Below are 144,179 nucleotides of genomic sequence, written 5' to 3'. Positions count from 1 at the left end.
CCACATTCAACTTTTCAAAGGTCTGCCCACATATACAAAAGGGCAAACTTCTGCCTTAAATTCAAAATCTATATAAAATTCAAACCTCTGCCTTAAAACCTCTGCCCAAATTCAAAATTCAAACCATATATTCTAATCCTATAAATAATATATAATTATCTGGCTCCACATTCAAATCTCTCTCGTTCATATCTGCGAGCGCATCTCTCTCTCTCAAATGCATCTTTCTTGTGATTCAGCCGCTAATCTCCGATTACACTTCTTTGTTCGAATGTTTGTTGATTCTGTTAATATGTTATCGTTCCAGTATTATTGTTCCAACATCGTCGTTTCAATGAAGCTTCCCATCACACATCAACCTTTCAATATCGATGTTGCATTATCATTGTTGCAACATCGTGAAAAGTTGCATGTGCTACCTTCTTTGACGGGAGAGTTGCATTGTTCGATTTTCGTTAAATCGAAAGTCAGGTTTTCTTGCGTCAGTAAGATTTTCTCCTTTTATAGAAAGTATAGATTCGTGCAATATCGTGAAAAGTCAGATGTGCTACAACAGTTGAGAGGAGACCTTTGCATTTTAGGTTTGTATCTTATTTTGATTAACTGATGATGATGTTGAGAGTTTTTATTGACACTGACAATTTAGAATATGTTAAGATGCATGTTCATATTATTAAAATGAACCACTACATAGAAAAATAGAAATTTAATGAAATATTTATAAAGTATTACACGCTAGAGTTAACACTTGCTGGGATTTCATAGACTCTGGCCTTTCTCCATGTGATTTCATGCTCTCTTTTGAATTTCAGGTCAGTTAGCATGTTGCAGATTTTCTGATCCTGTTTTAGAAGTTGTGTCAGAAATTCTTCTGCATTCTTCTGGAACTCTGATGGAGGAGAGTGGAGGACTTCATCGATCAATGCTATGCTGTTCCAGGTTTTGTTGTAATTAGTGTCATTGATTATGTCTACTTTTGATGTGTGTTAGTGTGTATATGTTTTAGGTATATATTTTAAGCCCTTTTTACACTTTTTAGCCAAGTTTTAAATTTATAAAACACGATATTTATTAACACTAAACACACATATGGGCAAGTGCATCCATCATGGACGTAGTGTAGTGTTGGTAAGATACCGAGGTCGTCCAAGGACACAAGAGCTTTTAGTACCGGTTTATCCTCAACGTCTAATTAATCAAAATGTTAGAAAAATGTTTTTAAACTAAGAAAATAAAACTAACTAAAATGCTGAAAAATAAAATAAAAATAAAACAGATAGACAAGATGAATCACTTGGATCTGACTCGTGTGTAGTGTAACCTTTGATTATTTTTGCACTTTTGCACTTGTTTAAGAGATTATCTTAGTTATTATAGTAGGCCCCTCTTTTGAAGGCGGCATTACCCTCAACCCAGTAGTTTGAGTCAGCAAGGATACAATCCTAAAGGGTCGGATTATTGAAAGATAATTAATTAAGTTATTAATGCATAATGTGGTAGGCCCATCTTTTGAAGGCGACGTTACCCTCGGCTAAGTAGTCTGAGTCAGCAGGGATACAGTCCTAAGTAGCCGGGTTAAAGTTTTAATAGTAGTTTAACTTATGAGGGGGTCAAAGAGTTTGGACCCCCGCCATCCAATACCTTTGGGTATTGAAGGAGGTCCTACTAAATTTGACCCAGGTCCTTTGCAGGATCTATACACTGAACAATGGCAAGACTCTTACCAAACTGTTCCCTTAACCCCCGACCAGTTAGCCAACATACCTCCATATAGACTGTGGAGATATGAATGGTGAAAATCTTTTATTTTATATAGACAGTAAAATAATGCCAAGACACCACGGACAAATGATAAGGAAGAATCACCTTCAACATAAGAAACTAGTAATTAAAGTCATTAATACAAAACCAATTAAAAAGTGCAAAAGATTAAAAATAAAAAGTATTACACTAAACACTTGTCTTCACCAAGTGATGTAAGAGACTTAGGCAAACATGGCCTTTGATTGTCAAGAACTCTTACGATCAATCTAGGATCCCGAGACGACTCACACACTCTATGATGGACAATGGATGATGGTGGTGGATGATGGTGTTGTGATGGTGGTGGGTGGTGGGTGAAGTGTGAGAGAGGTGGTGTGCCAAGGGATGAGTTGCAAGAGCTCCAAACACTCCTATTTATAGGCTGAACAAAAGCTCGGGCACGGCCCCGTGTCCGCTGGGCACGGCCCCGTGTCCATCCGCGTCTCTCTTTTCATTAATTGCAATTCGCAATTTCATTAAATGCGTGTGCAGGAAGTTGACCACGCCCCCGTGTCCGCTGGGCACGGCCCCGTAGTGGGCAATAGAAGCTTCTATGAGTTTGTCTTATCTGCTGACACTTGGGCACGGCCCTGTGCTCACTGAGCACGGGGCGTGTTCAGTCTTCTGTCTTCTTTGTTTTGCTTGGGAAGATGCTGTCGGGAGGTCGGGCATGCCACTTTTGTTCCTTTTCTTGTATTTATGTTAGATTTAGCTGTCTTTTTGCTTCTTTTGTTCGTTTGAGCTCATTTAATCCTGAAAATACAAAAGGAAGACAAAAGCACACTTTTTCCAACATTAGTACTATAAAAGGGTTAGTTTTATGCCATAATTGATGTAATTTATATGTTGCATTTTGTGCACATCAACTTTCTTGTTTAGTTCTTCGTCTGTTCTTTGTTCTTTGAGTGACCACATCGAGAATTGTGTTTTAACATCGCTGGTGTCTGACCAGTGGTAGAAGCTGAAGTTTGCCATGTAGATTTTTTGTTGGTTTTTCTGATTTGGAACAATTTTTGACAGAAAGTGATTTGTAGGACAATTTGTTGATGTTTTGAATCAAAAGTAATCATCGTTCTTTTATAGATTTTAAAAGCGCTTCTACATGGTAAATGAAGAGGTTAATTTTAATTGTGGTAATCTGCTTTTGTTCTTTGAACTTCGAAATTTTGTCCCTTGGGTTTCTTGGTATTTAATTTTACAGTTTTCTCATAAAAGTTGGGGTTTGAAAAGGTGTTTGCATTAAAAGACTGCTGTTTTGATTTATACATTAATATGTTTATATTAAATCTACACGTTTTCCTACGAAGATATCATACTTTCAAGAAAGTCGAGTAATATAGTTTATTCAAATGGCGTCATTCACTTCTGTAAAATCAGAATAGGTGTATGAAGATAGGGCTACTCTTCAAGAGCTGAAGAGATGTTTTGATGGATTGCAAGTTGGCCTGTTCACGAGAGAGCAGGTTTCCAGAAATCTTATGCGGGTGGCTTCAAGTTCCGTTCGTGAGCTTTGTGTTGTCAGTAATATAGAGTGCGGTGATAGAGACGTGGAGTTCATGGTGATGCTGAAGGACATACATCGAGAGGTTCAGCAATCGATGGAGTTGAAGCTAAAGTTTCTTAATTCTTGTTGTTATTGTTAGATTTGAACTTTAATGTTGTTCAGTATGTTATGTTATTATTGGGCTTTTAATGTCATGAATAAATGAATAAATTTTAATCTTATGAATCTATGTTGCATTTTAGTTTTGCTTATTTAGCGTTTGAGTTTGATTTAGATTATGTTGATGTTGAATTGTGTCTGAACATCTATTTTGTAAGTCAACAGAAGTTTAATAGTATCAAGGGTTGGTTTGATGGGGAACAGATAATGTTGATGTTGAATTATGTCTGAACATCTGTTGGGTAAGTCAACAGAGGTTTAATAGTATCAAGGGTTGGTTTGATGGTGAACAGATTATGTTGATGTTGAACTGTGTCTGAACATCTGTTTGGAAGTCAACAGAGGTTTAATAGTATCAAGGGTTGGTTTGATGGTGAACAGATGAGTGCAAAGATAAAACAAATGTTCAGAATTTGATCATTGATAGTAGTTTTTTGAAGAATTTGTGCTCCTGCAAATTACAGAGAGTCAATATTTGGAGTTGTAAAAGGTATGTTGTAGTTAAAGTTTGGTAAAAGAGAACATCTGCTGATGATGAAATAACTGTGTATGCTAACGACTATTGATTTACCACTGTTGACTAAATGAATAAATTTTAATAGTATTAATCTTTGTTGTCGCATCTTCATTTTAGTTATTTCAGTCATTCCTAAGTATTATTATATAATTTTGTTTATCAATAACAGTTTTTTGGAAAAATTTACCGTATATTTTGGTGTTATAAAAGGTGTGTTGTAGCTAAAGTCTGACAAAAGAGAGCATCTACTGATGAATAAATGTCTGAAGATGCAAAGGTCTGCTATGGGTCAACAGATGTTAACAAACAACAGATGATATTCAATCTTAAAATGCTTAACAGAGGAATTGATACTAACAGTGGTTGGGCTAATAGCAGATGTTAGACTTACGACTGTTGAGTTACACCGACTGAAAACAACTGCTTTTGAAACTTATGCTTGCCTAAAAATACATCTACTGCTAAAGGGTACCGTCTGTTGTCATAATTTCTGTTTATCCTAATGACTGTTGATTTACTATACAGCTGATTGTCATCCATTATGACAACAGAGGTTCTGACGTGGACAAATGTTAGCTAAAAATAAAACAACTGCTGAAAGTTATCATCTGTTCTCATAATTTCTGTTTACCTAACGACTGTTTGACTCACACTGTTCCCAACGACCAACAGATGTTTCCAAACAACTGTCATCGGTTGTCGCAAGAGAGGTTCTGACGTGGACAGATCTTAGCCATCAAATATTTGTAACTACTACCACGTCAGCATTCACTCCTTCTCTCTATATAAAGATGTTTCATCCCTAAATCGAGGTTCTACCACTGCCGTCTCGAATTCAAAATTCTCAAAAACAGTTTCCAACATATTAAAAACCCTCCAACTTAAACCCTGTTTCATCCCCAAATCACCTTCTTCTCCGATCATGTCTCTGAACATCAAAAACCCTCACAACTACCTCCCCATCTTCGAGAAAACCAACAAAAATACCAGCTATCACTCAATAATTGACGTTTTAACGTCATCAAAATACAAATCAATTCTTACTGCTGATGCTCCGGTTCATACAGAAACACTCCGACAAATTTGGTTTAATGCTGAAATAGAGTCTGAAGATAATAATCCAGTTACCATCGCATCTAAGGTCGGGGAAAGTGTGGTACGAATTTCTCCCTTTACAATTTCCACTACATTTGCGTTGTACGACTTGGGAGGTAAGACCAACTTTGAAAAACTTTAACTTCATACAGAGTTCATTGAAAGAGGGTATGATGCACAATTAAAGGCAGTTACTATCTACAAACCAAACTTCCCTCCGCCAATGAATTTTTGTTTCATACTCTTTTAACTTGTCTCTCAGCCAAGACCACCGCATTTAATGAGATACCTTTGAACATTCAGTATTTGGGTTATGCTATTTTAACAAAATTTGATTACAATTTATCACAAGCACTGTTTTCTGATTTGTTGAATAATGTGAAAAATGTGAAAAAATTGAAAAAAGGTGTTCGTAGTAATGCTTTTCTGTTGTATCCAAGACTTCTAAGCTACTACCTACGAAAACAAGTGTCACAAACAGATTTTGAACAAGGTGTAGCTTTTCAAATAAATAGTCTTACAAGTAAAACTTTTACTAAACTTATGGATAAAGAGTCAAAAGTTTCAACCACGGAAACAAGGGGGATGAGCCTGTTTTAGATGCAGCTGCATCAGTTGCTCAAACTTCTGCTGTTGAGCGAACTGCTCCTGGTGATCATGACACCACAACCGGTGTTGTGAAACACACACCAAGAAAACGCAAAAAGAAAGCTGACACATCCAAAAAGCCTACCAAAACCAAACAAAATAAAAAGGTTCCTCTGGAAGATGAGATCCCAAAGGTTAATGCAGTGACAACATAAATGTCACTTGAAACCACTGCTGCTACTTCCTCACAGTTGTTGGAAAGATCTCAACCCATCCAAAATCCTCATGTATCCTCACCAAAGGATCATGTTGTAAGCACAGGGACACCACAACATGAAGTAGACCTTTCATATGAAAGTATGTTTAAAAGTCCCTCTCCCAGGGCAATCACGCTTTCTACACCACAACCCTCGACTCAAGTTCCATTAACAATATTACCTCTGTTTGAAGCAATTGAATTTCATAAAGAAAACAGTTACTCTAATGCACACATTACTGAGAGTAGATCGCAACAAATGACTGTGTCTGAACCAATTCAATATGCTATCCTACAAACAGTTGAGGAGGTTATCCCCGTTGAGTATTACGAAACTCTTGGTGGTAGTTCAAGTGGAACAGCCACTACAACTGTTGAACCCATTGGTGATCAGTTGGACAGTGGTTACATCATTAAGACTCCCTTGATGCCAGGTATAAAGACACACAAGCAGACATTATGAACATTAAGGAACATCTGTTGAAACTTACTGGCTCCACCTCTACATCAATCTTTGAGAAGCATGATGATGATGATAATGATGCCAAAAAGGGGAAGAAAGATTCACTGACAAAGTTGCCACCAGATTCAAAAGCTAATCCTACAGAAATTGTATCCCCTGCTCAACCTAAATCCCAACCTTCTCCAAAAAAACCACCACAAAAGAAGGAGAAAATACCTTCCAAACCATCATCACCCATTTTGTCACTGGGAACACAAAAGTATCAGCAGATGTTTACCAAACAGCTGCTGAGACACCAGTTGTTTCAGCAGAAGTTTGTCAAACATCTACCATGATCATTTTCACTACACCAACCACAATCCAACCATCTCCAACGTCACAAAGATTTCCCATACATTCATCTTCACTACCAAAACATTCTCCTTCACCAGAAATCATCTCCACACGTAAGAGAAAAACTCATATCGATAGAATCACAAAAATGAACAATGATCCTCTGGTAAAGCCAACTCCACTTAATTGGAAAAAAGTCAAAACAGTGGATTCAGATGAGGTATTGAAGTTTAAAAGAATGAGAGCAGATCTTGTGGCTGCTGGTTATGATCCAGTTATGTAACGCCCTGCTTTTTCAAACATCCTACATTTAGAAACCTTACGTGAAATTCTATCTTTGGAAATCTTGTGTTCTTATAACCATTCTTTCATCGTAATCGTTGTAAAATACGGAACTTGCTTCGTAAATAAAACTTGTACATTACACTTTTTACCTAGTTAAATCATGTTTTATTTCATATTTCACCTTGTTACAAGTTAGGGGAAACATTGTTGCATATTATTACACAACTTAATTAACAAAATTACTCATTATAATGTTTTAAAAAAATAAAAAAAATAAAGAAATATGGCAGCCCAATTCAGCAAAATTCAGCCCCATATAGTTGGGTTTTGTGGGCTAGTTTCAAGGTGTAACCCCTTCTAAACACTTCCAAAGCCCAACCCATTGAAACCCTAATCCTTCCCCCTATAAATACCACTTATAACCAGCCTCCATACCACTTTTGCAACCCTAAAAACTCACAAAACATCCACCAAACCGTAGCTGAAAGTAAGGGTTCGAGTAGATTGACACCCCTTCACGAAAATGAGCATAACTCACTCAATTCTTATCCGATTCACTCGATTCTTTTTCCTACTTGCTTGTATAATCATGGGGTTCGATTCCTAGACTTCTCCTTGGAGAAATCAGACCTGGAAATGCCCCGAAATAGTCCATAAACTTTCTGTTTGTTTTTATGTTCATCAAAAACTTGTTTAAACCTATGCAACTTGTGTCTAACACATCTCATACCTATGTCCTAATGCTTACAACTTATCCCATGGTTGGTTAAGCTTAAAAACAAGGTTGAGACATTTAAAATCAGAGGATTAAACCTCATAAACTTGGTGTTTTGTTTAGGGTTTTTAACCCACAAGTCATGTCAAACTTTGTCTTTGATACATGAGTGATTATGGAACAACTTGGGTTGTCCAAACATACAATCCTCACATGATTTGATGATTTCTCTTAGTTAGTGTGTATATTTCTTATTCTTTATTGTATGTTCATGACCCTCCTTGGTTGTTTTTTTTACATCAAGTGTAGTGGTGAACACATAGAGGTGCCTAAATGGAAGACTTGATCTTCCTACCTCCTACATGACTTCTATGACATTTAGAGGTACCAAAATGAAGATTTTAATCTTCTACCTCATGCTTGAACTATTGGACATATATTATATAACCTAAATATATTATTCGAATAATCAAATCTTTGATGATGAACTAGTGTTCATATGTCGGGGTACTAGATTACATCATCCTAGACTATGATAACTTGTCACGATTCTAATGGAACCTTGTTCCATGAAAACATCTAAACTCCTTCGAGTTTCCTAGTGTCAAGAACAAGCATCATATGTACTAAATGATTATTTTCCATGTTATTCTCATATCTTATTTTTATGTTGTTTTAAACACCGAATCTCGACTCTAAACATACTTGAACCTTAACCCTTATACATTCGGACTCTAAATCTCTACTCGTCAACAACTGGATAATCGGAAAACATATGCAAACTTTGTGAGTATACTCGTACTTTTCCCCTTTTACTTTTACCACTTTTGGGGTGTAACATGTTTACCTATTGAAACTTACACATGAACTTTTGTCTAAACACACGAACATTCCTATAACAATGCTTGTATATGTGATGGCTTGATACTTTAAATTTGGGTGATTCTTATGTGTTGAACTTATCATTAACTTCGTACGAGCCAAACCGTGACATATGTAGCGCTATAGGATTAACGACCCGCCTCTACTGAAACTTTGGTTATGTCATGAGCAAGTTGCGTTTTCTTGGTTTGATATGTTATACACATGCCATATTTAATGTTTATCTTGAATCGCATGCTTGCTATGAGGAATTGTTCACATTTTTATCTTATGCTATGTATGTACCAAACTTGTATACTCGCCTTTGCTTTTGCATTGAATTATTTTAAACATGTTACAGGTTGATGAGGACGATGCTAAGAAAAGAAGTAGCGTTGATGCCTAGATACACATATAGACGTTAGGGTTTAATATGTTGTATCAAATTTTGTTATGTTATCATGTTGTTATGTTAAACTTGTTGTATTTGAATTTCTTGTAATGTTGACTATTTGAAGTTATGAAATGAAATGAAATTTGGAATTTCTAAATATTGTCACAAATAGCGTTATGATGTCTCTAGCAATCTTCACACTTCGTCTCATCCCGATGTTTCCGCTATTGGTTGGGGTGTGATAGATTGGTATCAGAGCCATAACTATAGGGAATTAGGAAAAGTAGGAATGCTTTAGCCTAGTCTATAGTTTTAGAACCTTATTCGTATGCTTTGCTTGGACTACTACATGATACTTTATTTGTTACTTATTTATGCTCTTTTAAACATGTATGTTACTCATGTGTAATATTCGACATGTTATTCTTACGCATTAATGCTTGTTTTATTATGTGTTAACACTTGTTTCGTTGTTCGATTCTTTATGTGTTATTCTTGACATATTTCTCTATGTGTTAATACTTGTTTTATTTCATTATTTAAGTATCATCCTTGATATGCTTTCTTATGTGTTTATACTTGTTTGTGTATCTCCTTCGACATACACTTCCCTCATGCATTTTACTCGATTATTCTAAATCCGACAACACTCATATTGTACAAATGAGACGAATTCACCAAAATAGGCGTGAAACCCACAATTTGGTGAACGACTCTCAATCTACCTATTCTTTTTTTTTACACGAGATATCGCGATTAAGCTAGGAGTGAAATCCACATCTTAATGGTAAATCTCAAATTTCAAGTTCTAGTGGACCCTCGTCAACACGTCGAAGTTAAATTTTGACCCGACGAGTACCAACCACACTTAGGATACGAAATCGTCAAGTTAGGGGTGAAACCCGCACCTTGTCGACTAGTTCCACTCCTTGGCATTTTTTTCATAAATCCCGCCAAGTCTCGAAATTTCGATTGATTTGGGACATGTAGTAACCGGAAGGGTAAATACCGTTAACCGACTTGTCGGTGAGAGTATTTTACCTATTAGGCCAAAACATGCTCCTCAAATTCAAAAGACTTTTCGACCACTTTGGTTAGTCAAAGTTCCGTTTTGGAACACTCCAAACTTTGGTCAAACATGTGTTTCTATTGTTCATTTTATACGATGCAATCTTTCAACCTCGAGTTTACCTTTGATTTCTCTTTTCACACGCACAACATATCGAACCTTTTCGATACACTTATATACGCATGATTTTCATATAATTTAAATTCATATTCCTTGTAACAACTAGTGGAGATGTATCATCGAGATTGGAGTGACTTCCTTACCTTGACGATTGACTCCACCCCTCTTCCCTTAAAACGACTTCACCAACGAGTTAGGGGTGATTCCCTTACTTAGGTGACCGTTACCCAAAACTTATCTTTCAAAATATTTTATTATGCAAACCCGATCATGTTTTATACCTAAATCATTTATCATTATTCAAAATACCTACTTATACCGATTTCAAAATACATTGTTTATCAAACGTACTTCTTATTCTACCATCCATTTTCACTCAAATCATATACACGAGATTCTTAATCATGTCTTTACCGTTTTACTACACGAATTTCCAAACCTTACGAAATGCTACCTATCAATTTAATCGGTCTAATGAATCTCTTGCCCATGAACTTCACATCTGATTTATTAGCTGAAACACGTTCACATTATATCATCGTACTAGAGACTTCCACTCTTAATCGAAATCAAACTAACCTTTCTCAATTACTTATAAGACCTCGTAGATGTTATATGACCGTTTACCAAATACTCTTTCCAACATCAATAAATCCTTTGTTAAAATTATTTTTAAACAATCACTAAATTCTTTTACTAAATTTCTTTTCTAAGGGTCGACGTTTTCACAAGAACTTTCAAAGTCCAAAATTTTCATGTTTTGATGCAAATGAAACAAACCCATTATTTAAAAAAAAAAAAAACCTTCTCTACAACGCTTAACTCGTCATCCAAATTTCAAAACACGTGGGCTAGAAGACTTCATGGGGACCGAAAATTTTCAACATACGTGAACTCCTTTTTTTTAAACAAAAGTAGCATTTCAATCATCACAAAATACGTTAAGCATGACCAATGAGTACTTTATGTTCCTTTACATATACAAACTATATTCTACCTTTCAAACCAAGCTCAATCTAATTTTGATTCGGCAAACTCAACGTTTTGTTTAAACAACTATACATGCACATCATCATACACATTTTAGTCGATATCTCGCGATAACATCATTTATATCGTTCGTACCTACATACTTAACTTTTTTTTTTCTCCGCAATGTCTCAACGTACACCATATACGCAATATTTATTTTCATACCTACACCTATGTTCATACGTTTTATGCTTGTACTCATACACATACTACTTATACGTTTTACGCTTCTACTTGTACACATACAACTTACACGTTTTATGTTTATGCTCATACATACATGCGTATTCATACTTGAACTTATGCTCATACTTTCATCCTTACTCATGATTCGTACATTCGTACCTATACGCGAGCGTAATCCGAGGGATTCGCTTACGTGGGTCCCATACATGCTTAAACATAAACATGCTTACATACGACATTCTTCTACGTACACATTCTTATTTTCAAATTCATGTATACCTTGATTCATACATAACTAGTACAAGCTATGTGGATCATGCGACGATCAGTATAATCGCGGGTGCACACGGGATTATAGTGATAGGCGTATGAGAACCATAGAGTGTACTACTGTGTATGGTAAGACACGGAACGTAACATGACCCCGAGTAACGAAACGGACGTAATGTGGTTAAAACATGGTGGATACGCCGCTGGCACTTCCTATATATAAGTGTTTTCACCATGTTACCAAACTTTCGTAAAACGTGTCATGAGAAATTCAGTGTGTTGCAGACCTTTTGGACCTAATACAACTTCACGCAACTCACAAACGCATTATATCCGATTATTCATGACGAGACTTCATCCTTAACACACTATGTTCATCTATCCAACACTTATGCTATTCACATACTTGTACTCTTTAAGAGCCATTCGTTCATTCTATACTCGTATTATTTTATACAAAACTCGTTCGCAATCCAGCTTGTTTAAACATTTGAGTCCTAACTTACCTCATTACCTATAAAATAGCCTCCCTATTCTTGATTCTTGTGTAACTATACTTAGTATACCTCTATTGCTTTATTTAAAGTAACAAACCTCCTCTCAATAAACAGGATTTACGAAAGTATGATTTTTTTATACTATCCTTAAAAACTTCCCCTTGCAAATCTACCTTGATGTTCTCCAAAATTTGGTACTTTTCAAAACTTTCAAACTTCCCAAGTTTCAATTCTTAATGATCACCTTTATGCCAAAAACTCTTTCGAGCCTTCCTCTTGAATAAATTTCGGGACGAAATTTCCTAAAGGAGGGGAGACTGTAACGCCCTGCTTTTTCAAACATCCTACATTTAGAAACCTTACGTGAAATTCTGTCTTTGGAAATCTTGTGTTCTTATAACCATTCTTTCATCGTAATCGTTGTAAAATACGGAACTTGCTTCGTAAATAAAACTTGTACATTACACTTTTTACCTAGTTAAATCATGTTTTATTTCATATTTCACCTTGTTACAAGTTAGGGGAAACATTGTTGCATATTATTACACAACTTAATTAACAAAATTACTCATTATAATGTTTTAAAAAAATAAAAAAATAAAGAAATATGGCAGCCCAATTCAGCAAAATTCAGCCCCATATAGTTGGGTTTTGTGGGCTAGTTTCAAGGTGTAACCCCTTCTAAACACTTCCAAAGCCCAACCCATTGAAACCCTAATCCTTCCCCCTATAAATACCACTTATAACCAGCCTCCATACCACTTTTGCAACCCTAAAAACTCACAAAACATCCACCAAACCGTAGCTGAAAGTAAGGGTTCGAGTAGATTGACACCCCTTCACGAAAATGAGCATAACTCACTCAATTCTTATCCGATTCACTCGATTCTTTTTCCTACTTGCTTGTATAATCATGGGGTTCGATTCCTAGACTTCTCCTTGGAGAAATCAGACCTGGAAATGCCCCGAAATAGTCCATAAACTTTCTGTTTGTTTTTATGTTCATCAAAAACTTGTTTAAACCTATGCAACTTGTGTCTAACACATCTCATACCTATGTCCTAATGCTTACAACTTATCCCATGGTTGGTTAAGCTTAAAAACAAGGTTGAGACATTTAAAATCAGAGGATTAAACCTCATAAACTTGGTGTTTTGTTTAGGGTTTTTAACCCACAAGTCATGTCAAACTTTGTCTTTGATACATGAGTGATTATGGAACAACTTGGGTTGTCCAAACATACAATCCTCACATGATTTGATGATTTCTCTTAGTTAGTGTGTATATTTCTTATTCTTTATTGTATGTTCATGACCCTCCTTGGTTGTTTTTTTTACATCAAGTGTAGTGGTGAACACATAGAGGTGCCTAAATGGAAGACTTGATCTTCCTACCTCCTACATGACTTCTATGACATTTAGAGGTGTGACAAATGGCAATAAACCGGCAATTCCGAACAAACTAATCACTATTTTATTTACATAATCTCATGCATTTAGCGTAATTTAATTACGTAACCGTGTCGTTAATTGGATAACAAGGTTAGGACAAGGAAACAATGCTAAAACATATGTTGGTTTTCGCCACATTGCGAAATCAGGCAAACAATGTCCTAAAAGTGTTGGTAGAAAGTGCCACGTGCACTATTCACGGTTACACTATTCATGCCAGCAAACCGTGAAATCAGACCGAAACACTGAAAAACGATACTCGGATAACATAACTGAGTCCATTTATATAAGAAAACATTATTATGAAAACACATCTTGCAAAGAAACAAGACTTTCCGGTATAACGCCCTAATCTCAAAAATGTCTATTTCGGCTAAAAATATAGCACTTTTAACTTGTCCGAACCTATAACAAAGCATTTTCGGGACTTCGGAATTATGTCACTTGATGAAAAACACGTTAAAACATTTTAAGGATGTCAACGGTGTGTCCAAAATCTCAAGCTTCCGGTATTACATCGCTATCAACTAAACCAATTCGTTAGCGATCTAGTGAACGAGTAAGCGGTATTTTCGCCACTATAACAACCAAACGAACCAGTTAACCATATTCTGACGTCACAATTACCCTAAATAAATGCCATAGTATCAATGGTGAATTAAAACCATAGCTCCCGATACTACATTTCACCTTTCGTATATCACCCGGTATCGAACCAATGGGCGAACTAGTGGTATTTTTACCATACGAAACTAATACCAACCAGTCTAGTGAACTAGTTAATACCAATTGCATCCTAAACATAATTACATCCTTAATCATACAAGACACCCCTCCTAATTTTCATACTTCAATTTAATTATCTTTGTATCTACATATATAAGCACATGTAATAAAAAATATTTTTACTTATAACTTCCCTTTAGTAAACGTTCACAAGTGGGTCCCCACCCCACTTGTTTCAAGATATTGGTATGGTGAGATTGAAGTGAAAGGGTATGGCTTTACTTATGGTGTCTTGACTAATTGAAAGATTTTACAAGACATAAGAAACTCCATAACACTTTATCCTTATCATTCTACAACTAACAAAAAAATATATATATAAATACCCTACCCCCTCTTATTATTTACGAACATCATGGGGGCCCCACCCCTTGATTCTTGTTTGAAAATATGAAGATTTAAGGTATGGTATGTCTTTGAGTGTTGTTGAAAAAAAATGAATATTACTCCACCATACTTATCATAAGTGAAAAGCCTATCATTTCTAGCATTTGCTTATCACCAAGTTGGAGTCAAAAACCTTCCTTTGTGCACCCCATTTTCGGCAGCCCTATATCCCCTAGAATCCATCATAAAACTTCCATTAAAATTCCCATTTTACACTAAATTTAGCCATTTCAAGATCATCCACACATGGGATAAGCATGGAGCTTCACTAGGAGCATCTTTGGAGCTTATCTTTCTTCTTATTATCTAATCTAGCTTGTGCACTTTGTAAGTCTACTAAACACCATATTTATAATTCTTATTACTAGTAGATTATTATTGTACAAGTTGATTATCTTGATATAAAAGATGAACATAAACTAAAACCCTAATCTCAAAGTTAATGAACACTAAATATAACTATATTATGTGTTTATTTAGTATATTTGTGTTTACTTGTTTGTATGATTATGATTATTATGTTAATCATGTTAATATTAGTGAGTTAAAGTTTAGATTTATGATGATCTTGTGAATTATATCAAGTAGTATTTTAGATTAGTGATAATCTAGCCATGTTACACATAAAAATGTGATTTAAACATGTGTATGTTTAAATCACACAAGATCATCAACTTCAAAGGTTATGAGTATTTGTATATAAACTTGATTAAGTGATTCTTGAAAGATTAAACCAAGAATAATTATGTGACAAGGCTTTTTACAACACAAATGAACTTGATTTTTAACATAAAATAAGTTTATGTGATATTAATTATCAAAAGTGTTATGTAAAATTCTTGAAAATTTCTGCGTAAAGATGTGGGAATCTTTAAAAGTGAAAAACTTTATAATCAAGTTTATGTAAGTAATTAACTTAATAAATGGTTAACTTTGAAGACTTGAAAGTTTAAGCAAAATAATGCTGATGAGAATCTTTGAAGGAATAAGTATTATTAGTGATGTAAATATAAGTTTAGTGATGTTTGGAAATTGATTATTGATTTAAACGCGTTTTTGTAACGTGGGAAACGTCATAGTTTAGGGGAAACTATGGCGAAATTTTCTAAAAATCTAATCGCGATTAAAGAGGGGATTAAAGGGTGATTAACAATGTTAAACGCGATTAGTGGTCTTAAACGTCATCATGGAAACTTTGATGGGAATATTTAAGGTTTAGATATTCAAGAAGTTCTTATGAATTTAAACTTATATTTTTACAAAAATAAACGGGTAAAAATATAACAATGTGTGAGTAGAATTTTTGGTAAGAAAAATTATATATTTTGAGACATATCAAGTATGTGTATATGTGCTATATATGTGTATGTATTAGATATCTATAGGGCGATCAAATAAATACACAAACATGTTCCTACATGGTCCAAGAAATGCTAGTAAAATCGGACAATTAAATAAAATGGCCGAAATGGAAATACATAACACTTGATGACGACAATTTGGGCGTATCGACACCGTAAACGAGTTACTGCAAAGTCGAGTCTAAAATAACATATTTTGGACGTTTAAACGAGCACATATGTAAGTGACCTATAACAAGAATCCGAAAAGTCGAAAACTATAAAAATTACCAAGTATTTTTCACAGGAAAATGAACTTATTTAAAGTTTGCTACTTGGTAACATTTTGGTAAAAATTGCAAGATTATGTTAATGGACTCATAAAGTTAGAATTGGGCCTATCAAAGTTAGTAATGGGCTAGGCCCAAATTCCTTAATACATGGGCTAGGGCCCAATGGCAATATAACATGGGCTCGGCCCAATAACAATAAAACATGGGTTAGGCCCAATAACATAGATAACATGGGCTCGGCCCAATGACATGGGCTCGGCCCAATAACATTAAAACATGGGTTAGATATGATAACATAGATGACATGGGCTCGGCCCAATGACATGAGCAAAGGCTTAATGGCATGCGTGCACTGCACGAGGACGTGTGAAGAACGAAGCCGATCACACATAAGTCAATACACATAGAATACATGAATACGCTTATGAACTCAATACGAATAGAATACATGTATACACATAACAATCGAGCGAGTAAACTATCAACGCTCTAAAATACAAAGTTGTTCCAAAGATAACAAATGAGAACATAATAAAGAATTCAAGATGAACAACTTGTACGAGGTCCGAAAGACCTAGTGTCTAACGAGATCAGTACACATGTAGGTTATTGACACGTACGGACGCTCACTTTGATATCATAACACAGGAACGCAAACTTGTGAGTTCATGTCCCTCCTTTCACTGTTTTCAATGTTTTGTTTTCAAAAACATCGAGGGGAAATACATGCTAAAACTGTTGGTATGTTAGTTACGGAGTAGAAGATAACATGATCAATGTGCATAAGTAGGATGATAACATTAGTAACCATTAATCACTTAGTGACCAAGGTGCAAAAGGTGTAGATCTATTGGGCTTGAGGCACGCCCCACTCCTGGTTGGTATACCCTGGAGTGCTTTTGTGATCCCAAATGATGACAAAGTGTTCTCGGTTTGGTTATTTACTTATGGTACATTATGTCAGGGGGCTCGCTACCCACTGATAGATCCTTAACAGACTCCATGAATGAATCAGAACATACCATGATTACAAGATAACATTTATGAGATTTCACATGATAACAAATACTGCATGAACTCACTCAACTTTTTGTTGACTTTTTAAAACTACATGTATTTCAGGAAACAGGTCTTGAGCCGGTGATTCACTATGGGATTCGGGAAAACAAATGACAACGATGGCCACTTTTGGAGGGTTTGTCTTTTATATCCCAACTTCGTATGGGTATATAGGGGACAAAACCTCACTATGTTTTATATCAAAAGCTATCTTTTGTTATGTGTAAATAACTTAGAACTATGCTATGTCAAACGTTGTTGAAAACTTGTAATCTTTTGTTAAAAACTATATATATGGCATCGTTGTTGGTTCATGTTGTTAATACATTTGGATGCAATGATTACCTTTCTTACGTCACACACAACCCGCTTCCGCTACTAGCAGGGTGTGACAGATTGGTATCAGAGCTCCGATTGTAGTGAACCGGGGACAAACTTTTATAAAGTTTGGTCTACAATCACCAAGGGCTCTCGCATGAAAACAAAGTTGATAACATTACAAAGATGATTTCAAAAAGTATGACAAAATGACAAAAGGTTTTCATTGTGTCACTATAACATGAGGATCTATCACGCGGGCTCAATCATATGTAACGAATAAGAAAAATGCATGGGTAGTCTATAAGGAATAGACATGAAAACATTAGGAAGTACATGTGAAACACAAGAACAAAAACAGCATGAGATTTAGTGATTATATATATATAATGTTTTTATATATGTGTTGTATGGAATATTTTGCCATGAACGAAAATACCTTCGACTACGAACTCTATTGTTACACTTGACTCACGTGGTGAGAATGATGACCTCGCGTCAATTACGAAGCTTGCGGTGGATGTGGTCCCTGAAAGAGACTCTAAAGCATTGATCCCGTGGGAGATGGTTGTTTTTCCGTCGGATGGTATATGTCCGGCTTCGGTAGTGACAACGAGGCGGAGGTGGCGACCTTGGACAACAACTCTACTAGTGGGACGAGGTCCCTAAGGCTCATACTAATCGTGATTGATGACACTCTCGTCCACACAAGGAAGATGAAGTACTCATCTGAAAGGTGCCCCTCCAGTTGCTATTATTATGAATTCCCTTATTTCTATTACGTCTAACGTTGTGCCCTTTCACGAATAATGACAATAGGCGTTAGCACGGGGACCATCACGAAGGTCCCTTCTACGTTAAGGGTATATAAACAATAGTGTCCTTTCTTTGACTAATCGTTTGTTTGAACGAGAGAATGCTAGGGTGACCATGCAAGACAATTTATTATTATGGGGGCCCACGTAATAACAAATTGTAGTGCATGGGGAATCCTGGTGGGCTCTGCGGGTCAAGCTAACGATCACTATCCATTCGAAATTCCTAAGTTGTTCAAATTTCTATCTAGTAGAACACTAATTGGAATGGTTACTATAACACTCTACGATACAGGAAGACTACACGTATTGTTTGCACTTAACATTTGATCTATAACACGAGTCGTCTGAGACTAGTAATCGAAAGCAAACAAAACTCGTTAGCCACTCATGGAGGAGTTTTCCTCAACATTCTCGAAATTCTTGTACATGGGCTGGTTCTTTGGTGTCTATGACACCTTACCTTATATTAGTTATTAGAGATGATTACATTAAACTCTGTCGTTTGATATTTGTCTTATTCAAAGGGATGCTATGGCATGTGCCATGCTACAACTCCTTCATTGCATTATTTAACACCTATGAAAATTATAACAATTTTGTCGAAACTTGTGGAGCTCAAGGAGTATCAACGTATTCGTCACACGGGCAAGTGCGACGAAGGATTTTTCCTACTTTGGGCAATCGAGATCCAGGAAGTATGGGATACACGTTGTAAAAATTGGAGACGACCGTTTGGTTTCTCCTCCTCAACAAATTACTTTTTTTCCCATTTAGGCACATGGCTAATACACTCAAGAGTTACTATGCATTTTGGAATGCATTTATTCATGAATATCATTGTTCAAACATACCGGAGCAACGCTGTCTTGAGGTTTCCATGACCAATCACATTCTTAATTCTTAGGCGCATGATAGGCTATATCTGTCCAAATAAAAGCCTAGACCCAATGATACTATGTATCGGAAACAACGTGGCATCGACAATAAAATCTACGCCTAGAAGAGGGTCAGTTAATCAGCGCCCTACTATTAAAGTTGAACTAGAGGTCATATGGAACAACATGAGGTTGTCGAGTCGACACTAGTGATGGTACTGATGGTACCGGTAGTTCAAGTGATTCAAATCCCAATGGGACGAGAATGAGTGGCAATGCCACACTTGGAGATACAATCACACCAGATTTTAATCCTAAGGCTTTTCCGGATTATAAGCCGCGAGACCTCATTGATACGGAAGGTGCGGTGAGTTCTATCCGTTAGATAAAGACAAGGAAGTCAGTTAACCTTGCTAATAAGTGTACTCCTAAGTAAACATTTTGGGTAAACTAATAGCCTTCTGTTGAAGGAGACATTAACTTGGTGGAATCTCCAAGTGCAAACTATAGGAAGTAATACAACAAAGTGGTTGTCGTGGGAAGAACTCAAGGATCTTACGCAAGAAGAGTATTGCTCGCTAGCGGAAAAATTCCAAGGTTCGGAACCAAACTCTAGAACTCGGTCATGATTAGAGCTAATGTTGTTGGTTACCCCTGACGCCTCTACAATCTCTCAAGGATTGTTGCATACTGGATAACACTAGAATCCAAACGCACGGAGTGCTACATTTGGGGTTAGCCTGAGATATGAATCTGGCATCAAGGAGGATGCTGATAACTTGCCAAAAATTCTGAGTGAGATAAGTGAAACTCTCACCATGAGGGCACTTGCAAAAGTGCCAAGAGTAACAGTGTGGTGAGACTGAGCACAAAACAGAAACTAATGAGTTAGATATACTCAAGAAAGAACCATGAGATTTTAACTGTGGCAAAGAGATCACTACGAGGATGGATGTCTGAGGACGAATCAAGCAATTGAATGAGTGGGTATATGGGTAGAACTATGAATACTCCACAAAATCCCAATGTTGCCATGGGTTTGGTCTACTCTACAACCAGCATGTATCAATTCTTTGGATACCAACGTCAGCCTAACTTAGTATCTTTAGATATTAAGCATATACACGAATTAGAGTCATGTAGGTTGGACATGTCTGGCTATATCAAGATAGCTAATGGGGAATTAGCGGAGCCATGTGAAGTCATTAAGGGTCACCGATTTCCTACCAACCGACCCATTACACCCATTTTGTTTGATACCCGTGTCAGTATTAGTTTCATCCCCCTTGAATTCAAAATATAATTGGCCTAGAGTCAAGTAAGCTAGACACCCCCTCATTCCATAGGATTGGCCAACGGTAGATTAGTTGAGTCAGGAAAAGACATTAAAGGATACACACTCAACTTGGAGCATAAAAATTTAACATTGACCATTTTACCCATTCAATTGGGTCGTTGTGACGTAGTTTATGACATAGACAAGTTATCTGATAATCGAGCCGAAATCATATGTCATGAGAAGATCATTCGCATTCCCCTGTCTGACGAGATAACATCTTTTAGTGCATGGGGAGAATCAAGACACGCCACTGCGAATTATTAAATGCATAAAGGCTCGGAAGAATCTGGGAAAAAGTATGCATTGCCTTTCTTGCCCATGTGGTTGACAAGAAAGCCGGGGAGCGCAAAGTAAAGGACATCCCTGTGGTAAGGGAACAGCCCGAAGGCTTTCCAGAAGACTTGTCGGGACTGTCTCCACAACGACAAGTGGAATTCCGCATCGATCTAGTACCAGGAGCGGAACAGGCGGCAAAAGCTCCATATAGACTGGCGCCCTCGGGGATGCAAGAATTATCTACTCAGCTTTAGGAGCTGCTTGACAAAGGATTCATTAGACTGAGTTTCTCACCTTGGAGAGCTCCGATGCTATTTGTCAAGAAAAGGGATGGAACCTTTCGAATGTGCATTGATTACAGGGAACTGAACAAGTTAATTATAAAGAACCAGTATCCTTTACCAAGGATCGACGACTTGTTCGATCAGTTGCAAGGTTCTAGCATTTACTCCAAGATCGATCTAAGATCTGGATATCATCAGCTGAGGATACAAGAGGAAAGCATTCATAAGACAGCGTTTAGGACTCGTTATGGGCATTACAAATTACTTGTCATGCCTTTCGACTTAACAAACGCTCCCGCCGTATTCATGGATTTGATGAATCGAGTATGTAAGCCATATCTCGACAAGTTCGTGATCGTATTCATTGATGACATAATAATATATTCACGAACCGAGGCAGAACATGAACCACATTTGAGGACGACTCTGGAGCTGCTTTAGAAAGAAAAATTGTACGCCAAGTTCTCAAAATGAGAATATTGAATTCGCGAAGTACAATTTCTCGGTCACGTGGTGAACGGGAATGGAATACATGTCGACCCATCTAAGATAGAAGCCACAAAGAACTGGAACGCTCCAAAGACCCCAACGGAAGTAGGCCAATTTCTGGGTTTAGCGGGATACTATCGAAGATTCATCGAGAAATTTCTTAAAATTTCTCAACCGCTAACCTCACTCACTCAAAAGGATAAAAAGTTCGATTGGGGTGAAAAAATAAGAAGTGGCATTTCAAACACTCAAGGATAAACTATGCGAAGCACCAACCTAAATCACTCCCAGACGACACCGATGACTTTGTGGTGTATTGTGATGCATCGCACCAAGGCTTGGGTTGTGTATTAATGCAACGTGAAAAAGTCATCGCGTACGCGTCACGACAATTGAAAGTTCATGAAAAGAATTATACCACTCACGACCTGGAGCTGGGCGCAGTGGTATTCGCTTTAAAGATTTGGCGTCACTATCTCTATGATACTATGTGTACCATATTCACTGATCATAAAAGTCTTCAAACCATATTCGACCAAAAGGAATTAAACATGCGCCAACGACGATGGGTAGAATTGTTGAACGACTATGATTGCGAAGTCAGGTACCATCCGGGAAAAGCAAACATTGTGGCTGATGCTTTGAGATGGAAAGAAAGAGTTAAAACATTACAAGTACGAGCTTTAGAGTTGACGAATAAAACAAACTTCACTACTCAAGTGCGTGATGTACAACAGGAAGCTCTAAAGCCGGAAAACATTTAAGCAGAATCCTTGCGAGGATTAGAGAAACAAATGGAAACGAATGTGGATGACACCTATAATTGCATGGGAAGGATCTAGATTCCTTACTTTGGCGAATTGCGAGACTTGGTGTTGGATGAAGCACCTAAGTCAAAATATTCAATACATCCCGGATCTGATAAGATGTATCAGGATGTAAAGGAATATTACTGGTGGCCTAATCTCAAAGGAGATGTTGCGACCTACGTTGGGAAATGCCTAACTTGTGCAAAGGTCAAGGCCGAGTATCAAAAGCCATCTGGACTATTACAACAACCCGAGATTCCCGTTTGGAAATGGGAACATATATCAATGGGTTTCATTACAGGACTCCCACGGACCTCTCGAGGTCATGACATGATTTGGGTTATCGTCGATCGATTAACCAAGTCAGCTCACTTCTTACCTATTCGTGAAAAGGACAGTACCGCGAAGTTAGCTGAAATCTACCTCAACGAGATTGTGGCACGTCATGGAGTGCCTACTTCAATAATCTCGGATCGCGATGGTCGATTTGTGTCAAGAATATGGCAATCATTTCAAGAATCGCTTGGATCCCGTTTGGATCTAAGTACAACATTTCATCCGCAAACCGACAGACAAAGCGAGGGAACCATCCAAACGTTGGAAGACATGCTTCGTGCCTGTGTGATGGATTTGGGCGGGAATTGGGACACTCATTTACCATTGGTAGAGTTCTCATATAATAACAGTTATCACACAAGCATCAAAGCCGCCCCATACGAAGCACTATACGGACGGAAGTGCCGATCACCGATGTGTTGGGTGGAAGTCGGAGACAAACAACTCATTGGCCCTGAACTAGTCCAAGAGACTACTGACAAGATAGCAAAGATACAAGACCATATCAAAGCGGCTCGTGACAGACAAAAGAGCTACGCGGACAGAAAACGTAAACCATTAGCCTTCGAGGTCGGAGACAAAGTCTTACTGAAAGTCTCGCCTTGGAAAGGCGTAGCCAGATTCGAGAAACGCGGAAAACTAAACCCGAGATACATTGGGCCATTTGATATTCTAGAAAAGATCGGTACCATCACGTACAAGTTAAAACTGCCAGAAGAACTCAGTAACGTACACGACACATTTCATGTGTCGAATCTTAAGAAAAGTCCAACAAATGAAAACAGTGATCATCCTAGCGAATGGAATTCACGTAGACGACAAACTCCAGTTTACCGAAGAACCTGTTTAGGTTATGGACTGGAAAGTCCACAAGACAAGGAGAAGTCGTATTAAACTAGTAAAGGTCCGCTGGAACTCACGTCACGAACCCGAGAATACATGGGAACGTGGAGTTCAGATGAATACAAAGTACCCCTCCACCTGGTCGAGAAGAGTCCTTTAAAGGATAACTCAACGTGAATTTCGGGACGAAATTCTTTTTAACAGGGGGAGAATGTGACAAATGGCAATAAACCGGCAATTCCGTACAAACTAATCACTATTTTATTTACATAATCTCATGCATTTAGCGTAATTTAATTACGTAACCGTGTCGTTAATTGGATAACAAGGTTAGGACAAGGAAACAATGCTAAAACATATGTTGGTTTTCGCCACATTGCGAAATCAGGCAAACAATGTCCTAAAAGTGTTGGTAGAAAGTGCCACGTGCACTATTCACGGTTACACTATTCATGCCAGCAAACCGTGAAATCAGACCGAAACACTGAAAAACGATACTCGGATAACATAACTGAGTCCATTTATATAAGAAAACATTATTATGAAAACACATCTTGCAAAGAAACAAGACTTTCCGGTATAACGCCCTAATCTCAAAAATGTCTATTTCGGCTAAAAATATAGCACTTTTAACTTGTCCGAACCTATAACAAAGCATTTTCGGGACTTCGGAATTATGTCACTTGATGAAAAACACGTTAAAACATTTTAAGGATGTCAACGGTGTGTCCAAAATCTCAAGCTTCCGGTATTACATCGCTATCAACTAAACCAATTCGTTAGCGATCTAGTGAACGAGTAAGCGGTATTTTCGCCACTATAACAACCAAACGAACCAGTTAACCATATTCTGACGTCACAATTACCCTAAATAAATGCCATAGTATCAATGGTGAATTAAAACCATAGCTCCCGGTACTACATTTCACCTTTCGTATATCACCCGGTATCGAACCAATGGGCGAACTAGTGGTATTTTTACCATACGAAACTAATACCAACCAGTCTAGTGAACTAGTTAATACCAATTGCATCCTAAACATAATTACATCCTTAATCATACAAGACACCCCTCCTAATTTTCATACTTCAATTTAATTATCTTTGTATCTACATATATAAGCACATGTAATAAAAAATATTTTTACTTATAACTTCCCTTTAGTAAACGTTCACAAGTGGGTCCCCACCCCACTTGTTTCAAGATATTGGTATGGTGAGATTGAAGTGAAAGGGTATGGCTTTACTTATGGTGTCTTGACTAATTGAAAGATTTTACAAGACATAAGAAACTCCATAACACTTTATCCTTATCATTCTACAACTAACAAAAAAATATATATATAAATACCCTACCCCCTCTTATTATTTACGAACATCATGGGGGCCCCACCCCTTGATTCTTGTTTGAAAATATGAAGATTTAAGGTATGGTATGTCTTTGAGTGTTGTTGAAAAAAAATGAATATTACTCCACCATACTTATCATAAGTGAAAAGCCTATCATTTCTAGCATTTGCTTATCACCAAGTTGGAGTCAAAAACCTTCCTTTGTGCACCCCATTTTCGGCAGCCCTATATCCCCTAGAATCCATCATAAAACTTCCATTAAAATTCCCATTTTACACTAAATTTAGCCATTTCAAGATCATCCACACATGGGATAAGCATGGAGCTTCACTAGGAGCATCTTTGGAGCTTATCTTTCTTCTTATTATCTAATCTAGCTTGTGCACTTTGTAAGTCTACTAAACACCATATTTATAATTCTTATTACTAGTAGATTATTATTGTACAAGTTGATTATCTTGATATAAAAGATGAACATAAACTAAAACCCTAATCTCAAAGTTAATGAACACTAAATATAACTATATTATGTGTTTATTTAGTATATTTGTGTTTACTTGTTTGTATGATTATGATTATTATGTTAATCATGTGAATATTAGTGAGTTAAAGTTTAGATTTATGATGATCTTGTGAATTATATCAAGTAGTATTTTAGATTAGTGATAATCTAGCCATGTTACACATAAAAATGTGATTTAAACATGTGTATGTTTAAATCACACAAGATCATCAACTTCAAAGGTTATGAGTATTTGTATATAAACTTGATTAAGTGATTCTTGAAAGATTAAACCAAGAATAATTATGTGACAAGGCTTTTTACAACACAAATGAACTTGATTTTTAACATAAAATAAGTTTATGTGATATTAATTATCAAAAGTGTTATGTAAAATTCTTGAAAATTTCTGCGTAAAGATGTGGGAATCTTTAAAAGTGAAAAACTTTATAATCAAGTTTATGTAAGTAATTAACTTAATAAATGGTTAACTTTGAAGACTTGAAAGTTTAAGCAAAATAATGCTGATGAGAATCTTTGAAGGAATAAGTATTATTAGTGATGTAAATATAAGTTTAGTGATGTTTGGAAATTGATTATTGATTTAAACGCGTTTTTGTAACGTGGGAAACGTCATAGTTTAGGGGAAACTATGGCGAAATTTTCTAAAAATCTAATCACGATTAAAGAGGGGATTAAAGGGTGATTAACAATGTTAAACGCGATTAGTGGTCTTAAACGTCATCATGGAAACTTTGATGGGAATATTTAAGGTTTAGATATTCAAGAAGTTCTTATGAATTTAAACTTATATTTTTACAAAAATAAACGGGTAAAAATATAACAATGTGTGAGTAGAATTTTTGGTAAGAAAAATTATATATTTTGAGACATATCAAGTATGTGTATATGTGCTATATATGTGTATGTATTAGATATCTATAGGGCGATCAAATAAATACACAAACATGTTCCTACATGGTCCAAGAAATGCTAGTAAAATCGGACAATTAAATAAAATGGCCGAAATGGAAATACATAACACTTGATGACGACAATTTGGGCGTATCGACACCGTAAACGAGTTACTGCAAAGTCGAGTCTAAAATAACATATTTTGGACGTTTAAACGAGCACATATGTAAGTGACCTATAACAAGAATCCGAAAAGTCGAAAACTATAAAAATTACCAAGTATTTTTCACAGGAAAATGAACTTATTTAAAGTTTGCTACTTGGTAACATTTTGGTAAAAATTGCAAGATTATGTTAATGGACTCATAAAGTTAGAATTGGGCCTATCAAAGTTAGTAATGGGCTAGGCCCAAATTCCTTAATACATGGGCTAGGGCCCAATGGCAATATAACATGGGCTCGGCCCAATAACAATAAAACATGGGTTAGGCCCAATAACATAGATAACATGGGCTCGGCCCAATGACATGGGCTCGGCCCAATAACATTAAAACATGGGTTAGATATGATAACATAGATGACATGGGCTCGGCCCAATGACATGAGCAAAGGCTTAATGGCATGCGTGCACTGCACGAGGACGTGTGAAGAACGAAGCCGATCACACATAAGTCAATACACATAGAATACATGAATACGCTTATGAACTCAATACGAATAGAATACATGTATACACATAACAATCGAGCGAGTAAACTATCAACGCTCTAAAATACAAAGTTGTTCCAAAGATAACAAATGAGAACATAATAAAGAATTCAAGATGAACAACTTGTACGAGGTCCGAAAGACCTAGTGTCTAACGAGATCAGTACACATGTAGGTTATTGACACGTACGGACGCTCACTTTGATATCATAACACAGGAACGCAAACTTGTGAGTTCATGTCCCTCCTTTCACTGTTTTCAATGTTTTGTTTTCAAAAACATCGAGGGGAAATACATGCTAAAACTGTTGGTATGTTAGTTACGGAGTAGAAGATAACATGATCAATGTGCATAAGTAGGATGATAACATTAGTAACCATTAATCACTTAGTGACCAAGGTGCAAAAGGTGTAGATCTATTGGGCTTGAGGCACGCCCCACTCCTGGTTGGTATACCCTGGAGTGCTTTTGTGATCCCAAATGATGACAAAGTGTTCTCGGTTTGGTTATTTACTTATGGTACATTATGTCAGGGGGCTCGCTACCCACTGATAGATCCTTAACAGACTCCATGAATGAATCAGAACATACCATGATTACAAGATAACATTTATGAGATTTCACATGATAACAAATACTGCATGAACTCACTCAACTTTTTGTTGACTTTTTAAAACTACATGTATTTCAGGAAACAGGTCTTGAGCCGGTGATTCACTATGGGATTCGGGAAAACAAATGACAACGATGGCCACTTTTGGAGGGTTTGTCTTTTATATCCCAACTTCGTATGGGTATATAGGGGACAAAACCTCACTATGTTTTATATCAAAAGCTATCTTTTGTTATGTGTAAATAACTTAGAACTATGCTATGTCAAACGTTGTTGAAAACTTGTAATCTTTTGTTAAAAACTATATATATGGCATCGTTGTTGGTTCATGTTGTTAATACATTTGGATGCAATGATTACCTTTCTTACGTCACACACAACCCGCTTCCGCTACTAGCAGGGTGTGACAAGAGGTACCAAAATGAAGATTTTAATCTTCTACCTCATGCTTGAACTATTGGACATATATTATATAACCTAAATATATTATTCGAATAATCGAATCTTTGATGATGAACTAGTGTTCATATGTCGGGGTACTAGATTACATCATCCTAGACTATGATAACTTGTCACGATTCTAATGGAACCTTGTTCCATGAAAACATCTAAACTCCTTCGAGTTTCCTAGTGTCAAGAACAAGCATCATATGTACTAAATGATTATTTTCCATGTTATTCTCATATCTTATTTTTATGTTGTTTTAAACACCGAATCTCGACTCTAAACATACTTGAACCTTAACCCTTATACATTCGGACTCTAAATCTCTACTCGTCAACAACTGGATAATCGGAAAACATATGCAAACTTTGTGAGTATACTCGTACTTTTCCCCTTTTACTTTTACCACTTTTGGGGTGTAACATGTTTACCTATTGAAACTTACACATGAACTTTTGTCTAAACACACGAACATTCCTATAACAATGCTTGTATATGTGATGGCTTGATACTTTAAATTTGGGTGATTCTTATGTGTTGAACTTATCATTAACTTCGTACGAGCCAAACCGTGACATATGTAGCGCTATAGGATTAACGACCCACCTCTACTGAAACTTTGGTTATGTCATGAGCAAGTTGCGTTTTCTTGGTTTGATATGTTATACACATGCCATATTTAATGTTTATCTTGAATCGCATGCTTGCTATGAGGAATTGTTCACATTTTTATCTTATGCTATGTATGTACCAAACTTGTATACTCGCCTTTGCCTTTGCTTTTGCATTGAATTATTTTAAACATGTTACAGGTTGATGAGGACGATGCTAAGAAAAGAAGTAGCGTTGATGCCTAGATACACATATAGACGTTAGGGTTTAATATGTTGTATCAAATTTTGTTATGTTATCATGTTGTTATGTTAAACTTGTTGTATTTGAATTTCTTGTAATGTTGACTATTTGAAGTTATGAAATGAAATGAAATTTGGAATTTCTAAATATTGTCACAAATAGCGTTATGATGTCTCTAGCAATCTTCACACTTCGTCTCATCCCGATGTTTCCGCCATTGGTTGGGGTGTGACAAGTTAGATCCATTGCCAGATGGTCTAAACTGAAGATAGTTGAGACCTACAAAAAGCTGGAAGAAGTTAGAGCTGAACATTCAAATGTTCTTCAAAACCCAGTGTATCCTACAACTGCTGCTTTGTCTCTAAAAATCGGTACTCCAAAAAACCTTCTCTCATCATCTGATTTGTCTGAATCAATTGCAAATTTAGTTAGCAGACCACAATCACCAAACTCATCTTCAATAATTCTTTACCCAAGAAAACCAACTGATCCAAAATAGTAAAGTGGAAGTCATGCTCAAAAACCCAAGTATTGACTTTGATCAGATCAGATGGTAGTGTTGAAGAGATTAAAATGGATAGTGCATATAAACTGAATGCATACGATCTCCAAGATTTGTTGGACCTTCAACTTGAGAGGGATGATGAAGAAGAAGACATGTTCTCCCTGGACTTTGAACTACATTTCAAAGGACAAACCAGGGAGATGTTGATGAGAAATAAAAATCAGTAATAAAGAAGGGTTTTCGTATCATCTTTTGTATAGGGAGATTGTTGGATCAGCAGCTGTTACATTGTTTGCAGTAGCATATTTAACCAGATCACAACATGTAGCAAAGGACATGTTGTTGCGTAACAAATTCTTGAGTGAGGTTTGATGTGTGTTGTTTAGGCAGGTGATCGTATGTTCTTAGTTAATGTTTGTTAAAGTTAAGTTGTATTCGAATTTTATTAAGTTTGTTAGACATCTTTTATATGTACTTATTTTTATAACAATTTACATTGTCAATGGGTGTATACTCTCTTTTTTGAATAAGAGAATGGAAATAATCATATGTAACTGATGATTTGTATTAAGTTTGTTAGACATCTTTTAGACATCTTTTATTAAGTTTGTTAAATATCTTTTATATTTACTTATAGTTGTCTTTTAGCTATAATAGATAACACGTTTTCGTACAATATCTATACATGTATCTATATGTTCTATCAACATGTGTTATGCATGGTTTTCTAAGAAACGACCCGTGTTTGCACACGGGTCTTACCACTAGTTATAGATAATAAACGTAAATAATTTTGCTGACATGGCAAAATATTAGAGCTTCTCAATGTGAGTTTTGGCTCCAAAATTTCAGGTCTTTTTTCTTTATATGGGCAGACATGGGATCATGATGTTGACCCGTGTATTTAATGTTCTAAAATCCTAAATCTGCATCTCTTTCACCGCCGCTTCATTCTTCTCCTTAACGCTGTGATAATCCTTCCTGTTGTTCCTTCTTTTCCTTCTTCAACTTCTATAATCCATTAACCTCTCAATCCACCACTTCACTTATCCATCATTCAAACCCTAACATTACAGCACATCAGATCCTCTTTTCATCCTATTGAATTTGACCGATAATCCTTAGGATCTACAATTCCGTATCTTCAAGGTGAGTTTTAGGGTTTGAATTATGTATTTTATATGATTTAGGGTTCGATTCCATATGACTTCATATGAAACATTCGTTTAGGGTTGGATTTTCATATGATTTATGGTTCGATTCCATATTAAATATTCGTTTAGGGTTTGATTTTTATATGATTTAGGGTTTGATTTCATATGACTCCGTCTTAAACATTTGTTTATCAATTTCTTATGATTTTACCCGGTTGGGAGTTGTTTTTTGGGTAATTTAGTTTGACCACATTTATTTATAAAATTATTAATGTTGAGATTATTTTTTTTTATTATTGTAGGATTTGTGAGAGGGAGATTTTAAAAATAGCAACTCAGAGTGGTTTTGTCATCATCGCCAAAATCGCAGTCTTGGTTGATGTCTGGGCATTACGTTAAAGCTCCGGTTGCACCAAACGTTGGGATTGCTATGAGGCATGTGCATCGCTCGCATTCTGGAAAGTTCTCACATTTAATGGCATGAAGATGTTGTTAACATTAAAACATTAGAAGAGTTCTACATGCTATTTTTAACTGCTCCAGTATTGGTTTCAAGATATTGGACATTTTGTGCTTCTATTTTCTTCAGTATATGTCACATCTGTTTCTAATGATAATGGTTATAATTTCATGCTGACGATATGCACATGATGTCTATGAAAGAAGTGTATCTTCTACAATCTCAGGGGTGGTTCATGGTCTAAATGCAACTGTGTTTGCATATGGTTCAACTAGAAGGTAATCAGACATTACATGCAGTTTCCTTCTTACACACTGTATGCATTGTTCATTAAATACCAAATTATGAGGTTGCCTACATGTCTATATGCATGTTTTAATAATGCTTGAGCCATTATTGAACCATGATTTCAATGTATTAACTAACTAGGTTAGTTACCCGTGTGATACACGGGCTTATATAATACATTATGTTAATAGATTTTTTGAATTAAACTACATGACAAGTTGATTAAAAAAAATAAAAAATTGTAATTAAAATTAATACTTACAAATAGAAAAAAATAATAGAAATTCATAACTCTCAAAATACTTCTTTGTATACAACATTTGTTCTATTCATGACACTACCATTTATCAAATATAAGTAGTTGAACATCCATTGTTAACTAAAGCTCAGTAACAAATGCACAACCATAACTTCATAACTTGATCACCTCTAGAGAGTGTCCTATAGCCAACAAAGCTTGGTGTCCACAATCACACCTGCAAATCATTTAAGCACTCATTACAATTTAGTATGAAGTTTAAAACCATACAAAAGGAAATTAAGTTTCTCACACTTGGAAATACAACAAAGCTCCCTTCAAAATTCCATTGAAGTTCATCTAAATGCCCTTGTGAGGTAATCAGATCATCTATCAGATTCATTTGAATGTAAGAGTGATTAGAAGATTAAAATCAAGAGAAAACTGTTTCCACTAACATATGATACTAACCACCTTTAAATGTGTCATCAGAATTATCCCAATTTCATGTGGATGACAACTTCGACACTTGGATATTAAGATCGGCGTGTAACGAAGATGCCAACCCAAGTATTAAAAAAGTTTGAAGATCAATCATGCATCAATTTGGTTCTTGTGATGCTAATATAGGCCAATAAACTTGCATAAATACAGTAAAGAACAAAATGTTCTTATATTCAAAGTTTCTGTCACATCTAGGTGGTAAAAATAACATCAAAAAATGCCCCTCGAGCTGCTCAAAAGAATGACATGGTAAAGTTGTTGATATACATAGCACTCAAGCCTAAATTTAAGAGTTAACTTCCACTATATTAAGAGTTATACTTAAATCACTAAAAAGCACCCTTAAACATAGCCCTAAGAAACATGTTAATCACATCCACCAATAAATTAAGAGTAATCAATCCAAATTACTACAATCTTTTGCATATTAAATAAAATATTGGTCACTGAACAAGTTGAAAAGTAAATACATATATAAAGCTATCAAAATAAAATTAAGAAACTACACGTTTTATAGATGAGTGTTTGATATGCCGTATTATTAAACTTATTAGAAGCCTACTTAATGTTGGTGCACTACATCTGTCGACTTCTGTTGGTGCAGTCATCTGTCGACTACGTCTTAATATCGAGTCTCGATCTCGTTGCGGATCCGATCGGGCATGACATCACGAGTGACATCACCAAGGTGACATCACAAGTGATGTCATGATAAAAAAATACAATGTTGGCCGTTTGAAACCACAAAGATATACATGTCCATATAAGACAAATTAGATGAGGTCCAATAGCAAGCCACCATTCAAAGGTCCAATGAGATAAGTTCACAAGAAGACAAAAGGTTCATGATAGTCAACATGATGGATCACTTATTTGGAAATATGATGGTTCGCTTATACAACAAAAAGAGGTTCGCTTATTTGGATTTTAGTGGTTCGCTTTTGTGGCTTGTGTTATTTCGAGCGAACCAAAAGCTCTATAAATAGGATCATTGTCAATTCATTTGTAACATTGTTCAGATCTGATACCGAGGTATTGCCGGTGTTCCTTGTGAATGTAAACGCTGTAAAATCAATATACAAGAGGTTTAAAGTGTGATTCTAGTTGTGTACACGTCCGTTTCTTTGTTTCCGCCTCTGAAACGGATTTGAGCTCTTCCGAACGACTCGTTTAGGTCGAAATCGATCCTACAATTGGTATCAGAGCCAAGGAGGAGGAGATCTCGCATATACAGCTCGTTTTTCATCATTTTTCTGTTTCTACACCTTTCTTTTTCGAAAAAACGGAACTTTTTACGGTCAGAATCGCTTCAAATTTACACAGTGTGTGCGGAATCATGATATAACAAAACTTTGATATTTTCAGAACTAAAATCGACTTATTTCTGGTTCAATTTAGTTTTTCGCTTGCACTCGGTTCGTTCTTTGCTGACGTCACCGAGGTTCGCTCCAAAAAATTGTTTTGGTTCGCTTTTTAGGACATTTTTCTGCCAGGTTCGCTCAAAATTACATGCTTGGTCCGCTTTTTCGAACATCATATAGATCCGTTCATTGTACCTTTGTGGTTCGCTCTTTGTGACATTTGAGGTCCGCTTATAAGACATCATCGGTTCGCTTATATGAAATTAACGTGGTTCGCTTTTTAATGACATTAGTCTTCACGTGAACTTGTCAGTAGTTGGGAATAAGAAAAGGAAATCATGATTGTGTCAGTTTGCATGAAATTTTATTGGTAAACCTATCAGTTATCAAATCATTAAATGAGTTTGAATATTATCGAGATAGTGAAGATTATGTCAGCATAGTTACCTGAGGTCAAATAAAATCAAATTGCGACTAAATGGGATTATTTTTTCAAGTTCACGTGTTAGTTGCCGCCCAATAAAAGTTGTTGTTTAGATAGAGTTGCCGCCCACCACTTTAGTGTAGGCCCAATCAAAGTTCTTTAAAATTGTGTCATTTTAATATCATCAAAATAGTATCGGCCCTATCAAAAATTGATTGTGAGGCCCAATAATTTGTCAGCAATATGCGGCCCAATATTATGATAGATTAGTGCCTTTATCAAATCCAATCATAGGTTAAGTTTTGCATAGGTTTGTCGGTCATGAATATGTAAAAAAAATAAAATAATAAAAAACAAAAAAAAATGGTTTAAAGGATTGTTTTAGGAATTTAATAGTTTTCATGTGATTAGTGTTTTCTTTGGCACAATCAATGTTTAACGAAAAGAATATAAAAAAATCACGGCTGTCGAGTTAGTTAAATTCAAGGTGAATCAGTTTACATCAAGTTAGTTCGTTTGTGATTACAAGTTCACTTGAGATTTGATTCTAGTTCAGGTTGTTTGAGTTCGATTTCGTTCCAGGTCGTGTGGTTTTGCCAGGTCATTGAAAAGGTCAAAGCTGTCCGCACAGTGTGTCAATTTTCAGTCTACTCAGTGTGTCAATCTTCTATCCGCTCAGTGTGTCAACTTTCAGTCCGCACAGAAAGTTCATCAGTTAGAGTACCAGTTCGTTTTCATTAATTGATAAATCTTTAAACTGATTGTGTTTTGTTTGTGTGTATTCAGGTAATTTCCCGAAGCATCATCTGCGTTTTGAAACATGGCTGAAGAGTTCTACAATGCGTTCGCGACACCCGTTGCCCCTGTAACTCCTGCTGAAGCGTTGTATAATGAGAATGAGACGGGCACTCATCAAAAACCACCGAAACTCATGTATATTGAAGATTTTCAGGGTTGGAAAAACCGATTCGAGAATTGGGTTCAAGCTTACAGATTCGACGCATGGTGTTCTTTACTGAAAGATTACGAGAAACCAAAGAGTGAACGTGGTTTGGAAAAGGGTTTCAATGATTTTACTGAAGCTGACAAATTGAAATACACAAGTGAGAAGATGATGATCAGCATCCTTCAGCAAGCAGTTAAAGAAGACATCTTTGTCTTACTTCAACATAACGGAACTGCTAGATCCATCTGGGAAGCGTTGATTCAGAAATTCAGAGGGAGTGCTGATATGATCAAGAACAAGAAGGCATTATTGAAGAAATCATTTGACATGTTTACCGCTTTTGATCATGAAACTAAGAAACAAACCATTGATAGATATTGTCATCTGGTATTGGAAATGGGTAGGTTGGATATCAAGAAAGAGGACGATGAGTGGGTCGATAAACTAGCTGAGGCATTACCACAGCATAAGTGGGGAACATATTTGATGGTTGTGAAACTTATGAGAAAATCCGAGAGTATGAATTTGGCTCAGTTTATTCAGAAAATCGAAGAGCAGGAGCTGGATATTCAAAAGACAGCCATCATGACAAATCCAAATGCAAAGCAAGACGTCAGTCTGTACTATCGTGGGAACAAGTTTGAGACCACTCCCAATCTTAGTCCAAAGATTAGTACTGCATTCAGTGCTGATGGTTCTGCAAGTCCAAATGCAAGTACTACAACTCAAAGTGGTGGATCTACTTCATCATTCTCAAGCTTTGATCCAAACAGTAACACACCTAGCCCTCAGAAGCAAAATTCTACAAATCTGCAGTGTAATGTGACCTTGAACATTCAGAATGGTCAACCTCTTTCTCCTGAGGTGGCAAAGCAATACATGGCATCTCTTGTCGCCATGTTAGAGTCGTATGAGAGTTTGATTGCTGGAAGGATTGGTAATCCGATGCTCACAAAAGAAGATTACGACCAAATCGATGCAGAAGAGCTAGAGCTGATGGATGTGAAGTGATGCAGAAGAGCTAGAGCTGATGGATGTGAAGTGGTGCTTAGCTAGTGCCTGCAGGAGAGCTGAAAAATTTCAACAGATTACTGGCAGAGATGAGTTTCGAGGAATGGCTGCTTCTCCACTTGGTTTTGACAAGTCAAAGGTTACCTGTTTCCGATGTAAAGGAAATGGTCACTTTAAACGGGAATGTAAAAACCAAGAGTCAACTGGTAGTCAAGAAAAGAGCAATTACTATCAGAAATCAATCTTTCATCAAATCGATCAAAAACCTCAACAAAAGGAACCGCAAACTGCTCATGGGAGAATGATTGAAGAAGCCAATAGGAAAGCTTATTATGGGATAATAGACCAAAGTGATGAGGTTGTTACACAGGGATTTAGCTGGGACAAGTATATACCTAGTGAAACTAAATCTAATGTGGCACTTGTTACCAGAATTCTGGATCAAAATGAAGATTGTCAGAAAAGGATTCCGATATTTCCAGATCTTGGAAGTGATGTTGATACGGATGATGAGGAAGAGTATCTTAACAAATGTAGAAAAAGCATTGATCCTGACAGTTTTAATTTTTTCTATGCAGATAAAGTTGAGATGCTGAATCAGAAGAAGATTGCTCGATTGCAGAAAGAGCTAGAAGCAGCAAAGCTACTCGCTGATAAAAAGGCAAAGACTGAAGCTGTAGAAACGAAAGATGAAGCAACTGCTGAGTTTGCACCAGAAAAGATTGTTGAAATAGAGAAAGTGGTCGAGAAAATTGTTGAAGTCGAGAAACTCGTGGAAGTTGAGAAAATTGTTGAAAAGATTGTCGAAATAGAAAAGATTGTCGAAGTCGAGAAAATTGTAGAAGTTGAAAAGACTGTCGAAGTTGAAAAGATAGTTGAAAAATTAGTTGAAGTCACAAAGCCTTGTGAGAAATGTTCAGAAGCTTGCAAAGTTTGTGAAGAAAAAGATAAAAAGATTGCTGAGTTAGAGAAAATGAAGGAAGACTTACTGTCCGATGTGAAGTATGTTAAAGAGTCATACGACGTATTGAACAGGACAGTTGACAGTTTGAAAAGAGCAAATGCAGAATTTGAAAAAACAAATGACAAGATGAGTGCAACTTTGATGACAAAACAAAGTGTCATTAATGATTATATCGAAGATTGTGCTAACTTGAAGAAGGAGATGGAACTTGAGAAGATCGAGAGTGAAAGGATCAACCGATTACTTTTAAGTTATACTACTTGTGATTATTTGATTGATCGTGTTTATCCTACTGTCGCAGGTCTTGAAGCGTTCAAGAAGAAAGAAAAAGAAGAGGATACTGGTAAGAAACCAAGTGTCAAGTATAACAGATGTCCGCCTCCTATCTTTGAGAGTTATTCCCCCAGGAAACCAAACGAGGAACAAGTAGACAAGGCTCTAAACATCAAATTAAAGTCTGAAATCACTGATGAATTACCAGACGATATTGATGTTACATTCACAGCGTCTGACACTGATCATGAGTCCGAGTTAGTTAAAAAAGTTGTTGATCAGGTGTTGGATATGGATGAAGAGTCAAAGTCGGAGTCTAAGTTGGATAGTTCGAGTTCGTCTGAGAAAAGTCCGAGTTCGCCGGTTAAGAGGGTTTACAATAAAGAATTCCTGTTATCAAAATCTAATTTGAATGACGAATCAATCAAAGTAGCATATACATTGAATGATTCAGACAAATTATATTCTGATGAGGAATTCCCAATAAGAAGTGTTAAAACTGAAATGATCAAACAGGTTTTCAAATTAATAGAAATTACTATTTCTGAAATAAAAGATTTAAATCTTGCTGAAAAACCTAAAAAGTACACTTCAAGAGTTCAACAGAGATTGAACAAGAAAAAGGGTTATGATTATGGTTCAGGTTATCAAAAGAAACCAAACCATAATGGTAATCTCAAAAAGAAAGGTCTTAGTTTCAATTCTTCAGAAAATTATAAAAATCAGAAAACTTATAAACCAAAAACAAAATTTGTTTCAGGAGGAAGTTCAGAGGATGAACAGAAGAAACCGTTCTGGAAGCAGTCGAATCAAGAGTTTCTTGCTGAAGTAAAGAAGAATGTGAGGAAGTTTGCTTCGAGAGTTGATAGAAGAACCTGTTTCAAATGTCAGGAAGTTGGACACATAGCTTGGAATTGTCCCAAGTCTAACTACCAAAAACAAGGAGTTTCTTCTAACTCTGTTTTGAGAAAAACTTGTGTTGATAAGAAAGAACAATCTGTAAAAATTGTTAAAAAGTTTGAAAATTCTACTTCTGAGGAAGGAGAAAGTTCAAAAAAGTTTTACAAAAGAAGAGGTGATTTAAGTAAACAAAAATGGGTTGTTAAATCTGAAGGTAATTCTGACAATGAATCTGATTCCATAAAATCAGAGGAGTCATTGGTTGATAAAAAGATTGTGAATTCCGTTCCAGTGGTGAACGATGAGAATTTTTCGAAATTGTCAAAAGAAAATTTGATGAAGAAAGTTGGAAAGGTAGAGATTTCAAATCAATTCTTCGCTGATAAAGGAGAATTTGATGTTGAGAAGGCTTTCAACAGGAAAGTCAAACACATTTTTGGGAAGATGGTTGATAATGTCACACCCCCAAAATCCACCTGCGGAGTACCACCGCTTGGAGGCGTGACATGACCAGGATCTTAACCACCAATCATATTGTACATGTAATATAGTTAAGTATAGCGGAAGCATTTAAGTAAACCCAAACATAAGTATTAATCTGTGAAACATCATAAGCGTTCAAATAGCATTCACGATCCTTTGCCCACAACGACCTGCTCCTCCCTGTGCAAGCTCCATAATGTACCTAAGGTCCTGCAAGGCATGCAGCAGAGAGTCAACAACTAGTTGAGCGAGTTCACAGAAAGTAAGTTCAGTAATAGAAATGGTATAGCAAGCATTGCGTTCGTTCATCTATCATGTATCGTATTAGTTCGTTCATTGTTCATGTATAGTATTGGTTTCCATCGCGGGCCCTTTCGGCATGTATGCGAAGATTTGGGTTAATACTCCCAAATATCCTAGACTATGTATATTTGTATCGCTGGCCACCCTGGCATGTGTGCGAAGTTCTAATATGTCTAGTTCGCAGCCTTCCCGAGGCATGTGTGCGAAGATCAGTCATAATTATCGCAACCAACCCTTGGCGTGTGTGCGAAGATCTGTTCAAGTAGGTATACTAGTCTAGCCGTATCTTATCCTTCACCGTCCTCACCCTGAGGGCTCGTATCATTAAGTTCCATTAACTAAGTATGTACGTATAATTCATTCAATCCCATTCCCACCCTGGGAACCCTATGCCTTGGCTGTGTGAACTCACCTTGGGTTTGCTCGGTATGCTATGTATGTGCTCGAGGTAAATCAGTCACGTCCTAGGGTATGCACGTATTCAAATCAGTTCATATCCAAATTGTGCACGTATAAGTAATCATACAAGTACCAGCATGTATTCGTTATCATATAAGTTATGTACAACACTTAACAGCAGTTAAATAGTCCAGTTATCATTTAACAGAGTTACTCCATGTTACTGTGCAAGGCATATAAATTGGCGAATCACACTTGTTGGCGAAACACATGTTTCGTCAACTACCCCTTTGGCGAATCATAATTCTATTTCGCCGATCAACCCTTGGCGAAATTAAAGTACAGTTTCGTCAATATCATCACAGTAACAAAATAATGATTTCTTAATAAATTCGGTTGACACCCTTAAAGGGCCAATAAAAATAACCGATACCCTTAATGGGCCGCCCACACCTACCAATCACATAAGTTCAAGAAATCTATTATTCACACCACACATCTAATAACCTGTGCATCAATCACTTTACCCACCCACATGATGTTTGACTTTAGATAAATGGTAGTTGTGTGCCATTGGACCGATCACAACATGGGTTGTTCCACACTACTCCATCCAACAATTTTATAAGAAATTTCACCATAAGCCTCATTTAATTCAATGCATAGTGGCCGACACATTTTAACCATCCCCAAATGTTATTGGACCAAATTGATTTGTGAGTTGAACAATTATTTAACAAATATATATATGATATCATAAAGTCCTAAACATTGCACATGTATTACATGCTTATCACCGCCAAAATATGTATCAGTCCCTATCACCACATGCAAAACTATATATTGGCCGACAATGACTAAGCTAGCACATGCATCTCCCATTAAACTTTTGATGTATTTGTGTAACATGTTTATTCTTGATTGGACCACCCTTTCACTAGCCAACCATTCCTCCAATACCATACAACCACTTAACCAAAGTTGACTCACAATGTTAATTTCATAGAAACTGACCAAACACATGACATTATCGAGATGATAGCCGCCATCCATCAACCACCGCCAATCCCCATTGGACCGGCATAACACTTAACCGATTAAACCCCCTCCCCCCTTATCGTTTACAGCCGACACTTACTCACCATTTTTAATTATATGTATAAACTGACAAGCCACATGCAAACATAATTGGAGGAATACAATGTAATTGGACCAAAATCATAAAAGCCGACAACTAGAATATCAAATATCATAACAGAAGGCATGCAAACATAATTACCAAATAACCGATGTGTAACACAAAATCAGACAAGGACTTGTACTAACCGCGATGAATCAAGAGAGAAATCTTGATCGTTCCTTGAGGGTTACGAGGTCACACGGCTGCCGCTAGTAGGGGAGGTGTCTAGGGTTTTAGTATCTTGATAACAGTTTCCCCTAATCTAATATATATATTTACGCAACAAGTTTGGGGCCGTAATTGGGCTTTGGCGAATCAAGGCTCGGCGAAACACCTATGTTTTGTCGAGTCGGTTAAATGAGAAATAAATTCTGTTTCGTCGGGCATTACGTGATTTAGTCTAAGCGTTTTAATAATAATTCTAATATTATTTTCTACAACCGTAAGTAATCACATATATGTAAAATGACAATACGCTTCATTATCACAGAACATGTACAGTTATAAGTCAATAAGTCAACTATCAAACAGTCAAAGTCAACGTGCATTAAATACAAAAATGAAAGTCGAAAGGTCGAGTTGTCACATTATCCCCAACTTGAAAGAAATTTCATCCCGAAATTTGGTACGTGTACTTACTGAGGAAGCTAGATAGGTTGCATCGTTCACTGGTTTTCCTGGGGTGTCACATCCTCCCCCCATTGATCTAGAATTTCGTCCCGAAATTCCGCAGTAGTAGCTTCAGCCTCAGCAGTGGTTGCATTGGTTCCGAATAACTGGGGATACTATTCTGTCATCTGGTCTTCGCGTTCCCAGGTGTACTCTGGGCCACGACGGGAGTTCCAACGAACTCGAACAAGAGGGATTCTCTTGTTTTTGAGGACCTTAACATCCCGGTCCGTGATTTCAACTGGCTCCTCGACGAACTGCAACCGCTCATCGATAGTGAGTTCCTTGAAAGGAACTATGAGGGTCTCATCTGACAGGCACTTCTTCAGATTCGACACGTGAAATACATTGTGAACTGCACCGAGTTCAGCTGGTAGGTTTAGCTTGTAGGCCACTTTGCCTATTTTCTCAATGATCTTGAACGGTCTGACATATCGCGGATTTAATTTGCCCCGTTTGCCAAAACGAACCACACCCTTCCAGGGTGAGACTTTAAGTAAAACCCGGTCCCCGACCTGAAATTCCAATGGCTTTCTACGCTTGTCCGCGTAGGCTTTCTGACGGTCGCGTGCTGCCGCCATGCGCTGTCGTATCTGTGCAATCTTTTCTGTGGCGTCCACTACAATCTCTGGACCCGTAATCTGACTATCCCCCACCTCTGCCCAACAGAGAGGTGACCGGCATTTACGCCCGTACAATGCCTCGAATGGAGCGGCTTGTATGCTAGTGTGGTAACTGTTATTATACGAAAACTCCACCAAAGGGAGATGTTTTTCCCAGCCGTTGCCGAAATCAATGACACACGCCCGAAGCATGTCTTCAAGAGTTTGAATAGTTCGCTCAGACTACCCATCCGTCTGAGGATGATATGCTGTGCTCATGTTTAATCGTGAGCCGAAAGATTTATGCATCGCTTGCCATAGCTCTGACGTGAATCGTGCATCCCGATCCGAAATGATGGAGGTGGGCACCCCGTGCCTCGAAACAACTTCCTTAAGATAGATGTCTGCAAGAGTGGAGAACTTATCCGTTTCCTTTATAGCTAGGAAGTGTGCAGACTTGGTGAGTCGATCCACGATCACCCATATGGTATCATTCCCACGCTGGGATCTAGGTAGGCCTGTAACAAAATTCATGGAAATTTCTTCCCATTTCCATTGCGGTATCTTGGGTTGTTGAAGTAGACCCGCTGGTTTCTGATATTCAACCTTGACTCTCGCACAGGTCAAGCATTTTCCAACGTACGTAGCGATGTGGGCCTTCCTGCTAGGCCACCAATAAGTAGTTCTGATGTCGTGGTACATGTTGTCCGATCCTGGATGTACCGAGTAACGAGACTTGTGAGCTTCGTCCATCACAAGCTCGCGTAGACCGCCATAAAGTGGGACCCAAATACGCCCCGTTACATAGTAGGCGCCGTCTGCCTTCTGTTCTAATCGTTGCCTTGAGCCGCGTAGGGCTTCAGCCCTGACGTTTTCTGGTTTCAACGCTTCTGCCTGAGCATTTCGTATCTGTGCTGGAAGACTGAACTGTATAGTGAGCTGCAAGGCTCGTACGCGTCTAGGTAGAGTGTCTTTCCGACTGAGAGCGTCAGCCACAACATTGGCCTTGCCTGGATGGTACTTGATAACGCATTCGCAATCGTTCAGTAGTTCGACCCATCTTCGTTGACGCATGTTCAAATCCTTTTGCTTAAGGATATGCTCGAGACTCCTGTGATCGGTATATATCGTGCACCTGGTACCGTACAGGTAGTGTCGCCATATCTTAAGCGCGAAAACAACAGCTCCCAGCTCTAAATCGTGCGTCGTGTAGTTCCGTTCGTGAACCTTGAGTTGACATGAAGCGTAAGCAATAACTTTATCCCGTTGCATCAAAACACACCCAAGTCCCTGTATCGATGCATCACAATAAACCACGAAGTCATCTGTGCCCTCCGGAAATGAGAGAACAGGTGCACTGCAAAGCCTATCCTTTAGGTACTGAAAAGCGGTATCTTGGGAATCTCCCCAACGGTAGGTGACACCTTTCTGTGTCAGCATAGTAAGCGGCTGAGCAATCTTTGAAAAGTCTTTAATAAACCGTCTGTAGTAACCCGCCAAACCCAAGAATTGGCGTATTTTCGTTGGCGTACGTGGTGCAGGCCAGTTTCTGATCGAGTCTACCTTGGATGGATCGACATGGATCCCATCCTTGTTCACTACGTGGCCTAGAAAGTGGACTTCACGAAGCCAGAAGTCGCATTTAGAAAACTTGGCGTACAGTTGCTCCTTTCGAAGGAGTTCCAAGATAAGACGTAGGTGCTGCTCGTGTTCCTCCTGACTCTTGGAGTAGATCAGAATGTCGTCGATGCAAACAATGACGAAATTGTCAAGATAGGGTTTGCACACCCTGTTCATAAGGTCCATAAATACTGCAGGTGCGTTCAATAATATCAAACCATCCATCATATCAAACATAAAGTATAGTAGTTAAAATAATTCATAAAACCCAATACGATTGATGTTCAAACTAAACTTTGTTTGAGTAGCGGAAACATAATAATGAAAACCCAAAACAAGTTATAAGTTCAAATATCGTTCATTGCATCTCCTCGTCCTAACACGAAAGCTCGACCCCTTGCCTCGTTGCCATTGTTGTTGTTGTTTCCTCCGTTGTGGTTGTTGTTCCCGTTGCCCTGGTTATTGTTGTGGTTCTGATTCTGGTTCAACTGAGGACAATCGCGTTTGTAATGACCTTCTGCCCCACACTGGAAACATCCCCGGTTTCCGCGCTGTGGCTGCTGCTGCTGTGGGTTCTGAGGAGCTGGTGGTGGAAGTTGCTGATTCTGGTTTGCAGGTCGTGAGCTCCTGCAATCTTTGGCTTCGTGCCCTATCTTGAGACATCTCTGACAACGTTCTTTACGACACCTCCCACTGTGGTGCCTGTTACATTTGTTACATAGTGGGTGTACTCCCCGATATCCACCCTGCTCCTGACCGCCAGATGACTGCTGACTCGAATTCTGGTAGTCATTCGTCCTGCGCTGCTGTGCTTGAGACTGAACGGATACTGATCCCCTGCTGGAATCCCCATCCCATTTCCGTTTGTTTTCGTTGGGTGTAGCAGAAGTAGCAGCTGGAGTAGTAGTTGCACTGACGCGTTTGGGCAGCTTGTTCTGTTCTACTGCCTGATCTGTGAGTCGATGGGCAAGACGCTGGATGTCTTGGATGTTGTCGAGGTTTGCCGATGTAACATGGCTCTGGATTTCTGGCGCGAGTCCCTTGAGATACAACTCAATGCGCTTCACTGGAGGGTCCACCATAGTTGGACACAGAATGGCCAGTTCATTTGACCGCTTTGTATAGGCTTCAATCTCTGACCCCGTCATTTTCAAGTGATAGAGCTCGTTCTCCAACTTGTGGATGTCATCACGCGTGTAGTATTCCCTCTTAATGAGTTCCTTGAAGTCGTTCCAGGGTGTGGCGTTAGCAGCTGCCAACCCTAAGATCTGAACTTGGGCGTTCCACCAAGTTAGTGCTATTCCTTCTAGCGTGCCAGTGGCGTATTTGACCCTGCGAGCCTCAGGGCATTCACACATTTCGAACACAGATTCTAGCTTCTCGAACCAATGGAGGAGTCCCACTGCCCCCTCGGTGCCACTGAATGAGCTTGGACGACAGTCCATGAAGTTCTTGAATGTGCAGACAGGCTGCTGCGCGTGTTGACCTGCTTGAGCAGCTGCAAGTGCCGCAGCAACTTGAGCTTGAACGAGAGCCTCTAGCTGGGCTTGAGTCATGTTAATTCGTCCGGCCATTGATCTTCACATCAAAGGAAACATAAATGAGAAAGGTTCGCGAATAGTGCGATGACAGAAGAGTGTAAGCACATAGGTATTCTCAAGCAATAACAAGTAGTGAGCAAAGTAATGTAAGCATACTACGAGCAAAGTTCTATGCAATTCTAGCATGTAGGCAATAAACATAAACCTTATTACCTAGGATGTCGAGTCTTGCACGTGGAGCGAAGCGTCGTTGTGGATTGTTGAGAGCACTGTTCTGGTTATAGTCTGGTTTTAATAAAAACGTTTCCCCATATTAAAACCAAGTTCTCTATAACCAATGGCTCTGATACCAATCTGTCACACCCCCAAAATCCACCTGCGGAGTACCACCGCTTGGAGGCGTGACATGACCAGGATCTTAACCACCAATCATATTGTACATGTAATATAGTTAAGTATAGCGGAAGCATTTAAGTAAACCCAAACATAAGTATTAATGTGTGAAACATCATAAGCGTTCAAATAGCATTCACGATCCTTTGCCCACAACGACCTGCTCCTCCCTGTGCAAGCTCCATAATGTACCTAAGGTCCTGCAAGGCATGCAGCAGAGAGTCAACAACTAGTTGAGCGAGTTCACAGAAAGTAAGTTCAGTAATAGAAATGGTATAGCAAGCATTGTGTCCGTTCATCTATCATGTATCGTATTAGTTCGTTCATTGTTCATGTATAGTATTGGTTTCCATCGCGGGCCCTTTCGGCATGTATGCGAAGATTTGGGTTAATACTCCCAAATATCCTAGACTATGTATATTTGTATCGCTGGCCACCCTGGCATGTGTGCGAAGTTCTAATATGTATAGTTCGCAGCCTTCCCGAGGCATGTGTGCGAAGATCAGTCATAATTATCGCAGCCAACCCTTGGCGTGTGTGCGAAGATCTGTTCAAGTAGGTATACTAGTCTAGCCGTATCTTATCCTTCACCATCCTCACCCTGAGGGCTCGTATCATTAAGTTCCATTAACTAAGTATGTACGTATAATTCATTCAATCCCATTCCCACCCTGGGAACCCTATGCCTTGGCTGTGTGAACTCACCTTGGGTTTGCTCGGTATGCTATGTATGTGCTCGAGGTAAATCAGTCACGTCCTAGGGTATGCACGTATTCAAATCAGTTCATATCCAAGTTGTGCACGTATAAGTAATCATACAAGTACCAGCATGTATTCGTTATCATATAAGTTATGTACAACACTTAACAGCAGTTAAATAGTCCAGTTATCATTTAACAGAGTTACTCCATGTTACTGTGCAAGGCATATAAATTGGCGAATCACACTTGTTGGCGAAACACATGTTTCGTCAACTACCCCTTTGGCGAATCATAATTCTATTTCGCCGATCAACCCTTGGCGAAATTAAAGTACAGTTTCGTCAATATCATCACAGTAACAAAATAATGATTTCTTAATAAATTCGGTTGACACCCTTAAAGGGCCAATAAAAATAACCGATACCCTTAATGGGCCGCCCACACCTACCAATCACATAAGTTCAAGAAATCTATTATTCACACCACACATCTAATAACCTGTGCATCAATCACTTCACCCACCCACATGATGTTTGACTTTAGATAAATGGTAGTTGTGTGCCATTGGACCGATCACAACATGGGTTGTTCCACACTACTCCATCCAACAATTTTATAAGAAATTTCACCATAAGCCTCATTTAATTCAATGCATAGTGGCCGACACATTTTAACCATCCCCAAATGTTATTGGACCAAATTGATTTGTGAGTTGAACAATTATTTAACAAATATATATATATGATATCATAAAGTCCTAAACATTGCACATGTATTACATGCTTATAACCGCCAAAATATGTATCAGTCCCTATCACCACATGCAAAACTATATATTGGCCGACAATAACTAAGCTAGCACATGCATCTCCCATTAAACTTTTGATGTATTTGTGTAACATGTTTATTCTTGATTGGACCACCCTTTCACTAGCCAACCATTCCTCCAATACCATACAACCACTTAACCAAAGTTGACTCACAATGTTAATTTCATAGAAACTGACCAAACACATGACATTATCGAGATGATAGCAGCCATCCATCAACCACCGCCAATCCCCATTGGACCGGCATAACACTTAACCGATTAAACCCCCTCCCCCCTTATCGTTTACAGCCGACACTTACTCACCATTTTTAATTATATGTATAAACTGACAAGCCACATGCAAACATAATTGGAGGAATACAATGTAATTGGACCAAAATCATAAAAGCCGACAACTAGAATATCAAATATCATAACAGAAGGCATGCAAACATAATTACCAAATAACCGATGTGTAACACAAAATCAGACAAGGACTTGTACTAACCGCGATGAATCAAGAGAGAAATCTTGATCGTTCCTTGAGGGTTACGAGGTCACACGGCTGCCGCTAGTAGGGGAGGTGTCTAGGGTTTTAGTATCTTGATAACAGTTTCCCCTAATCTAATATATATATTTACGCAACAAGTTTGGGGCCGTAATTGGGCTTTGGCGAATCAAGGCTCGGCGAAACACCTATGTTTCGTCGAGTCGGTTAAATGACAAATAAATTCTGTTTCGTCGGGCATTACGTGATTTAGTCTAAGCGTTTTAATAATAATTCTAATATTATTTTCTACAACCGTAAGTAATCACATATATGTAAAATGACAATACGCTTCATTATCACAGAACATGTACAGTTATAAGTCAATAAGTCAACTATCAAACAGTCAAAGTCAACGTGCATTAAATACAAAAATGAAAGTCGAAAGGTCGAGTTGTCACAGATAAGAAGGTAAAAGGTGCTAAAGAATTTTATAAATCAAAATGTTGGTGGGACAGATGTGTTCCAAAGTCACCCAAGGCTGGTGAGGCTTGGGTGGACATTATGTTTGATTAAAACACCGGACTTGCCGGAGATCCCAAGTTTATATCGTGGATCAGGAATCGGCATCTTTCATGTTTTTATAGGAAGTTTTTGAAAGTGTTTGTAATTGTTAAAATTTTACAGGTTAAAGGACTATGCCGGAGCTTCCAGGTTGGTAAGCGAGGAACAGGTATCGGCATTTTTCTTGAGGAATTTACTACGGTAATGTCAATCATGCAAATGGTAAAAAGGTTTGTTTGTGTTTGTTTTACAAGTGGTTAGATGAAATTGATTGTGCATAACTTGTGCATACGGTAAATCAAGGACATTAATTTGTACTTGCATTTTCCTACAAGCAATTAAGAGACAAGATGATGAACCACATCCCCGAACTTAGTATTGATATACTTACAAGTGGTAAAATCAACCAAACTTATTTTCCGGAAAAATCATTTTGATTAAAACAAACTTAAGTGTTTTGAAATCTAAATGAGAAAATAGTTTGTTGATAGGGGGAGTTCTGATTGTTTATGCCAAAGTGAATGGCGAATTGAGGCGATTTGATATCGGTTGTCATGTTTCTGTACAGTTTGTTTTCAATTTTCGTTAATGTGTTTGCATTTTAGGGGGAGTAGAAATTTCAGAAAATCCAAAAACATTAGAAAATTTGAAAAAGACAAAAACATGATAAAATCCAAAAATGAGTTTGTTGTGAAAACAGGAAATGATAGTACATCAGCGGACTATCACAACATGCTAAAGATTTGAAAAGTTTAAAAGTGTTAAACAATCTTACTGTGGATGTGTTAGTAGATTTTTGCACATTTAATAAACTGTGACGAGATATAAACCTAAATTTCAAACTTGCTTGTTCTGTGGGTTAACACAAACTTGGATATATAGGTAACCCCTGAAATCTTGTTTGAAAGGTCCCTTATTCTGAGATACTAGGTCTTTATGCTCAGTAATATCTGGGGTATTATCCCTGGACTTCTGCTGTATGGAAGTACTGACCTAGTCCCCGGATAATACTTTCTGCAAATGCTTGAAAAAGCGCCGCCCTCAGCAAATCGATGAAACAATAAAATTGATAGTCATTGCTGTTGTAAAAAAGATCCTCTAAAGGGGACCCACCAAAAGTCGAGCCGTCATCTCTCTGCTGAACGGAAGTTCTGACCTGAGCTCTCACGGTTTCACACCTAACCCCTTACAGATATCATCTGTGTTATACTCACCTGTAAGACTGAATATTGGGATCTGGATACGGGAGTATATTCAAGTAGTGGGTCACACGGATAAGCTTAAGTGTTTAAAACATTAATATCGTATCTCGGATCAGTTGAACTTTGTGTGAAAATTTAAGTGGACCAATATACTGACAATCTAGGTAAATCGTTTAAAACTTAAAATTAAATGAAGCTTAACGGTGTTGGTGATTTGTCTCATAAGCTGATATGATCCTCTTACACAAACTCACAAAAATAATGTTTGTAAATATTTCTTTACTGCATTTTATTTCTCTTATGTCAAAAATCCAAAAAGATTTTCAGTGTGTTTTAGCATAAATTTTTGAAAAATCCAAAAAGATTTTCGACAACTGGTATTGAAAAGTTGATTTTCAAAATTCCGAGTGCTAAACATGATGAACAGATGGTTTGGGAGAGTGTGTTGTTTTGAAAATAAAATGATATATCTTCAAGTGGTTCTTCAAAGATTAACATTGTAAAATCATTATTTGAATGTAAAATGTCTGCAAGTGACTCATTAGATCTTTACATGTTATCATCGGAAGTTTTATTTTTGGGTAGAGGATGTGCAGGTTTCGAAGTGTTAGAAAACCAGGTTCCGATACCTGAAGACTTTGTGATTACAACATGCCAGACTGCGATCCCAGCATTTCGAAAGGGGGAGTCTGAAGTCATCCAAGTAAAGATTGTTCGTGGAGAGTCTGTTGATGATGATGAAAAGAGAAGAGAAAGATTTGAGGATGCTTACACTGTGTGAAAGACTGAAGTCGTTGAAGACTCGACACTTAAGACTCGTCAACATCTAAGGGGGAGTCTGTTGGTGCAATCATCTGTCGACTACGTCTTAATATCGAGTCTCGATCTCGTTGCGGATCCGATCGGGCATGACATCACGAGTGACATCACCAAGGTGACATCACAAGTGATGTCATGATAAAAAAAATACAATGTTGGCCGTTTGAAACCACAAAGATATACATGTCCATATAAGAAAATTAGATGAGGTCCAATAGCAAGCCACCATTCAAAGGTCCAATGAGATAAGTTCACAAGAAGACAAAAGGTTCATGATAGTCAACATGATGGATCGCTTATTTGGAAATATGATGGTTCGCTTATACAACAAAAAGAGGTTCGCTTATTTGGATTTTAGTGGTTCGCTTTTGTGGCTTGTGTTATTTCGAGTGAACCAAAAACTCTATAAATAGGATCATTGTCAATTCATTTGTAACATTGTTCAGATCTGATACCGAGGTATTGTCGGTGTTCCTTGTGAATGTAAACGCTGTTAAATCAATATACAAGAGGTTTAAAGTGTGATTCTAGCTGTGTACACGTCCGTTTCTTTGTTTCCGCCTCTGAAACAGATTTGAGCTCTTTCGAACGACTCGTTTAGGTCGAAATCGATCCTACAACTTCGTCTTGTATCGAGTCTTGGTATTAGATTGTTAGATCAGGGCACGTTTTACGAGGAAACAGGAGATTGTATGTATTTTAGGAGATAGTTTCACTTATATGGTCATAAGCAAATAGGTTCGCTTATAGTGACATAGAGAGGTTCACTTATGTGTCAACAATACTTTCGCTTTTATGTCATCTAGGAGGTCCGCTTATTCGTACATGTATGTTGAAGCGGATCTCCATGTACTATATATAGGTACACACAAGCGAACCAAAAGAACACGTCTTGAATACTCGTACCGAAGTGCTGCCGGATCGAGATTTGAATGTAATCAGTGTCAAATCAGTACAAAAGGTGTTTAAAGTGATTTGCAAGCGGTTTCTACGTTGATTACTTGTTTTCCGCACCTGTAATTGACGAAAACTCCTCTGAACGACTCGTTCGGGTCGAGACACGATCCTACAAGTGGTATCAGAGCTTCAGGAGGAGGAGTTCTGCAGAGAATAGCTGGAATTCGTCAAAATTTCTCACTTCTACATCTTCTTTCTTCACTTCAGAAATTTTCACCGGTCAAAATCAGCTCAAAATCTCACGGATTGTGCGTAATCAGATATAGGCAAATCCTGGAAAGTTTGGTGTTAAAATTCGGTTTAAAAATGGGTCAAAACTACTCGTGAATAGGTTCCGCTTTTACGGTCACTTCATAGATCCGCTTCAAAGAACGTGTTAGTTCCGCTTATTGTTACATGTTATCAGGAGTTCCGCTTCAAGAGGCACATATACTTTCGCTTTTGTGTCACCATATCAAGAAGTTCCGCTTCAAGAGTTCAAATAGTTCCGCTTGAGTGAACGTATTAGGTCCGCTTATTGTTACAAAAGTTCAAGAGATCCGCTTCAAAGTTCAGTTAGATTCGCTCTTGTGTCAAAGAAGGTTCGCTTATTTGGACCAAATAGTTCCGCTTATTTGAACTAATTAGATCCGCTTGTTTGAACACAAGTAGGTTCGCTTCAGTGAACAACTTTCAGTTCCGCTCTTGTGAACAACTCTGGTTCGCTTTTCTGTCACATCAGAGATCCGCTTTTGTGAACATTTCAAACAATCCGGTTCGCTTATAAGGGCTGTTGTGAAATTTGATAAAATTTGAAAATGGACGAGGAATTTTTCAATGCATTCGCTACACCAGTTACCCCAATGAGTGTTGTTCAAAACACGATGTTGGAAAACGAAACGGGAACAATGCAAAAACCGCCCAAACTATTGAATATCGAGGAATATAAAGGATGGCAAGAACGGTTTGAAAATTGGGTACAAGCAAACTACTTGGATGCTTGGGAATGTGTGGAAACGAAGTATGTTAGAACAAAGAACGACGATGATGAAGAGGTTGCGATTAAAGATTTGATTGGAGATGATAGGAAGAAATACAAAAACGAGAAAATGATGCTAAGTTTGCTACACCAAGCCATAAAGGAAGATATTTTAGTGTTATTGCAGCATAATGGGAGTTCATATTCGATCTGGAAAGCGTTAAAATCAAAATTTAAAGGAAGTGAAGAGATGGTTAAAAAAAGAAATCACTTTTAAAGAAAGAGTTTGATTTATTTCGTGGATTGAAGAATGAAACTACAAAAGAACTCATTGAACGATATTGTAATTTGGTAATGTGCATGAAAAGATTGAGCATCACAAAAACAAATGATGAACTGATTGAAAAATTGGCTGATGCATTACCCTATGAAACTTGGGGAATGTTTTTGATGATGTTGAGAAACAAAAAGGGGTTTAACGACTTGACATTGAGCAAATTCATTGAAAAGTTAGAAGCTCAGGAAATGGAGCAGAGAAAGATTGTTAGAATGAAAGATTTTGATGGTGAACAAGATATTGGATTGTATTACAAAGCAGGGGTGAACGCGAAATCTACAAATCTATCTCCAAAAATAGAGACTGCTTTCAATGCCAAGAATTCTCCTGGAGATTCATCATCAGGATCAAACAGCAAAACAAGTTTCACCTCATTTCCGTCTTTTGATCCAAACATTTCAGCAACGAAAAATGGGAGAAAACTTCAGTGCAATATTGTTTTAAATCTTGAGAGTAATCAAGATTATTCTGAGGAAGTTGCAAAAAGTCAAATGTCTTTGTTAGGAATGGTTTTAGAATCTTATAGTTGTTTTGTTGCAGGTCGTATCGGAAATCCAATGCTAACCAAGGAAGATTACGACCAGATAGATGCTGAAGAGATGGAGCTGATGGACATAAAATGGTGTTTGGCTAGCGTGTTATGGAGAGCTGAGAAATTCAAGCAGATCACGGGGAGAGATGATCTTCGTGAGGCTAATGTTTCTACTTTAGGTTTTGACAAATCTAAAGTTATTTGTTTTCGGTGCAGGGAGAAAGGTCACTTCAAGAGGGAGTGCACTAACCGTGAAGCAAGTGGAGCTCAGAATCCTTTCAACAACAACAATGATTACTATCGGAAAGCCATCTATCACCAAGTTGGTCAACAATCATCTCAACAACATAAACATCAAGCTCAAACTGCACATGGAAGAGATGTGATTGAAGATACTGGAAAAAGAGCATGTGTGGTTAATCAAGATGAAAAGAAGTCATTCAACTGGGATAAATATATTCCAGATAATGGAAAAGCTTGTTTGATTGATCAAGAAGACGAAAAGTTACCCGAGGGATTTAGCTGGGAGAATTTCTCCTGGGATAACTATATTCCTGATCAAGCTACAGCTCATACAGCTTTTGTTTCCAGAATTGAAGAAGACAGTGATAGTGATGATGGCACTAAGTATTATGCAAAAAGAATGGCTGAACATTTGAAACAAATGGCAGAAACTGATAGAGAAGATGAGAAAGTCAAGAAGAAAAAGAAGAAAGTGAAAACACCGGTGAGCAGTGATGATGAAACAACTCCAGTGATTCGAAAGAAAGTGAAAGTTCCAGAGTTCAAGATTGAGGAAGATGCTGTTGCTAAGAAGAGTCCAATAATTTGTGAAAATTGTGAAGTTGTGAAGAAACACAATAGTTCTTTGATTCACAATATGAACAGATTAAAGGAATCTTATGATGTGCTCAACAAAGCGATGAACATGTACAATAACACAAGTGAAGAACAAGCAACTACGATGAAAACACTTCAAGGAGCTTTCATGGTCAAACAAAAAGTTGTAAACAACTATATTGAGAAGTGTGCTGAACTTGAACAGAAATTGGAACTTCAAAGAATTGAAACTGAAAGAGTTAATCGTTTATTGAAAAGTTACTCATGTTCATCTTATGTCATTGACAGTATTTATCCGACAACTGAGAGCTTGAAGGCATTTGAGGATAATGATGTAACTGAAGAAAAGAAAGTTTCAGAAGAAAAGGTTGATGAAAAGACTCCAGTGAAGAAGATTAAGAAGAAGAAAGACACTGAAAAGACGTCATCTGGTAAGAACCAAGGTGTCAGTTACAACAGATGTCCACCCCCGCTGGAAAATGGATATCTGGCTAGAAATCCAAATGATGAAAGAGTAAAAAAGGAAACAAATTTACAGTGGGAGTCGGAGTCGTCAGTCAATCTACCAGATAGTATTGATGTTGTGTTTACATCGTCTGACACTGATCAACAGTCTCAATTGATGAAGAAAGTCGTGGATCATGTGTTAGAAAACGATGACATAGAGGAGTCAAAGTCGGAGTTTGCGTCAGAGTCAAAGTCTGGGTCAAGCACTCCATGTCAAACAGAAAAACAGGACAAAATAGTTTATGATAGAAAATTTTTGTTATCAAAATCTATTTGGATGATGGATTGTTCAAAGTTGCATACACTTTGAATGATTCTGACAAATTATATTCTGATGAGGAATTTCCAATAAGAGGTTTCAAAACTGAACTGATTAAAAAGGTCTTTAAACTCAAAGAAATTAATATTTCTGAAATAAAAGACTTGTGTTTTAATGAAAAACCTAATCCTTACACCTCAAGAGTACAACAAAGATTAAACAAGAAAAAGAATTACAGTTCTGGTTCAGGTTTCCAAAAGAAATCAAACCATAACGGTAATTTCAAAAAGAAAGGTCTTGGTTTTATTCCTACAGAAAAACAGAAAAATGAAAAATATGTTCTTGATTTTAAATCCAAAATGAAATTAGTTTCAGGAACGTCATCTGAAGAAGAAGAAAAGAAAGATTTCTGGAGGCAGTCAAATATTGAATTCCTTGCAAAGAAGCAAGATGAATTGAAGAAAATGGCTGAGGAGAATACAGATACGAGAACCTGTTTCCGGTGCAACATTGTTGGACATATTGCTAGAGATTGTTCTAAAGCAATACAATCAAAACAGGGAGTATCTCGTAAACTCAAGGAAAGAGTAGTTGAGTTTGAACCACCAATTGATAGAACAAAATTGTTTCAAGATTCTATTTTTGAAATTGGTGAGAGTTCGAACAAGTTTTACAAGAAGAGAGCTAAATCTGACAATCAGAAATGGGTTGTTAAAAAGGTTGGTGAAAGCTCTAGCGATGATTCTGATAGGTTAAAATCAGAGGAGCTATCTTCGGGCGATGAAACTGATTCCATAAAATCAGTTGAGCCACAAGTTGTTTCAAAATGTGAAGCTGATGTAAAAGATGAAAAATCAGTTCCGATTGTGAATGATGAGGAGTTTCCATCACTTCGGCCTGAGAATTATAAAAAGAAAATTGGTAAAACTGAAATTTCTAACCAATTTTATAATGATAAACAGGAATTTGATGCTGAGAATGTCTTTAACCCCAAGGTAAAACATATCTTTGGAAAGATGATTGACCGAAAAGTCAAAGGGGTTAAAGAATTTTATGAGAAGAAACTGAAGAAAGATAATGTTGAACCATCCCTGGTTTGTGACTGGGATGGTACATATTATGAACAGTAAGTTTCAGGACTTGCCGGAGCTCCCAGGTTGGTAAGCGTGGAGCATGAATCGGCATCTTTCTTGAGATTGATTCGGTAACGTCAATCATACATATGGTAAAGAGGTTTGTTTGTATTTGTTGAACAAGTGGTTAGAAGATTTGATTGTGCATTAATTGCATATGGTAAATCAAGGACATTAATTTGTACTTGTATTTTCCTACAACTGGTTGGAAGACAATATGATGAACCACAACCCCGAACTTGTTATTCATAAACCTACAAGTGATAAAATCAATCAAACTTATTTTCCGGAAAAACCATTTTGATTAAAACAAACTTATGTGTTTTGAAATCTAAATGGGAAAATAGTTTGTTGATAGGGGGAGTTCTGATTGTTTATGCCAAATGAATGGCGATTTGATGTGTTTTGATATCAGTTGTCATATTTCTGTATAGTTTGGTTTACTTTCATGTTTCTAGTGGGTCAAGAGCTTAGATAGTTTTCAAATTTCTTTAATGTGTTTGCATTTTAGGGGGAGTAGAAAATTTCAGAAAATCCAAAAACATTAGAAAATTTGAAAAAGCCAAAAACATGATAAAATCTAAAATGAGTTTTGTTGTGAAAAAGAGGAAATGATAGTACATCAGTGGACTATCACAACACGCTAAAGAAATGTAAAGTAAAAAATGTGATAAACAATCTTACTGTGGATGTGTTAGTAGGTTTTCGCACTTTTAGTAAATTGAAACGAGATATAAACCTAATTCAAACTTGCTTAATTCGTGGGTAACTATTCTTGAATATATGGGTAACCCCCGAAATCTTGTTTGAAAGGTCCTGTATTCGGAGATACTAGGTCTTTATACTCAGTGATATCTGGGGTATTATCACGGGACTTCTGCTGTATGGAAGTACTGACCTAGTCCCCGAATAATACTTTCTGCAAAATGCTTTGAAACATAGCATCGCCCTCAGCAAGCTGATGAAACAATAAAATTAATAGTCGCTGCTGTTGTAATCAAAAGATCCTCTAAAGGGGACACACCAAAAGTCGAAGCCGTCATCTCTCTGCGTATACGGAAGTATCGACCTGAGCTCTCACGGCACTCGCACATAACCCCTTTACAGATATCATCTGTGGTATACTCACCTGTAAGACTGAATATTGGGATCTGGATACAGGAGTATATTCGAGTGGAGTGATACACAATTAAGTTTAAGTTTCTAAAACATTAATATCGTATCTCGAATTAATTGAAATTTGTGTGAAAATTTAAAGTGGACCAATATACTGACAATCTAGGTAAATTGTTTAGAACTGAGAATGTTTAAAGCTTAACGGTGTTGGTGATTTGTCACAAAACTGATAAGATCCTCTTGCACAAACTCGCAAAAATATTGTCTGTAAATATTTTATTTCTGCATTCTTTTGTTTTACAAATGGTGTCGGTTATTATCTTTCAGAAAATCCAAAAAGATTTTAGTGTGTTTTAGCATAACTTTTTGTAAAATCCAAAACGATTTTCGACAACTGATATTGAAGAGCTGATTTTCAAAATTCTAAGTGCTAAACATGTTGAACAGATGGTTTGGGAGATTGTGATGTTTTGATAAAATGATACAATTTCAAGTGGTTCATCAGTATCTGATTGACTGATTAATTTGTGAAAGTTTCAGATATTGTCTATATGCTCAAATGTTTGTTATAAAACTTATGTTTGTGGTAGAGTTTTATTCAGGAAAAGTCAATATTTGAGGGGGAGTGCATGTTGGAGCTGAGGAACTCAAAAGATGTCAACATCAAAGTGAGGAAGTTTGTTGGTGATAAAAGAGAAAGAGATGAAGATAGATAAAGAGAAGCCCAGAGACTGATCAAGACTGAAGACGTGAAGACACAGCATTGTCATGACTCGATAGTCGACTCCGTCAACATCTGAGGGGGAGTCTGTTGGTGCACTACATCTGTCGACTTCGTCTTGTCTCGAGACTTAGTATTAGATTGTTAGATCAGGGCACGTTTTACGAGGAAACAGGAGATTGTATGTATTTTAGGAGATAGTTTCGTTTATATGGTCATAAGCAAATAGGTTCGCTTATATTGACATAGAGAGGTTCGCTTATGTGTCAACAATAGTTTCGCTTTTATGTCATCTAGGAGGTCCGCTTATTCGTACATGTATGTTGAAGCGGATCTCCATGTACTATATATAGGTACACACAAGCGAACCAGAAGAACAAGTCTTGAATACTCGTACCGAAGTGCTGTCGGATCGAGATTTGAATGTAATCAGTGTCAAATCAATACAAAAAGGTGTTTAAAGTGATTTGCAAGCTGTTTCTACGTTGATTACTTGTTTTCCGCACCTGTAATTGACGAAAACTCCTCTGAACGACTCGTTCGGGTCGAGACACGATCCTACACTTAACTATATCGTCATCAAGCCAGTGGACTATTTGTGAATAAATTTCATTCTATACCTGTTTCTCAAGCTCCCTTGCCCACACCTCTGCTTCTTCACGTTTTTCTTCTACACGTCAAAGCTGAAATAAAAAAAGTTTAAAAACTTCTTAATACTATTACTTATCCATATTCCATATAATAATATAAATAGAGGCCATTATAAGAAGAATAGCATTCCACAATAACCTCTCAACTGACATGCAGGTATTGGCCTGATGATTGTAACATCCACGAGCCGATTCCCAATCCACAAAAGCAAACTGGTATAAACTTCAAAATATGACACATAGAACACTAAATTGCTTTCAGCCACATAGCTAAAAGTAAATCATACACAAATTACCAGTAAAATTAGCTTCATATTTACTCAATTAAACTCCAAAAACATAATATTTATAGCATCGATACCAGTAAAATTACATAATATTTACTTAGTTAACATGATTTCATGATATACGTGAATACCATCACCATAAGATTTGACAAACAACACGTTAAAATGAAAGGCAAGCGCAAAACTATCTTTACAGTTATAGCACATACATCAATTAACCGGAAAAACTGTGCATATGCAATATGATCTAATATTTATCAACAAAGATTAAACAAAAAATCCATCCTTAACACTTAACAAAAAGAAATAAAACAAATAATTCAAATCATCATTCATGATAACAATAAGTAGTCCTAGTTTTAACAAATTTATTTAAAAAAACAGCACGGAAGTGATTCAAAACCAATTAACATTACTAAATGACCGTTATGTGGCTTTTCTTTATAGACGAAATAACTACAGCTATAGTTATTAAGTTCATTCAAAGTTTAAAACTATTACCTTGAAGAGAATACAAATCAAATCGGATGATGTATAGCTTTCTAAACAAAACTTAAACAAAAAAACAATTTAATTTAATTACTACGAATCACTCTTCTAGTAAAATCACCCATCAAACATAGATATATAGATGCATGGTACTACAAATCGAACATATAGAAGCGGACTAATAATCTAATTTACAGATATGACCCAGTCATATATATCACCTGACCCAAAACATGTGACAATATGCTATAATCAGTCAAAGAAAATTGTTTAAATGGAATTGTTTTCAATAATGGGTGATTTAAAAAAATCACCTGGAAAGTCGTAGGGATGGAGCCATCTTCTGCTGCAAACATGGACTCATAAACAGCAGCTGTCGCTAGAGCGGTGTCCCTTTTTAAGAACTAAACCCATTCATGCAAAAATAACATATATGTAAATATAAAATGAACGGCTGCAAGACTGGAAACAAAGTAGCGAAGAAATGGATAACGAAAATTCTTACTTTGATTCTATTTACAAGCGCATTAGATTCACCCATCGCCCGCAAATGTTCTATTAGCGACATCAGTAGCTCCAACCCCTTTCCCTACAAAATTAAAAAAAAATGTAAGTTTATTTAATGGCACATAACTTGTGTTTTAAGAAAAAAATAATTCTTGCAAAAAACAAAGCCGTGATTTCCATTGCCAGCATCCACAGTTACAATAAATGATCCAATTAACCATAATTCTGTTAATCTTTCTGAATCCGATATTTGTTTATCAAAAATCGAAAAGCACAGGCAACCAATCGCCGATAAACTTAACAACATTAACAGGGGCATGAACATACCGACAATGGAAGGCCAATCCCTAAATTCCCTCTAGCAAGGATACAATTAACTCCAATACAATTAACATGAGTGTAAGCACTTACCCCAAATTTGGCCGTCGATTAACAGATCTGCGTTTGGATCGGTCACGAGACGAACCATGGAATCTTCGATGAACAGATCTGCGACTGTAGATCATTCTCTGTAATATCTATTATCTGCGTTTGGATAGGGTTTACTTCATATCGGCAGCTGACGGCTGAAGGTAGGAGAGGCGGCTGAAGGTAGGAGATGAAGGTAAGAGAAGGTTTGCCGTTTGGGAGGATTTTTGTCTCATCAAAAAAACCTAGTTAGAATGAGGAGAGACGCGTATAATGTATTAAACATGACACGTGTTAAAAAATCCTGTGTGGCAGCACTGGGTTAATTTATTAAGAGAAAAACAAAAAAAAGGATGGGCTAAAACAATGCCAAGTGTACAATCATTTTTATTTATAAGTATAGAGATATCTACGTTTGGATAGGGTTTACTTCATATCGGCAGCCGACGGCTGAAGGTAGGAGAGGCGGCTGAAGGTAGGAGATGAAGGTAGGAGAAGGTTTGCCATTTGGGAGGATTTTTGTCTCATCAAAAAAACCTAGTTAGAATGAGGAGAGATGCGTATAATGTATTAAACATGACACGTGTTAAAAAATCCTGTGTGGCAGCACTGGGTTAATTTATTAAGAGAAAAAAAAAGGATGGGCTAAAACAATGCCAAGTGTACAATCATTTTTATTTATAAGTATAGAGATTGGCCTAATAAGACAATGGAGGAATATAATAAACTTCAAACTAAGGTGCACTGTAATAGCGTATAAACTTTCTGATATCTTATCTTAAATCGTAAAACTATATTGTATCTTTTTCTTTATTATGATGTTTGAAAGGTTTGACCTTCTTTGGTACGTAAATAGGTGATCTACAATCTACTTGAAAAAATCATCTGGTCATTTGGAACTCAGAGAGGACCCAGAGCAGGGGATAGTTGTAGCTGGGCTAAGATGTATCAAGGATAAAACATCTTACTTGTATAATTGTGTTTTTAAAGCATTAATTTCGTTTTGTAGTTTGTTGTGAATCTAGTAAGTCTAATGGTTTCAGGTCAACTCAGCTGATAAGATTCTTGAGCTTTTAAATGTCGGGAACAGTAGGCGCAAAACTGATAACACAGATGCCAACGAGACATCATCACGGTGAGTCATACATACAAGTGGTGAATGTACAGTTTATTATTTTTTTTGTTCTAAGTGTTCAGAGTATACATGTTGCTTTTTAAAATAGGTCTCGTGCAGTTTTGGAAATAACTGTGCTTAGAAAACAGAAAAGGAAATACTGTAGTCAAGTTATTTGGGGGTAAACTCGCACTTGTGGATCTTGCTGGGAGGTGTAAATATAAACTTTCTCCATTTATACTTTTCTATAATTTTAAAACAATTTGATTCTAAAGTATACAAAAAATGATGCAGTGAACGAGCCTCTGAAACTAATAACGGTAGCCAGAAATTAAGAGACGATGCCAATATAAACCGATCACTTCTTGCTTCTTCAGGAAAGAATTAGTATGGCCTGAATTGGTATTGATAACAAGACTTTCCTATGCTCCTCAAAATGATAAAATATTTAAAAAAAATGTGAATTTATAATTTTTTATCGTATCTTGCTTCTTCAGGAAAGAGTTAGTGTGGCCTGAATTGAATCAATTGCTTCTTGATGAAGACAACAAGACTGCTGCCACTCCTTACACAACTGCCATTCCCGAATACCGAGTCGTGTTTCATGAGAAACCTGATACGTTTTCTAAGAATCATAGTCAAACTAATGATTATACTGTTCACGATGCTCAACATCCATGCAAGTATTACATTTGTTCTATTACTCATTGTTTGTCTTCTAACCTAATCACATATCTTTATAGCCTTACTTATAATTCTAATATGTTTTAAAGATCCAACGTGGTTGTTAAAAAAGAGCTCCATACCCCTGAATCCGATCGCTCCTGCACTTATCTTGAATTTGACATCTCTCACACTGGACTATCGTAAGTTATTGCACTCATGTGAATATTTTACAATACTATACTCAATCTACTTACTAAACACTAATGGTTTTGTATAAATTTTAGATACGAAACTGGGGATCACGTCGGTGTCTACTGTGAAAAACTTACGTGAAGTAGTGGAGGAAGCTGAGAAACTGATAGGATTACCAACAGATACTTATTTCTCATTACACACTGATAACGAAGATGGAACACCACTCAGTGGACCTACATTGCAGCCTCCTTTCCCTCCCTGCACTTTAAGAAAAGCATTGACCAATTATGCAGATCTGTTGAGTTCTCCTAAAAAAGTAACACTATATTAAATTAAAATTTGCATATGCATTGCAGTCAACCCTGCTTGCTCTAGCTGTGCATGCTTCTGATGCCACTGAATCGACTACAATTTCTTGCATCTCGTGAGGGCAAGGTTTGTAGTTTCTTTCATAGTTTCATACCAATATCACTCATTAATTTGGGTTTTTTATTGGTTATTTATTTTTTAATATTTTTGTTCAGGATGAATAAAATGATTTCGTTAATCTGACCCATAGAAGCGTAGAAGGCTGCTGACGAGGCAAAAGCTTGATTTGGACACATTGATGGGGACCATCACACACTCTTGAACGTGTATCATGCCTACAAATAAAATAGTAAGTAATTATTTCTTCTATATTGGTTTTTATGCCAATTTTTGGGATTTATTTTTTTTTTGAAAAAGAAAAATAAGTTTTTATTGAAAAGAAAGTTTCGGTTGAATGACAAAGCTTAAGCTTTGATTTTAGGTTAAAGAAATAATTGAAGCGTTTTGCACTGCTTTTAACCTTAGCATTGATCTGAGCATATGCATATTTATTGACAGTTGATGGTGCATATGAACATCATCTAGAAGAGATTCAATCCAGAACGGGCTCAAAGGCACTGTAGAACTAATAAAGCTGATATTTTATCTGTTGCACCATGATTAGTTAGTTAGTTAGTTAGCTGACTCGTGAACTATATCTAATCATATGAACTGTGAGTAAGTTTCCTTTTTTATGATGCAGGATAAAGATTCCCTATCCACTTCAATGGGGTGCAATTGTAAGTACATTTACGCGATCATAACTGGGTCAATGGAGCTGTATTTGAAAAAAACTACGGGTTTATGCGGGTGGAGTGCGGTTGTTAAGTGCAGATTACGGGTCATCAGAAGGGTGGATCGGAGCAAATGTAAACCCGAGTTTGCCACCAGAGATGACATCTTACACAGTGCTTCCTAACATTAGGTATTTTGAATACTTACCATTAATAGAGTTTAACGAGGCAGATTTGGTCAGGCCCGAACCAATTGGCTTAACTTATGTCCGACTCGTTGAAGAATATGAGGTTGTGGTCACTAATTTTGCGGGTTTGTATCGGTACCGGCTAGGAGATGTGGTCAAGGCTATCGGTTTTCATAATGCGACCCCGAAACTTCAATATATTTGTAGGAGAAACTTAATGCTCAATACCAACATCGATAAAAACACCGAAAAAGATTTACAGTTATCAGTTGAAGCAGCTTGTCACACCCCTATTTTCCACGTGTCACCGGTGGGCACGGTGGGGGATTCCGTGACGTAGTTGATATCGTCATAGACAAACATACAAAAATATAAATGCACAGCGGAAGCAAAGAAAGATTTATTTCAACTTAGAATATTGTAATATTCAAGTATCACAAAATAGTCGAAATAGATCCACAGGCATATTCAAACAAAAAGGAAACTTCATTTCAACAGACTTCATGCATCCTAAGCTTGCGAGACTTCTATGGATGCTTAAGGAGTGACCAGCCTATTACGCGTAGTACCTGCACTTAGCCTTTTTGGAAAATACGTCAGTTTACACTGGTAAATACAATTTAACTGACTCATTTAGAAAATGTTTAAAATTGATTTAAATGCCCGTGGCATAAAACTTTTTATAACTTGGGATAATTATTTGCTTAATAATCTTGTAAAAGAATTACATGTTCGTTATGCGTTCAGTGGCCCGGGTCGTGCCGGGTTAAAGATTAATAGACACACCACTTAATATAATTCCGCCGCAAGACTTCTCTCGACCGGCGATTATACTTTAATGAAATGCACTACGGGTGTACGCCTACACCCGTGTGCTAAGGTCGTGGCCATTCTTTAATGACACCAAGGATATCCGGGACATGGTCATTAAACACCCAAAGGCGTTAAACAAACAAAACAGCATTTTTAAACGGGTTAATTTGACAACACTTAGCCATCAACTGGTTAAGGTCAATTCCCCGACCAAGCGGTATTTTATATACCGTACCCCAAGCCCGTACAGGGAAAATAAGTTAAACGTATTTACCTGAGCAAAGTATAAATCAAAAACAGCGAGTGCACGTTGCTTTTACTGGGCTCCTAGATCTGGAAATTAAGGTTTTAATAACCTATTAGAATCCTAACGGGTCTTAAACTTAGACCGGTTAGTTTTATATGAAGATTACGGTTTTAGACGCACAATAACGCGAAGACCATTTTAGAATATGGTATTGACCCAACAAGCTTGCATGCTTGTTTAATATGGGTAACATGATCACATTTTGTATTTTGAGACCGAAAAGATATGGTTTGACCCGTTTTGGCTAAAATGGGTAAACTAGTCACCTAAGCTGATCCGAACGCGTATAGTGCGTAACGAGTAACCATAAGAGTCATATACATGTTTCTGAAGTCAATATGCCTAAAATATGTTGTGATATCATAATGATACCTTCCATTATGCCCCAAATAATTTTAAACCAAAACTATGCCTCATAAGGGCGTTTTGGTCATTTTATATGGTGTAAAAAGGGTTGAAATAATAACCTGAGTTACAGGTCTGATTAAATTAGTAAATATACTTAACTTACTAAGTTATAACAGTAGGGTATCAAATTTATGTGAAATTTATTACCTTTTACCTTACTATGCACCGTAGGGGCATTTTGGTAATTTCACATGTGCCTAAAAGGTCAATTCTGGAATTCTGAGTTCAAAACATTTGCCTACTGTTTAAAATATAAAAATTTACTGATTACATCAGTAGGTTCAATCCCTCAAGCTTAATAAGGTTCTAGTGCACCCTTATGCGTTAAAATGCTTAAAAAGGCGATTTGGAGCCATTTCCGGGTTTTCTGTAAAAAGCTTATATTTTTAATATTTCAGAAGGCTCAAAATAATTTATTTATCATAACAAATCAGTAGAAATTGGTTTGGGGTCAAAAGGATTTGTAAAACTCATTTTATGGCTTAAAAGGGCAAAACCGGCATAAACCGAATTAATCTTAGAACACTAAGTTATGCTCAGCCTAAAAATAAATAAAAATCACCAAAAATCCCAAAATATTATTTTATAACAGTGGGTAAAAAGTTTGGTATAAAAATTTGGGTTTTGATAGGCTATATGCAATTTAATCCATTTAATTAGTAAAGAAGCTCTTAATTACGCTATCGAGCATAACTCTTAATCTAGACCTCAAACTGACTTTAAATTTTGGGTGCAAGTTTATAAATCAGTAGCTAAGGTGCCTACCCTTTTACATTTTCAAAAATCACATTTTAAGGTCAAATGGGCATAATGGTCAACATATAAGCGATTAACGGAAACATGCATGTGAATAGGATATCTAATGAACCAAGTAGTATAATCTCAGAGAGTTATACTAACATGCAAATAGGTCCAAAGAAAGCTCTAAGGCAATCCTAAACTTGGCTTAAACGGGTCAGAACTGATAGTCAAAGCAGAAGTCGAACTTTGCGACTTTCGGTCCTAAACCGAGCCTAAACTGAAAATTGTCGAGTTGAACATGTTGGAACATGTTCTTACATTAATTACCAAGTTATTTTAATGATCAAACAGGTTGCATGTATCCTACATTGCTAATTATGCATTAATTCGCAAATAACCTTTCTGTTGACTTTTTATAATAAGCTTTGACTCGACAATTAACATAGTTAGAGTGGGAATCTGGAAATACCCTTTTAAGGGTTTGTTACCCACATAATTACCTACTTAAAGGTACTTTTAATTCGTGATTTGACAGAGCACGTTTTAATTAATCACGAAGTCAAACCTTAATTATGACGGTTTGACTTTTAGCTAATTAACTAAGCTAAAACGAATTTGGAAGGGTTAACGACACTTACAAGAGTCCTAATTAGGATTAGAGATGCTAAGGATGAGTGCTTGCTGTCCAGAGAGCTCCAGAGAGTATACTTGTGAACTTTTGAAAGTGGGTGATCAAATGGTTACAACCTCAAGTCCCTTATATAGTGAAATTGATCTCCCAAGATGGTGCCAAACAAGTCTACACTTGTTGTATGATCATCCCACATGTCCCTAATGCATGAAAACTGGTTGGGGCAGCCCATGGTATGCAAAACAAGCCCCTTAAGTCGGTTACACAGCTTTTACAGGCATCTGTCCAAGAATTCTGATGTTGGCAGTCTGATGCGGTCCGCTTGAGGTTATAGGGGGTTCTAACGCGGGCCGCCTGGACCGGCAAAACCTGCCAAACAAGTTTCAAAGTTTGCATTTTCAATCCCTGGTCCTTTGTAACGTGGTTTTAAGTCCCTAATTTGCATTTTCAGCCCTCTAACTTGATTTTTAAGGGCCTTGGGACTTTTTCTAACTTGGTTAAGTCCTTGACTAACCTTGTAACCACTCATAAGGCCATAGAATTCAATGTTGACGCTTTTAACCCCTCGAACACGAATTTGATCATAACTTTCTCATACGATAACGAAACTTTATGAAATTTTAACCACCTATTCTAGTGAGTATATTTTATCGTTACAAAGCTTCGGGTCTACCAAAAGGTCATTCAAAGGTATACTTTGCACATGTTGACACTTTTAGCCCCTGTAGTTTGTAACTCCTCACTTTCTTTCATATTTAGCTTCGTATGATCCATGATTTATTCGTTGGAAGGTATAAACATTATGTAGGGCTATTTTAGAATATATTTATCCATTGTTGACACTTTGGACCCTTATTTTCACCTAGTTTCCCCGTTTGTCAACTTTAGTCCCTCCAAAGTATTCTTCCTCACGTTCAGAGCTTGTGACACGTGTTTATACATTATTGGGCATAAATTTTCAAGGTGTTACATCCTCACCCCCTTAAAAGAAATCTCGTCCTCGAGATTTAAGGAAACAGATGAGGGTATTTCTCTTTCATTGTGGATTCTAGCTCCCACGTGTATTCAGGACCTCTACGGGCATCCCACTTCACCTTGACAATAGGCACGAGCTTTCTTCGAAGCTTCTTTACCTGTCGATCGACACAGGTTTTTCCACAAATTTTAGGCTCTCGTCTATATGCACATCTGTGTGTGGTATGACTAGTGACTCATCAGCTAGACATTTCTTCAGATTGCAGACGTGAAATACATTATGAATACCATCGAGCTCTTCAGGTAAGTTTAACTTATAAGCCACAGATCCTACACATTCGATGATCTCGAATGGTCCTATATACCTTGGGCTTAACTTACCTTTCTTACCAAATCGCATCACCCCTTTCCAAGGTGATACCTTGAGCAAAACTTTATCGCCAACCTCAAACTTGAGAGGTTTTCGCCTTTCATCCGCATAGCTCTTCTGCCTGTCTCGAGCAGCTTTTAGGCGGTCGCGAATCTGGACAATCTTGTCCGTTGTCTCGAAGACTAAGTCAGGACCTGATAATTGAGTATCCCCTACTTCTGCCCAACAAATGGGCGTTTTGCACTTCCTACCATATAGTGCCTCAAAAGGTGCAGCCTGGATGCTGGTATGGTAGCTATTATTGTAGGAGAACTCGACCAATGGCAGATGCCAGTCCCAACTACCTCCTAGATCAATTACACATGCACGCAGCATGTCTTCCAACGTTTGAATAGTATGCTCACTCTGCCCATCCGTCTGAGGATGGTAAGCCGTACTGAAATTCAATTGGGTGCCCAGAGACTGTTGGAAACTCTTCCAGAAATGAGACGTGTATCTAGTATCCTGATCTGAGATAATAGATATTGGTACGCCATGTAAGGACACAATCTTATCCACGTACAATTGGGCTAACATGTCAGAGCAGAAGGTCTCTTTAATGGGTAGGAAATGTGCGGACTTAGTCAGTTTATCAACTATGACCCATATAGTATCATTTCCCTTCGGCGTCTTAGGCAATTTGGTGATGAAATCCATCGTCACCATTTCCCATTTCCAAGTGGGAATCTTAGGCTGTTGTAGCAAACCAGACGGCTTCTGATGTTCAGCTTTGACTTTAGCACACGTCAAGCATTTAGCTACATAAGCAGCTATAGACTTTTTCAAGCCTATCCACCAATAATTTGCCTTTAAATCCTGGTACATCTTATCAGCTCCAGGATGAACGGAATACTTGGAACTGTGGGCTTCTTTGAGGATAATATCCTGTATTCTTCCATATACAGGAACCCATATTCGTCCATTCAATCTCAACATTCCGTCCTTATCGTAGGACAACTGTTCTTCAGTCACCCCTAATTTTTCCTCAGGATAGTTAGCTTCCAACACAGCTTCCTTTTGTGCAGCTAACAACCTTTCGTTCAAACTATTCTTAATTTCAATGCTCTTGGCATTGATTCTTATCGGCTGTACTCTTTCCTTCCTGCTCAAGGCATCCGTGACTACATTGGCCTTGCTTGGATGGTATCTTATTTCACAATCATAATCGTTCAAGGTTTCCATCCATCGTCGCTGCCTCATGTTCAAATCCTTCTGATTGAACAGGTGTTGAAGGCTCTTGTGGTCAGAATAGATCACACACTTTGTTCCATATAGGTAATGCCTCCAAAGCTTAAATGCAAATACAACGACACCCAATTCCAAGTCATGGGTGGTGTAATTCTTCTCGTGCACTTTCAGTTGACGTGACGCATAGGCAATGACCTTGCCTTTTTGCATTAACACATAACCCATTCCGGTGTGTGATGCATCACAATACACCACAAATTCTTCCATACCTTCAGGTAGAGTCAACACTAGAGCGTTACTCAACTTTTGCTTCAAGATATCAAAAGATTCTTACTGCTTAGGCCCCCAATTAAACTTAATATTCTTACGTGTTAATGAATTTAAGGGCGCAGCAATCCTTGAGAAATTTTCAATAAAACGCCTATAGTATCCAGCCAAACCTAGGAAGCTACGAATCTCTGAAGGCGTCTTTGGCTCTTGCCAGTTCATAATAGCTTCTATCTTTGCGGGATCCACTTGAATTCCACGTTCGCTCACAACATGTCCAAGGAACTAGACTTCGCGAAGCCAAAATTCACACTTTGAAAACTTGGCATAGAGTTTCTCTTGATGGAGCAGCTTAAGAATGCATCGAAGATGCTTCTCATGGTCAGCTTGGTCCTTCGAGTAGATGAGGATGTCATCGATGAAGACGATGACAAATTTATCCAGATAAGGCTTACATACGCGATTCATGAGATCCATGAATGCGGCAGGTGCGTTCGTGAGCCCAATAGGCATCACTAGGAACTCGTAATGACCATAACGAGTCCTAAACGCGGTCTTATGTACATCCTCCTCCTTGACCTTCAATTGATGATAGCCCGACCTGAGATCTATTTTGGAGAAGTAACTCGCTCCATGTAGCTGGTCGAATAGATCGTCGATTCTAGGCAAAGGATATCTGTTCTTGATAGTAACCTTGTTTAGCTCACGATAATCAATGCATAGACGCATTGATCCATCCTTCTTTTTGACGAACAGAATTGGTGCTCCCCATGGAGACGAACTAGGTCTAATGAAACCTTTAGCTAGTAAATCATCTAGCTGTGTCCTTAATTCCTTCATCTCCGTTGGTGCCAATCTATATGGTGCTCTGGCCACTGGTGCAGCTCCGGCGATGATGTCAATCCTAAATTCCACTTGCCTATCTGGTGGCAAACCAGGTAGTTCTTCCAGAAAAACCTCGGGATATTCAGAAATGACTGGTATGTCTTCGATCCTGGGCTTCTTCTCGTCAATGGTTACTTGTGCCATATAAATGACACAACCCTTATCAGGCATCTGGATGCCTTGAGCATAGCCACTTGCTTAGGCAATCCATGTTGGGTATCTCCCTGAATAGTGAGTGGCTCACCAGACGGAGTCTTGATTACTACCTGCTTCTTGTTGCATACAATTTGGGCTTGGTTATGCGATAACCAATCCATACCTATTACTACATCAAAGCCTGCTAGCTTAAAGGGTAACAAGGATAAAGGAAAAGAGTGGTTCCTAATGGATAGGACACATCCGTCTAATACAGTCGAAACTGTTTCTATTGATCCATCTGCTAATTCCACTTCATAGTTCATACTTAGGGTTTTAACAGGTAGTTTCAATAATTCACAGAACTTATTATCTACAAAGGATCTATCCGCCCCAGAGTCAAACAATATCCTTGCGTAGACATCATTAATGAGAAAAGTACCTGTTATGACATTGTCATCCTGAATAGCTTCCTTCGCATCCATGCGGAAGACCCTTGCATTAGTCTTCTTTCCCTCCTCTGCTTTCTTTGCAAGTTTCGGGCAGTTGGGTCTAATATACCCCTTCTCGTTACAATTGAAGCATGTGGCATCCTTAAGTTTCTTGCAGTCTATTGCCTTGTGATCTGGGGACTTACAGATTCCACACGCCTTTGGCTGGGATTGCGATCTTGACTCAAGCCTGCATTTCCCAAAGTGGTGCTTCTTACAAACCTTGCACCGGGGTTTATCACTCGATTGATGGTCACCCTTCTTAGATTCCAACCCTTTCTTCTGGTCGTTGTTTCCCTTACGCTTCTTATCCGAGCGTCGCGAACCATCATCTTCGCGTTTCCGTTTCTCGGCATCTGCAGCTCTCAGGGATCTCTGTCTAACTGCGTCTAGTGTAAGGGACAGAGATATGTCAGCTACTGATCGAAATGTAGTGGGCCGAGAGGCCTTGACGCTTGCTTTAATTTCTGGGGCCAGACCCCCAATAAAACGGGCTATCCTCTTTGGTTCAGGCGTCACAAGGTACGGAACTAGCCTCGACAAGGTATTGAAACTTGTGAGATAGGCCTGGCAGTCCAGGTTCTTCATCACCAAAGACAAGAAATCAGACTCTATTCTTTCGACCTCGTGCTGGGGGCAGTAATTCTCCTTGATCAGGGCAACAAATTGTTCCCAAGACATGTTGTACAGAGGTACCTTTCTGGTAGCTTGAATTAACGACTTCCACCATGATAGGGCTTCACCCTTGAAAGACTGTGACACAAACTTCACAATATCTTTTTCAGCACAACCACTTATATCTACCACCATGTCCATTTCATCTAACCGCGTCATGCAATCCACTACCCCTTTCTCTCCAGTAAAATCTCGAGGCTTGCATGAGATGAAGTACTTATATGTGCACCCTTTGACATGAGGCTTGTCATCCAATACTAACCTTTTGGATGGAACGCTGTTTTCGTTGGAGGAATGTCTGTCATCATCTTTCTTAGATTCATTTTCCTTAGACTTTGGTGGAGTAAGTGGTGGCTTGCTGTGACCTCCCGAATGGGTCTTGGATTTGATATGTAGTGTAGACAAGGTCCTGCTATGGGTCCCACTGTACTCACTGTACTGCCTTTCTAAAGCCTTTGTAACCGCATCATCTACAAGCGCTTTCAGCTCTGCGCCAATTAGCTGTATTTTCGCATTATCGTGATTCTCTACCGGACGACTGTTCACTTCGTCCGACCCCGCCATGTAGCTTCAATTGCTACATATAGATAATGATAGGCAAGGTTTTATTTAGAAGCTGTTACAACATTTTATATTTTATTAACCATGGTTTTATATAGCCATTGCTGGTTAATTTATTAATCAAGTATTTATTCAGGATCTTTTATATTACAATTAAGAATTAACATATAACTTAGTCACGAATACAGTGTTAATCTATAACCCAGATTCTTACAAAATCAAGGTATTAGGGTTTGAATCACAGTTCATTACCCTATTCTAGACAGTGAGTTACAAACTCCAACTGTCTCTTAGTCCCTAGGACATTTATATATATATATATATATATATATATATATATATATATATATATATATATATATATATATATATATATATATATATATATATATATATATATATATATATATATACATATTACCCATAGGCACTTCATCCCCAAGGGATGGTTATTTACTTACAGAGAATTTTAAATTAACCCAAATTTTCAAAGATGGCCTATGTGACTTTCACTGCGTCACAGTTTGCCCAGCATGTCAACATACTTACAGATGTCAACAAAATTTGGAATCTTTTAGACAGGTTCTACCATCTTGGCCATGTCTGTGACGACACGTGGCTAGGTTTTACCCCTAAGATTCTCTTTTTAACATAACGCAGATCAATCCTAAGTTGAGATGTTAATTATGGACCTGAATCTAATTATGGAGATACCATCTTGGCCTTGTCTTAAAATGACACGTGGCTAGGTCTTGTCCCTTTTTAGATTTTGCCATTTTATATTAATGGTATGTCTTCTTTATTTTAGGAATGTTATTTTCATTTTACTTTTTATTTTAAGTTTATTCATATACTTATTTATAATAACAATCATGAAAATTTAAATGCAACATTCCACTAATAAAGATTTAACAGTACAATACTTGCCTTAAACGGGACTTCTACAACATAATATGCCCACGCAGGGGCGAAATACAAACAAACAAACAAACAAACCCACGCAGGGGTTAACTAAAAGACATGCCCACGCAGGGGCAGAATACTGAAAGACAAGCCCGCGCAGGGGCTAAATACAGAAACAACAAGTCCACGCAGGGACTGACAGACCCTTGAAGAAGCCTTGCCGCTCCCTGCGGTCTTCTCGAACTTCTTGTTCGACCTGGTTCAACCTATCAAGAACCTCCTGCTGACGTTCCGGCGGAATAAGCTGTGGCTGCGGCGGCTGGTACAGCGGTTGAGGAGGTAGTGGTTACTGGTACACATATGGAGGGTACCCGGTAGTCCATGGACCACCATAGGGCCCTTCAGGGTGTCGAGCGTTGTAATCCCACGCCTCCTGGTATGGGTCCACAGTAGCATAGTCGAACTGGGTGTGAGCCGGCTACTTAAAAGGGTTGTACGCCGCTGAGCCGGCGTAAGCAGGTATTGGGTTGTCAAAACCCAACGGAGGTGCCATAGGCACTGAGTTGACCTCAGGAATGGGGTTTGATGAACCCCCCATTTGTGGTTCTTCTTCTTCCTCCTGGAGTGGCGGATAATGACTGCCACTCGATGGTTGGGGAGTGCTGATGCGGACTCCCCGTCGCACGGACATCCGTGCGTTTGACCTTCTCCGCCTTGGTGGCTCCGGAGGTGGTTGTTGTTCCACTGGTGGTGGTGGTGGCGGAGTGACTGCCACGAAACAAGAATCCTGTGAAGGATCCTGTTGTTGTTGCTGCTGCTGCTGCTGATACGGGGAGGAGTGGTGAGAGGGGGTAAAATACCAGTCAATGTTTCGGAACCTCTCCTCGTAGCTGTCCGGACCACGACAAGGTGATCCGTGAAATGAAGACCCATCTGAGATCTCGATGGGGTGGTTTGGTGTTCCGGATGCTGGTTCCACGGGGTCCGTGTTTTCATCCATATCGTCAGCATGGTTTCCTGAGAAATGATCCTCAGGTCCTAGTGGGTTGAATCCCACGGGTTCTAGAAAAATGTTGGCCGGGTTGAAACGGTTTTGGAAGACTGGGGTTGGGTCGTCAAAGGAATGGTGAGAATTGGACCTTTGCAATGGTATGAAAGAGGGTGGTTGATCATTGGGCTCATTCTCTGATTGGGGCCCAAAGGAATGTAAGTATGAAGGTGAAGAGCTGAGGGAGACTGACCGCCTCCCGGGTTCAACATAGAGCCTCCACGGCTCTTGTGGGCTCGTACTCATTGTAATGGAAGGTGTTCGCCGGTGTGAGGGCCCGGCTTCGTGATCGTGGCTCGTGAAAGGAGCCTTTCCTCGTCCGTGTCTCATTCGTGGCGGCATGATTTCGACCTGTCAACGAAAGATACAGCAACACATATATATAAAATAAAATAAAGACAAAATGAAATAAAACAAAACAAAGTTTGTCCTATGTTCTTTGTCTAGACTCGGAACTCGAGGAATGTGCATTTATTTAACTGAGATTAAACACAGAAGGCTAGTGTTTAATTCACTCAACGTTGGCTCTGATACCAACCTGTCACACCCCTATTTTCCACGTGTCACCGGTGGGCCCGGTGGGGGATTCCGTGACGTAGTTGATATCGTCATAGACAAACATACAAAAATATAAATGCACAGCAGAAGCAAAGAAAGATTTATTTCAACTTAAAATATTTTAATATTCAAGTATCACAAAATAGTCGAAATAGATCCACAGGCAGATTCAAACAAAAAGGAAACTTCATTTCAACAGACTTCATGCATCCTAAGCTTGCGAGACTTCTATGGATGCTTAAGGAGTGACCAGCCTATTATGCGTAGTACCTGCACTTAGCCTTTTTGGAAAATACGTTAGTTTACACTGGTAAATACAATTTAACTGACTCATTTTGAAAATGTTTAAAATTGATTTAAATGCCTGTGGCATAAAACTTTTTATAACTTCGGATAATTATTTGCTTAATAATCTTGTAAAAGAATTACATGTTCGTTATGCGTTCAGTGGCCCGGGTCATGCCGGGTTAAAGATTAATAGACACACCACTTAATATAATTCCGCCGCAAGACTTCTCTCGACCGACGATTATACTTTAATGAAATGCACTACGGGTGTACGCCTACCCCCGTGTGCTAAGGTCGTGGCCATTCTTTGAATGATGCCAAGGATATCCGGGACATGTTCATTAAACCCCCAAAGGCGTTAAACAAACAAAACAGCATTTTTAAACGGGTTAATTTGACAACACTTAGCCATCAACTGGTTAAGGTCAATTCCCCGACCAAGCGGTATTTTATATACCGTACCCCAAGCCCGTATAGGGAAAATAAGTTAAACGTATTTACCTGAGCAAAGTATAAATCAAAAACAGCGAGTGCACGTAGCTTTTACTGGGCTCCTAGATCTGGAAATTAAGGTTTTAATAACCTATTAGAATCCTAACGGGTCTTAAACTTAGACCGGTTAGTTTTATATGAAGATTACGGTTTTAGACGCACAATAAGGCGAAGACCGTTTTAGAATATGGTTTTGACCCAACAAGCTTGCATGCTTGTTTAATATGGGTAACATGATCACATTCTGGATTTTGAGACCGAAAAGATATGGTTTGACCCGTTTCGGCTAAAATGGGTAAACTAGTCACCTAAGCCGATCCGAACGCGTATAGTGCGTAACGAGTAACCATAAGAGTCATATACATGTTTCTGAAGTCAATATGCCTAAAATATGTTGTGATATCAGAATGATACCTTCCATTATGCCCCAAATGATTTTAAACCAAAACTATGCCTCATAAGGGCGTTTTCGTCATTTTATATGGTGTAAAAAGGGTTGAAATAATAACCTGAGTTACAGGTCTGATTAAATTAGTAAATATACTTAATTTACTAAGTTACAACAGAAGGGTGTCAAATTTATGTGAAATTTATTACCTTTTACCTTACTATGCACCGTAGGGGCATTTTGGTAATTTCACATGTGCCTAAAAGGTCAATTCTGGAATTCTGAGTTCAAAATATTTGCCTACTGTTTAAAATATAAAAATTTACTGATTACATCAGTAGGTTCAATCCCTCAAGCTTAATAAGGTTCTAGTGCACCCTTATGCGTTAAAATGCTTAAAAAGGCGATTTGGAGCCATTTCCGGGTTTTCTGTAAAAAGCTGATATTTTTAATATTTCAGAAGGCTCAAAATAATTTATTTATCATAACAAATCAGTAGAAATTGGTTTGGGGTCAAAAGGATTTGTAAAACTCATTTTATGGCTTAAAAGGGCTAAACCGGCATAAACCGAATTAATCTTAGAACACTAAGTTATGCTCAGCTTAAAAATAAATAAAAATCACCAAAAATCCCAAAATATTATTTTATAACAGTGGGTAAAAAGTTTGGTATAAAAATTTGGGTTTTGATAGGCTATATGCAATTTAAGCCATTTAATTAGTAAAGAAGCTCTTAATTACGCTATCGAGCATAACTCTTAATCTAGACCTCAAACTGACTTCAAATTTTGGGTGCAAGTTTATAAATCAGTAGCTAAGGTGCCTACCCTTTTACATTTTCAAAAATCACATTTGAAGGTCAAATGGGCATAATGGTCAACATATAAGCGATTAACGGAAACATGCATGTGAATAGGATATCTAATGAACCAAGTAGTATAATCTCAGAGAGTTATACTAACATGCAAATAGGTCCAAAAGAAGCTCTAAGGCAATCCTAAACTTGGCTTAAACGGGTCAGAACTAATAGTCAAAGCACAAGTCAAACTTTGCGACTTTCGGTCCCAAACCGAGCCTAAACTGAAAATTGTCGAGTTGAACATGTTGGAACATGTTCTTACATTAATTACCAAGTTATTTTAATGATCAAACAGGTTGCATGTATCCTACATTGCTAATTATGCATTAATTCGCAAATAACCTTTCTGTTGACTTTTTATAATAAGCTTTGACTCGACAATTAACATAGTTAGAGTGGGAATCTGGAAATACCCTTTTAAGGGTTTGTTACCCACATAATTACCTACTTAAAGGTACTTTTAATTCGTGATTTGACAGAGCACATTTTAATTAATCACGAAGTCAAACCTTAATTACGACGGTTTGACTTTTAGCTAATTAACTAAGCTAAAACGAATTTGGAAGGGTTAAGGACACTTTTAAGAGTCCTAATTAGGATTAGGGATGCTAAGGATGAGTGCTTGCTGTCCAGAGAGCTCCAGAGAGTATACTTGTGAACTTTTGAAAGTGGGTGATCAAATGGTTACAACCTCAAGTCCCTTATATAGTGAAATTGATCTCCCAAGATGGTGCCAAACAAGTCTACACTTGTTGTAAGATCACCCCACATGTCCCTAATGCATGAAAACTGGTTGGGGCAGCCCATGGTATGCAAAACAAGCCCCTTAAGTCGGTTACACAGCTTTTTACAGGCACCTGTCCAAGAATTCTGATGTTGGCAGTCTGATGCGGCCCGCTTGAGGTTATAGGGGGTTCTAACGCGGGCCGCCTGGACCGGCAAAACCTGCCAAACAAGTTTCAAAGTTTGCATTTTCAGTCCCTGGTCCTTTGTAACGTGGTTTTAAGTCCCTAATTTGCATTTTCAGCCCTCTAACTTGATTTTTAAGGGCCTTGGGACTTTTGCTAACTTGGTTAAGTCCTTGACTAACCTTGTAACCACTTGATGTACTGCAAAGTAAATATGTTTATAGTGTATTTTTCGGTCAATTTTCAGTCGTTTAGAGTCTAGTTTAGGTTAGAACTGCGATACTGCTGACGTTAAGCTTTGATTTCAAGTCCCGTAGCTTAAAGTGTTAAAAAACGAGCAAACCCGAGCAGTTTGGAAGAAAATCAGGATTCGTACGCGCGTTGGATGTTTACATACAAATCGGGTCTGCGGATGGTTCGGGTTGGTTTGCTTGAGGTTGTTTGACACTTGTGGGGTATGTTTGTACTACTAGGCATCACGTTTGAGCTTTATGGGTTTGTTTGGGTATAACTATGAATTTTTGCTAAAAAAAATAAGTTTTTGAACTGATTTTTGCAAATGAAGTTAGTTTTCTAAACAGATTTTGTTGCCACCAAAGTTGTGTCAAGGTTTAAAATGTCAAACTCTTACGTGTGTTCGCCTCAAGTGTGGGGATACTTTGGTACTTAAGCTTAATTGAGGACAATTAAAGTGCCGGGAGGAGATAATGTACATTGAGCCGTAGGTCGTTCGAGTCGTTGAGTTTAGAAGTGTCTTCAGGATAGTAGTTTGAGTCTAGTGTTGGGTTTACTTATATGCATGTACAAGTTCATAACTTTTGCCCGTACTCAATCTCCACTCGGCTATTTCTTAAATGTTTTTATTTCGAAAGTAAAAAAAAATTAAAAAAATTAAAAATACCAAAAATAGCTTGTGATACTAACAATCTGCATTGTTTTTCTTGTCAAATATTTCTTGTTTTGCAGATCATGTCAGGTGCAGGTTCCTCGTCAAACCCAAGGAAAAGAAAAATTAAGTATCGTGGGAATGACAGGAGAGTGTATGCCCGGATTGAAAGGTTGGTTGATCATCCGATGTTGGATTTTGAAGAAGATACCGAAGAAAGGGTAAAGCTCAAAAAGTATGTGGTAACTCAGACTCTGGAGCATTGTGTCATAGACTGGGAATGGTTGCAAAGTATGGGGGCAAGTGAGCGGGTGGCAGAGTTGTTAGGACCGAGGTTGAGGATGGCTATGGATGCTTGTGACGAGACGCAATATACTGAGCTTACTATCGAGTTTCATCGTACCTTCCATCACAAAGAGGGTGCTTTTTCTGAAGCTAATGCGGTATCGTTTTCTTTGGGTAGAAATCTTTATGAGATGACCATACCTCAGTTTGGAGTGGCGTTGGGTTTGTACTCTCCGGAAGAAGTGGCGACGGAGGAGTTCATTACTGGTTTAAGGGGTGTGTTTAATCACCCTCGGCCCAAGTGTTTGAATTCGGTGGATTTGGAAAGATTTTGGGATACAATTGCGTCTCAACCATTCTCGCGTACGAACCTTATTACATCGGTTCGTGATCCTATATACAGGTATATTTTGAAGATGTTGGCGACGACAGTTGTAGCGAGGAAGTCGGGGGAAAACAAGGCGAATTGGTTGGAGATTTTCGCATTAATGTGTATGGTGGAGAAGCGGAACTGGAACTTGGCTAGTTTCTTTGCGTGGTTGTTCAATAGGCCTCGTCGGGGAGGTAAAAGGGCTGCTATGGATCTAGGCCCTTACATAGCTAGGTTGGCGAAGAATATCCGGGCCCTTACAAAGTACAAGACTGAGCAGATGAATGTGGGTATGCCAACGGTTCGATGGGATGTTGCGCACCTACAGTTAGCAGGTATTCTTACACACTCGGATCCACCAGAGTGGAACTTCGAGGTTGGTGCTCCTCCGCCACGACAGCCGGCGCCTCGACAGAGGCGTGAGATTCCACCACCACAGCCAGTTAGACCGCCGAGACCCGACCCGTTCACTCCTGAGGCTGCTTTTGACTACATGCAGCAGAGGGTTGATCAGATGGAGAGCAGGATGCGGGTTGACCACCAGTGGACCATGCAGAGCCACCACCGACAGGACGACATGCTCAGGTACATGATGTCGAGTATGTCACTTAATGCTCCGATACCCCCACCCTTTGCCGGATTACTACCTCCACCAGTTTATGGAGGCGAGCAGCAGACCCCGTACGTTTATGGTCAGTATCCGGGGTATGACCAGTGGGGAGGTCAGAGTGGGTATGCTTATAGTGGTCAGTTCGGGTGGCAGCAGGCTGGTGGGTCAGGCACGCAGCAGATGGAGGAGGATTCTGAGGAGGAGTGATGTGGCAGACTGCAGCAGCATATATATCCTTTCATGTTTTATTTTATTTATGCTGTTTCTGTAGTTCGATATGGTTGTATCTGTTAGACATATTTTTATTTTCTTTTTGAACTTGGGATGTTGCTACGATGAACGTTTGTAGAAGTATGCTTGGTATGGTACTTATGTTAGGTTGATGATTTGGAGCCGCTTTCCGTTCGTGTGAGAGAGAGTTTGGTATTGTTTGCTGAGCACGTTCGGTATCGGAGGGCCTATGTGGAAACGACTGGCACTTTGACAGTCTCACATACTGAGTTAAGTCGTTTTCCTTCTTCTTGTTGTTGTATTTTTATTTTTGTTTCGTCGTGTAGTCTAGTTAGTTAGTTAGTTCGTTATTTATTTCGTAGTTTTAGGTAGTGTCGAGTCGTGTTTTCGTTCTTGCATTAGAGACAATGCAATCTCTAAGTGTGGGGATGGGAATACATGTAAATAATCGAGTCTTAATTATAAAAATCCAAAAAAATTAAAAAATTGAAAAAGAAAAAAAATTGAAAAATCAGAAAATGTCTTTCGAAATAAAAAGAAGTTTGCAAAATAAAGCGGAAAATGATAGAAAAGAAAATTTTTGCTTGGGTTCGAATAATAATAATATGAGATTTAAATAAATCGAGCTTGCGTCTAGTTAGGGATATGTGGGTAGGCCCGGGTTTGGTTTTAAGTCCCTTTGAGCTAATATACCTTAATTGTCGGTCCGCTAGTGGGTTTTCGCCTGGGAGATATGGGAAACTAAAACCGCCAATAATAGTATAAGGGGCACCGTTATAAGTTAAAACCGTAAGAGTTTTTTATCATAAAAAAAAATAGAATAAAAAGTGGGCTAGAAACTAAATGAAAGTAATGCATTCCTATGTAGTTTGTGGTTGGGGATAGCGACTCTACAGCCGAATTACCTCTAGGGTGTGTGAAATCGACCGTGCTAAAAAAAAAATAAGTACCGAAACCTAAGTAATCTGTGGTTGGGGATAGCGACTCTACAGCCGGATTGCCTCTTGGCTAGGGAAAGCACCGTCTAGTCTCACGAATGAACGAAAAAAAAAACAGGAAAAAAAAAGTTTGATTGTAAACTCTCTTGGTTTTGATATAAGACGGTTGGGAATTGGTCAAATGATCGTTCTTTTAGTCCTATAAGCTTGAGGCGGGAGTAGGTGGACTGTTGACTCTAGTGTGAGACCCTAGGTGGATTGACCGCACTTAAATTAAATTCACATGATAAGGGTTTGGGATTGGATTCGGGTTTAAAGTGGATAAAGTATATTCGCAATCGCAGCTAACGCAAGCCTTGGTTTTAATTAATTATACCTATAATTTTCGACCCAAGTGAATATTTATCTCTGATTCCGTTGCATAATTCTTTTTCGGGGACGAAAAAAGAGTAAGTGTGGGGATGTTTGATGTACTGCAAAGTACATATGTTTATAGTGTATTTTTCGGTCAATTTTCAGTCGTTTAGAGTCTAGTTTAGGTTAGAACTGCGATATGCTGACGTTAAGCTTTGATTTCAGGTCCCGTAGCTTAAAGTGTTGAAAAACGAGCAAAACCGAGCAGTTTGGAAGAAAATCGGGATTCGTACGCGCGTCGGGAAGAGCCGGAAGCTGATAAGAATAAAAAAATAAAAAAAACAAACAATGGAGGCGCCGCGTGACGCGACCCCCCCTAGGCGTCACGCGAGGGGTGTGAAATCCGGAGGAAATTAGGGTTTTTGTTGGATTGAAGAAGAAGAAGAAACGGAACACAACTCTGAATACGAATCAAGAAACCCTAGGACGAATTTCGGAGGTGATTTTGAGCATTCTGGAGTATTTTGCCGAACGGGAATCATCTGGTTGAAGCTTGGATCGTGAGAGTGAAGATCTTTCGGGTTTTATCTCCCGGTGTTCCTTATTTTCGCGTTTTCGATACTTTATGATGAATTCTTGTTTTGAACTTGTTTTGTTTGTTTTGAACATCATGTTTCTTGGCTAGACTTTAGATACTACCTAGATTTGATGATGGTTTAATTTACTTATGGATCTTTTAACGTTTTTTATTGAATTGATTATGGATTGACTTCGAAAGTAACGTGTTCTAGATTTTCTAATTTAGTGCGTGTGCGTATTTACTTTTGATTGTGGATTGTTTACTGTTTCACATAGATTTTGGTGGATGTCTTTCACATAATAGATCTGTGTTGATTATTTGCATCCTTGCGGGTTCGGGTGATCTTTGGGTAAATCGGTCGATAGCCTTAGAAACAGTAATTAAAATATAATTAGAAGTAAATATTCTGCTTAACTTGTCGCTGAGAGGCTCGAGTTAGTTATTAGGTCGCGATGCAGTATAGAGCTAATTTAGATTTTGAGAGAAGTCGACGTTAGTTCCCTAATTGCATTTGTGTCTAGTAAACCAAGTCAGAACCTAGAATTGCCTTAGATTGTCGCGCTGAGAGGTAGATAGTCGTATTAGGGCACTTTTAAAGTCGTTAGAGGACTGAGAGGAAATCTAACAGTCGGTAATCATAACAGCCTTGCAGGGTTTCCTAGGTTTCTTCCTGAGAAGGGTCGGGAAGTCTTAGCATTGAAATACCTTAAGGTTTAGTATTCTACGATCCCGGCTCCATACATCAATAAAACCGTTAGAAGTCCATTTGTAGTTAAACTGGATTCAAGTCTAGGTAGTCCTTAATCGCATCTGAATTAAAACCCTAGTTTCATTCGTAATTTAGTTTAATTTCAATTTAATTGCAATTTTAGAATTTTAGTAAACCCCCCCCCCAAACACAATATTTGTTTAGTCGTGTCAGTGTCTAGTCTAAGTTTAGTCGTTAACGTAATTCATTAGAGTCCTTGTGGGTTCGACATCCGGACTTACTTTGCTGTGCTAGAGTCGACCGGTACACTTGCCGGTGAGTAGTTTAGTCAGGTTAAAGAGTCTAGATTTTTATTACTTGAGTCTTAATTTAGGGTAATTTAGTTTATTTAGTTGAACTACTTTTTCCACATCAAGTTTTTGGCGCCGTTGCCGGGGACTCTTGGCAATTGCGTTAACTGCTTTGCTTGGATTTCAACTGATATCGTTACGTGCTTTTTGTGTGTTTGTGAGTCGTAGGAGTCCAAGTAGTTTTAGTGTCTTTTTCGTATTTCTTTGAGTCTTTTATTGGAGTTGACTTACTTGTTTTATTCTTGGTTTTGCAGTTCATGCCCCACACGCGTTCGCAGGGACCAGTGAAGCCACCAATTGACAAGTCTTCCTTCTCCACACCAATCCCTCAGGTTCGAAAACCCCCCAACTTCATCTTCAGCCCTTTCTGACTCTACACTTCCATCTAAACCACCGAACTACGACTTCACCCCGAAGTCATCACCCCATAATTCCCCACCACCCTCCCGTCACCCTAGTCCACCACCAGTTCACCAAATGGCCGAGAACCAAACTGTCCACCAGCGTTCCACCGCGGGTTTTACCGCAAACTCACCCATTACCCTCCCTAAAATCACCAATGATAAGTCTTGGCAAATTCCTTCATACATCATGACTGCCATTAACAACTCTTGTCAGTTTCACGGTCGTGATGATGAAGACGCGCCAGCACATATCAACCGTCTTACCCGTCTGTGTAGCACCTTCGGCATCGAAGGTGTGAATCTTGATGCCCGCTATCTCCAAGTCTTCCCCTTTTCTCTTGCTGGCCGCGCAGCCACCTGGCTTGATTCGCAGCCGGCAGGTACTTACACCACTTGGGCTGGACTTAGAGATGCCTTCCTTGCTAAGTATTTCCCACCTGCGAAGGCCTCCCGCCTTCGAGATCAGATCCATTCCTTCAGAATGGAGCCTGACGAACCTTATCACTTAGCATGGGAGAGGTTTCAAACATTGCTCTCGCGTTGTTCCCAACATGGACTGTCGGATTGGGCTTTAGTAGAAAAATTTTATAACTGTCTTACCCCTGAGTGCAAGGCCCGATTCGATACATCCGCAGGAGGCCACCTAATGGGAAAGAAAACTGTGGCTGACTGCAACGACCTCTTTGAGAGCTTTGCTCATGCTGATATAGTTCATAGTGCTACCGGCAGGAATTCCAACCCTGTGATTACTTCCTCATCTTCTCGAGGAGTGAATCAAGTCGTTTCAGACTCAAAGGTAATATCTCAGCTTGACTATATCACCAAAGAGTTGCTAGAAATTAAGAAGAAGGTAGATAGATGCGAAGTTTGTAGAGGGGGGACATGACACCATAGATTGCCCAACCATCACCCTAGAGCAGGTCGAGTATCTAGCAGGTCAAAATAGGGGTCCAACTAACCCGTTCAACAATAGTAACTCTAATTGGCGTGCTAATAATTATCGCTCCTCAGGTAACCCCCCTGGTTTTCCGTCAGGTCAATACCAAAGTAGGGGGCCAGGCTTTTATTCTAGTGGGGGGTCGGGTCAAACAGGTCAATTTGCTAGTTCAGGTTCAGGGGGGCAGTTCAGAGGTGAGGGGTCAAACCAAGAGGTTCAACCTAAGAGTGATGGGTCGGGTGGTAGTTTGTCTAGGATAGAGGACCTTCTTTCCCAATTATTGGTTAAGGATCAGGCTACCCAACGTACCTTAGAGGACCACGCTACGCTCCTAAAGAATAATCATTCAAGCTTCTTAGACCTTCAAAGGCAAGTTGGGGATATTGCACGCCAGTTGCAAGAACGACCTCCCGGTCAATTTTCGGGCAACATAAGGCCCAACCCATCTGGCTCTTTGAAGGCAATTTCGACCCGTAGTGGTAGGACTTAGGAGAGGTAGTGAGACCCGAGAGTGTTGAGATAGAAGATGAGGACCCCGTAGATGCGGAGATTGAAATGGAGACGCCCGGTAAAGTGCAACCTAGGTTAATCCTAGAAAGTACCGCACACACCGGGGGTCCTTCGAGTGAGAAGAGTGTAGGAAAGAAACCCGTTCAAGTTGTTCCATCACCCAATGTTGATATTTCCCGTGCTCCGTTTCCTTCCCGCCTTAAAAATCAAACTTATTCCAAAGAGTACGGGAAATTTTTAGAGATCTTTAAGCAGCTTAGGATCAACCTTCCTTTTATAGAAGCTCTTCAATCAATGCCGAAATATGCAAAATTCCTAAAAGACCTTCTAAAACGCAAGGATAGGTTAGGAGAGGTTTCTAACATCCCCCTTAGTGGAGGATGTTCCGCCGTAGTGTTGAATAAGGTTCCGAAAAAATTAACGGATCCGGGCCTTTTTACTATCCCGTGCTTGTTTGGGAGTGATACCGAGTGTAGGGCCCTAGCCGATCTAGGAGCGAGTATAAACCTAATGCCATATTCTTTGTATGAGAGGTTAGGTCTAGGAGAGTTGTCACCTACACGCATGTCTTTGTCGCTAGCCGATAAGTCCGTTAAGTATCCACGAGGCATTATTGAAAACCTTCTAGTCAAAGTGGATAAGTTCGTCTTCCCCGTAGACTTTGTCGTTCTTGATATGGAAGCCGACGAAAAGGTTCCCATCATTCTAGGACGCCCATTCCTGTGTACCGCCAAGGCCATCATCGATGTCTTTGACGGGAAAATCACACTTCAAGTCGGCGAGGAGAGGGTGACTTTCGAGATAGCACGCTCCATGGAACACCCTAGTGGTTCCGACGATCTTAGTAGTCCTTGTCATTCGGTCTATTTCATAGAGTCTTTCTTATCTTGTGTTGACCATTGCTTTGACTATATTAGTGGAGCCGACCTAGTCGAGAGTAGGATAGAGGAGGTAGTTGAGAAGGTAGAGGAGATTGTTAGTGAGAGTGAAGAGGTAGACGAGGACGAGTGGGTCCCCGAAGTGCTAGAATTGAGTGAAATTAAGAGTGAGAGTGAAAGTACTCCTATAGAGAAACCCGCCCCTTTAGAACTCAAAGTCCTCCCATCCCACTTAGAGTATGCTTTCTTAGGTGAGGGTTCCGAGTATCCTGTCATTATTTCGTCTAAGTTAGAGGAGGGAGAGAAGGGTAGGTTGTTAGAGGTGTTGAGAGTGAATAGGGAAGCCATTGCATGGCGTCTTTCGGATATCAAGGGCATAAGCCCCGCCTATTGTACCCACCGGATACTCATGGAAGATGACTATAAGCCGGTGGTGCAACCTCAAAGGCGCCTTAATCCGAACATGCAAGAGGTTGTTAAGAAAGAGGTTCTTAAGTTGTTAGATGCCGGGGTAATTTACCCCATTTCCGATTCACCATGGGTTAGCCCGACCCAAGTCGTCCCAAAAAAGGGTGGGATGACGGTGATCATGAATGAGAAGAACGAGTTAATCCCTTCCCGTACCGTTACCGGTTGGCGTGTATGCATAGACTATCGAAAGTTAAACGACGCCACCCGGAAAGACCACTTCCCCTTACCATTCATTGACCAAATGTTGGAGCGTCTAACGGGTCAACAATTCTATTGTTTTCTCGATGGATTTTCGGGTTATTTTCAGATACCCATCGCCCCGGAGGATCAAGATAAAACGACATTCACATGCCCTTACGGCACTTATGTGTATCGCCGCATGCCTTTCGGGTTATGCAACGCTCCGGCAACTTTCCAAAGATGCATGGTAGCCATATTCCAAGACATGCTTGAGACTTCCATGGAGGTTTTCATGGATGACTTCTCGGTTTATGGCACCAATTTTGAACAATGTCTTTCTAATCTTGATAGGATGCTTAAGAGGTGCATAGAGACAAATTTTATGTTGAATTGGGAGAAGTGTCACTTTATGGTGACGGAGGGGATAGTGTTAGGACACAAGGTGTCGAGAGAGGGCATAGAGGTGGATAGGGCCAAGATAGATACCATAAGTAGATTGCCTCCACCTACTAGTGTTAAGTCCGTTAGGAGCTTTTTGGGTCATGCGGGCTTTTATAGGCGTTTTATAAAGGATTTTTCCAAAATCACACGCCCGATGACTTGGCTTTTAGAGAAGGATGTACCTTTTGTCTTCGACGAGGAGTGCATCAAGGTGTTCGACTTCTTGAAAGAAAAACTTGTTAGTGCCCCGATACTTGTTTCGCCCAATTGGAGCTTACCTTTCGAGCTCATGTGTGACGCAAGCGATTATGCCGTAGGTGCGGTCCTAGGTCAAAGAGTCGATAAACACTTTCATCCGATCTACTACGCGAGCAAAACTCTAAACGATGCTCAAGAGAACTATACCACGACGGAAAAGGAACTCTTAGCCGTAGTGTTTGCGTTTGATAAGTTTCGCTCATATCTCGTGCTTTCTAAAACTACCGTGTTCACCGACCATTCCGCTTTGCGATTTCTTTTCCAAAAGAAAGATGCAAAGCCACGTCTTATTAGATGTATTCTTTTGCTCTCCGAATTTGACATAGAAATTAAGGATAAAAAGGGAGCGGAAAACGTGGCCGCCGACCACTTGTCACGATTAGAGGATCCAAAGAGAGAGGAGGTTCGTGAGGATTCCATAGGAGATACCTTTCCCCACGAAACCATAGATTTTGTTAGTGCCGAGGTAGAGGGTTTGCCATGGTTCTCGGATTTGGCAAACTATTTGGCAACCGGAGATCTTGTGAGGGGTATGTCCTACCAACAAAAGAAAAAGCTTCTTAGGGAGGCTAGGAAGTATATTTGGGACGACCCTTACCTCTTTAGGATAGGTGGAGATAGAGTGCTTAGGAGATGCGTTTCAAAGGAGGATGGTTTAGAAATCCTTAGACATGTGCACGAGGGTTTAACGGGAGGCCATCACGGGGCGAATGTGACGGCACAAAAGGTATTTGATAGTGGGTTTTATTGGCCAACGGTAGTTAAGGATGCCGTAGAGTTTGTTAGGACTTGTGACCGTTGCCAACGTACCGGCAACATCTCATCCAAGGATGAAATGTCTCAAAATCCCATCCAAGTCTTGGAAATCTTTGACGTATGGGGCATTGACTTCATGGGACCTTTCCCATCCTCTAGTGGGAATAGGTACATCCTCGTGGCCGTTGACTACGTTTCGAAGTGGGTCGAAGCTCAAGCTTTGCCCACCAATGATGCTCGAGTGGTGGTGAGATTCCTTAAGAAGTTGTTTACGCGTTTCGGAGTCCCTAAAGCTATCATAAGTGACCGTGGCACGCATTTTTGCAATTCCGCCATGGAAAAGGCACTTGCACGCTACGGTGTCACTCATCATCTTTCTACCGCGTACCACCCGAAAACTAGTGGCCAAGTAGAGAATGCTAACCGAGGGGTGAAGAGAATCTTAGAGAAAACGGTAGGAAAAAGTAGAAAGGATTTGTCGGAAAAGCTCGACGACGCTTTGTGGGCATTCCGTGCCGCCTATAAGACACCGTTAGGCACAACACCCTTTATGATCGTGTATGGCAAAGCTTGCCATCTTCCGGTAGAATTAGAGCATAGGGCATTGTGGGCATTAAAAACCGTAAACCTTGACCTTACCGAAGCCGCAAGGAGGAGATTCTTCCAGATTCATGAGTTGGAAGCATTGAGGGATGCCGCTTATGAAAGATCATGGAGTATCAAGGAGAAAACCAAGGCATTGCATGATAGGCGGTTGAGAGGTTTGAAAGATTTTAAGGTAGGTGACAAAGTACTTTTGTTCAATTCACGGTTGAAATTGATAGCAGGAAAATTGAAATCGAGGTGGAGTGGCCCGTATGTGGTGAAAGAAGTGTTTCCATACGGCACGGTTGAGCTATACGATGAGGTCGACAAAGGTGTGTGGAAGGTAAACGGCCATAGACTGAAACATTACTTGGGAGGTCCTATTGATACTACTGAAGAGGAAGAAATTCCTCTAGAGGACCCACCTACCTTTGCCGAACAGTGAGCGCGAAAAGCTTCGCATGTAGAGTATGTACCGTTTGTAAATTTCTTAATTTTTCGTGTTTTTCGTAGTTTTTCGTAGTTTTTTTTTCGGTGTTTGTTTTGTGTTGTTGAGAATTTTGCAGGTTTCATCGCCGATATGGAACGGGGAAGGCATGAGAAAAGAGGTCCCAGGTAAGTGTCTTGGACACTTAGAAACATTTTTGAGGGTCTTGGATGGGTTGGGAAAGTTTCAAAAAATTTTCTAAGGCATGGAACAAATTTTTGGACGAAACATTCTGTGAAAAACGATACCTCGCGCGACGCCTAGCCCCTTCGCGTCACGCGAGGGGTAAAGGTTCAAAAACAATTTTTCTCAGACACGCCGCGTTACGCGAGGCTCCCCAGGGGACCCCATCGCGTCGCGCGACGCCCTAATGAACCGTTTAAGTTGTTTCTTTTGACCCTGTTCGCTGCATTTGTTCCTTTCCTTTTTCCCAAACCCTAGAACGCGAAATTGCACTAAAATCACCATAACTCACTCATTTCACGTTTTTGGGCAAATTCGTGTGCAAAAAGTTCAAGACTTCATTTTTCTTGTTCAATCCGATTCCAAGGTATGTTTTCTGTGATTTCTCACTAGTAGGTAGCTTTATTGCTTTGTTTTAGTGTCGGGTCAGTCTTGTCTTGGTTTTAGGGTTTGTGTAGGGTCTTAAAGTTAGAATCTTTTGACCTTTTTGTCATGTTAGTGATATGCGGGTGGTTATGTTTGGATGTTTACATACAAATCGGGTCTGCGGATGGTTCGGGTTGGTTTGCTTGAGGTTGTTTGACACTTGTGGGGTATGTTTGTACTACTAGGCATCACGTTTGAGCTTTATGGGTTTGTTTGGGTATAACTATGAATTTTTGCTAAAAAAAATAAGTTTTTGAACTGATTTTTCCAAATGAAGTTAGTTTTCTAAACAGATTTTGTTGCCACCAAAGTTGTGTCAAGGTTTAAAATGTCAAACTCTTACGTGTGTTCGCCTCAAGTGTGGGGATACTTTGGTACTTAAGCTTAATTGAGGACAATTAAAGTGCCGGGAGGAGATAATGTACATTGAGTCATAGGTCGTTCGAGTCGTTGAGTTTAGAAGTGTCTTTAGGATAGTAGTTTGAGTCTAGTGTCGGGTTTACTTATATGCATGTACAAGTTCATAACTTTTTGCCCGTACTCAATCTCCACTCGGCTATTTCTTAAATGTTTTTATTTCGAAAGTAAAAAAAAATTAAAAAAATTAAAAATACCAAAAATAGCTTGTGATACTAACAATCTGCATTGTTTTTCTTGTCAAATATTTCTTGTTTTGCAGTTCATGTCAGGTGCAGGTTCCTCGTCAAACCCAAGGAAAAGAAAAATTAAGTATCGTGGGAATGACAGGAGAGTGTATGCCCGGATTGAAAGGTTGGTTGATCATCCGATGTTGGATTTTGAAGAAGATACCGAAGAAAGGGTAAAGCTCAAAAAGTATGTGGTAACTCAGACTCTGGAGCATCGTGTCATAGACTGGGAATGGTTGCAAAGTATGGGGGCAAGTGAGCGGGTGGCAGAGTTGTTAGGACCGAGGTTGAGGATGGCTATGGATGCTTGTGACGAGACGCAATATACTGAGCTTACTATCGAGTTTCATCGTACCTTCCATCACAAAGAGGGTGCTTTTTCTGAAGCTAATGCGGTATCGTTTTCTTTGGGTAGAAATCTTTATGAGATGACCATACCTCAGTTTGGAGTGGCGTTGGGTTTGTACTCTCCGGAAGAAGTGGCGACGGAGGAGTTCATTACTGGTTTAAGGGGTGTGTTTAATCACCCTCGGCCCAAGTGTTTGAATTCGGTGGATTTGGAAAGATTTTGGGATACAATTGCGTCTCAAGCATTCTCGCGTACGAACCTTATTACATCGGTTCGTGATCCTATATACAGGTATATTTTGAAGATGTTGGCGACGACAGTTGTAGCGAGGAAGTCGGGGGAAAACAAGGCGAATTGGTTGGATATTTTCGCATTAATGTGTATGGTGGAGAAGCGGAACTGGAACTTGGCTAGTTTCTTTGCGTGGTCATTCAATAGGCCTCGTCGGGGAGGTAAAAGGGCTGCTATGGATCTAGGCCCTTACATAGCTAGGTTGGCGAAGAATATCCGGGCCCTTACAAAGTACAAGACTGAGCAGATGAATGTGGGTATGCCAACGGTTCGATGGGATGTTGCGAACCTACACTTAGCAGGTATTCTTACACACTCGGATCCACCAGAGTGGAACTTCGAGGTTGGTGCTCCTCCGCCACGACAGCCGGCGCCTCGACAGAGGCGTGAGATTCCACCACCACAGCCAGTTAGACCGCCGAGACCCGACCCGTTCACTCCTGAGGCTGCTTTTGACTACATGCAGCAGAGGGTTGATCAGATGGAGAGCAGGATGCGGGTTGACCACCAGTGGACCATGCAGAGCCACCACCGACAGGACGACATGCTCAGGTACATGATGTCGAGTATGTCACTTAATGCTCCGATACCCCCACCCTTTGCCGGATTACTACCTCCACCAGTTTATGGAGGCGAGCAGCAGACCCCGTACGTTTATGGTCAGTATCCGGGGTATGACCAGTGGGGAGGTCAGAGTGGGTATGCTTATAGTGGTCAGTTCGGGTGGCAGCAGGCTGGTGGGTCAGGCACGCAGCAGATGGAGGAGGATTCTGAGGAGGAGTGATGTGGCAGACTGCAGCAGCATATATATCCTTTCATGTTTTATTTTATTTATGTTGTTTCTGTAGTTCGATATGGTTGTATCTGTTAGACATATTTTTATTTTCTTTTTGAACTTGGGATGTTGCTACGATGAACGTTTGTAGAAGTATGCTTGGTATGGTACTTATGTTAGGTTGATGATTTGGAGCCGCTTTCCGTTCGTGTGAGAGAGAGTTTGGTATTGTTTGCTGAGCACGTTCGGTATTGGAGGGCCTATGTGGAAACGACTGGCACTTTGACAGTCTCACATACTGAGTTAAGTCGTTTTCCTTCTTCTTGTTGTTGTATTTTTATTTTTGTTTCGTCGTCTAGTCTAGTTAGTTAGTTAGTTCTTTATTTATTTCGTAGTTTTAGGTAGTGTCGAGTCGTGTTTTCGTTCTTGCATTAGAGACAATGCAATCTCTAAGTGTGGGGATGGGAATACATGTAAATAATCGAGTCTTAATTATAAAAATCCAAAAAAATTAAAAAATTGAAAAAGAAAAAAATTGAAAAATCAGAAAATGTCTTTCGAAATAAAAAGAAGTTTGCAAAATAAAGCGGAAAATGATAGAAAAGAAAATTTTTGCTTGGGTTCGAATAATAATAATATGAGATTTAAATAAATCGAGCTTGCGTCTAGTTAGGGATATGTGGGTAGGCCCGGGTTTGGTTTTAAGTTCCTTTGAGCTAATATACCTTAATTGTCGGTCCGCTAGTGGGTTTTCGCCTGGGAGATATGGGAAACTAAAACCGCCAATAATAGTATAAGGGGCACCGTTATAAGTTAAAACCGTTAGAGTTTTTGATCATAAAAAAAAATAGAATAAAAAGTGGGCTAGAAACTAGATGAAAGTAATGCATTCCTATGTAGTTTGTGGTTGGGGATAGCGACTCTACAGCCGAATTACCTCTAAGGTGTGTGAAATCGACCGTGCTAAAAAAAAATAAGTACCGAAACCTAAGTAATCTATGGTTGGGGATAGCGACTCTACAGCCGGATTGCCTCTTGGCTAGGGAAAGCACCGTCTAGTCTCACGAATGAACGAAAAAAAAAAAGGAAAAAAAAAGTTTGATTGTAAACTCTCTTGGTTTTGATATAAGACGGTTGGGAATTGGTCAAATGATCGTTCTTTTAGTCCTATAAGCTTGAGGCGGGAGTAGGTGGACTGTTGACTCTAGTGTGAGACCCTAGGTGGATTGACCGCACTTAAATTAAATTCACATGATAAGGGTTTGGGATTGGATTCGGGTTTAAAGTGGATAAAGTATATTCGCAATCGCAGCTAACGCAAGCCTTGGTTTTAATTAATTATACCTATAATTTTCGACCCAAGTGAATATTTATCTCTGATTCCGTTGCATAATTCTTTTTCGGGGACGAAAAAAGAGTAAGTGTGGGGATGTTTGATGTACTGCAAAGTACATATGTTTATAGTGTATTTTTCGGTCAATTTTCAGTCGTTTAGAGTCTAGTTTAGGTTAGAACTGCGATATGCTGACGTTAAGCTTTGATTTCAGGTCCCGTAGCTTAAAGTGTTGAAAAACGAGCAAAACCGAGCAGTTTGGAAGAAAATCGAGATTCGTACGCGCGTCGGGAAGAGCCGGAAGCTGATAAGAATAAAAAAATAAAAAAATAAACAATGGAGGCGCCGCGTGACGCGACCCCCCTAGGCGTCACGCGAGGGGTGTGAAATCCGGAGGAAATTAGGGTTTTTGTTGGATTGAAGAAGAAGAAACGGAACACAACTTTGAATACGAATCAAGAAACCCTAGGACGAATTTCGGAGGTGATTTTGAGCATTCTGGAGTATTTTGCCGAACGGGAATCATCTGGTTGAAGCTTGGATCGTGAGAGTGAAGATCTTTCGGGTTTTATCTCCCGGTGTTCCTTATTTTCGCGTTTTCGATACTTTATGATGAATTCTTGTTTTGAACTTGTTTTGTTTGTTTTGAACATCATGTTTCTTGGCTAGACTTTAGATACTACCTAGATTTGATGATGGTTTAATTTACTTATGGATCTTTTAACGGTTTTTATTGAATTGATTATGGATTGACTTCGAAAGTAACGTGTTCTAGATTTTCTGATTTGGTGTGTGTGCGTATTTACTTTTGATTGTGGATTGTTTACTGTTTCACATAGATTTTGGTGGATGTCTTTCACATAATAGATCTGTGTTGATTATTTGCATCCTTGCGGGTTCGGGTGATCTTTGGGTAAATCGGCCGATAGCCTTAGAAACAGTAATTAAAATATAAATAGAAGTAAATATTCTGCTTAACTTGTCGCTGAGAGGCTCGAGTTAGTTATTAGGTCGCGATGCAGTATAGAGCTAATTTAGATTTTGAGAGAAGTCGACGTTAGTTCCCTAATTGCATTTGTGTCTAGTAAACCAAGTCAGAACCTAGAATTGCCTTAGATTGTCGCGCTGAGAGGTAGATAGTCGTATTAGGGCACTTTTAAAGTCGTTAGAGGACTGAGAGGAAATCTAACAGTCGGTAATCATAACAGCCTTGCAGGGTTTCCTAGGTTTCTTCCTGAGAAGGGTCGGGAAGTCTTAGCATTGAAATACCTTAAGGTTTAATATTCTACGATCCCGGCTCCATACATCAATAAAACCGTTAGAAGTCCATTTGTAGTTAAACTGGATTCAAGTCTAGGTAGTCCTTAATCGCATCTGAATTAAAACCCTAGTTTCATTCGTAATTTAGTTTAATTTCAATTTAATTGCAATTTTAGAATTTTAGTAAACCCCCCCCCCAAACACAATATTTGTTTAGTCGTGTCAGTGTCTAGTCTAAGTTTAGTCGTTAACGTAATTCATTAGAGTCCTTGTGGGTTCGACATCCGGACTTACTTTGCTGTGCTATAGTCGACCGGTACACTTGCCGGTGAGTAGTTTAGTCAGGTTAAAGAGTCTAGATTTTTATTACTTGAGTCTTAATTTAGGGTAATTTAGTTTATTTAGTTGAACTACTTTTTCCACATCACCACTCATAAGGCCATAGAATTCAATGTTGACGCTTTTAACCCCTCGAACACGAATTTGATCATAACTTTCTCATACGATAACGAAACTTTATGAAATTTTAACCACCTATTCTAGTGAGTATATTTTATCGTTACAAAGCTTCGGGTCTGCCAAAAGGTCACTCAGAGGTATACTTTGCACATGTTGACACTTTTAGCCCATGTAGTTTGTAACTCCTCACTTTCTTTCATATTTAGCTTCGTATGATCCATGATTTATTCGTTGGAAGGTATAAACATTATGTAGGGCTATTTTAGAATATATTTATCCATTATTGACACTTTGGACCCTTATTTTCACATAGTTTCCCCGTTTGTCAACTTTAGTCCCTCCAAAGTATTCTTCCTCACGTTCAGAGCCTGTGACACGTGTTTATACATTATTGGGCATAAATTTTCAAGGTGTTACACAGCTGCAAAACTTTTAACCAATGAAAAATTCGAAGTCGTTGACTTCATGAGCCATGTTGATCTAACCACAGATCCGGGCAACTATGTGATATTTTGGGAAGTGAGTGGGGATGCAAGTGATGCGATTTTGAAAAAGTGTTGTAACTGTCTGGACAAGTCGTTTGTCGATGCAGACTATGTGAGTTCAAGAAAAGTCAACGCGATTGGACCTTTAGAGCTCCGGGTTCTACAGAGGGCAACCTTTTAGAAGATTTTTGATCATTATGTTGGGTTAGGGTCCGCACTAAACCAAATCAAGACACAGGCGAATGGCCAATTGATGAAGCCAAGGAGTTAGCATATTTGGGATTGAGCTGCGTTCAGGTTCATGAGGTTCAAAGAAAAGAGATTTGAAAAGAGGGTTCTTCCTGTATTGGAATGGCTAAAAGTGTCATGGATGCAACTCAAAGATCCACATCCATGAATCGACCTATGCCTCCTAATTACTTCATCTGCCCGATATATTGAAGGTAAGATTCTCACATACTTTTTTCGGTTTTATTAAACATCACCAATTTTTCATAATATAATATCGGTTTGATACAGGATGTTAAGGAAGTTATGGTTGATCCTTGTGTGGCTGTTAATGGCTATGCAAAAGATAGCTCAGCGATGACTAATTTACCATTAACGAGTAGGATCCTAATGCCTAATTGCACAGTTCTTTCAGCAATCATGGCATGGAAATTAACAACATAACCATTTGAGTGAGAATTTTAGGATGATCCTGATTTTTTTTTGGCAATCATGGAGTGAGAATCGACAACATAACCATTTGAGTGAGAAATTTAGGATGCATCTTGAATTTTTTTAGGATTATTTTAAGTACACGTGCTTATTTACCTCTATATGTGATATGGATATCATGAACCACAAGGAGCCAAAATCCGATGATAAATCCAAGTACTATGCTAATAACTAACCTCCAATATGTGCCATGTGATATATTGTCATTCTTTTAGTTCTACTGTATCAGGTACAAAAAAACATAGATTCAGAATTGTATCTATATAAAAAAGTCAATTTTACTGTTCTTAATAATGTTTTAGAATTGAACAAGTGGATTTTTTTTTTTTTTGCAAAATCAAATTTGTGTATAAAGAGACTTTTTGATAAGTTTGTAAAGTCCATGGGTTTAATCATGCTAAAAAGACCTAAAATCGTTTTAATATTTTCAACACTCTTTTCGTGTGTAGTACGATAACTTATTATTCATTTTTTAACCAATCATCTTTTAATACAACTCATTTTTTAACCAATCATCTTTTAATACAAAATTACTTATAGTTACAAATCATAACCAATTAGTACGATTATAACTTTTAGTACATGTTCACAAGCCATATGTAAGTTTATCAAACGTTTATAACTCTTTTATAGATAACACATGTATTATTTCATACCTATTGTATGGTTTTAATTGAGTCGTTAATCTCAAGAGTTTGAATATAAATAACTTTCTCGAACCCGGGAAGCAATCCCAGGTGATTTGATGCTGACGGTAAACCGACAACGCATACATCTAACGTGGTTTACAAGGAGATATTTGGTAAGTTATGATGTAGCGAATGAAAGCTTTTGGTTGCAAAACCTCCAAAACATGTAGTACCACACTAAAATAGCCTTTACATATTTTCATTCATCTATTTACTTATTATTAGCATGTATTGATTTCTTATTGTTTCATTTTGAGTAAATTGCTAAAATCGTCTCTGACGTTTATTCACATTTGCTAGATCCATCAAAAAAAAGTTTTTTTCTCATAGGAACCACTGAGATTTCAAAAAAGTTCTAAATCCATCCAAATGACTAATACTCTTAACAATACTAAGTTGATAGAGGGGTAATTTAGTCATTCTTTTAATTTATTTAATTTACCCTTTTTTAAAAAGTTATCTATTACATGTCCCCATCCTTTTATAAACAAAACCCTAAAACCTAATTGTTGCAGTCACCTCAACATACAGGTTAAAAAAAGGTAAATTTGATTTTCATAGTCTTGTGATGACTTTTTTAAATAATAGTCTTTGGCTGCTTCTTGTTTTAAGATTTTTCTAATGAAATTTTCAGAAAGTGAGTACGTGACACATATTATTCTTAAGCAAATATATATTTGTTCATTTAATAATGTCGTTTAGAGGCGCTGCCATAATGGTTTCAAGTGGTTGTAATCACACAGTTTGTTCATGCTTGATCAATATATATTTATGCTTTATTGGAGAGTGTAGAGTTCAATTTATTGGAGAGTGTAGAGTTCAAATAAGAAGAAAATTTTTCTAAGAATAAAAAAGAAGAAATTTCAACCAATAAGAATTCTTTATTTTACTTTATTTAATTTTTGTATTTAATATTAGTGTAAGGGTATATTGGTAAACTTAGATAGATCATTAATTGGTAAGCTGCCTTTATAATAGCTAACTACATTAAATTTGTAACTTATTTTTTTTAAAAAATATATTTTTTCAAAGAAGGAAAAAAATTAATTTAAAGTGTGGAATGAATTACAAGGTGTGTAGGATGAATTACGAGCTGTGTAAGATAAATTTCAGTATGTGTAGAATAAATTTCAAAATGTGTAGGATAAATTTTGATGTGTATAGGCAAAAATTTTAATGTGGATGATGATAGTCTTTATATTAGTCAAAGATAAGAATAAATGAAATGAGACAAAAACTATTTAATGTTTTACAATTGTACACTTTGTTCTTTTTCTTCTCAATTTAATTCTCTTTTCAAATGAACTTCCCCTGCTTGCATATTAGTTATACATATATATCTTTATAAATGTATTTGTTTTATTCGTTTCTATATCAATCAATGTAAAAAATAGAAAACACATGCAATTAAGCTAAAAGATATATAAAATAACAGACTAAATAAAAGGGTGGGGGCATGTAATAACCTGTTAAAAAAGGGTAAATTAAATAAATTAAAAGAATGACTAAATTACCCCTCTATCAACTTAGTATTATTAGAGTATTAGTCATTTTGGATGGATTTAGCAACTTTTTTGAAACCTCGGTGGTTCCTATGAGACAAACTTTTTTTGGGTGGATCTAACAAATGTGAATAAATATTAGGGACGATTTTAGCAATTTACTCTTTAATTTTTTTTACCAAGCTTTTTATGTGTAATACGTCAACTTATTTTTTAATTGTTTAAAAAAACTTCAATTTTTAACATAGAGGAATTTATAAACACGAATCATAAGCAATCAATAAGTTTATAAGTCTTATTACACGTTCAAAACTCATGATTAACTTATGAAAAAAATTATAACTCCTTATAGCAAAGGTATTAATATGTCGTATTATTGTATTAAGAATTAAGAATGTACTAACAAAGTTTAATGAAACAATACGTCATATTTTAAAAAAGTACGCATGTTTAATAAGTAATAAAATAAAACTACTCGAGAAGCATTCCCAGGTGATGACTAGTGCTATATATATTTATATAGTCTTCTGCTGGTTAAAAAAAAAAACTATTTCAAAAGTAATTTTACATCTAATTTTTTTTCTTTAGTTTCATCTCAACCATTAATTAAAAAAATGAAAAATTAAAATGACTTTTTAGCTTAATTATACAAAATTAACTTTCTATTTGACCTACCCAAAATTCATAAACATGAGTTTTGATTTTATCTTTGGAAATGGTTAATGATTTGATTTAGCAACATGTTTAACAAACATGAATAATAATAATAAGTTATATTATCAAAATCCTTAATATTTAAAAATCAATATTTTATAACTTAATAGTGATATTTAGAAGAAAAAAAAATCCTTTTAAAACTTTGGGATACATGACTTCATGATCAGGTTTACTTTTAGTAATACTTCGCTTATGCACTGGAATGTAGTTATCGCAGATATGATTTTCGCTTTGGTCACATGATGGATACATATGTATATTTGGAAGTAGGGTTATTGAATTAGAGCATTCACAATCAAATTTTTATTTTCATCTATATAATTAACAAAAATACATATTTATCCATACAATTTTTTTACGTTTAAAAAAAACCCCACATCTGATTTTCCACATATATTCATAATCAATTAAATAATTCATTTTCACTCACAACCACATTAAAATATAGTATAGGAGATGAATAGTGAACCCCAAATATATGGGTGTATTCCATATAACTCGGTGTATAGGGATGGGGACTCCAATGTAGGAGTGAAAATAAACAAAAACTCGTATTTTTTTCTTAAACTTTAGGTACGAGGAAAGGGATGGGAACTCCATTGTAAGAGCACTCACATCTCATCCATCAAACCATCCTCCATCTTATTTTTTTAAAATCTTCTAAAAATACACTAAATCTCATCTCCTATTTCTCTCCCTTAAACTTATATTTAAAAAAATTGCTATAATAACTTTTTTATATATAAAACGCTACTATTCATCATCTATCAAATTATCGTAAGCGTATAAAAATAAGAAATATAATAAAATAAGTGTTTGTAAGTAAGATAAAGATAAAAAAGATGGATGGGACGTGAGAGTTTTGTAAAATGAGAGATAAATTTGATAAGTATTATTTTTAGTTAATTATAGAGTAGAAACCGATGAATGAGATGTGAATGCCCTAAGAGCATTCCCATCCATCATCACCTTCCCCCTCTTTAAATTTTAGAAAATAATCTACTAAAAAGCTCACTCCATCCCATCAATCATTTCTCTACCAAACTCTAAAAGTTAATTGTAAAAAGAGGAATTAGCGCTCTACTCACAATTTCCGTAGATTTGATCCATGAAAATACCGCATGAGAGATAAAGATTAAATCCAAAACACAATCAACCTAAAATATAAAATAATAAAAATCCAGATTTGGATTTAGATGCCCTCTTTCACAGGAATGGATGGAGGGGGTTTGTAGATCATGAAAAACTAAACAAATTAGGCTCAAGAACTACCTAAATTGATTAAGAAACGAAGGAGAAATTGCGATGTGAAGTTCCAAGCCCTAGATTTCCTTTTTCCTTGAATCCGCGAATTGAAAAGGGTGTTTGCACGAATGGGGGGGGGGGGGGTTGGGGATTTGCATGTAAAGAGGGGAGATGTCGTTTGAAACTAATTAGAGGTGCTATTGATGTCGAATTTTAGTAATGCCCTTTGTTCAAGAAGGTTATTAATGAGGTTTTAATTTTGGTTTTAATTATAGGAAATTATAGGGAATTAAGAGTTGTAAATGAGTGGTTAATGATTTCCATAAGTTCCCCACTAAAACCGAAACTTGTGGGACAAGAATGAAGTAAAAAGGTCAAGTTTTGAATGAGTTAGAGTGTGATTGGGTTGGGTCTTCACGTTCTACAGAAGGAAGGATGAACCGGCTACATGTCGTTTGCAACCAGGCCATGTTGTTTGGATGTGGGTATCAAACAGTAGGAGTCCATTCATATAAAATAAATAAAAACTTTTTATTAACTTGAATTACAACTGAAATAAGGAAAGCAATAAATTAAAATACAAGTTACAACTAAAATAAAATGAAAAAAACAAGAACAAATTACAAACAGAAAGAAGTTCTTGGCTAAGGATCGTGTTAGACACGGGTCCCATAAAACAAATTTCAAGTCTCCTAGGAGAACTCGTTTGTTTCCAGGATACTACAGCCTCAACAGTTGTACTGTCGGACTTGACGAAAGCCGAAGGTGTACCTCGAAACAAGAAGGAAGAAGATGAAGATTCTGTGGAGAGGAAGATGCATAAGCAGTGAATTTCAGTGTATCTTCTGCAGTAGGGTGGCCTCCTATTTATATTGCAGGTCAGGATGAAACAGAAAAAACGAATTAAATGGGAGAATTAAATTTCATTAAACGTCTTTAATGCATTTTAATTCGTCATTTAATTCTCAGTCAAAACCGTTGACTGGTCTGTTTCAAATGCTGAAATGAAACTACTCTGGCATTTAAAGTCTAAAAGCTTATGCGCGCGCGTGCGCAAGACAGACTGGTGCGTGCGCGCCATTCTGGCTCACTTTCATGCCCGCGCAGGTCTGCACACTCATGCGCGCGTGCACCACGTCACCAGTGAACCTATACGATCACTCCACACAGTCGAGCCGCATTGGCTCACTTTGGTGCGCCAGTCCACGTCATGCGCCATGTACCCGTGCGCCTGCATGCCACGTTGTCATGGCCCCCGACCCAGTTTCCTTGTACGAATGCCGCGGGACAGAAAACCCGTGGTATTGGTATTTCATTTGGCAGCGGAAATTTTTACAGGATCGTTTAAACTGAAAACATCCGATTATTTTAATTCAAGTTTCGGGACAAACCCGTAATTTACAATAAAGGAATTTCACTGGGAAATTCCCTGATTACAAAAATATGTTTATTTATTTACTGAGCCACTTTATCCAAGCTGGTTGTGCTACGCAGCACTTTTCCTGGTTCACAGTAAATCACCTGAAACATGTTTAAAAAGATTTTTATCAGCGGGTAAATACTGGCGAGTCATTCAATTTGCACAAAACGACACATTGTTACAATTTACAGCATTAAGAGTTTTCACATTTTCCCCTATCTTATAATTAGCTGGTTCAGTTATCACTCGACCGGATCTATGACTATGGACATATCACTAATTAGGCTCACCCACCTAAAGTGATAAATCATTAGTAGTAATGTGCACAAAACCCCCACTTACTGCCAGTAATTAAGGATTAGCATAGACTTAATCACTGCAAAGTATAACTGGAAAACATTTAGGGTTTTGTAAAGCAATTTGGTAAAAAGATAATGACTTACATTGCAAGTTTAACTGGACAGAGTTTTACCTACTGATTAAGCCTGGTAACCTAGTTAAATAATGCAAACGAAACTATGTTAGTAACTTAATACAACATTTACGATAAACTCACGAAATCAAAACCCTCACGACGAATGACAAAGTATAGCCCGGATTCAGGCAGCACTTAAACATCCATCGGATCGGTTTCAATCGATCGGACATTGTATTGTTGCAGTGATCGAGTTATTACCCTGTAATCGTAGCAGCGTTTCACCACAAAAACTAAGTTTTCGCACAGAAAGAAGCTTTGTAAGTGAAAGATTTCGAACAGACGATAATGGCCATGCAACGTCCAATTTATAGCAGAAAATTGAGTTTGTCGCGGCCCGCGTAAACTCAAAAAGAATCCTACGCGGCCCGCGAGGGCCACCCTAGCTACGGCTAGGGCTGCCGTGTCACCTCGTAGGTCCGCCACGTGTTTGACACGTGGCCTAAAGCTTATCCGGAGTTTCAACAAGCTGTCGCACCCCGCATAGACTCTCCTTGAGTCTTACGCGGCCCGCGACAGAGTAATAAAATTGAATTTTCTTGGTTTTTCACAAGGTTTAGAGTTTTAGGGGTCCATGTTTCCACTTACGAAGTGTTTTGGGACATTTTTGCAGGTCCTTACATCCTCCCCACCTTTTTTAAAATCTCGTCCTCGATATTTACTAGAACAGGTAAGGGTACTTCCGCTTCATTTCCGATTCCAGTTCCCATGTATACTCAGGTCCTCTTTTTGAATCCCATTTGACTTTGACCAGTACCAGTCTCTTGTGTTTAAGGTGTTTAACCTTTCTATCTTCTATTTGAAGAGGTTTCTCAATGAATTTTAACTTTTCATTTACCTCTACGTCTTGAAGAGGTACTACCAGGGATTCGTCAGATAAACACTTCTTGAGATTAGATACATGAAACACGTCATGTACCCCGGCTAGCTCTTCTGGTAGTTGTAATTTATAAGCAACTGGTCCAATTCGTTGGGTAACTGTGAATGGTCCTATGTATCTTGGACTTAGCTTTCCTTTCTTGCCGAATCGGACTACTCCTTTCCATGGAGAAACTTTCAAGAGTACCTTATCCCCAAGTTGAAATTCTAACAGTTTACGTCGATTATCTGCATAACTCTTTTGGCGATTTCGAGCCGTTTTCAGTCTTTCCTTCATTTGGGTTATCTTATCGGTGGTTTCCTGTACAATCTCGGGACCTGATAATTGACTTTCTCCTATTTCTGCCCAGCATACGGGAGTTCGACACTTTCGTCCATACAGTGCTTCGAACGGGGCAGCATTGATGCTGGTATGGTAACTATTATTATAGGAGAATTCTATTAGTGGTAAATGGTCATCCCAATTTCCACCGAAATCTATTACACATGCTCTAAGCATGTCTTCCAGTGTTTGAATCGTCCGTTCACTTTGTCCATCTGTTTGGGGATGATATGCAGTACTAAGGTTTAAGCGTGTCCCCATTGCTTTTTGGAAACTTGTCCAGAAATGCGAAGTGAAACGACTATCCCTATCTGACACAATGGAGAGTGGAACTCCATGTAAGGATACTACCTCATCTACGTATAACTTTGCTAATCTTTCCATGCCAAAGGTCTCCTTCATTGGCAGGAAATGAGCTGATTTGGTTAATCGGTCTACAATCACCCAGAATGCATCGTTACCTTTCCTTTTTTTTTTTGGGTAACTTAGTAACAAAATCCATTGTTATTAGTTCCCATTTCCATACAGGCATTTCTAATTGTTGAAGTAACCCTGAAGGTTTCTGGTGTTCTGCCTTAACTTGTGAACAAGTTAGACACTTAGAAACGTATTTAGCTATGTCCTTTTTCATTCCTATCCACCAGAAGTTATTTCTCAAATCTTGGTACATCTTATTATTACCAGGGTGCATTGTATATCTAGATTTATGTGCTTCCTCTAAAATTTTATCGCTTAAATTTCCTTGCCTTGGTACCCAAATCCTTTTTTTATGGAATCTCCAAATCCCATCAGTCCCTTGCTCTAATTCCTTTATCTGTCCTTTCATTCCTTCAGCATCATCCTTGATTGCCGTTTCTTGAACGTTCTTCAGTTGTTCCATTAGATCTAATTGGAGATTTAATCTAAGAGCACGAACTCGCCTTTGCTTCTCCTGGTACTTACGACTTAGGGCATCTGCGACTACATTTGCCTTTCCTTTGTGATATTGAATATCACAGTCGTAGTCACTTAGAATTTCCATCCATCTTCTTTGCCTCATGTTCAATTCTTTTTGCCCAAATATGTATCTTAAACTTTTATGATTTGTATAGACTATAAACTTACTTCCATACAGATAATGTCTCCAAATTTTAAGGGCAAAAATTATTGCTCCTAATTCTAAATCATGAGTCGTATAATTTTCCTCGTGCTTTTTCAACTGCCTTGATGCATATGCAATTACCTTTTTGCGTTGCATTAGTACACATCCTAACCCTAGCTTAGAAGCATCACAGTAAACTTCAAAATCTTATGTCCCTTCTGGTAAAGCAAGAATTGGGGTATTTGTTAACCTTTGCTTTAAAATCCTAAAGGCCTCTTCTTGCTTAGGTCCCCATTCAAACTTAACTGTTTTACAGGTTAACTTGGTTAATGGAACAGCTATCCTAGAAAATTCCTTGATGAAGCACCTATAGTATCGAGCTAACCCTAGAAAACTTCTAACTTCGGTAGCTGATTCCGGGACCTTCGAATTGGTGATTGCTTCTATCTTGGAGGGATCTACGTGAATACCTTTATGATTCACCATATGACCTAAAAATTGCACATCTTGTAGCCAAAATTCACACTTCGAAAATTTGGCATAAAGCTTTTCCTTTCTCAACAGGGCTAAGAGGGCATGCAGGTGCTCACAATGCTCGTCCTGACTTTTGGACTAAATAAGTATATCATCGATAAAGACAATTACGAATTTATCCAAATACGGTTTACAGATCCTATTCATCATGTCCATAAATGCTGCAAGAGCATTTGTTAGTCCAAATGGCATGACTGTAAACTCGTAGTGAGCATACCTAGTCCTGAAAGCAGTTTTAGGTATATCTTCTTCTTGTACCTTCAGCTGATGGTATCCGGAGCGCAAGTCTATCTTAGAGAAGTATCTAGCTCCCTGAAGTTGATCGAAAAGATCATCAATTCTAGGTAATGGGTATCAATTCTTAATTGTAACCTTATTTAATTCCCTATAATCGATACACTTTCGCATTGAACCATCCTTCTTTTTCACGAACAACACTGATGTTCCCCAAGGGAATGAACTAGGTTGTATAAATCCTTTGCTTAGCAATTCATCTAACTGCTTATTTAGTTCTAACATTTCTGTGGGTGCTAATCGATAAGGTGCCTTAGCTATGGGTATGGTTCCCGGAATTAGATGAATGCGAAACTCTACTTCTCTATCTGGTGGTAGTCCAGGTAGTTCTTCGGGGAATACATCCAAGTATTCAGATACTACTGGAATTTCCTTAAGTTCCTTACTTTTAGTGTTAATGATTACCGCAATCATATACACTATTCCTTGTTTTCGTTCATAACTAGCAACTTTCATTACTGAAATGAACTTCATCGGTTTACGCGCCTTATCTCCTGTAACCAAAATTACTTCTCCTGTGGTTGTATGAATTTCTATGGAATTCTTATTACAGAGGATTCGAGCATGGTTGGCTACTAACCAATCCATTCTTAATACGACATCGAATCCAGCTAAATTCATAGGCAGCAGGTTTGCAGAAAATTTATGGCCTGATAGTTCTATCTTTCCTTCTTGCAGAATCTTATCTATGTTGACAGAATTACCGTCTGCCATTTCTACCGTAAAAATTTGCCTAAGCTTGGTTAAAGGTTGCTTAAGAGCTTGGCAGAATTAAGTATTTATAAAACTTTGGTTTGAACCAGAGTCAAATAATACTTTTGCATAAACGTCATATCCAAGAAACATACCAGCTATCACATCCGGAATCAGGTCTGCTTCTTGCGTTGTCAGCTGAAAGGCTCTAGCATTCTTCTTATTAGTTCCCTCGGCAGGTTTGGCCTTGTTGTCAGCTGGCTTAACCAATTTTGGGCAATCGGGCTTGAAGTGTCCCGTTTCGCCGCAGTTGTAGCAGATTCCTGATTTCTTCCTGCATTTCTCCTCTCGGTGGCCTGGTCTCTTGCAGAAATTGCAATTTTCCTTACATTTTCCAAAATGTTTCTTTTTACAATTTCTGCAAAATGGTGGGGTGGAAGACTGCCCAGTTCCCTTTTTCTTGAAATTACTACTATTATTACCCACACGAAATCCTTGGGTAATCTTTTGGGCCAATTCCTTTTTCCTATTTTCTTCTCTCGTGCGTACTAGTCCGTCAGTCAAGGTGTTGGCCAGTTCGACAGCATCATCAATTGTGCGGGGTCTCGCGGCTTTGACTATGTCATGAATTTCACTAATTAAACCCCAAATATAGCGAGAAATAAGCACCGGTTCTGGTGAGGCCAGAGTTGGTACAATTCTTGCATATTCGAAAAATTTCGAGGTATACCCTCGACAATCGACGTCCACCATCCGGTGGTTCAGGAACTTATTTGTTATTTGTTCTTTTTCATAGGCAGGACAAAATTTTCTTTCCACCAATTCCTTAAATTCCTCCCAGCTCATGGCATAAGCCACGTCACTTCCCTTAGCCTGCAGCACCGATCTCCACCATTCTTACGCCTCTTCCTTAAAAAGGTGGGATGCAAACATAACCTTGTCTTCCTCTGCGGATTTACTTATTTTAATTACTGCTTTGGTCTTTTCTAACCAACGCAGTGCGGCAGTTGCCCCTTCATTGCCTGTAAATTCAACCGGTTTACAGGCAAGAAATTCTTTGTAAGTGCAACCAGGTGTTGCAACTTTCATTTTCTTAAGTATTGGGGCTTGAACCACATTATTATCATTATTGCCGCCTCCATTCACACTGTTACTGAAATTATCGTCGCGAGTGCGTTTGCTATGATTGGCTTGTAATGGTTCAACGGGGTTCTTAACAGCAGCGATGATTGCGGGGATAGCGTTGGCTATTCCCTGAGCAACGATATTTTCAATATCTTGTCTATTAAGAAAATGATCTTCATTGTGTTGTTCAGATTGATTAACTTCATTGACCGGTTCATTTGTCGCATTTTCCATCTGAATAATTATCAATATATATAAGTTACACAAGTTATTGTCACAAATTGGATAACAATTAAACACAACAAGGCAATCACATCACAATTAAGTCAACACATATAGCCAAAATCGTCGACCTTGCGACATTTAGATTTTCATATATATATGTGTAATAATATAATATACATTATTATATTATTACTATTATTTTATATATATATATATATATATATATATATATATATTTCTACAAATTATTATTATACAAACATGCAACCACAGTCAGCTGGCCTTTCAGAAACGCCGCTCCCTCTCGTCGTATTTCCACGTGATGTTTTCCCCCACTTCACGAATCCGGTTTCCCGCATCCACCAGTTCCTCGCCATAGTGGCGTAATTTGGCAACATTCTCCGAGCTCATAGGTGGGAAAGGTGCAGGTTCTGGATCAAACTGGGGAAAGTAAACATTGGGGTTATTCATGAAGTTTTGAAAATGCCAGTCGCTCGTCCACCATTCTTCCAGCTGTTCTGTAACAGGTTGGGGGTTGACAATAGGGTCTGGAATAGCAGGTTCCAAATTGATTGGAAGTTCAGATTAGGCGGGGAAATTGAAAAGGGTTTCATCGGCATGTCCGATGAGGTCACAATTTGCAAGCTTTCTATCAAGTTCCTCCCAAGGTGGCATCTCCTGGGCTTGGCCGGAACTCTCTCCAACTTCCTTTCCCTTTTCCTTTGGGATCCTCCGTTTTCTTTACCCGTTGGGCAGCGGGTTTCTTCTTGCGTCCGCGTTTCCAATCCAACAACCTCCTTCTCTTTTTGGGTTTTGGTTTCTCCTGTGGCTGGGCCTGGAACACCATTGGCTCCTCATTGTCAGCTTGATAACCAGTCTAGGCTCCGGTTATATCCATATCAGTCGCATGGATTGTAAAGTTTCGGAGTGCCTCCGACAGTTCATTCATGCTGTTAGCACAAATGAAGAAACACACACAAATTTAAGTTAATAATTTATTTATTAAATTAAATTTTCACAGAATCACAGAATGGCAATCTAAAAAATTAAGTATTTCTAAATACTTAATTGGCTTAAATCAGTGGCTCTGATACCACCTTTTACTGTCACGGCCCCCGACCCAGTTTCCTGGTTCGAATGCCGCGGGACAGAAAACCCGTGGTATTGGTATTTCATTTGGCAGCGGAAATTTTAACAGGATCGTTTAAACTGAAAACATCCTATTATTTTATTTCAAGTTTCGGGACAAACCCCGTAATTTACAATAAAGGAATTTCATTGGGAAATTCCCTGATTACAAAAACATGTTTATTTATTTACTGAGCCACTTTATCCAAGCTGGTTGTGCTACGCAGCACTTTTCCTGGTTCACAGTAAATCACCTAAAACATGTTTAAAAAGATTTTTATCAGTGGGGAAAAATACTGGCGAGTCATTCAATTTGCACAAAACGACACATTGTTACAATTTACAGCATTAAGAGTTTTCACATTTGCCCCTATCTTATAATTAGCTGGTTCAGTTGTCACTCGACCGGATCTATGACTGTGGACATATCACTAATTAGGCTCGCCCACCTAAAGTGATAAATCATTAGTAGTAATGTGCACAAAACCCCCACTTACTGCCAGTAATTAAAGATTAGCAAAGACTTAATCACTGCAAAGTATAACTGGAAAACATTTAGGGTTTTGTAAAGCAATTTGGTAAAAAGAGAATGAGTCACATTGCAAGTTTAACTGGACAGAGTTTTGCCTACTGATTAAGCTTGGTAACCTAGTTAAATAATGCAAACGAAACTAGGTTAGTAACTTAATACAACCTTTACAATAAACTCACGAAATCAAAACCCTCACGACGAATGACAAAGTATAGCCCGAATTCAGGAAGCACTTAAACATCCATCGGATCGGTTTCAATCGATCGGACATTGTATCATAGCAGTGATCGAGTTATTACCCTGTAATCGTAGCAGCGTTTCACCACAAAAACTAAGTTTTCGCACAGAAGGAAGCTTTGTAAGTGAAAGATTTCGAACAGACGATAATAGCCATGCAACGTCCAATTTATAGCTGAAAATTGAGTTTGTCGCGGCCCGCGTAAACTCAAAAAGAATCCTACAAGGCCCGCGTAAACTTTTAAAGAATCCTACAAGGCCCGCGAGGGCCACCCTAGCTACGGCTAGGGCTGCCGTGTCACGCCGTAGGTCCGCCACGTGTCTGACACGTGGCCTAAAGCTTATCCAGAGTTTCAACAAGCTGTCGCGCCACGCGTAGACTCTCCTTGAGTCTTACGCGGCCCGCGACAGAGTAATAAAATTGAATTTTCTTGGTTTTTCACAAGGTTTAGGGTTTTAGGGGTCCGGGTTTCCACTTACAAAGTGTTTTGGGACATTTTTGCAGGTCCTTACACACGTCACCAGCCACCTGGCCCTTGCAGCTCCTGTGCTTCACCACGCGCACACGGTAAAAAATACAAAGGCGGCTCTCAAGCGGCTCGCGAAGTGCAAAGTGCGCCATCAAAGCACCACATTGCGACCATAGCCCACGCCACGCGTGCGCGCATGTTCGAGTGCGATTGCGAGTTAGGGTGCTTCACACCCTTCGCGAGTACACTAGTGTGTGCTTCCATGTAACAATAAGGAAGGAGTGTTCCCACTTAAATACCTCTTTAAGTTTCATCTCTCCTCCTATGTGGGACAAGGTGCAACTTTCCCATTATTTCAGCATTCTATGTTTGAAACACCAAACTTTGAGCATCGATATCTCATTCATCTTAGTTTCGTTTTGGACGTGGTTTAAATCGTTGCGAAGCTCTTCCAACATAGAACACAAACCCATAAATAAATATACAAAAAACCCTTAGTTTTTTATATTTATTCTAGTCCAAAAATAGGAAAAAATGCAGTTCCTATATTTGTGAAAAATTGCTATTTTCACAAATTTCCTACAATCCCCCACATGAATAGAAATCGATCTATCAAGTTTCAACGATACACATTCAGCAGTTGAGTATTGCAAGATATGTAGGTGTAACCTTTGAACCTTCTTTTGTGAAGCATACTTAGCCTCCTAGGGTCTTATAGACGTGGTGTCTTTGAACAATCCCCCATTTATTTAGGCGACAATATACATTCACACAATACTCTCCTTGGTTTAGTCAAGTCCTCATGGTTGTGTCCGTTTATGGTCATGGAACACTTTCCTGGTTCTAAGAGAGCTCTAGGATTTTTGTCTCCCCTCAAATCCATTCGAAGAGACCCCACTTCTCTCTAATATAGTTGATTCCTTTGAATCATTAAAAGCATCATAGTTAATTTGGACTTACTCAAATCCTTAACCTCAACATGCTTAACCTTCCATCATGTCACTGATTGGAATGGACTAGGAAGTATATAACTCCCTTTATTAATTTTGGGGCACCCCCCACGGTGACTCCCTTTAGGTTTATGATTAAGTTGTCCTATTGAACCTAGATCTTGGGATCTCCAGTCAACTAGGTTAGGTTTCCCTCATATTCCCTTCTTCTATGGGCTTTAGTCCCATTCCTTTTGACGACTCATAAACTAAATCTCTGCATAAGCCTTTTGTTAACGGGTCTGCAATGTTTTCCTTTGACGTAACATAGTAAATTGAGATAACACCCGTTGAGATTAGTTGTCGTACCGAGTTATGTCTACGTCGAATGTGCCTTGACCTGCCATTGTACGTTGAGCTTTGAACTCTAACAATCACCGATTGATTGTCACAATGTATGCAAATTGCCGACAAAGGCTTTGGCCATCTTGGAATATCTTCCACCAATTGACGTAGCCACTCCGCCTCTTCCCCGCTTTTATCCAAAGCGACGAACTCAGATTCCATCGTGGATCTAGCTATAACAGTTTGCTTCCAAGACTTCCAAGCTATTGCTGCTCGCGCAAGTGTAAACACATATCCACTTATCGATCTATGATCTTTTATATCCGATATCCAGTTTACATCAGTGTATCCTTCGATCACTGCTGGATCACGGGTATAGTGTAAACCATAATCTCTTGTGTATCTTATGTATCTAAGGACCCTTGTGATAGCTTTCCAATGATCCAAACTCGGATTACTTGTGTATCTACTTAGCCTGCTCACAGCATATGCTAAGTTAGGTCTAGTACATGTCATTAGATACATGAAACTACCAATGGTCCTTGAGTACTCTAACTGAGCAACACTCTCGCCTCTATTTTTCCTTGGACGTTGGGTGTTATCAATTGGAGTTCGAGCTATAGTCGTATCGTTCGAATTGAATTTCCCAAGGATCTTGTCTACGTAGTGAGATTGACTCAATACAAGACCATTTTGGGTTCTAGTGATTTTTTCTCCAAGAATCACATCCGCTAGGCCCATGTCTTTCATGTCAAATCTCGCTTTCAACATGTCTTTAGTTGAGTTGATCATGTCATCATCACTCCCAATGATGAGCATATCATCTACATAAAGACATAAATTTACATAACCCCTTGGTGTGTCTTTAACATAGACACACTTGTCACACTCATTTATTTTGAAACCATTGTCAGTCATGACATGATCAAACTTTTGGTGTCATTGTTTTTGAGCTTACTTCAAGCCATACAAAGACTTGACAAGTTTACATACTTTGCCCTCTTTTCCTGGGGCAGAAAAACCCTCAGGTTGTTCCATGCAAATTTCTTCTTCTAAATCTCCATTTAGAAATGCGGTCTTTACATCCATTTGGTGAACTTCCAAATTTCTTAGAGCCGCAATTGCAAGAACCAATCGTATAGAGGTTATTCGTGTCACAAGCGAGTAAGTATCAAAGTAGTCTAGACCTTCTTTTTGTCTAAACCCTTTTATTACTAACCTCGCCTTGTATCTATCAATACTTCCATCTGCTTTCATCTTCCTTTTGAATATCCAATGATATCCAAGTGGTTTACAACCGGGTGGAAGATCTACTAACTCCCAAGTATGATTTTGCAATATAAATAAAATAAATAAAAACCTTTTATTAACTTGAACTAAAACTGAAATAAGGAAAGTAGTAAATTACAATACAAGTTACAACTAAAATAAAATGGAAAAACAAGAACAAATTACAAACAGAAAGAAATTCTTGGCTAAGGATCGTGTTAGACACGGGTCCCTTAAAACAAATTTCGAGTCTCCCAGGAGAACTCGTTTGTTTCCAGGATACAACAGCCTCAACAGTTGTACTACCGGACTTGAAGAAACCCGAAGGTGTACCTCGAAACAAGAAGGAAGAAGATGAAGATTCTGTGGAGAGGAAGTTGCATAAGCAGTGAATTTCGGTGTATCTTCTGCAGCAGGGTGGCCTCCTATTTATATTGCATGTTTGGATGAAACAGAAAAAATTGAATTAAATGGGATAATTAAATTGCATTAAACGTCTTTAATGCACTTTAATTCGTCATTTAATTCTCAGTTAAAAATCGTTGACTGGTCTGTTTCAAATGCTGAAATGAAACTGCTCTGACATTTAAAGTCTGGAAGCTTCTACGCGCGCGCGCACAAGATAGACTGGTGCGCACGTCATTTTGGCTCACTTTCATGCGCTTGCAAGTCTGCACCACTCAGGCGCGCGTGCGCCACGTCACCAGTGAACCCATACGATCACGTCACACAGTCGCGCCGTATTAGCTCACTTTGGTGCGCCTCGTCCACGCGCCAGTGTGCAGGCCTGCCACGTCATGCACCACTGCGAAGTGCAAAGTGCGTCATCAAAGCGCCACGTTGCGCCCATTGCCCACGCCACGTTCATGGGCGAGTGCGGGTTAGGGTGCTCCGCACCCTTCGCGAGTACACTAGTGTGTGATTCCATGTAACAATAAGGAAGTAGTGTTCCCACTTAAATACCCCTTTAAGTTTCATCTCTCCTCCTATGTGGGACAAGGAGTCACTTTCCCATTATTTCAACATTCTATATTTGAAACACCAAACTTTGAACATCGATATCTCATTCATCTTAGCTCCGTTTTGGATGTGGTTTAGTTAGTTGCAAAGCTCTTCCAACATAAAACACAAATCCACAAATAAATATATAAAAAACCCTCAGTTTCTTATATTTATTTCTAGTCCAAAAATAGGAAAAATGCATTTCCTATATTTGTGAAAAATTGTTATTTTCACAAATTTCCAACACAAACGATACATGGTGTCGTTTGGACATCAAGTGATGTCGTTTGGAGATTTTATTCGGAGAGGTGAGGGTTATTGTTTGGGCTAGGGGTGGGGATATCGTTTGGGTGGTGAAACTGGAGATGGTACTGTCGTTTGAGGGAGGTGATAGTGGTGTTGGTTGGTTGTTGTCGTTTGAAGGTGGTGTGATAGTGATATTGTTTGGTTTTTGGACTAGTGTCGTTTAACATATAGTGTCGGTTGAGGTTATCTATAAACTTAAATTTTTCAACTCGTTTATACACGACATTAAATAATTTGTAAATAACGATAAAATTTGCATTATCATTTAGTTTTGTTTTGGATCTGATTTATAGTTTGAGTCAGGTTTTTATAATCTTTTTTTTTTTTGAGGTTACAATGAACTTTATAGTGTGACATGTTTATTTGCCACCGTATTTCGAACACTCACAGTTTTGCTCATTTTGGGTGATCTTATAGTATGTATCAACGGATACTATAGCATGTGATACTGTTATCGCAGCCGTTTAGGCTGATTGCTTTTACTATATCGAGCGCAAGTTTCTAGAAAAGATATAATCTTTATTGATCGCAAGTTTCTAGAAAAGATGTAATCTTTAAATTGTAGCTATAAAGTAAAACACCGGCTTTTATTTTTCAAATGAAAGGGAATTCTGAAAATTACATATTAAACACAATTTTTTATTAACGTGTTTTCGTTGAAATTTGTATTTTTGCAATTAATACATCCTTGTTTTACTTTATTGTAATCACAAATATCATTTTTTTTCTTCTAAATTATTAGTCCCTAAACTAAAAAATTATAATAACCAATAGAAAACATGAAAAGACAGCATTCAAGAATTTTTCTTGATTTTTGGTAATGTGTCATAGTCATGGAGTATTATCAGAAATAGATCAAATATGTCCCACTAAAGGAAAAACACTAGTCATGAAACGAATGAAATAACCACAAACTAATAAATATCTAAATGGGTAAATTACTTTTTTTAGTCACTGTGTTTTAGGATTTTTAAGCACTTGATTTCAAAATCAAAATGTTTAACGCTTTAAGTTTTTATAGTCACTTTTCTTAACCATTTGAGTCATGTTGATGCAACAAATATTAGACCAAAGATAGTAGCTTGGCTGGTTAGGCAAAAGGGTTGAAGGGTTCAATTTTGCCTAACGCAGGTCGTGGGGTCCCCCCACGTTTGCAAGATGTGGAAGGAGGTTCACTAGTTTGTTCTAGTCGTTTGCTAAAGATCCTCCTCTGAAGTATATTCAGATTCGGATGAAATAGCAAAAGGAATGTGTATGTTAGACGTGAAAGAGAGTGACTTGCTTGAAACAAGAACTCAATGTGAATGACCAGAGATCTTAGTAATCAGGGCTGGTCAGGAATGTCTGTTTAGTGAAATGAAGTGCTGAATTTAAAGGAGAAGACATCTCCCAAAGAGGGATGCATTTGACTAGCGACCTCGCTTGCAGTGAGGGGCTTACCCTTTCGGGGGTTAAAGCCTTTTGACCCCTGGATAATAGAGTGTATTCTGTTGGACCTGCATTGCTTTTGCGGCTGGCGAGTTGGTGGAGATGTGACCATTTACTGTTCTCACACTGCCTTACTTTATTTCGGTTCCCCAGATTTTTAACCTTTGAACCATTTTGCCTTTTGGGCATTCATGTATTAAAGTCATTTATTTTGGTTCTGGGCTACCTCCGTCATCAGCCCCCCAAGTCAGAGGTTTTTGGGGAATGAACTCAAAGACTTCTGACTTTTATACATGTGTTTTCCTGCCTGGAGGCTTCAAGGGTTCAAGGTTTGAAGGGTTGGAAACGGTTTTTGTGATTTTTGAATTTTGACAAGACAGTTTGACAAGACTTGTGGCAGTCTGTCAGGCGGCGGTTTTGATTTTCCCCTGCCTAATTATATTTCTCATTAACTGATATCTTTTAACTAGAAGAACATTATTTGCTCCCCTTTTCTCTCAAGTTTTCCTCTTTTTCAAATCAGGTCAGTTTCACTTTGCTTGTTTTGTTTTTAATTGTTCATATCATGGGTGCTCGTAAGGATATGGCAAAATCGTTTTCCCGTATGACTCAAGAGGAAGTCGATTTGTTTTGTATGGAGTGGGGAATAGGGACAAAGTTTAAACCGGTTGCTCCGGCTTGTGATAAGTCTGTCGATCAGTGTCCTTCTGGTTCGATCGCTTTATATTGTCGACATTTTGAGTTCTAAAATCTTCGTCATCCGTTTTCAAACTTTGTTTTAAATGTCTTGGAATATTATTGCATATCTTGTGGTCAAGTTCATCCGCTTGGGATGGCTAGGGTTTTGTATTTTGAAATTTTGTGCTGGGCTTCCGGGTATGATCCGACTCTATTATCGTTCCGTCGCTTCTTCCGGCTTGCCAAAAATGGTGATTGGGTTACTTTCGAGACCACTCAAGTTGATACTTGTCTGATTTCATCCATGGTTTCTACACTTGGGGTCTGGAAAGATCGGTTTTTCTGGGTGTTTGAGGAGATTGTTCCCTTCAAACTTGTTTGGAGACACCCAGATGCCGTCTTGAACGAACCTGAACCTTCTGCGTCTGAAATAAATACTCGATTTTTAGAAAATCTTAGAGAGTGTTCTTCAAGGCTTCGTCCCTTTCCTGAGCATTTATTGGTATTATTGGGTCTTAGTAAATTGTGGGAAAAACGTGATCAAGACCCGGTGCTCATGAGAGATGGGAAGGGTATGCATTTATTTTTCTTATGTTTTTGTGTTTTTACTTCTTTGCTTGCTTATGTATTTTTGTTTATAAAAAGCGATGACACTTCCGATGTTGCTTTTGATGATGTTGGTGCTACCCCTGGTGAGGATGCAGTTATTAGGGGTTCTGATTATAGGTTCGAGGGTTCTGGGTATGCGAATGTCCCTAATGTTAAAGGTTTTACCAAGGCTACTGCTTCCAAGGGTTCCACTCGTCGTTCACAACGCCATCTGAAGTGTGTTGATCAGCCCTCTGGTTCAGAGCATATTGATGTTAGTGATGATATTGAAGCATCGGCGGATCAAGCTATGGATGTTAGCAAGGGTAAGGAGAATGAGTTAATTGTTTCAAGCAAGAAGAGAAAATTGATCAAGAAAGGTGCCACTCCTGCTATTCAAGGTTCGTCGGTCAAAAGCGTTGAGAGCTTCGAGGGTTCAGAGGGTCAAGACATTTTTGTGCCCAACTGGGGGGTTAAGGTTGGTGATAATTTTAAAGATCCCGCTGTTTGTGCTGAAGCTATTGCTCATTTTGCTCCTCCCGGCGTTCGAAGCGCCATATCTGAGATGGAAGTTGATCATCTTATTTCTAGGATGATGCTTAGTTCTTGCAACCTTTCTGCCTTTTTGGCTGAGGGTGTTACTCGTTTTGCTAAAGGGATGCAAGAATATGAAGAAGCTTCCAAGAAAAAGGATAAAATGAAAGCTTCGATTGCCGCGATGAAGAAGGAGATAGCTTGTTTTGCTGAGAAGGAAGAAGCATGGTCGAAGAAGGTTGATGATTTGTCCAAGCAACATGAAATTGAGATGAATGATTTTAAGAAGAGCTTTGAGGCTGATCGAGAGAAACTAAACGCAAACAGGGAAGCTTTGTTTGTTCAACAGAGGGCTTTTGATGCGGAGAAGGAAGGTTTGAAGGCTGCAGTTGCTCGAACCACCAGTGATAATCAGTGGTTGATTGAGCAAGGTATTCAATAGGTTGTTACCTACCTTCTCCACTCCAAGGAGTTTAATTCCGCACTTGGCGAAGTTTACACAAAATTACTTAACTTGGGGAAACATCAGGGCCTCATTGCTGGGTACAAGCTTCATGAGTCTGGACAACCTTTGGAGAAGTCTCCTTTATTTCGTCCTGAGGCTTCTAATATTTTCAAGGGTTCCGTTGAACAGATGGAGAGGCTGACTTATCCTTATATCCATCAAGTTTCTGCTTGTTTTGGTAAGCCTCTGATTGTTTTGCAGGATTTGAAACCCGAAGGCCTTAATGAAAAAGTATGCTCTGAAGTCTTGGATTCTGTTTCGAGGAAGAGGTCTTATTCTAGGGACAGTGATGACACCCCTTCAGGCGAACGAGATGCTTCAAAGGATGCAAGCTTGGAGGCTTCAGCAGTGGGTGGTGATGGTGGTGCAAAGGCGAAGAAACTGAAGAAAGCAAAGAAAGCTAAGGGCGAAGGTTCCGGGGTCTCCAAGCCTTCTGCCGATGCTTAATGGATATTCGTAGCTTTCTTAGCACTTTAAAAACAATTTTATGGTTTGTAATCTTAACTCTAAACAATGTTAGGTTTGCAGGAACCCTTAAGGTTCCTGTTTTGTGGTTGTGCTTTTAGGCCTGTATGGCCGTTTTAACAATATTTAAGTTTGCAAGTCACTAGGACTTGCTTTGACTCGTGTTTGGATGGTTGAAAGTCTTTCGGGCTTTCTTTGTTATGATATTTATGTTTAACTATTTATTCTTGTGCCTACTTTGTTAAGGCAGTTTTGCTGGTTTTGGGCTTTTAAGCTTTTTGGCTATTTGTGGGTAAGCTGAAGCCTTTAAGGTTTTGAGTTACTTTGCGAGTGGCTTGAAGCCTTGAAGACTTCTTGGTTTTGTAGCTTGACTTGGTTTGCATTTTTAAATTTTGGTACAAGTTGTTGCATTGTTCTTTGACTTATTTCCTTTATGCTTTACCTTTGTCTTTGTTAGGTTTGTATTATCCTTACGTTTTATATACCTTAAAGGGTTCAGTGCTGCAGACACTTAGCCTTGTATTTTTAAATAGAAGACATGGCATCTATCCTTTTTATTGATTTCGTAAGCCTGTTAGTTTGCCATTTTTCTAAGGCTTAAGGAACATTTGGTGTAGGCTGTTCAAACCTGTCTATGAGACCACTTTTGTTTTTCTTATAATAAGTCTCATGGAGTTGTATTGATTTAGGAACTCACCCCTTATATAGGTCCATTCAACCCTTGAACCTAATGAGCGATGTGGCCTGGGAGCTCAACCGCTTACATGGCCCTTGCCATGGAGTTTCTTGCTAGGTTCTCAACCTGTTCTTAGGATAGAAAGACAAATTTGATAAAACAACTTCATTCATTCAAGAGATATTTTTACAAAAGGTTTTCATAGTTCGACTCTTGAAATGCAACATTGCAAAATACAAACCAATCTTTCCCGTTTAGACATGAAACCTTTTCAAGGTTTTTCCATTCCAGTGCCTTGGAAGCCTTTTACCTTCTGGGTCAGCTAGCTTGTAGGATCCACCCTTGTGTGCTTCAAGGATGGTGTATGGACCATCCCATTTTGGGCCAAACTTTCCCTGATTTTCTTTCTTGCTAGCTTCATTGTTTCTAAGGACCAGGTCCCCTGGCTTGAAACGTTCTTTTTTGACTTTCTTGTTGTAGTAGGCTTCCATTCGTTGCTTGTACTTGGCTTCTTGGATTGCTGCTTAATCTCGCGCTTCTTCAAGGAGTTGTAAGTTCAACATGGTCTCTTTTTGGTTTGTTTCGGGATCCATGTTGACAACTCGTTGTGTTACAACTCCTACCTCGGCTAGGATCACAGCCTCGGATCCGAATACCAAGCTATAGGGTGTTCTCCCATGACTTGTTTTTTCGGTTGTTCTCGTGGCCCATAGAACACTGGGCAATTCGTCAAGCCAGTTGCTTTCGTACCTTCCCAATCTTGTTTTGATACCTTCCACTATGCTTCGATTTGTCCTTTCGACCGGACCATTTGATTGCGGGTAAGCCACTGAGCTGGAGACCTGATTGATCCTGTACTCTTTACACCAACTGCTGAAAGGCTTCTCAGCAAATTGCTTGCCATTATCAGTGACGAGTATCCCCCGGCAATCCATAACGGCAAATAATGTTTTCCCAAACAAAGTCGATGACCTGTTTGCCTGTAATCTTTGCAAGTGGTTTAACCTCGGGCCGCTTTGTAAAATAATCTACTGCTACCAGCAAGAATTTTACTCCTCCTTTGCTTGGGGGAAATGGACCAACAATGTCCATTCCCCATTTATGGAATGGCCATGCCGAGGTTATTGGGACAAGGTCATGCTTAGGACTTTTTGGGATTGGTGCATGAATCTGGCAAGCATCACATTTTCTTAATTGCTCACCGGTGTCACGATGCATTGAGGGACAGAAATACCCAAGGTTCATGAGTTTTGCAACCACCGACCTAGCTCCAAAATGAACTCCGCATATGCCTTCGTGAATCTCTTTGATCAAGTACTGACTTTGCTCAGGACCAACACATCTTAGCAAGGGAGCAAGGTAACCCTTTTTGTAAAGAGTTTCCTCTTGTAGTACATACTGCCTCGCCTTGATTTTAACCCTTTCAGCTTCTACTTGATCATTGGGTAGTTCACCATTTTTAAGGAACTTCTTGATTGGAGTCATCCAATTTGGATCTTCATCAGTGACTACGTCTTGAATTTCCAACTCATCAATTGATGGAGCTTTTAACACTTCTACTAACACCTTCTTTGTTAGGTGAGCAAAAGTAAGAGAAGCAAGCTTGCTTAAGGCATCTGCCTTCTTGTTTTGGGACCTTGGAATCTGCTTGATTGTACACATTTGGAAGGTGTTCATTAATTCTTTGGATTTTACTTTGTATCTTCTCATGTTGGGCTCTTTGGCAACGTAGCTATAGTTTACTTGACTGGAGACCAGTAATGAATCTGTGAACACTTCAAGCTTTTGGACCTCCATTTCTTTAGCTAGTCTAAAGCCGGCGATCAGTGCCTCGTATTCTGCTTCGTTATTGGTGGTCTGAAAGTCAAAACGGAGAGCATACGTGAATTCTAACCCTTCTGGGTTGATTAGAATAAGCCCCGCCCCGGACCCTTCAACGCTTGAAGCTCCGTCGGTAAAGAGCTTCCAGGCTTCAGGGTTCAAGGGTTCAGTGGCGGCTGTGTTCACCTCAGTGATAGTTTGTTTAGGGACTTCTATGATGAAATCGGCCAAGACTTGGGCCTTGATAGCTTTTTTTGGGACATAGGTGATGTTGTGCTCACCTAGTTCTATGGTCCATTTGGCAAATCGTCCCGAGTTTTCTGGTTTTTCAAGCACACTCCTAATAGGTTGGTCGGTGACCACTTGTATAGGGTGTGCTTGGAAATACCTTCGAAGCCTTCTAGCTGTTTGAACTAGGGCTAGGGCAAGTTTTTCCAGAGGAGGATATTTGGTTTCAGGCAATTTTAGGGTTTTGCTGAAGAAATAAACGGGTACCTGGATTTTTTCTCGTTCGATTGTGAGGACCGCGCTTATTGCTTCTTCGGTAACTGAAAGGTATACTGAGATCAATTCGCCCGTTTCTGGGGCTGCCATGTCAGGCAGGGAAGCTAGGTGCTGCTTCATTTGGTTGAAGGCTTCGTTAGCCTCATCAGTCCATTTGAAGTCCTTCTTATCGGTGCAACCCTTGAGCATTTTGAAGAAGGGGAGAGACCTCTCTGCTAACTTTGAGGTAAAACGCTTCAAGGCTGCAAGCTTCCCATTCAAGCTTTCAACCTCCTTCTTGGTTTTTGGTGGTTTGGCTTCAAGAACAGCTTTCGCCTTGTTTGGGTTGGCCTTAATGCTTTGTTTCCCAACAATATGGCCTAGGAACTTGCCTTCCTCAAACCCAAATGAACATTTTTTAGGGTTGAGCTTCATGTTAACTTTTCTTAGGTTCTTGAAGGTTTCTTGAATGTCATCGAGCATTTGAGATTCCATCTTGATTTTGATCACCAAGTCATCTACATATGCTTCCATGTTTTTACCAATTTGGCTTGCGAAGGCTTTGTCCACCAGACGTTGGTAGGTTGCCTCAGCATTCTTGAGACCGAAGGGCATCTTTTGATAACAAAAGATTCCCTTATTGGTGTGAAATGCCGTCTTTTCCTTATCCTCTTCTTTCATGAGTATTTGATGATACCCTTTGTAAGCATCTAGAAAGCATTTGAAAGGGTAGCCGGTGAGGGAGTCAACCTTGAGATCAATTTCCGGCAACGGATAGCAATCCTTGGGACAGGCCTTATTAAGATCCTTGAAATCTATGCACATCCTCCAAGAGTTGTCTGGCTTCTTGACCATAACTGGGTTTGCAACCCATGATTGGTACTTGACTTCTCGGAGAATGCCAGCTGACACAAGCTTCTCAACTTCTTGGCATGCAGCCAAACTTCTTTCGGGTGCCAAACTTCTTTTCTTTTGAACCACGGGCTTAACATCCGGTGGTATTCTTAACTCATGCTCAGCAATGTTTCGAGGGATCCCTGTCATATCCTCTGGACACCAAGCGAAGACATCGCTGTAGTGTGTTAACAATTTTTCGAGATATGAGAGGGTTTCCTGCGAAAGGCTTGGATTGACCCTTATTCTTTGTTCAGGGTACTTAGGATTTATGATTAGCCTTTGTTTGTCTTCTTCGCTTTTGGAATTTTCACCTTCAACCATGTAGGCTTCCTGGGAAGGTTGAAGGGTTGCTATTCCCCTTTCGGTGGAAAATTTGACAGTGCCATGGCCGATGGACACAGCCATGTAAAACGCACACTGTCCTGGCCTCCCAATGATCACATCGTAGTTTGAGAGAATATTGATAACCACAAAGGTAAGTGGTTGAGTTCTTTCTTTTTGGCCTTCGCTGAAACGAACATTAAGCGTCAGTTGCCCTAAAGGCTTAAGGGGTATATCGGCAATACCTTTTATGGAGGTCCCAGAGGGTTGAAGCCTTGAACGTTCTTCATTGCTCAAGCGACTGAAGAACTTTTTGAACATGATTTCGGTAGCTGCCCCAGTGTCTATGTATGCCCTATTCGTTTGTAATGTTCCCACAGTTGCTTCTACCACGAGGGGGTTTGAAAGAGGGTCTTTCTCCGTCGGGGGAAAACAAACACACTGAAGCTCCCAAGCTTCCAACCGTTGTCTCTTCTGTGGAACCTTCCATCAAAATCTACCATATTAACTTCCTTGCCTTTACCTTCAGCCATTTTGTCCCTTACTCCCTTTACCAAATGAGCAAGTTCTCCGGACTTGACAGCTTCTTCAATTCTTTTCTTAAGTTGGAAGCAGTCGTTGGTGTGGTGGCCCTTTTCTTCATGGAATTCACAATATTGTGTGGAGTTCTCGTTTTTTCTACTTTTGGGGAGAGGCCTAGGAGGTCGAAAGTTTTGCTTGACCTCTTCGGTTGCCAGGATTTCTTGAGGAGTCTTGGTGAGAGGGGTGAAACTCATGCCTTTTTCCCTGTTGGAAGGGTTGCGACCTTCAGACCTTCGATGGTCTGAACCTTTTTGGCGTCTGTCATAGGAGTTAAAATTTCCTCTCTTTCTCACTGGGCTGTTACCTCGCCAGCTGGACCCTCTCTTCCTTTGTTCTTTGATATCTACTGCCTCTTCTCCTCTAATGTGGGCCTCAGCCCTTTCAAGAGCTTCTTCCAAGGTCTTAGGGAGGGATTTGTTGAAATCCCTTGTGAGGTATTTGGATGTGATGGCGTTCATAAAACCGGCCACCCTCATTTTCTCATCTGCCCCCACATAAGTTAGACCTTCCTTTTTGTACCTCTCTATGAATTCTCGAAGGCTTTCGTCATCTCTTTGCTTGATCTGGAAGATCACTGTAGCATCTTTGACATATCGCCTTTGTTGGGAGAAATTGGCTAAGAACCCCTTGCTAAGATCATCAAAGCTTCGAATGCTTCGAGCAGGTAAATCATTGAACCAGATTCTTGCTGATCCCACAAGGGTTTGCATGAACATCAAGCAACACTCAGCGTTTGACCATTTCTCGATTCTCGCGGCACCGGTAAAGATCTGAAGATGGTCTTCAGGATCTTCCGTCCCATCATACGTCCTGATGTGGGCCGGCATCTTGATTTTTGTCTGGAAGTCATAATCGGCTATCTGCTATGAAAAGCATGAAAGGTTGCTTGGTTTATAAGGCTTGGCCAGATCTTCTTCATCCCTTGTACCCACATTGTTGTTACCATTGTTGTTCCCTTGAGTGGCTAGCACTTGATTGATGAAGTATTGCCACAGGAAGTTGGCCATCATCTGGGTCATTATCTGAGGCATTAGGTTGAAGCCTTGAAGGCTTCCGGGTGCCACGGAACAGTTGGTTCCCAAGGGAGTACTCATAACGGCACTTCGTGCTAGAGGGAGTACCGACAAGGCTTGTTCCCACGAAGTTGCCGTTGTGGGTGGAAGGCTCGTTACTGGGGACTGCAGGAGCTGATCAAGGGTCAGCTCATGGCCCAGTGGAACGCCACTTGCAGTAGGTTGAGACGAAAAGAGAGGGTATACTGTAGGATTTGGTGTTGCTGATAGATACGGGTTAGGATTCAGAGGATTGATGGGTCCTGCCTCATCTCTAGATGCAAAGGGAGGAAAAGGAGGTCCAGAAGACAACGTCGGCTCTGGTTCGTCATAGTCCAGACGGATTCTCACTCCCTTGTCCCTTTCTCTACTCACATATTGGTTGAGGAGGGACCTCAACTCAAGGAAATTGTTGGCGACCCCCTCCAGGGTAAGCTCGACATGTGACGGAGCACTGGTGACACCAACATTGGGGGAAGGAACCCCTGATCTGGACGGAGTAGGTGTACTGAAAGTTAGGAACTCCGGGTGCCTCCTGGTGTTGAGAAGGAAGCAGGTGTAGCCGTCTGAGCTTAGCTAGCACCTAGAGCGGAAGTGTTAGGAACCTGATTCACTTCCCCGGGAGATCCACTTTCGGACATGGTAATTTCAAGAGAATGGAGCTACACTACTAGGTCTTTTTGGAGAAAAATAATGGCGTAGCCCCACGGTGGGCGCCAACTTGTTGTTGCAACAAATATTAGACCAAAGATAGTAGCTTGGCTGGTTAGGCAAAAGGGTTGAAGGGTTCAACTTTGCCTAACGCAGGTCATGGGGTCCCCCCACGTTTGCAAGACGTGGAAGGAGGTTCACTAGTTTGTTTTAGTCGTTTGCTAAAGATCCTCCTCTGAAGTATATTCAGATTCGGATGAAATAGCAAAAGGAATGTGTATGTTAGACGTGAAAGAGAGTGACTTGCTTGAAACAAGAACTCAATGTGAATGACCAGAGATCTTAGTAATCAGGGCTGGTCAGGAATGTCTGTTTAGTGAAATGAAGTGCTGAATTTATAGGAGAAGACATCTCCCAAAGAGGGATGCATTTGACTAGCGACCTCGCTTGCAGTGAGGGGCTTACCCTTTCGGGGGTTAAAGCCTTTTAACCCCTGGATAATAGAGTGTGTTCTGTTGGACCTGCATTGCTTTTGCGGCTGGCGAGTTGGTGGAGATGTGACCATTTACTGTTCTCACACTGCCTTACTTTATTTCGGTTCCCCAGATTTTTAACCTTTAAACCATTTTGCCTTTTGGGCATTCATGTATTAAAGTCATTTATTTTGGTTCTGGGCTACCCCCGTCATCAAGTTCAATTTTCTAACACTATTAGAATTTTTTGGTTAAATATTGTTAAATAACCAAAATACCCTTGTAGTTAAAAAAACATACATATCAAGCTCCTTGAGACCATAAGCATAACGAACGAGACAAGAAGTTAATTCAACGTCCATTTTCCAACCCGCAAAACTCAATTTCTCTCTTCTCCCCATCGATTGCTTCACACCTTCCTTCCACTTTTTACACACACTACTCGTCCTTCAAAATTCACACACACAGTCAACGCACAAAACCAACAAACCAAAAACAAAATTTCAATCAATGATTATAAATTCATAAACATCTTACTAAGCTAAATCCTTGAAACAAGTGATGAATACGAATATGTGAGCAAGCAGGTCCATCGGGAGCAGGTCAATCTCAGTTTCTTCTCCTTTAAATCCTATTCAAATAATGCTCAAAAACATACAATTTCTGGGTTCCTGTTCTTTTTTAACAAATTAAGAAGAAAAGCACTTCACTCTCCTCTGATTTTGCCTTACCAAGCTACGGATCATCTCTAAATCTTGTCCCATTTGGAAGAAGTTGGATCACAATATTACCATCCCAGCCTCTTAAAAGTTGTTTCAGAAACACAAGATGAATAAGAAGAAGAGGACGATGACAAAGATGATATTGATGATGGTGATGATGAAGACGAATTGTTTCGCTTCTGGTTTCTATAGTTCTCTCTATCTCTATCTTTGTCTCTATCTGAAAATAGAGGAGGGTTGTTGATTTGTTTTGGGGGTAATCACCGGCCGTTGGAGGGGTGTAAGTCCCCTTAATCCTATGGATCTTCACAGAATCATCTATCCAAACTAGAGTGCGGAATCCTCTAGATCAGATTTACACAGAAATTGAGTAGAAACAGAAATCACCAACAAACAGATCTCTATTGATTATCTATCAAGCGATTACAATCAATCAAGAACTCCAAATTTGTCCAAGCCCCTTGCTATTACGAATTTCCTCTCTAGAGTGATTAACCTAAACCTTAATGCAAAGCTTTGTTATATAGGAGAAGCTTGCAACTTGGGCTAGGTCATGGGCTGCGATTGGACAGGCCCAATTCGCCTACCATTCCCCCAATGTGGGTTTTGTTTGGCTCAATCACTCTTAATTAACTAATACAAAGTTAAACCCGTTAACCGTTTATCATATCACGAATTACAAGATATCCAAAGACCAAATCTAAAAGCTGTTGTCACAAATATGCATCAACAAATTCTCCCTTGACAATAGCTTCATAAAAAAATAAATAGTAAATTATAGAATACATACAAGGGTGACTCTGAGCTACTCCTTTCAGATCGATCGCGCCTACTGTTCTTCGGTTACTACCAATCTCAACCCTAAACCTGGTAACCATCTTCTATCCTTTAGTTTCACAAATTGAAGTGAAAATCAAATGTTCAAAACAACCCAATTCATATGCAACAATTATTTACAGATTCAACATTTAGGGTATTAAAAATTCAAACTTTGAAGTTGCAACAAAATCTTGATCTAAGTTTTAACTTCACAATCTAAACCATGAAATTGATATAGATATCCGACCCGCTTAAAAGTTCACCAAGCTACACCCAAAGGTCTAATATGTAAATGTTGAATCTCTAGATATAGAAATATGCAAGACCCGATCAAACTAAAAAGGGGATATGCAAACCTGGTTCTGGTTAACGGGGTGTGTGTCAATTTAGACCAAATCAGCCGCCGACGGGGGTGGAGTTACTCGCGGCGAAGAAAGGGTTCCGACCCTAGCTAGTTTTCCGACGACTACAAACGGGGTTGCTTTGTGGCGATGGCGACGAAGGGTTTGCGGAGTGGTAGCATCGCCGCTGTGTACGGTGGCTAACCACCACCGGAAGTTTCACTCTCTCTTTCTCTCTCAGCCATACGTTGTGTAGTTATTTGGTAAAAAAGCAATTTGGGTCCTTTACTGTTTTCAGAAGGACCGCATTGAAGGAAATAAGGGAAGAAAAAAGGGCCCAAAGGAAACGAACCCGCGGTTACGACATACACATCAAACAACCTACCAGTTTACTAGTACCTATAATACATTAATATCAATTCTATACATTCACTAAAAAAGAGTAAAAAGTAAAAGGACGAATCATGGGTTGACACGTGGCGTGAAGTACTATTCCTAAGATTGTATTATTAATAGATAGTATAATTTAACACTTAACAAAAATTTAATTTTTAACCAACAAATATAACATTTATAATTCTTTTTAAAAAATATATAACAACGTCATCCATATCAATCTAATAATATAAAAAATATTTAAAAAAACAATTTTTAATGTATTTTTTATAGTATTTTAAAAATATAACAATTTTAATTGATTTTATAAAAATATTACATATATCATTTATAATTTATTTGCAAAAATATATAACAATGTCATCCATATCAATCTAAAAATATAACAAATAATTTAAAAAAATATAACAATTTTTAATGTATTTTTTATTATATTTAAAAAATATAACAATTTTAATTAATTTTATAAAAAATATAACGTTTTCTAATTAATTTTTATCCTATTAGAAAAATATAACAATTTTTAATGTATTTTTATTAACAATTTTATAATAGTTTTTTAACAGAAAAAATATAGCATTTAACAAAATATATATCATTCGTATCTGATCAGTTTTGTACGAAACTAGTGCAGCGGGTTGCTCGTCACCCAATGACTCTTACGCGTAAGAAGGCTCACCAACGTCTTCCTGTACTCCCGAGGCACCACTAACGAAAAAGTTATTGTCATATTCATCTTGTCCGTACGAGGCACCGTAACCGGCTTCATAATACGGAGACCCATGATCATAGCTAGACACGACTAACTGAAAAAAAAAAAAACAACGGTTAAATCATAACGGCACATCTAAAAGCCTTCATAATAATAAGTAAATTTATCTTTACCTCGTTTAGATCTGGTATAGGGATGAGCATGGTACCCGTTCGGTACCGAAAGTACCGGTACCGAAAAACCCCAAAAGTGAGTACCGGTACCGAATATACCCGGTACGGTACGGTTCAGTACCGGTACGGTACCGGTATTTTAGTGTAAAAATCGGTAAATACCGGTACCAGAAATGTCAAAAGTCGGTACCGAATCGGTACCGAAAATGTAGCTGGTTTGGTAAATTCGGCACCGGTACCGGTACCCGGTACCATTTGCTCATCCCTAATCTAGTAACAACGGTTGGCGGGGCACAACAAACTAAAAAAAACAACGGGTAAAAGGTAATTGTAAGTTTAACGCCGAATAGAAAAAAGTAAATATATACTTACCTCGTTGAGGTCTGGCAACAACGATTCATTATGATGGGGACGAAAGCCGGACACGACCTCCTCCGCGTGATCATCATTTCCTCTCCTATCGTAAGAATCAGGGACATTAGACCCCTCCTAATACAAACGGTGTGCTAAGTATTTCATAAACAAAAAAACAGAACAAGTTAAAAAAATGCTATACCACAATGCTTTCCGGAATAAACGTGCTCGTGTTTGTGTCGGACGACTCGCCGAAAATGTGGTTGAACCAAGACATGTTTGTTAGCGAATGTTAATATATAACGAAGACGATATATATCATCGTCTTCTTGATCGTTTAAATAGGGAAAAGAGAATGCAAATTTAGAATTCAATGCGGGTCGTATAGGCCTATACGACTCGTATAAGGCTTACGTCAATCACTTTATGTCACTTTTGAGTGACAAAAAGCAACATTGTACCTTCAATAAAAAGTAATACGCATCGTATAGGCCTATACGATGCGTATTAGGGTTGCATGTGAACCCTAGATGTCAGCTTTGATGTACAACCTAATAGTAATACACATTATATAGGCCTCTACGATGCGTATTAAAGGTGTCGCTTTAATATTCCAAGGAGTGCCAATAATACGACCCGTCACATATGTCAATAAAAAGTTTATGTTAAGCCTATGTAAAATTACATTTTTACCGCTAATCTTAAAAACAAATGCAAAAACAAAAATTAAATATTAAAAAAAAACCCTCTCACTGTTGGAAAACAACAGCCTACTAGCGATTAGTATATGTACATAATCAAAGGAACACATAGAGAAAGATAGAATAAAGAACTATTATTCATTGAGAGGTCCATCATTTACAAATGTCAATATATATAGGCACTATGACATTAATACATACATAAATGATATAGGAGTTGATAATGTGGATGGTCACTAATAAATAATATATTCATAACACTCCCCCTTGACTATCCACATATGATAAAAGCAAGGGGTACATTATCCTTTTAATATGCTTGGATATGCTGCCTCGTTAAAAACCTTGCTAGGAAAACCCAGTGGGACAAAACCTCAGCTAAGGGAAAAAGAGTGCAGCGCGTATTGTCTCCCCCTAATACTTCTGGATCAGGTATGTTGCCTCATTAAAAACCTTACTAAGAAAACCCATTGGGATAAAACTTAGTTAAGGGAAAAAGAGTGCAACTTGAATAAATCTCCCCCTCATTATAATATGTATCCTTTAAGTAAAGTGTGTCCATCATCCCCGAAATTTGCTCAAAACTTTTGTAGAATGATTTGTCGTTTGATGCCTTGAAGTGCAATCCTTTATGTTGAGTAATGTTGTAAAATCTTCTTGTGAGACTTCTAGTTCTTCCTCTTGCGAACAAATATCATAAGATCCAAGACTATTTTTGTTACATTCTTTGTATCTACAAGACTAACAAAACTAGCTTTCATGGGTTAGTAAAATATAGACACGTATCATTTTTACCTTTACGGTATCGACATATCTGCTTTACCATTCAAATGTCTCCTAATTGGACATGTGCTATATCATGTTGATAAATTCAAATAAAAAATATATATTATCATGCATAGCACGAAGTTAAGTTAATGTACAATTGCACTTTAGCCATGGTACTTTTGAAATGAGAATCTTTACTTTGGTATGAGATGATAATAATCATTTCTTATAAAAAGTGTCTGAACAACCTTTAACATACTATAAGGTTGAGCTCTCTACATACTAAAATGTTCCACCAACATCTTCTAGATGTAGTTTGATAGATGAAAAAGTATGATTATAAATATATTCGAACTGCAAGTCGAGTAATAATTAGACTGTGCTAGGGTCATTAAAAAAATTCCCATTCTAAAAGCTCGCCAGTTTCTCTTGATGATGCTCAGGCATCATCACTGTAAATTGCGATTATAGTGAACTTTTAAGAAAAAAACATTTGATAAAGATGGATAATATTATCAAACTTATATTGCTCTTTATCAGAATATATCATGAGTTGTACAACATTCAACTTGACTATTTTAGTTCATACTATCTTTAACTTTATAAAGATACATTCTTGGGGACTTGAAATCAATGTTTCAGGCATTGGCAATCATATACATACTTCTTTCAACTTGGAAAAACAATGTATGTGCATTCACTCTTTAGGAGTTCTATTACATATTCCTCCTCATTGATTTCTATATCATATGCAGGGATCTCTTGAATATTTAATCCATATTGTACCATGCTTATACATTCTACATTAAGGTGCCATAATAACCAGGCACAAGTTTCCTATGTATAGTTATTGGTGCACAAGAATTACATCATTAAGATGTTTCAACTAACCTTATAAGCACTTAAATGCTTTAGGATACTCATGGGGAGTTCCAATTATATTCAATTCAATAATATATACAACATGTATATGTATTCAGATCTGAATTTATATAATAATCATAATATTCTCGAGAACTTATTTTATATGACTTAGTATCAAGTGATACATAACTTTCGTGAGACGCATGTCAATTCTCTATTATATATTACCAGACTAATAAGATATTGGGAAGTCAATGCATCCACCACTGGAGAATACGTTTTCTCATAATAAATCATAGGTATTTGTGAAAATTCTTGTGCCACCAATTTCGACTTATATCACTTAATTTGATTTTCAGATGATTCGCGTAAAAGACACTTTTGTATCCAACATATTTTACAACTTCAGTTGTATGGACTGTTGGTCCAGAATTCATTAGAGAACTAAACTCTGCCTTATTTGCGTCTTTCTATTTTGGCCAATCATTTTTTTTAATATTCATTCATAGGCAGATCTTAAATCTTGATCCTCATCATTTAATCATTTTAAGCGCTACAATATATACAAAAGTATAACGACGTCGATTTTTATTCCGATTCCATACATATCTTAGACATGATACAACATGGCGAGATCTCTTTATTTTCAGGTACCTGAGGTTCTTCTTGAACCATCATGTCTATTGTCCCTTCAGGGGATCTTATTGCTATAACCTCGACTTGACCATCTTTATTACTTGCTCCAATTTTCGAGGAATTTTATTGTTGGAATCAACTAGTCTACCACGTTATAGGCGTGCATTAGACTCATTATAAAAATATGTGGTTGTCCTCTAGGGACACAAAGATAACTGGAGCATAAGCAGTTGATTACGTGACTTACTTAGTCACTCACTCTATTTAGGTCAGTGAACTTGTCTGGTAATTTGTTCTTTAATATTGGTGAATGAATTATACTTTAAACTTCTAATTCATAGTTTATAGTCTGAGGATCAAGATGACATAATAATTCATTTCACTTTCCAAGTGCTTGTTATCTCCCCCTAATGTTGGGAACATTCATTCACTAAAGTGAAAACTAGTGAGCCATAAACAAATTTCTTACTAATGGCTTTAAGTATTTAATCATAGACGATTATTTATACCCAATATATTCTCAAACTTTTTAGAAGTCCCATCTTTGTGGGTGTGGTGGATGAGTTTCAATATATGTCGCACAACCAAAATATTTGATTAAACATCTTTGGTTTCTGACCAAAAAACCAATTGTATGGGGAGAACTATAACATATTGGCTTGATGTGAATTGATGGTACTATATATAAAATTACATGTACCAAAATAAACTTTTGCTCCTCTCATGATCATTGGCTTTGTAAACAATAGTAATCTGGATTAATATGCTTGCTATCACATTAGCTAAGGCATAATCACACAAGCTTCAGGTTGTGGATTTGATAACCATTTAGACGATGCATCGATTTAAAACACTAAATGGTATCATGTTCGAGATATCCTTTAATCGCTTCCAGAATATTTAGGTATACACACCCTCGTTTATTTTGCAAATATATAATTTCCCTTGAGAGCAAACATTACATGCTAATTATTATCTTGAAGAATCTTCTAGTTCTTCATTATGTTTCACATCATCATTGACTCGGTGTGGTCTAACCGGTCATGCCAACTAATTAAATAATTATGATCCATAAACTTCTGGTTTATGATCGTATGTGTATTACTTGCTCGTATGTAATACAAAACATATGATACGAGAGAATATATTATAACTTCAAAGTTAAAACCATCACGTTATGCAATTACTCCTTAGTTTGCCACTTTTGGTGGTCCATCTCATTATTAAAATAGCCATCATTACAATTCTTATAGTCAATCTCATCATTACAAATGACTCAATTAGGTCCATCACTACATTTACAATGATTAATATATAATCACGTTCACTTTTGGGAATGGAGTAGAACCAAAACAAGCTTCATAGTTTTTCATTATTTACTCTGTCACATGAGTATAAAAGCATTTCATTTTTCATGACTCTTATAATGATATTGCTACTTTAGGAGCATATGTCTCAAGTGTGACAAATGAAAAGAATTTAATCAATTTTTCCTTGTAAATAATGTTCTATTTGCTTACCATCAATTGAGAAGTAGTTGAGTCATATAAGATTTATCAATCTTATATCTTACGACCTTTATAATGATCATTGTATAGTCATCACATTATTAACATGGTTGATCTCATTACAAGAGCATTATAACAATTTCCTCAATTACCATGATTATGAACTTTACACCACTTATTATATCATCACATTCAGTTCAAGGAATGGATTATAACAAAACAACTATCATGGTTACATCGTTATAATTTTCTTAGTTGTTATATACATGATCGTGACCTTACATTGGTCATTCTATCATCACATTCACTTCATAAATGGATTAGAATCACACAACTTTTATGATAGGATAATTAACCACAACTTTGTAAATAAATGATTGCATATAGAAGATATATAAATACTGAAATGATAATATACACAAAACTAAATTATGCAATACATAATGTATTAACATGTCACTATATAAGATAAGTTATCATAAGAGCTCCATGAAAGAGATATTCTTTTCATCAATAATAAGTAAACACAACGACTAGTATATCCAAACATATATATTTTTCATTTTGAAACTTAAACAAATGTCGCTTTCAAGTTCTCAACATTTAATAATTTATTTACAAATATTTATTTGTCACATAGCTAGTTTATAGGCAACTAAAATATGTTTAGAAAACAGTGACTTATATAGTTGTGTAGTAAACCATAAATCAAAACTACTTCAGGCCAAATAAAAACTAAACAAGATAACTAAACTACGATTCCTTTTATATTATTTGACAACTTTTAGTCGCTTTTTCCTTTACCTTTTTTTTTCTTACTCAATTAACACTGTTTCAAAAAATTTAAAGTTCCCCTATTTTATTCGTAAACAAATTTCAAAACTACTAACCATGTATCTTGATCATGCTAACTTATTCAATTAAATCACTCAAATGAATACACTTATATACGATAAAGACAATGATAGCAATAACAATAACTATATGGTTCGTATAAGTATGATTAAAAAAAACCGCCACCATTTAAAACATTATCTTGCGAACAAATTTGTCTATAGGTAACAGTGCATCACGAATAAGCTATCTAATATTGTATGAATTCACCTATCACGGTATAAGTGTATACCTAGCCAAAAGTATACCTTGTATAATATTGTTACTCTAATTTGAAAAATAACCAAAAATCTTCATCAAGTCCTCATGGTGTTTAATAGGAAAACTTGTCAATTCAATTTCAATAAGCAATCAAAATAATCATATATATAGAAAAATATACTGCAAAGACTGTGCATCTAGTCAACACCATCTTGCAAATGCATACTATTATTGTATTGTGAAGACAAATGTATTTTATTAACTCTAAAACACGTAGACAATAAATCTTTTAATCACCAAATATATTAGGTTTATCAACATAACAAGATTCATAATACTTTTACTAAATAATATATTTACTTTAGTAAAATACTACCGGTTGGTCATCTATATACACGAAACTACACATAAACTAAATCTGAATGCATCATACATTCTATTATGATCCATATAAAACTACTTTAACGGATGTAAAAAAAAAAACTAACACTAAAGGAATATGTTATTAACAAATAAACAAGTATATCCTAGCATTGTTAGCAAATAATAAATAAACCTTCAATTTGACAAACTCTTAGGAATATCAACATACTCCACATATGATAGTATTCACAATATACATACCATAATACATATCATATCTACACAGTAATACAAAATTTATTAATAATAAGCATACTTGTTGGATATCAGTTAAATAATTGTGCATTTAATTATAATTACAAATATATATCAACGCATGTTGTAGTATATACAATCGATAATTCATAATAATTTCTAACCAAACCGTTTCATGTACTTGTTCTAAAACTCATTGATTTATTCAAAAACATTAAATTTGTTAATAAATAACCTTATTAATATATTTTAAGAAGTGGATCAATTAACTTTTTGTTTCCTTACTACTACCGTAACCCATTAGAAAATACATCATATATAGAGCCATAGTTTAAAAACTATTATAAATAAATTAATATAAAATATTGGTGGGGAATAGATCTTCCCAGTATTGCAGGTCAAAAGAATGTAACATTTTATATGAAGGTTATCTTTCCAACCAGTGATACCTTATGAATCCGGCCAAAAGCAGATCTGTAGGAGAGCTTGACATCCGAAGCAATTTAACCCGGAGTTATAAGTTCTTCCATTGCATGGCAGTTGTCGTCCAAAGTAGAGCAATGAAGGTTCCAAAAAAATGGACGATGGTTCCAGAAAAAACAGGGTTTGAGAGAAAAGTTCGTTCGTGCTGATAACGTGTTGTAAAACAACAGCCTACTAGCGACTAGTATATGTACATAATCAAAGGAACACATAGAGAAAGATAGAATAAAGAACTATTATTCATTGAGAGGTCCATCATTTACAAATGTCAATATATATAGGTACTATGACATTAATACATACATAAATGATATGGGAGTTGATAATGTGGATGGACACTAATAAATAATATATTCATAACACTCACTTCTTTGTTGACCTGACTTTCATCTTCTTGTCTGACCCCAAATTTGCTTTAAAAAGTTTAAAAATTGGTGATGGCATAAGGGTCTAAATTAAGTTAACGATATCTCTCAAACTTTTTTGTAACAATTATAGATTTTTAAAAATCTCTCTACCGGTGTAAGAGATTTGTGTTTTTGAAATATGTTATCAAGGTGGGAAGCGAGAGATCAAGAAAGAAGAGTAGGTGGTAGAAAGAAAAGTTAAGAATTGTTCGAGAATCGAGTAAAACCAACTGAGTATAACGCGGGGGGGGGGGGGGATGGGTTAAGTGGGATTTAATTCTTTATCAAATGGTAATGGTATTTAAGTCATTTATGAAAATTTAATATGTACTTTGGTGTAGGTTAGGGTGGACGGTATGATTGGGGTGAGTTAGTGTGTTTGAGTTTTCTCTAACCAATGATACAAAGCCATGTCAACTCTCCTCTTTACTTCCCATTTTCTACTCAAACACTAGGTATGGTTCGAACACCCACTCAATTAAAAAATAATAAATTTTGATTGGTTATTCTCTCCTCTCTCTTCTCTCCTCTCATCGGTGGCTATACACCGAAATCACCCCTCCCCACTCACTAATGGACCGGCAATCATTCACCGTGCGGTGAAACCACTCCCCGCGTTAACTCCCCGATATCATACCGTCTTCCCTTAGTGTTAAGTACCATCTGTGTTACGGACCTAACTAGGATGATTATTGTAATATTACGTCATCTAACTTTAATCATTGTTTACCCTACTTATTAAGAGTTTAATAAATGCATATCACATGGATTGAAAATTCGATATATGTTTGTTTAAGTCTATTATCCATTAAATTTAGTTTATTTATAATTTTATATTAAATTCTGAAAAAGACATGCTAGTGCTAGGTAATACAAACAATATGGAAACGATAAAATTACTTTTACTTAATTTGTTAATATCAAACCTTGTAACACTTTAAAAGACATTGTTTTAATTTATCATGTAATTAATCAGATTTAATGAACATCAATTAGTGGTTTAGTAGTGTGGTGTCTGATCATTCATAAAACTGGTATAAGTTCGACCAGATGGTCTTTCGGATTTTATTATATATATAATTTAGTACATATACATTTTTTTTATTTATACAAACTATTAAATATTGTGGTCATCAGAATTTAATATACATATAATCTGTTACATACATTTTTTTAATTTATACAAACTATTTATACATTGTATTAAATAGTGTGGTCATCAGAAATTAATATACATATAATCTGTTACATACATATTTTTAATTTATACAAACTATTAAATAGTGTGGTCCTTATACATTATTTCTTATGTCGTTTTAGAGTTAATAACATAACTGGTTAATATTGTTTGACCAAAGTCACACATGTACGTATTAGGTTCTATAAGTGATTGTTGGATCTGAGAGTGTGTGATAGTGTGTTTTTGATAAAACAGTTTTAGTCAATTCTAAAAATCAATCAAAGTGTATTTGAGAATAATTACAGAATGATTTCAATATATTCAAATACTTTAATACAATTAAACAGTACAAAGTACTCCCCCTCATAAAGTGTATTCTCTCTCTAAGTTCTTTACTTTTTTGGCTCTTAGAGTTAACTATTACATTAGTATAATAAACTATATACGGAGGAGAGAACTACTGGTGACGTTACTGTGAAAGCGACCCTAAACAACGCATTAATGATGTAATTGCCAGTAGTTATGCAAAATTGCTTGACAGTTAGAAAATAAACATTGTTACATAAAAGTACTGCTAAAACAATGAAATTAAACAACTTACATTTCAAAACTGCTAGAAGGATTCCATCACTTTTGGAATCCAGTACTTCTGGTCTTGTTTGACTTGTTGACTTGGTCTTTTGGTCTTCAGCTTTGACTTAGTTGACCTGGCTGTTGACTTGTTGACCCTACACTTTAGCAACACTTTGTACTTGTCTTCATGTTTTGGTTAATGCAATAGTTTTGTTCCAGTTGTTTGGGAAGCCTTCAATGGGGGGGGGGGGGGGGACTTATAGACTATTGTTTGTACTTCAACTTATTTCATGAGGTAGGGAAGATAGTTCCCTTGGGTTTTGGCTTTCATTATCAGCAGATCTTACAGAACCCAACAATCTCCCCTATATCTGTTGATGCCAAAATCACACTTATTATAGCATGTCTTTTATTCTATTATTTGCTTATACCCAACAATTTTTCCATGATCATGCATTTGATTCCCTGGTCACTTTTAATACTGGTTTATCCTCAACGTCTAATCGATCTAAATTTTTGAGAAAAGTTTTGAAACATAAAAATAAAACTAAAAATGAAAAGATATATAAAAAATAAAAAAAAACAAATAGACAAGACAGAATCACTTGGATCCATCTCGTCTTTAATGTATCCTTTGATGATTCTCGCACTTTCGGACTTTTTAAGAGATTCTCTTAGTTATAGTAGTAGGCCCCTCTTTTGAAGGTGACGCTACCCTTAACCCAGTGGTTTAAGTTAGCAGGGATACAATCCCAAAGGGTCGGAATATTGAAAGACAATTAATAAGTTATTAATGCGAAAAGTGGTAGGCCCCTCTTTTGAAGGTGACGTTACCCTCGGCTAAGTGATTTGAGTCAGCAAGGATACCATCCCAAGAAGCCAGTTTAAAGTATTAATAGTAGTTTACATATGAGGGGTTCAAGCTATTCGCACCCCCGCCATCCAATACCGTTGGGCATTGAAGGAGATCCTAGTAAGCTTGAACCAGGCCCTCGCAGGATCTATACACTGAACGAGACAAGAACTTTACCAAACCATCCCCCTAATCCCCTTCTAGGTAGTTAACACGCTTTGCATGATTCTACCAACTTTTGACAATTTACTTGGGTAGATTCAAGCTCTTTCTGACATGTTTGATATTTTGATAAAAGTGACCCAATCTATGCATTATGAATGGTGGCTTCATGTTTTCGGTTTGAAATGGTTTGGTCCTTTTCTTCAAGAGCTTCTTTGTGAGATTTGAGAATTTAATTCAAAAAATTTTCAGATTTTTCACAATTTGCTCTTAGCATTATCTTCACTGCTTTGATATCCTCAACTGTGAAGAACCATCAGTTGTTGAATTAGCATGAGGTATAATATGCATAAACCAACAGTTTCATCAGTACTTTGGTCAGGGTCTCACTTAGGGTTTCTAACGCAACTAGTGCCAAGTTCATGGTGTCATGATCCATAGCAATTATGCCAAAATGCTCATCATTCAAATTTCAGGCAGACTACCCCAATCTACAAAGCTTTAAGTGAAAAAACTTTGTTGAGTAGTTTCTAGTGTAGGGGAACAAGTGGTTTCGAAAACTACTTGTAATTATGCTTGGGATTGAATTTATGAGTGTGAGAGGGTATTTATACATGTGCTTGTGGTATATGAACTTATGCAGATTGATATTGAGGTGGCCCGTTAGCATATTGGTATGCCATTTGCACAGGTCTATATGCAAGATGTGCAGTGTACTGTGTGGATGGACTAGGGGCAATCTGGGAAGAATGTTGATATGCATTTGAAAAACTTGAATGTTGACCAGTGGTTGAATCAGATTGATTCATTTGACTAGGGTATGTCACATATGATGTGGGATTCTGTGTAGAACCTCTACATTCCCTAGCAAAATGTCATAGTTTATGGCACTTGTAACATTCAACCTTAGATTGATCTTTTTCAAATTTACCCTTACCCTCCAAACCAGGGAATTGTCTACCATTTTTTTATAAAATTTGTTTGTTTTGATGCTTAAAAGTGCAAAGTCAAGAAGATCAAACTCCTCTTGGTCTGTTGGATCCATGGGTTTTTTTTTATCATTCATTATCAATGCAAATTTCTGATTTCCAACAGCTGATAAGATAGAATGAGAACTAAATCCACTAGTTATGTCAACAAAGTGATCATAACTGTGATCACTTACACTGGTGGTCGATGATGATCCATCATAACTTTTCAGGGTTGTGTTTCCAAACATGTAATCATCAGCAACCTTACCGATTAACATCAACTTCTGTTTTTTTGTCAAGTTTTCTCTCAAATGTGAGAAGTTTGCCATGAAATTGTGTTAGAGGCATATCCTTGAATCCAACAGAGTTCCTTAAGACAATTACTATTGTATTCCATTTGTCAGGAAGAGATCTTAAAAATCTATGACTCGGAGCACCATTTATGTAAGTTTGATCAGCAAGCCTTAGCTCACTGATTAAGCAATTAAATCGCTCGAACTGTTGAGTCCGAGATTCCCCCTTGACAAGTGTGAATGTCTTATACTGTTGATTCAAACTCTCTCTATTATTCTCCTGCACTTCATCTGTGCCACCAAATTGTTCGCTCAAAGCATCCCACAATTCTTTGGCAATCTCACAAGAGCAACCCAACATAGATTTCATTGTGTAAGGCCATGGATAGTATCTCGAATGCCTTAGCATCGGGCTCCAATTTCTAGAAATCTTGCTCATAATAGTCATTGGGTTTCTTAGGAACGCTAACATTTGGTTGGTCACCACTTGGTGTAGAAGGAACATACGGATAAAAAACCACAGACCTCCAGCAACCTGTGTTCTCCTTGGATAAGTGGTGACACATCCTTCGTTGCCAAATTTTGAATTTATGGCAAACGGGCATCAGAGGCTTGTTTGCCGATCCAGTATTGTGAGAATCATAAGTGATTGACATCTCTTTGAGTTCTATTGAGAATTACTCAGAAATAGAGTAACAGAATAATTTAATGCTCTGATTGGTCTAATTCTTCTCAAGTCCTTTTGATCACTCAATTAGTTATCAGTATGAGCTAGTTTATCTTCCGAATCAACATTTAAGTTAATTCGGTGTAACTTGTTCTGATACTAATTGTTGGATCTGAGAGTGTGTGATAGTGTGTGTTATTGATAAATAGTTTTCATCAATTTAGAAAATCAATCAAACAGTGACAATAAACATATCATCATAAACACAACTAGATTTGAGAATGATTTCAATATTTTCAAATGCTTCAATACAATCAATCAGTACAAACCACGCGCCTTCACCAGGTGCAGTCTCTCTCTAAGTTCTTATGCCTTTTTAGCTTTTAGAGTAAACTATTACATATACAGAATGAACTATATATAGATGAGAGAACTACTGATGACGTCACCATGAAAACGACCCTAAACAACGCATTAATGATGTAACTGCCAGCAATGATGCAAAACAGCTGGACAGTTAAATAATAAGCACTATTACATAAAACTATTGCTAAAACAATGAAAACGACTGGGATTCCAAAACTGCTGGAAGGATTTCAACACTTTTGGAATCCAGTACTTCTGGTCTTGTTTGACATGTTGACTTGGTCTTTTTGTCTTCAGCTTTGACTTAGTTGACTTGGCTGCTGACCTGGCGTGTACTTGTCTTCGTGTTTTGGTTAATGCAACAGTTTTGTAGCAGTAGTTTGGGTGGTTGTTTGGAAAGCCTTCAAGGGGGGAAACTTCTGGACAGTTGTTTGTACTTCAACTTATTTCATGAGGCAGGAATGATGGTTTCCTTAGGTTTTGGCTTTTATCATCAGCAGATCTTACATAACCCAACAGTCATAAGTTTAGATTTCATGATTTCGATGATGTAACAAGTTTGAGGTATAAGGCCAACTATCACTAATTTTCTCTGTTAAATTTAGATCATCTTGTAGAATCGACATATAATCAAAACTAAGAGCGGCCGCTGACTTCTTGGAAAAGCAAAATGAAATTAAGTTTGAGCAATTGTAATTAACATAATAACAATCCATGTTTAATTCTTTATTAGTTTAACAAAAATGCTAATTTCAATCCCACGACCTAGGTAGGTGTTATAATACTGTTAATTATTTAATTAAAAAGTCTTTTGGCATAACGATACTAGTGCACATAAAATAATGTCTCTTCTCGAGGCCATGGGTTTAATTTCTGCAGTAGACAATGATACAAGCTATGAATAGATTATAATATTATTAAAAAACAAAAATGGTAGTTTAGTCATTATACGTAAACTTAATAAAAAAAAATATAGTCTACCACCAAAACTTGCTTACAAAATAAAAATCACAAAACCTAAACTTTGAACTTCTAAAATAAAACTTAGTATTTAAAGAAACTTTAGCTATATTAGAGCATTCTCATCCAAACCATCAAAATATGTGAGGGGTAGTTTTTATATTATAAAGGGTATAAAAAATGGTTGTGAGTAGAGGAGAGAGAAAATATTACTGTTCATCTGTATATTTGGGGGGGTATTGTTCACCCAGTATAATTTTTTTAATATATATTGAAAGTGGTTGTGAGTGAAGGAGAGAGAAAAATGTAATGATAATATTATTTAATTGAAAAGGAGAGAGAAAAAATATTTGTTTTTACTGAAAATATATTGATATAGGAGTTGTTTTTTAGTGGAATGTATGTATAATTTGATTGATTGGATGAGAATGCTCTTAAAGAGAGGGACTATTTCTATACTTAGCTTTATTTTTTAGATGGGATTCCTTAATTCATCATACTAAACTTTATTTTTTAGATAGGATTCTTTAAGGGTGCTACTTTCTACACCTCCTATTTACTTTTTTCACCCCCCTCCTCTCACATACTTACAGGTGGGGCCTGCGTAGGACCGACAGTTTTCCTCTCACAAAGGGGGTGCAATCAGGAAGAAGGGGGTGCGTATAGAATGAGCCTTCCTTAATTCATCATTTTTATCGTACTCTAAATAAATCTTTATTCTCTCTCTTCTTTTATAAAGCCTTCAAACTCCAAAACCTATTCAACCAAAACTAGACACCTCTTCTCACTCTCTCTCTAACATCTCTCTCATCCTCTCTCTATACTTTCTCTCTCATGTTCATCGTGTCACCATCTCCAAAGAACACACATGTTGCTCCATAAATCCAACAAATCAACATTTTCATGTAAATTCACTAAACCAAACCCCCCCAAACAACTAAATGGGCAGACTAAACCACAAAAAATCCAACTTTAACTTTGTCACAAACACTTGGGTTCTAATAAGAATCACTTCTTGTTTCTCTTGAACAACAACAATAGTAATAGCAACCCTTCATGGAAGTCTCAGAAAATCTTTCCTTTCTCTTCGTCTCTTTCTAACCCTCAAAGCAGCCCGACCCATCATGTCCGACCCATACCCGACCCGACCCGTTTCATCCTTCCTCCCTTCACCAAAATTCTTCAACACCCTATTCTCCCAATCATCACCTACTTCAACCCTCAATAACCCATTTGAAAAAACCCCAAAAGACCCGACCCGAAGCCCGGTTGAAAAACTTGACCCGGAAGGCATAGCTCTAGCACTAATTGAAACCCGACCCGGTCAACCCACGGGTCAACCCAACACAATAAGTAGAAAAGTGTTATTTGCATCAAATTTAAAGATCCAGATTCCTGAATTTTGTGGTGATTATGGGATCAAGACACGTAGTCCACATTTTTCGGGGGGGTCGGTGGGAACCGGGTCCGGGTTCGGGTCGCCACGGAGTTTTGTTGGGCCTTTGTCTTTGAAGGAGATGGAGAGTTCAGAAGAGTATACACGAGTTGTTTGTCATGGGCCGAACCCGAAAACGACCCATATATTTGATAATTGTGTTGTGGAGAGTTGTTGTGGGTCGCCCGAATTGAAGAAGCCTGGTCCGAAACTGAGTTTTTTGAGCTTTTGTCATACATGCAACAAGAGTCTTGAAGAGGATAGTGATATCCTTATTTATGGGTTAGTACGATTATTATATGTTTAAATGATTTTGATTGCTTTATTATTATTTAGTTTAATTTATTTGTTTGTAAACCTATAATAATATTATTGGGTTGTGGTAAACGTACTGTTCTCTTCTCTTCTCTTCTCTTCTCTGGTGTTTATTGAATGTACCGTTGCTAAATCGGTCATATCTACTTTTTTTTTTTTTTTTCCCTTAGACCACCTGTAGTGGGGTTTTTAGGCGTTTTATCTCTGAAAACGCCCAGATGACCCTCCCGGGTGTTGTTTTCAAAAAGAAAAAAACGAGTAGCGTCCTTTAATCCACGTCTCTTCTTGAATTGTTTGACCAATCACATGTATTCTACTTTTGGGTTGGTCAATACCCGTTTTTTTTTATGATTTTTTTTATTTAATTTTTTACACCCTTTTAACATAATGCCCCAAAATGCCTCCTATTTTAGAAAAACGTTCTATTGTTAACTGGACTGCTTTATGACGCAAAACACCTAAATGTGAGATGTCTTCCACTACATATGTTCCTATCAGGGTGTGTTAAACATAACTAGGGGTATCTTTAGTTTCATTCATAAACTAATATTATTAGCTACAAATTATTGGTTTACATTTTAGACTTTAGTGGCATATCTATGAGTCTCTGTCTATGGTTAATTAAGTATAGAATAATATTATTAGCTACAAGTTATTGGCTTACATTTTACAAACCTGGTGGCATATCTATGAGAGTATGATTGATTAGGCAGCACGTGGCTCGAAACTCACTCAGGTGTTTTTAATTAGCTTGTTTCTAAGATATTCATATATCTCTCTCCTCTATTTCTATTGAGTTTGGTAGTTGATGCTTGTGTAACTTGTGTAATTTGATATTTTATTAATTTGTTATATGGGGATTTTATTATAAATAAATGGATAACAATCAAAATTAAAAGAAAAATGTGAGTCAAGGTTGTCGAGCGATGAGATGACTCAAGTTACATACAAGCCGAATATAAGCTATAGTTTTTCTCAGTTGAAAATATCAAACCGAGATAACTTGGATTGTCACCGGTTCAGGTCTGAGTTAACGAGGACTCAAAATCTTTTTAGCTTTTAATTATTTATAGATATGTTTTTAAATTTATTTCATATAATAAAACATTTAATGATCAATATTTAACAATTTAAAAGTATTTAATGTTATACAGGGGTGACAAGGCTTTTTGCAGTGAAGAATGCAGATGCCAAGAAATGATTTTGGATGGATTGATGATGAACTAAATCCTGAAGTGACTATTTTGCCCCTTGGTTAGTTGGTTTCCGGTGTTAACTTTCTACCGTCTTCATAATCATGAGGACAAGATGGGAATTTGGTTAGAGTTTTGTTTGATTTAGTGTAATTTTAGCAAAGCTAGCGTGTGGATGATTTACTCTGGTGTTTTTATTTAATTTACTTTTGTTTAAACTTTCTTTATATCAGCTTCCGTTTTACCATTCCACTATCCTTGTAAGGATTTTGTAGAAAAAGAAAAAGAAAAGCTATGTTGTAATGATGTTATTTTGGACTTATCTGATTAATGATTGATGTGATTTATAACAATATTAAAATGTTAATTATTTCTATAAATGGCCCACTTAGACATTTATAGTCAAAGCCTAGTGGTAACAATTTATAATGCCTCCACCATGGGGCATTATTCGACACGTGGCGTCCTAGTCAGCAATGGGGCATTATAGCAAAAGTGGCGTAGTGGAGCATTATGCCAATAACCTCCATTCAAGCATTTCTCAATTTTTTTAAACTTAAATAGTTCATTAAATAAAAAAAAAATACAATACTAGAAATAAAAAAAAAAAACATCCGATTAAATTAAAAAAAAAAAAACACTAGTTTTCGTCTTCGCTTTCTTCACCCTCGCCAACTTCGTCTTCCTCGTCCTCCGTTTCTTCCTCTCCCTCAGGTGGTACATACCGAACCGACCATGCGTGGTGTACCAAATCAACCATTAACTGGGAATGGTACGGTTCGTAACGCAACTCTCGCGCATTATTCACTCTTTCTTCCATTGACGCCTGTGGATGCTCTTCTTGAACGACTTCTGGCACATAATTCTGGCATATCGCCTTTCCTTCGTCTTCCAAAATCATGTTGTGCATGATTATACAAGCGTACATAGCATCTCTCATTTTTTGCTTGCTCCATGCACGACAAGGATTTCTCAA

General features: G+C 38.0%; 1 protein-coding gene, 2 long non-coding RNA genes and 1 pseudogene across 3 annotated transcripts; 3 read left to right on the top strand and 1 right to left on the bottom strand.

The window, feature by feature from the left end:
- Positions 1-59,029: 59,029 nt before the first annotated feature.
- On the bottom strand, positions 59,030-59,390 carry LOC110892073. The gene is made up of 3 exons (XR_002565809.2): positions 59,333-59,390; positions 59,142-59,231; positions 59,030-59,048 (listed from the first exon to the last, which is right to left on the bottom strand). It is a non-coding gene; the product is annotated as an uncharacterized LOC110892073 (long non-coding RNA).
- Positions 59,391-61,627: 2,237 nt separating this feature from the next.
- On the top strand, positions 61,628-61,848 carry LOC118484003. The gene is made up of 2 exons (XR_004872542.1): positions 61,628-61,722; positions 61,807-61,848. It is a non-coding gene; the product is annotated as an uncharacterized LOC118484003 (long non-coding RNA).
- A 944-nt stretch (positions 61,849-62,792) lies between these two features.
- On the top strand, positions 62,793-94,616 carry LOC118484049 (annotated as a pseudogene).
- Positions 94,617-141,006: 46,390 nt separating this feature from the next.
- LOC110898894 (FCS-Like Zinc finger 8) lies at positions 141,007-143,556 on the top strand. The gene is made up of 2 exons (XM_022145748.2): positions 141,007-141,977; positions 143,165-143,556. The coding sequence occupies exons 1-2, from the start codon at positions 141,385-141,387 to the stop codon at positions 143,235-143,237; spliced, it is 666 nt and encodes a 221-aa protein (XP_022001440.1). The 5' UTR covers positions 141,007-141,384; the 3' UTR covers positions 143,238-143,556.
- Positions 143,557-144,179: the final 623 nt, after the last annotated feature.

This window comes from Helianthus annuus, chromosome 11 (genome assembly GCF_002127325.2).
Source record: "Helianthus annuus cultivar XRQ/B chromosome 11, HanXRQr2.0-SUNRISE, whole genome shotgun sequence".
In the NCBI taxonomy this organism is placed as follows: Eukaryota; Viridiplantae; Streptophyta; class Magnoliopsida; order Asterales; family Asteraceae; genus Helianthus; species Helianthus annuus.
Note: the sequence above shows the minus strand (reverse complement) of the source record. Positions and strands in the feature narration are given on the sequence as shown.

Bases quoted from the DNA above. Each gene is read 5' to 3' on its own strand.
- LOC110898894 (XM_022145748.2), top strand. From the start codon at position 141,385: ATGTCCGACCCATACCCGACCCGACCCGTTTCATCCTTCCTCCCTTCA. The intron at 141,978-143,164 runs GTTAGTACGATT...AATGTTATACAG, and splicing joins AGTGATATCCTTATTTATGG to GGGTGACAAGGCTTTTTGCA.